The 128,936-nt window shown below is 43.4% G+C and overlaps 2 protein-coding genes across 2 annotated transcripts; one reads left to right on the top strand and one right to left on the bottom strand.

Annotated features, from left to right (window-relative positions):
- The first annotated feature begins 19,428 nt into the window (after positions 1-19,428).
- Positions 19,429-26,100, top strand: LOC115654538 (steroidogenic acute regulatory protein, mitochondrial-like). Its single transcript, XM_030568912.1, has 5 exons — positions 19,429-19,605; positions 20,529-20,687; positions 23,355-23,539; positions 24,551-24,644; positions 25,999-26,100. Exons 1-5 carry the CDS (start codon positions 19,429-19,431, stop codon positions 26,098-26,100), a joined length of 717 nt encoding a protein of 238 aa, XP_030424772.1.
- Positions 26,101-35,346: 9,246 nt separating this feature from the next.
- ADAMTS14 (ADAM metallopeptidase with thrombospondin type 1 motif 14) lies at positions 35,347-127,169 on the bottom strand. Its single transcript, XM_030569834.1, has 22 exons — positions 127,088-127,169; positions 125,319-125,740; positions 105,180-105,336; positions 100,561-100,757; positions 70,544-70,627; positions 65,828-65,984; positions 62,061-62,166; positions 60,910-61,053; positions 59,349-59,481; positions 58,404-58,517; positions 54,131-54,279; positions 52,848-53,023; positions 51,121-51,254; positions 50,140-50,263; positions 47,995-48,078; positions 45,324-45,487; positions 44,217-44,382; positions 41,348-41,480; positions 40,554-40,761; positions 39,354-39,483; positions 38,353-38,463; positions 35,347-35,975 (listed from the first exon to the last, which is right to left on the bottom strand). Exons 1-22 carry the CDS (start codon positions 127,167-127,169, stop codon positions 35,347-35,349), a joined length of 3,804 nt encoding a protein of 1,267 aa, XP_030425694.1.
- Between the last annotated feature and the right edge of the window lie 1,767 nt (positions 127,170-128,936).

The raw sequence follows: 128,936 nt of genomic DNA, 5'->3' as shown, positions 1-128,936 counted from the left end.
GAAAAGAACATGTTTATGTGTATATATATATTTTTGAGATTCATGTCCTAATGGATAGTTACCTATGGTGCTACTCCTTCTAGGTCAGGGGTTGGCAACCTATGGCACGCGTGCCAAAGGTGGCACATGAGCTGATTTTCAGTGGCACTCACGCTGCCTGGGTCCTGGCTACCAGTCCGGGAGGCTCTGCATTTTAATTTAATTTTAAATGAAGCTTTTTAAACATTTTAAAAACCTTATTTACTTTACATACAATAGTTTAGTTATATATTATAGACTTAGAGAAAAAGACCTTCTAAAAACGTCAAAATGTATTACTGGCACGTGAAACCTTAAATTAGAATGAATAAATGAAGACTCGGCACACCACTGCTGAAAGGTTGCTGATCCTGGGTTTACATAGTAATGGAAAAGCCTTTTGCATCTCTTAGCTTCTTAAAAGTGGTACCACTCTTTTAAATGAAGCAGAAGGTGACGACGAGACGTTACTCAATCCTAAAGATAATGAGGCAATATTCAAGTAGCAAAGTGATGGAGAAACTTCCCTTTTCTGTTTATATTTTGGTTATATTTGTGGTAATTAATATACATTGTAATTTGCTTTTTAGAGTAAATGTTTTTTAAATTTTCAATGATTTTTCTTTTAAGTGACCAACATTATTTAATCAATTATCACTTTTGTGCTACAAATTGAATATTACTACAGCAATTGCAGAAGGAAGGGAAATTATCATCAGCTAGCAATGCTCCTGGCTCACTTTCTGATAAGACTTTTTATGTCCCGTTTTGCTTCCCACTTACAGTTTTTATATCAAAAAATACTGGGGGGGTGGGGGCTTGTGGAGTATGAGAATGCTGCAAAAGCTGAGGATTTTGTTGCCTGATAGCATTTCTTTCATATTGCTTCTCATATTTTTGCTTGGTGGTGTTTTGCTGCTTTTTGTGAGGGAGATACTAATTATGCATCATTTGGTTAAGTTTAATAAATTTAATCTATTTTTTTAAAAATTCTACTTGACTTTGTTTATTTTTCCTTGCACGTGAACAGACCAGGTACATAGGCAGAAATCGACCACTTTGCAGCACGTTCCCAGCAGAAGCCAGAGGGAATGGTGTCAATGAAGCCAGCTCTATTTAACACTGTTAGGAGCTGGACAGGAGCTTGCTTTACAGCTTCAGCCTCAAGAAGTTCCAGAGGGCTGAAGCTAAATTCTCACAAAACTCCTCTGGTCTCTTCTGCTCTGCATCCTTAGAACTTAGAGATGGCCTTCAGCCCTGTGAAATTCATAGGCCTAAAGATCCCAGTTATCCAAACCCTCCTATTTTGTGAAGGATTTGGATACCACTCAAAATGTTGGTAAAAATCAGGGTTTACCTTCATCTTCTGAGCAGCTCAAACTTCTGCAGATTACTAGGTAAATTTGCACTGAGCAGGCCCAAGGTCATAGAGATTAATTACAATGTAACCTGCTCTCTTGTCTAAATGGCAGAATTACCCCCTGACTGTGGAAAGAAGGAACATGCTTCACTAGTTATATTTCTAGACTAGTCTGGGCTTCAAACTGCTTTCAAATTCAAGTTATCCATCAATAAATTCTGTCCGTCTTTGAGACTCATTTACTTGCCTCTCCATCTTTACTTTTTCCCTGTGGGGCCCTAGACTCTCTCATCATCATCAACTTTAATTCCTGCTAGCTTGATTCTCCTATTCCAGTGCTGCTTTCCTGTCCTCCCTGTTTGAATTAACACACCTCAAAGCTTGCTAACAGTTCTGCTGGCATGTACCATTGTGCTTACCTCCTTTGGAGGAACTGAAGGTTAAGCTGCTAATGACACAGTCCTGCAGTTAACCCTGCCTGTGACTTATCCCACAAATGGGTTTGCAGCCATAGCATGAGGCCTGAGTGATCTTAATTCATGTCTGAAACCACGTTATTCTGCAAGGTGCCTGGGAAAGACAATTTCAGAACTGAAACCTCCATCAAACCAGACCAGATTAAGCGGTCACACTCCTTCACTACTAGTCCAAACCAATGAACAGAATGGTCTGGTTGCCAGATGTCGAGATATACTTGAGAGCATTCCCAGAGTTTCACCTCCTTCCTGGTTTCCTTTAGCTTCCCATGTGCTCTCCTAGGATTTACAGAGGCCTTTGCTGCCCAGCTGAGGGGCTGTATTACCTTAGGTCAAATAGGAAATTACATACATACCAGCACATTCTTGAATTAAAAAAATACAATAATTGTATACGCTGGGGCTTATAAATTGGAAGAATTTAACGGGTTACTCAGAAAAATGTGTCCATTTTGCCCTAAGGAAATTGATACAGTTCCTCAGTATCTGCTGTATTCCCTGTTATGAAGATTGCAGCTAAATTGCTGTTTAAACATGTATTTTGCATTCTCTTTAAAATACTTACTTTATGGCACATTTTGACAGCTGCAAAACCCAAAGTCAAGCTATTTACTTCTCAGCATCAATTGGCAAGTCTTAAGAATGGCCACTGCCTATTGGAGTATGGCAGGAGGCACTGATTGTCACCAACAGTGCTCTAAGTGGCTGATTGGACCTTAATGGTGATGTTCAGACCCGCTATGCACCATGGTGCACAGCCAAAATTTCAAAAAAGAGCAGAACCCCTCTAGCCCTTTTGTTACTGATGCTTTTAGAGCCAGGGCAGTCAGAGTAAAGAGCCTTCAGATCCTGCCAAGTCCCACTGGCCCCTGCAGCATCTTCACTTTCCCTGCTAATTTGTCTTGCCCTTGTCCTAAGACAGCCACCACCATAGGAAAGTTAAGGCTTTGACTAGCCACACACCCATGTAACAGTTTCAAGATGACCACCTCTGGTCACAGAGGTGTGTAACACTGGTAAACCAGGTGCCAGCTCTTGCCAAGGCTGTAGGTGTCAGCTGAGCACTAACAAATTCATAGCTGGAAACCAGACCAGCTCACCTAAATATTAGTATTGTTCAAGATAGGTGTTAGACTTACAAGAATGTGTTTAGAGTTTAGACTCCATAAAATGCTTGTAAATTGCTGCATACATATGCCTTAATTGTAATATCAGTATCCCACACTATAAGGTAATATATAAGTTTTGCTGTATAATTGTGAAAATGCCTGCTCTGAATTTGTGAACCTAAGCAAGAAGAGTGGTTTCCCCTGACTGTCAAGAAGGACTATCAAGATTAAATGGCCCATGGAGGACAAAATCTTTGTTGATTGCCCCATCCATCCAGAGAAAGTTATGTTCAGGAGCGCTCGTCCCATCAGTTTGAACTCTGGGGAAAGGGCATATAAAGATGCTCAAAAGAGGAAATTAAGTATCAGAGGGTAGCCGTGTTAGTCTGGATCTGTAAAAGCAGCAAAGAATCCTGTGGCACCTTATAGACTAACAGACGTTTTGGAGCATGAGCTTTCATGGGTGAATACCCACTTCCTCAGATGCATGTAATGGAAATATCTAGGGGCAGGTATATATATGTGTGCTAGCAAGCAAGCTAGAGATAACGAGGTCAGTTCAATCAGGGAGGATGAGGCCCTGTTCTAGCAGTTGAGGTGTGAAAACCAAGAGAGGAGAAACTGGTTCTGTAATTGGCAAGCCATTCACAGTCTTTGTTCAATCCTGAGCTGATGGTGTCAAATTTGCAGATGAACTGAAGCTCAGCAGTTTCTCTTTGAAGTCTGGTCCTGAAGTTTTTTTGTTGCAGGATGGCCACCTTAAGGTCTGCTATAGTGTGGCCAGGGAGGTTGAAGTGCTCTCCTACAGGTTTTTGTATATTGCCATTCCTAATGTCTGATTTGTGTCCATTTATCCTTTTCCGTAGAGACTGTCCAGTTTGGCCGATGTACATAGCAGAGGGGCATTGCTGGCATATGATGGCGTATATTACATTGGTGGATGTGCAGGTGAATGAACCAGTGATGGTGTGGCTGATCTGGTTAGGTCCTGTGATGGTGTCGCTGGTGTAGATATGTGGGCAGAGTTGGCATCGAGGTTTGTTGCATGGATTGGTTCCTGAGCAAGAGTTATTATGGTGTGGTGTGCAGTTACTGGTGAGAATATGTTTCAGGTTGGCAGGTTGTCTGTGGGCAAGGATTGGCCTGCCACCCAAGGCCTGTGAAAGTGTGGGATCATTGTCCAGGATGGGTTGTAGATCCTTGATGATGCGTTGGAGGGGTTTTAGCTGGGGGCTGTATGTGATGGCCAGTGGAGTCCTGTTGGTTTCTCTCTTGGGTTTGTCTTGCAGTAGGAGGCTTCTGGGTACACGTCTGGCTCTGTTGATTTGTTAAAGGAAAAAGGACTGTAAGCTGTCTAAACTCCTACCTGCCACATGGGGCCACAACAGTGGTACCCCTAACGCACCCAGCAATATCGTCAATCTATCCAACTACACACTCAGCCCAGAAGAAAAGTCTGTCCTATCTCGGGGACTCTCTTTCTGCCCTGCCACCCCCACCAACATGATACAGTTCTGTGGCGATCTGGAAGCCTACTTTCGCCGTCTCCGGCTCAAAGAATACTTCCAGGACAACACTGAACAGTGCACTGATACGCGGGTGCCCTCCCACCAACAGCACAAGAAAAAGAACTCCACATGGACTCCTCCTGAGGGTCGAAATGACAACCTGGACCTATACATTGAATGCTTCCGCCGGCGTGCACAGGCAGAAATCCTGGAACAACAACATCGCTTGCCTCACAACCTAAGTCGTGCAGAACGCAATGCCATCCACAGCCTCAGAAACCACCCTGACATTATCATCAAAGAGGCTGATAAAGGAGGTGCCGTTGTCATCATGAACAGGTCTGACTATCAAAAGGAGGCAGCCAGACAACTCTCCAACACCAAATTCTACAGGCCACTTCCCTCAGATCCCACTGAGGAATACACTAAGAAACTACAGCATCTACTCAGGACACTCCCTACACTAACACCAGAAGAAATCAACATACCCCTAGAGCCCCGACCAGGGTTATTCTATCTACTACCCAAGATCCACAAACCCGGAAATCCTGGACGCCCCATCATCTCTGGCATTGGCACTCTCACTGAAGGACTATCTGGATATATGGACTCTCTACTCAGACCCTATGCCACCAGCACTCCCAGCTATCTCCGTGACACCACTGATTTCCTGAGGAAACTACAATGCATTGGTGACCTCCCAGAAAACACCATCCTAGCCACCATGGATGTAGAGGCTCTCTACACAAACATCCCACACACAGATGGAATACAAGCTGTCAGGAACACTATCCCTGATGATGCCACAGCACAACTGGCTGCTGAGCTCTGTGCCTTTATACTTACACACAACTATTTCAAATTTGATGACAATATATATCTCCAGATCAGTGGCACTGCTATGGGCACCCGCATGGCACCACAATATGCCAATATCTTCATGGCCGACCTGGAACAACGCTTCCTCAGCTCTCGTCCACTCACACCCCTTCTCTATCTACGCTACATTGATGACATCTTCATCATCTGGACCCATGGGAAGGAGACTCTGGAAAAATTCCACCATGATTTCAACAGCTTCCACCCCACCATCAACCTCAGCCTGGACCAATCTACACGGGAGGTCCACTTTCTTGACACCACGGTGCAAATCAGTGATGGTCACATTAACACCACTCTATATCGAAAACCCACCGACCGCTATGCCTACCTTCATGCCTCCAGCTTCCATCCCGGGCACATCACACGATCCATTGTCTACAGCCAAGCATTGAGGTACAACCGCATCTGCTCTAACCCCTCAGACAGAGACCAACACCTACAAAATCTCCACCAAGCATTCTCAAAACTACAATACCCGCACGAGGAAATAAGGAAACAAATCAACAGAGCCAGACATGTACCCAGAAGCCTCCTACTGCAAGACAAACCCAAGAGAGAAACCAACAGGACTCCACTGGCCATCACATACAGCCCCCAGCTAAAACCCCTCCAACGCATCATCAAGGATCTACAACCCATCCTGGACAATGATCCCACACTTTCACAGGCCTTGGGTGGCAGGCCAATCCTTGCCCACAGACAACCTGCCAACCTGAAACATATTCTCACCAGTAACTGCACACCACACCATAATAACTCTTGCTCAGGAACCAATCCATGCAACAAACCTCGATGCCAACTCTGCCCACATATCTACACCAGCGACACCATCACAGGACCTAACCAGATCAGCCACACCATCACTGGTTCATTCACCTGCACATCCACCAATGTAATATACGCCATCATATGCCAGCAATGCCCCTCTGCTATGTACATCGGCCAAACTGGACAGTCTCTACGGAAAAGGATAAATGGACACAAATCAGACATTAGGAATGGCAATATACAAAAACCTGTAGGAGAGCACTTCAACCTCCCTGGCCACACTATAGCAGACCTTAAGGTGGTCATCCTGCAACAAAAAAACTTCAGGACCAGACTTCAAAGAGAAACTGCTGAGCTTCAGTTCATCTGCAAATTTGACACCATCAGCTCAGGATTGAACAAAGACTGTGAATGGCTTGCCAATTACAGAACCAGTTTCTCCTCTCTTGGTTTTCACACCTCAACTGCTAGAACAGGGCCTCATCCTCCCTGATTGAACTGACCTCGTTATCTCTAGCTTGCTTGCTAGCACACATATATATACCTGCCCCTGGATATTTCCATTACATGCATCTGAGGAAGTGGGTATTCACCCACGAAAGCTCATGCTCCAAAAGAGGAAATGGTTATCTCTTGGCTGTATGGATGCTTGCACGGGCTGGAGCTAAGGAACAAAAGCAGAGAACCCCAGGGGCAACCTGGATTAGCCCTAAAACAGACATTCAGTGGACAGATTACTACATCTCTGTCACCTTTTGGAATCAAAGACTGTACCTCATTTGCGCTTATATGTTGCTGGCTTTAACCTGTACATAACTCATTTCTTTTTTATAGCTGATAAATCTTTTGTTAGTTTATTATAGGATTGGCTACAGCATTGTCTTTGGTGTGAGATCTAAGATATAAATTGATCTGGGGTAAATGACTGGGCTCTTGGAAGAAACCTGAATATTTTGTGATTTTTGGTGTAAGTGACCATTGATCACTGAGTCCAGCTTGCCTGGGATTGGGGAGATATAGGCAAGATGATTATATCTAAAGTAGCCTAACATAGTAATTAGGAGGGAGCCAGGGACCAGACATTTCAGTGTGGGACCAGAAGATCTTAATCTAGGTCTGATTCAAGGATTCTACTTAAAGAAATAGTTGTATTTTCCCCTCATAAAAGAGTAGTAAAATTTCTGGCCTTTAAGAAAGATTATCTCCTCAGCTCCCAGGTGGAGAGACTAACTCTTCATATTTTGTCTGAAGCCATATTTCTAGCTTCTTTGGAAGTTTCTGGAAAGTTTTGGAGTGCAATTCATTAACTTTTGCTACTGATGGCAGTTTTAATCTCCTTTTCACAAGTCAATGAAATCTTAAAGTTTCAAGGTCCATTCCAGAGGTTTTTCAACTCTAGCTGTTCCTTGGTTTGACGTCCTGCTCAGGGCACCCAGAACTGTGATACACTGGGTCACACCTCTGCCTTAACAAGAGCAAGAGCTTTGCAGCTGCTCAACTATGTGTCAGCTACCTGACGTACCAGCTTGTCTGCCTGGCCAGCAAACTCTTCAAGACTCTGCCAATCTGAATCTTGCCTTGAAAGGAACAAACAATGAATCCCGGTCCCCTTGTTCCTCAGGGACGACTCTCTCTCTGACTGGATACTCACAGAAATTATTACGATTGCTGCTTCCAGAGAGACAGAGCCCACACCAGCCTCTTAGGTTACCTGAAGACTCAGACTTTGATTTAATACACAGCACTGAGATGGATTTGTAATAGAACAAGAATAAGTTTATTAAAAAAAGAACAGAGATTTAAGTGACACTAAGAGAAAGGGGGTCTGAATACAAACAAAACAAAATACACTTTCTAGTGACTAAAACTTAATCTTAGCAAGTTACAATCTTTGCCTAAGCAGTTTTCTTACTCACATCAAGTTATCAGCATCTCCAGCCCTCCAGATTGCGGACCCAACATTCACAGAATCAAAGGGAGCTGCTCTCTTTGTTCCCTAAGGGTATGTCTTCACTACCAGCCGGATCGGCGGGCAGCAATCGATCCAGCGGGGACCAATTTATTGCATCTAGTCTAGATTCAATAAATCGATCCCCGAGCGCTCTCCTGTTGATTCCTGTACTCCAGCTCAGCGAGAGGCGCAGGCAGAGTTGACGGGGGAGTGGCAGCAGTCAACTCACCGTAGTGAAGACACCGCGGTAGGTAGATCTAAGTACGTCGACTTCAGCGACATTATTCACATCGCTGAAATTGCGTAACTTAGATCAATCCCTCCCCCCTAATGTAGATCAGGCCTAAGTAATGGATAACAAAAATGACTTTTGCTCCACTTACATTACCCAAAGGCCATTGTCTCTGCCGCAAGAGCCAGAAAGGATTCCTGAGGTGCAGAGTCTTCCCCCGCAGTGTGCTCATTAAGGGTATGTCTACGGTTAAAATGCTACAATGTAGCCACTACCTACACCAATGGGATAGGGTCGCCCAGCTGCCTAGATAATCCACCTCCCTGAGAGACATTAGCTAAGTTGATGGAAGAATTCTTCTGTGGACCTAGAGCTTTCTATGCCTGGTCAGTATAGCTGTGGCTCTCATGGGGTGTGGATTTTTATACCCCTGGGATTCACAGCTATACCAATATAGATCAGAACTTAGCCACTGCTCATTAACTGGATAGCTTTGTTCACCATAGATATAAATGTACTTTCATTGTCCTCTGCCAGTAAATCCACATTCCTTTTTCTAGGGTGGGTTTATGCACTGACTTCCAAACACATTTTAAGAACATATTTCCAGCACACATGTATAACTCTTTGTACACTACCCGTACATACATTATGCAATGATTTTTGGAGCTGGCGTGTCACCAGTTTACATATGATACTTTATATGACAATTTTTAGATACATACTATGATGGTAGAGTGTTGGGGGTAATGAGTGTATCAGACCTGATCTGAGTCACAGTATGGTGGGCCCTCTGGCAGTTGACATTGAGAGAGGGTCATACTTGGAACCAAAAAGTAAAGGGCAGTGATAGATTGGGCCAGGTGGCCTTTTCCTAAAATTGGCAACATGTGCCACTTGTGTTCCTTAAAGGGTCAGCTCATCAAGTGACAATATGTTATAAACCCAATTCCTAGTCATGGGAGGTGCCAAGAAGAAATGGAGAAACCAAAGGAATCCACATCTACCATTAAATGAATGACATTTTTAATGAGCAATTTTAATTACCGACTTGGTGGTGTCAAGAATTAGCAGCAGTGATTCTAGTTTTAAATCTTGATATGCTATTCACACACTTTTGCATCCAGCATTTAGCAACTGTCTTTCCTCAGGAGCCCTTGGATAGTTCATGAGAAAATGTTTCTCCCCAGGCTGAGAAATGACTTGCACTAAATTGATCTGCACAATTAGAACTGATGGTCCCATTCATTTCAGTGCAAGGTTATTTCATAAAGAAAGATTTAGCACTGAAAATTAGGAGAGATTTCAAGTGTGCAGGATTCCATCCCTAGCCTGGTGCTACATGCCAGCAATCATCTATCTAACTGGGATTTTGTGAGGTCATATTAAAGGATGAAGCCTGTCACATAATAGCATCTTACCAGAAGATTGCTTCCAGATGTCCGTCTCGTTTACAAAAAAACAATGCAAGGTTTGAAACAATTTTTCCAAACATCTCTCCAAGAGTCACTTCATATATTGTAGTTCAGAGACCTCCAGTGGCTATTGAAATGTATGCCAGGGAAGTCCAGGTTTCCCAGGTGATGGATAGCAGGCAATGAGGAAAGTCTTCTAACTCATATATATATATATACACACACACACACACACACACACACACACACACACCATACAAGTAGCCCATTGCAATACTCATGTTAGAGATGTGACTGAAGAACTCTGGCAAAGGCGGCTTCCACTACTTCTTCACACAATAATGAAGCAGGGTAGAGCAAGCAGCACCTTCTCCTCTTCATTGCAAGTTCCACATTTAAAAGCATTGACCCAGCACGGTGGGAAGTGGTATGAGTTCTTGCAGCACCGGAGAGGTCACAGGATGTTCAGTGCTGTTCCTGTCTCGACTACAGTGAAAAGAAACCTTGAAACATGGGTGAGACTAGATTGTGCCCCTGCAATATGCCAGGAACCTGGGTGGGTTCACTATGGCAAACAAGCAGACAGAGAGGCAGTCAGTGAATCACCAAGTTCTCAGGAGAGGTAGCAAGGAATTAACTGAGTTAATAAGAAGCCATCCAGCCCAGCTGAACACACTGGCAGATTTTAGACCTTAGAGAGCTTGATCTCTCCTTATCATTGTTACTCCTTCAAGAGTGAATTAGTAATGGCAAAAGGTGCCAGGCCTGAACACTGAGGTCCATAATGGGAAGCAAGTGCAAAGTGCAAGCTTCCTACCTCTGAGCTCTCCCCAGGTCACAGGTCATTCTTGGACCTGTCTGAGTCTGCTAACCACTGTGACAACTAGGTGTCACCTGTAATAGTCTTTTTTTTTCAGACAAGTAGCTGTTTCTGGGCACTGAATAGAGTTCACTATCTCATTTCACAAAGGGCACCAAACAGGAATCAAATGGTAACAGAGAACTGTAAAATGACCAACATTTGGCAAGTCAGATCAGTATTTTTAGTGAAAGTATTCATATCCACTTCCTAACAAACCAATTATATCCAGTGTTATTCTGCCATGGTTGGAAAGGTTCAAAGGGTGAACATTTCCCATTTTAACCAGAGCAGCAAGAAGCTTACACTACAGAAGATTACAGGCCTGAAACTACATTCACATCCTGTTTAGAGCCAAAAACATACAAGTGTGTCTGTTATAGTTTGTGCACAGAAACCTTCATCATAATCTTCAGTGGGTACCTACAATTTAACATAGCTCATATTTCCTGCATGATGTTAGCCCTAGGGACCTTCAGGGTGATGTGGGTAGAGGGGCAGCTGTCTTAACAGAGTAAAATCAAGTAGGTGTTCACAAGTAGCTGAAATGGTCCATGTGGGTGATTAAAATAGATTTTAATCTGGGATATCTAACCTCAGAATGCTCCTTGCTCATCACAGTATGTTGCAATTTGTTTGGAGAGAGTAAAAAGTGCCAGGAGGTTCCAGAAAAGGATTAGTAAACCGACTGATATGCTTGAAATACAGTAATGAGTCTGACTGTCCAAAAGCAAGGGAAAGTGCCTACTGTAAAAATCTAAAAAGAAACATACAAAAGCGGTGATTTTTCATTACTGTGGGTGCCTTTCTCCAGCCCATCCCTCTGGTTGCCTTGTCCTTGGATGCTCCTCATTCCCAGCTGCTTTCTAGAAGCATGGTCCATATCATCAGGTGTTGTCCTTCAAAATCACTATAAAGACATGATTTAGTGCCACAGTCAGCTTTTGCACTGAATACAAGAGGCAGCAGACACCTCCACACTATGTTCTCAGCAACTTTCAAAATGTGCTGTGGGATCTCACAGGAGCACGTTCGAAAGATGACTGGTAAGCAGAACTGTCCTTGGTCTATAAAGCAGAGCATACAATATACTGTAAATATATTCCTCCATGTAGTGTTAACTATGGAAAAGTGTTGTCCTCTGAATAACTGGTGTGATTCTACAGGACAACCACAATAAATCTCTATGTCCTGTACAGTGGACTCTCTCAGTCACACAGAAAATAGCATCAGTCACCACTCCATAGATAAAATATATATGTATGTATTTATATAGACATACTCTCAGAGAGACACATTTATAAACAGGCTGACATGTATCTAGTGCATATATTTCTATTTTGCTATATCATGTTTAGGAAGGGTCAGGTTTTAATCTGTAAATGCTGCTAATTGTTCTTTCCCTTTATGCAAAAATAATGACATAAAAATGGGATCATTAATAATCAATATATATAGGGAGGGAAAGTTGAAGACACATGGACCTGAGGATCTGACCCATAGGATATGTTGCATGGGTAGACAACAGGTATCTTCTTCGCTATCAGACCCAACAACAAATCATTACATATTCTCATGGTCAAAAATTATGACTTGGTTCCTGAATCTATTACATTCAGAATAAACAACAATTACTAGTATCTTGGAGAGGGACGGTAGTTCGTGCTAGTGCAAAAAAATTAACTTAGAAGTATTTGGAAATCAACATTGGCATCCACTGAAATTTATCATCAAAAATCAAATCCTTCCAAACCAAATTTTTGATGCCAGGGAACAATTCATTGTGATGCCCATGAATCAGATTTCCCCCCAGCATGGTGTTTCTTGCTGCACTGTTCTGCAGAGAGACCCTGGTCTATGATACAGGGATCCTCTTTGCAGCAGTCAAGTGCAGTGTATTACAGTAGGATGCAGGGAGAGGGTATGTTTTGAAGCAGATATTACTGATTTATAGCAGAGGTGTAGAACTGCAGTGAGACAGAGCTACAGTGATATGCCGCAGCTCAGTGAAATATGATGTAACATCCTGGGATAAAAGTGTACTGTGCTAAACATTTTATACTGTAGCTTTCATTAATTTATGATTTGGACAGGAAAATGTTTGAGAAAACTGAAAAAGGCAAACTCCCCTCATTCCTCCACTGGAACGTTTTTGACACCCAAGGTCAAATGGAAGTTATGGACTTGATGCAGGAATTACTGGATGAGTTTCCAAGGCCTGTGTTACACAGGAGGCCAGATTATATTATCATAATGGCCTTAAATTCTATGACTCTATACATATGGTTCTTTTCTGCAAGCTACCAACAGTGTAATGGGATTAGAAATTTTCACCCTACCACTTAAGTGTCCCTCATTTTGAGGGATGATACTAATTTTAGTCCCCAAATTGTCCCCTTACCTTTATTGTTGAAAACTGTTTACATTAAACTAAAGTATAATAAGTACTGAGGTTATAAAAAGACCATTTACCCTGATGGAAGCAATCCCACAGCATCTGAAGTTTCCTATATGAATATTTGGTTCATGGTCCTTATTTTGGGCCATCATCACAAACTTGGCCTTGACAGTTCATGAGGCCAACACACACCTTACTGAGAGGAGTCCTGCTAGCTCAGATTGAAAAATCAGAACATTTATTGTGAAAATTTTTCTGTAAACTTTTTGCATGAAAAATTTTGAAACATCACTTTTCTGCCAGGTAAAAAAATTTGAAACATTTTGGTCACCTCTACAGTAACAGGCAATTTTCTGGCAGTTCACCAGATTCTTCCCTCTCCAAGCAGTTGATTGCTACTCTACCATGGCTGGAAAAAACACCTGCCATGAGGCACGAGGGTTCTTAATTTTATTTTCCAGCTAAAATAAACTAAAGCATAAGGCAGTGTGGTGCCTTGCCCAAAAGCCATCCACAGTCATCCAGTGAACGAGTAACTCTAATTAGTGTTCTCTTTGCTCTTAGACCTTTGCCTCAAGCTCCAGGCCAACGTGCCTCCGTACTGAATGTGATACATTTTAGTAGCGGTCTATGTTTGTCCCCCCGTAGGTTTGAAGAGAATGGCTCTCTCAGCTACTGGGCATGACACAAGAGGACTCATGTCAAAAGGATCTCACTGCCTGTCTTCTACAGTTCCTGATTATATTCGGAGGATAATGTGGAAGGGCCCTGGTAAGAGTTCTGTTTATCACAGATGCTTGGATGTTGCATGTCCTAAGAAATCTCCCATAGGTGGTTCCTACTGCAGCTGGCATAGCCTCTGTGTGCTACCTGCAAACTAGTGGATGGAAGGATGGATGTGTATTAAAAGACTGTTCCGAATGTGGTTGATTAACCAGAGATAGTGCTATACTGCAGGGAGCACAGAATTAATGTTATTCTCATCACATGAGAGGTCTCAATACCTTGAATAATTCATAACCATCTCAATGGTTATGGCTAAAGGCCAAAGTTTTGTAATACCCAATGGTATATTCATCCTGAGACTTGTAAGAGAAACAAAATGAACTCATCACAAAATGAAATCCAAAGACTTGTAGAAAGGGTTGAGTCCAGTTAACAGTGTTTTGTTATATCCAGACAGTGTTTTTAGGCCCATCTAATAATTACCTAAAGATTTGCAGATGGGAGCTACCTGTCCTGTTCTTTTGAATCATTGGATGGAGAGGCAATGTGATGTGTGTAATGCTACTAAATAGTCCCCATCTGCATTCAGTTTCTATCACATTACTGTTGGGAACTAGTTTTAACTAGTTTTAAGTGCCATTTTTTTAAAATACTTTTCAGCAAGTCAGCACATAGCTAGTACCTGTCTCCTGTGAATGGTTTTGATTTTATAAAGCCCCATCTCTACTGACCAATACAACTATGGTCACTGAAAATGGTTTTTATACCTTGCACTGAAAAACAGTTTCTTATATGGTAAAAACTGTGACGTAGATGCCGATGCCGATATGTCAACACTGAGCTTTTGAGAGCCATTGTCCAAGTGAGGCTGTTGTAGAAGAGCCCTTTCATTTTGTTTTATATACGTGGTTTGATTTCAGGAAAATTTTGTTATAGTCGGTGGAATGATGCTACCTGAAGTGACTGGGCCAATCAGCATATTGGCGAAAGTTTATTTGGATATTAATGCTATTGCTTAAAAAGTCACCTGTTTAAATGGTTTTCTACTTGAAAGATATTTTATTCCGCAGTTGCGATGTCATGACTAGGACTCAGCCTTCTGACATCAATGATGGGAAAACTGACTAAAGGCCTGGTCTACACTATGCGTTTATACCGATTTTAGCAGAGTTAAACCGATTTAACGCTGCACTCGTCCACACAATGAGGCTCTTTATATCAATATAAAGGGCTCTTTAAACCGATTTCTGTACTCCTCCTCGATGAGAGGAGTAGCGCTGAAATCGGTATTACCATATTGGATTAGGGTTAGTGTGCCCGCAAATTGACGGTACTGGCCTCTGGGCAGTATCCCACAGTGCATCACTGTGACCGCTCTGGACAGCAATCTGAACTCGGATGCACTGGCCAGGTAGACAGGAAAAGCCCGGCGAACTTTTGAATTTCATTTCCTGTTTGGCCAGCATGGAGAGCTCACCAGCACAGGTGACCACACAGAGCTCATCAGCACAGGTAACAATGCAGTCTCTTGAGAATCAAAAAAGAGCTCCAGCATGGACTGCATGGGAGGTGCTGGATCTGATCACTATATGGGGAGAGGATTCTGTGCTAACAGAACTCTGTTTCAAAAGACGAAATGAAAAAACATATGAAAAAATTTCCAAGGCTATGATGGAGAAAGGCCACACCAGGGACTCAGTGCAGTGCAGAGTGAAAGTTAAGGAGCTCAGACAAGCCTACCAAAAAACCAAATAAGCAAACGGAAGGTCTGGGGCAGGGCCAAAAACATGCCGCTTCTACGCTGAACTGGATGCAATTCTAGGGGGGGTCCGCCACCACTACCCCACTCCTGTCCATGGATTCCGAGGTGCGGGTGGTAATCTCAGCCATGGCTGAGGATTCTGTGGACGGGGAAGATGAGGAGGAGGCAGAGGAGGACGAGCTTGCAGCGAGCACACAGCACTCCGTTCTCCCCAACAGCCAGGAGCTTTTTCTCACCCAGACGGAATTACCCTCCCAGCCCTCCCAAGCCAGTAGCCCAGACAATGAAGCCATGGAAGCGACCTCTGGTGAGTGTACCTTTGTAAATACAAAACATAGTTTAAAAGCTAGCGTTTTTTAATGATTGATTTGCCCCGAGGACTTGGGATGCATTCGCGGCCAGTACAGTTATTGGAAAAGTTTGTTAACATGTCTGGGGATGGAGCGGAAATCCTCCAGGGACATCCCCATGAAGCGCTCCTGGAGGTACTCCAAAAGCCTTTGCAGAAGGTTTTTGGGTGAGGCAGCCTTATTCCGTCCACCATGGTAGGACACTTGACCACGCCATGGATGTAGCAAGTAATCTGGTATCATTGCATGACAAAGCCTAGCTGTGTATAGTCCCGGTGATTGCTGGCATTCAAGCAACATCCGTTCTTTATCTCGCTGTGTTATCCTCAGGAGAGTGATATCGTTCATGGTAACCTGGTTGAAATTCAGGAATTTAATTAAGGGGACAGAGATGGCCATTCCTACTGGGCTGTTTGCCTGTTGCTTAAAAGAAATCCTTCCTTGCAGGTAGCCAAGTGGGGGGAGAGAAAGGGGGTAATGGCACTGAGCTTTTTCGCATTTGGCTAGCAGGGATCTTCCCTGCTACCAGCCACGCGGTGGGGGAGGGGTAAAGCGATCATCCCAGAGAATTGGATGGGGGGTGGTGGTTTCTGCTGCTGCATGTTAACAGGAAAGAAGCAACACTGAACGGGCTTTGCTTGGTATTTGGGAAAGGAGGGCACTGTGTATATGAAGGCTGCAGAAGCTGAAAGACAATGGCTTACCATGGCCGCATGCAAGCTGAATTCTGCTGCCCGGACCTGAGTCTGTGAAATCTCTAACACCAGAGCCGCAGGCACTCAATATTAAGATGCAAAATGCGACCTTGGAGTGAAATCACATGTGCTATGTAAGGTGAATAGTGTTGTTCACTGTGAAAGAGTATAACCATTGTTCTGTAAAATGTATCTTTTTAAATACTTCTCTCCCTTTTTTCCCCTCCCTCATGCAGCTGCACATTTTTCAAGCCTCCCTACTCCATCCCGAAGTCTATCTCAGATAAGGCAGAGGAAAAAAAGACGCAAGACGAAATGTTCTCGGAAATCATGGAAGTGACCCACAATGAAAGAGCTCATCTGAATGAGTGGAAGGACGTGGTATCAAATTACAGGAAAGATGCCAGTGAACGTGAGGACAGGAGGGACCAACGTGAGGATAGGAGGGACGAACGTGAGGACAGGAGGGACGCTCGAGATGAGAGGTGGTGGCAGGAAGATCAGAGGTGTAGGCAGGAAGATCATTGGTGGCGGGATGCAACGCTGAGGCTGCTGCGTGATCAAACTGACATCCTCCGACGTCTGGTGGAGCTTCAGGAACAGCAGCAGGGTCACAGAGCGCCGCTGCAGCCCCTGTGTAACCACCCTCACCACTCACCATGTTCCATATCTTCCTCACCCAGACGTGTAAGAACGCGTGGGGGAAGGCTTCGTGCACCGGCCCACTCCACCCCCCGTGGACAGCCCAACCAAAAGGCTGTCATTACTTTGAAATATCTTTAGTGGCCTTTTCCTTCCCTCCTATCCTCCTCCGAAACCACACCTGGGATACCTTGTCAGTTCTCTCCCTCTTTTTATAATGACTTTTTAATAGAGAATACATGATTTTTAAACAATAGTGACTTTATTTCCTTAAGCAAGCTGTAATCAAAGGGGGAGGGTGGGTTGCTTACAGGGAATGAGTCAATCAAGGGGGGGTTCATCAAGGGGAAACACACACAACAGTCACACTGTACCCTGGCCCATGATGAAACTCATTTTCAAAGCTTCTCTGATGCGCACCGCTTCCTGGTGTGCTCTTCTAATTGCCCTGGTGTCTGGCTGCGCGTAATCAGCAGCCAGGTGATTTGCCTCAGCCTCCCACCCCACCATAAAGGTCTCCCCCTTACTCTCACAGAGATTGTGGAGCACAAAGCAAGCAGCAATAACAAAGGGGACATTGGTTTGGCTGAGGTCTGAGCGAGTCAGTAATGTGCACCAGCGCACCTTTAAATGGCCAAATGCACATTCTACTACCATTCTGCACTTGCTCAGCCTGTAGTTGAACAGCTCCTGACTACTGTCCAGACTGCCTGTGTATGGCTTCATGAGCCATGGCATCAAGGGGTAGGCTGGGTCCCCCAGGATAACTACAGGCATTTCAACACCCCAACTGTTATTTTCTGGTCTGGGAAGTAATTCCCTTGCTGCAGCCGTTTAAACAGAGTAGTGTTCCTGAAGATGCGAGCATCATGAACCCTTCCCGGCCATACCACGTGGATGTTGGTGAAATGTCCCTTGTGATCCACCATTGCTTGCAGCACCATGGAAAAAGTACCCCTTGCGGTTTACGTACTGGCTGCCCTGGTGCTCCGGTGCCAAGATAGGGATATGGGTTCCATCTATCGCCCCCCCCACAGTTAGGGAATCCCATTGCAGCAAAGCCATCCACTATGACCTGCACGTTTCCCAGAGTCACAACCTTTCGTAGCAGCAGCTTAATGATTGCTTTGGCTACTTGCATCACAGCAGCCCCCACAGTAGATTTTCCCACTCCAAATTGATTCCCGACTGACCGGTAGCTGTCTGGCATTGCAAGCTTCCAGAGGGCTATTGCCACTCGCTTCTCAACTGTGAGGGCTGCTCTCATCTTGATATTATGGCATTTCAGGGCAGGGGAAAGCAAGTCACAAAATTCCATGAAAGTTCCCTTATGCATGCAAAAGTTTCGCAGCCACTGCGAATCATCCCACATCTGCAAAATTATGTGGTCCCACCAGTCTGTGCTTGTTTTTCAGACCCAAAATTGGCATTCAATGGCTAGAACCTGCCCCATTACCAGCAGGATCTTCAAAGCTCAGGGGCCCGCAGTTTGAGATAATTCTGTGTCCATGTCCTCATCACTCTCGTCGCCGCTCTGCCGTAGCCGCCTCCTCCTCACCTGGCTTTGCAGGTCCCGGTTCAGCATAGACTGCACAAGAATGCGAGAAATGTTTACAACGTCCACGATTGTGGTCTTGATCTGAGCAGGGTCCATGCCTGCTGTGCTATGGCGTTTGCACAGTTCACCCAGGAAAAAAGGCGCGAAATAGTTGTCTGCTGCTTTCATGGAGGGAGGGGTGAGGCTGTACCAAGAACCACCCGCAACAATGTTTTTTGCCCCATCAGTCACTGGGATCTCAACCCAGAATTCCAAGGGGCGGGGGAGACTGCGGGAACTATGGGATAGCTAAGGGATAGCTACCCACAGTGCAACGCTCTGGAAATTGACGCTAGCCTCGGTACATGGATGCACACCACCGAATTAATGTGCTTAGTGTGGCTGCGTGCACTTGACTTTATACAATCTATTTTACAAAACTGGTTTATGTAAAATCGGAATAATCCCGTAGTGTAGACGTACCCTAAGTGGCTAGCTGGCAATGGGCTGTTGCTCTGTACGTTATATTGGAGATGGCCTCCCCAAGCAAAGATGTTCAGGTCTGGACTTCTCCAAAGTCAGAGAAGATTCAGATCTATCTTCTTCCAGGCCTGGGCCTGAACTGAGAGGCCCATTAGTGTGCACTAATTCCACACACAACTCATAAAACAGCAGATCTATCACGTAGCCTTATCAAAGGCCAGAGTATATGGGCAAAGTAGGGAGGCTTTGGAACATTCATGAACAAGCACTTTGCGCTTGCTCCTGTAGCGGCGGGTGAAAAACATGGCTCTGAAGTTAACTCCAGCTGGTTTTCAAACACGGAGCTTTCCTATGTGAATCAAGGAGAAGCCGCCCTGCGTGAGGCTTTAGGGATACTGCAGCAGCAAAATGGCTGGCAGACAGAAACCTACCAGGTACAGTCCTTGCACTTGTTGCTTTTGTTACTCCAGTAGTCCAAAAAAGCTTTCATGCTGAGAAAATCTTGGGGAATGGGAAAGGGCTAGATGGAATCAATCTCGATCACTCCCTCTGATTATTGTTAATAACTATCTCTAGCAATGCCCTCCCCCACAGAGCTCCTTTCAAGACTAAAAGGCCAGTATCAAAAGAACAACGGCAACATGTTTATCACATTTCCACCTGTCTGTGCATGGAAAGGATTATGGGTGAATTAGTTTGAAAGGCTAGGGGGCTGTGTGTGGGGGAGAGTGGGTGTGACTGCCAGGACACAAGGTATGTGTGAAGATACAGAAAAGCAGGTAGATAACAAGAGTGCTTACAGGAAACTATTCTACATTATGGTCAATGTAAAAGGAAAAGGTGAAACTTCTAACAGACAATTGGCTAAGCACACACATAAATACATTAAACAAATAGACAAGATGAAAAGGCTTTGAGGGGAAAACTCAGTCAATCATAGTCCCAGAGAAAGTTCAGAATGTTTATGCTACAAAATTAACAGACACCAGTTCATGGCTGTGTTCTGGTTTTTGTTATTTAGGTGTTTATATAGTAAGATCTTTACTAGGATAGTTTCCTTTAGCTAGAAAGGAAACAGCAAGCACAGAATGAACTTCTGGTGGTGAATATTTTATAAATAAATAGCAGTGACGTGATTTAAATATAATGACTTTCATCTATCAAACAAATGGTGATGAAAAAGGACCAAAATCATTTATTAGAAAGGCCCATTATGTCAGTGAGCGATTCAGTGCCCTGAGGTGCATGATCTGACAGGGGGTGTGGGCAGGCTAACTGACATAGGCCTGGGTCCTGATGCCAGCACATCTACATCACTGTGGTCAGGATTACCCTGCCAGGTGTTCTTTCATCCCAGGGAAAAGGAGAGTTGGTGCTGAGTACAGTTCTTCCCAGGCTCGGTAAAGTCTTCCGAATGGAGACAGTGCTGGACGTTCCAGTGGACCAGCTATACTATGAACTGTTTGAGAAGCTGGAGCAAATGCCTGAGTGGAATCCTACCCTTAGTCGAGTCAAGGTAAATGGAGAGATGGGTCTGGATAGTGTACTGCCTCCTGTTTCTCATCTGCTACTGACTTGCCTGCTCACAAATCTGTCCCAAAGCCTCCTGCAGTTATTTTTTGCATTTATATAAATGCTCTCAGGACCCTTGACAGAATTGAAAACACAGCCAAATTAAATACCCAAATATAGGTAAAGTGCAGCTGTGTCCTTCAGTATAACCCTCCAGCAGCAAGCTAGGCAACTCAGGAGCTCAAATCCCCTTTTCCCTCTAAGTAATTCCCCATTTATGACAGCTTCCCACTCCCCTCCATTTCCAATGCCTGGATACAGAGCTGAAGTTTGTAGCATGGCCTGAAGGTCAGCAGGCTGGGGTATTTCAGGCCAAGGGGAAGGGTGAATTCTGATGCCATGGGGCCATTGTTAAGAACACCCTGCCAGCAGCCCCTCTGTGTATTGTATATGCCAGCAGGGCTTCAAGTCCAGCTCCTCTGCTGATCTCAGCTGTGACAGTATGTCACAAGGAAAGAGGTGGTCTCTCCGATAGGTGGGACATAAGCCATTTGTAGGTCAAAACCAACACTTCAAACCTTACTTAATGACTCACAGACAGCCAATACTGATAGTGGAGCTCCAACAGAACGTACTCGTGGTAAGATTCTCCACCTACCAACTAGACCTAGGATCACAGGAACCTATATAGGATCTTAGAAGAGAGAAATGTGTTGAATGTCAATGCCATTCCCTGAAGGGGTAGGATATAAACCCACAGACAAAACTGCACAGAAGGACTCCAGCTATTTAGAAGAGCTGGAGCCTATTACATACAACTATTGCACATTGCTGAGAATACAGACGTGAAACTAAATGCAGTAAAAGAGCAGGTGTTAAAGTGGGGCAGGGCGTTGTGCTACACTAATATATATGTTAAGATTTACTTGAGACTGTGAGCCCTGGGGGCAGCTTTTTGTTTTGGACACCATATTCATCAAGAAAGAGGAAGTAAAACAATTCCCTTGGGCACCCTGATTGTAGGAAACTTATACTGATCATTGTCCAATATATTAGTGACTGGCCCATGAGTCCAAAGATGGAATCAGAATGAGAGGGTCATCCCCTCATTGTGTGATCAGCTGTTAGATATTTGCATTGGGTCACAGCAAACAGTAAACTGGAATAGTTTAGTATTTATACAGAAACAAGCTGCTGCCTTTATGCCCCCCTGCAGACATCAGTGTGGAGAGTTTCTTTATAAGACTATCAAGTTAAGGGCCAATGAACTAATGCATAGAGAATACTGATTAACTGAGTGAAATGAATGTATGTGCTAAGTCATTTAATGAAGTCCATGTAAACCAAAGTTCACAAGTCAGAGATGTACAGGAGAAACCTATTGGAATGCTGACAGCTACTTGGATAATTAAACTGATTATACAAAGATCTTTGAAGGGGTCTTCAGCAATAAAATAGAGAAACACACCTCCTTTCCCCACCACAAAAACAGTAGAGATTTGGGTTCTGAGATGGGCCTTAATAGGAGGTCAAGTACCTAATCAGAAGTAAAGAAATAACTAGTCAGAGCAGAAGCAGCATTTTCCCATTGGCTAACAGGCTGTAGATCTGACTATTCCTACCCTGGGATGTTTTCCCAGAAATGTTCTGTTCTTCTCAGGACCCAGGACTGCTAGTAATGCTGCTGTACTGCAGGGAGAAACACAGCACTGGGAGTGAATTTTGAGTGCATTGCAGCTTAGAATTAAGTTTCTCTGCTTGGTTTTGATTTGGCCTCTAATCCCTGCTCTCCTAAGTTTAGTAACTTGCTAGTCAGAGATCAATGTTACCTCTACTGCATTATAGCTCAAGGCACATCCCTGGCTAGCTTCTACCCAGGCTAGTGGAGTCACACAGTATTTCCTAATCAGTACATTCTTTCTCTTTCAGCTTAGCTTCCACACTAGTATTAGAAACACTCCCTACCCTTTTAAAGGAAGCGAAGTACCTAACCCATAAACTGTTGCTAGCTAATAACATTTCTTCTTCCATCAATAGGACTAACCACTTCTTTCAGCCCTCACAGCCTATCCCTCCTAATATTGGTTAACCCAAGTTCTTAGGAGCACATCCCCCTTATACTGTACTGGGAGGATTACTTAATTATCCGCAGCTGGTCAAGCTCTCCCACCCTGCCAGTCCCTGCACTTAGCACTTGCAGCTGTGATCTTTCCTCTGCTGCTGAAGATAGTGTTAACCCCATCCCTGCCAACTCTTAGGACAGGTTGATACTTTCCCAATCATTAAACCTATATAGGCAAGGAAGTAACAGGTTCTGAATGAGACATGAAATCCAACCTTTGCTACTGTATTTATGCCTTGATCAGAGCAGCTTTGGAAAAAGATGGTGGGATGGTTAGAACATTCCACCTCTACTACTCAAAGATCTACCAAGAATACATTTAAAATGGGTTTCCACAGCTACGGAAAGGTGCCAGCAACAAGGAAAACAAGCATTTGTTTTGCAAAACCATTAGTGTCTTTAAGGGAACAAAATGGCCAGCCAGTTCAAGGGCTGTTGTCACTCCTTAGGCTTGTTTGGAAGGGGACCATGTTTTCCAGACTGTTTGGTTATTGCAGTTTCCAATCCAGTAGTTTCTATTCAGTTCTTTGGTTTGTGTTCTTGCTAAAGATCCTCCAAAGAATTGGGAAGGACACCCTGTTGACTCATGAGATCACTGCTCAGCATCCTGGGAACCTCATTGGTCAAAGGGACTTTGTCAGCGTACGGCACTGCTGGAAGAAGGAGACAACTGTGTATCTGGTTGGCACTGCAACCCACTCCGAGTTCATGCCCATGCAAAAGGGGCAAGTCAGGTGAAGGCTCTGAATGTTAACAAGAAACTGTGCATGCATTATTTTAGCATGTGTGTTGTGCACTCAAGAGGTACATCTTCCCTATAGATGCTGTTGTGTGCGTGTGTGTGAGAGAGCACGAATGCACAATTTCAGTGGAAAACAAATATGTTCAGCACAACACATATCTAAGGCCACACAGAAACCACTCTTCTGAACAGTTAGCACCTAGCAACTGTAAGACAGGTAAGATGTTACATAATTGAGTGTTTACATTTTATTTTTAACAAGGCACCATTACAAGTGAAGATCCCAGCCCTCTTTTGGGCCGATCAAGGGCACAGATGGACACCAATATCAGTCTCTAATCAGGAGAAGATCTGAAACATAATAAGGTGCAGCTCAGGAATGTGATGTCTTGGTAGAGGAGGCAGGACTGGAATGATAGGGTCTGATGCAGATTCGGCCTGAGGTGCATTAGACGGGCTGTACAGTGTGGTATGCCTGGTTTCTAGCCTGCATCGCTGGTATACTCCGTTATGTTTATGAGCACTAAATTCACTTGCAAAGTACAGGCCTGACCCTACAATAACATCTGCATAGGAATGCCCATGTGGCCACGCAGAGACACATTAGCAGCAGGAGTCTGCCTACATAGATGTCATGGAAGGACTAGGCAAGGAATCTAAAATGAAATGTTACTAGTGAGGTGATGCCTATTAAGATGAGAGCTGATACCTGTGTACTTCAATGGTTAGACAAACTTCTTCCCCCAGGAAGAACTACCCATCTGTGGCATTATTATTAGACCTCAATAAATGTACTTTTAATCTATTTGTATTTAATTCATGCACAAGTGGCTCAGTCCAATAAGAAGGGTTGTCATGGAGAGCTTGTAAGCAGGTTTCAGTGTGAGCAGATGTGCTAATCCAAACCTGAGGTGGCTGGGACTACTTTAGTGTTCAAGGCAGACGGTTCAGTCGGTCTCTCATTGGAAAGAAGCTAAATTCCTTTTTCTCCCGCAACTGCCAGGGCCGAGTCTGGGTTGAGTTGCATTGTTCTGCAACCGCTGGAGGGTGACCAACGTCACACTCGCTTCACCTGGCTCCTGTGCATGGACCTCAAGGTAAGTTCATGCTGCCTTGCTAGGATATATGACCACTTTGCTCCTGGAACCTGTGGGAGGCAGACTTGCGGTATGAGGAGGACTCTAAGGCAATGATCTTTTCTGGGAGCTGGGGAATGGATCGCTGTAAAGTAATAGCCAGACACTAACTTCACGTTCCTTAGCATGGTGTGTCATCACATTAATGCTGGTAGCTAGCCAGGCTGTTTATACTCTCAGGAGCCCCTGGGATGGGTGCATTCTCTTTTCCTTTGTTTCAGAGAAGGAACGCACAGTGCAAGCTGACACAGTACTCCTGGGGGAATTCTGTGCTACTGCGCATGTACCGAATTTATGTTCCCTGCAGATTTCTTTGTAAGAAAGTCATTTTTCTGCGGGGAAGCAAAGGAAAGCCACAGGAGCAGTTATGCAACCTTTCCCAGCAGTGTGCTTCAGGTGCCCAGGGCAACTGGCAAAGAGATAAATCACTGTGGGGTAGGGGGCAGGACCGGCTGGTGGCTCCTACCCTGCACCATCACACCCAGACCACCGTGCTGAGCCCCAACCACCTTCACCTGGACCCCTACTGCAGATTCCCATTATCATTGCACCCAGAACCCCCCAACAAGCCCCTGTGCATCCAGATCCCCCCCACAGCTGGATTCCCCACTGAGCCAACTGCATCCAGATTGCCCCACACAGAACCCTCTCAATCCACACCTGGACCCCCCCGCACTAAGCCCCTCAACACTTGGATCCTGCCTTGCCAAGCCTGCCTGCCAGCACACACCTGGTACACCTTGTACAGAGGGGCAGGGCCCTGGGGTGTTTCTGGGGCAGGCCTGGTCCTTGCACTGTGTCAGGGTCAGGTGCAACCTCACTGTTGAGTCTGTGTCCAGGGGGAATCTGTGCACAGAATTTTTATTTTTTTGGCACAGAATGCCCTCAGTAGTAAGGGATGTGCCATGTGGGCATGATTCACCCCTGTGCTGCCACTGGGGCAGGGACCAAGAGGAGGCATCTTGCACCGCCATTATTCAGACTAGCTTTAATTGCCCGGTCACAGGATAACCTTAGGTCTCTGTCCTTGTCTCCTCTAGTCCAACCTTCTATGAACCCCAACACCAGGGCTACTGCAGTGGGAGCACAAAGCCGACACAGTCGGTTCTGCACCTGCAAAGTGCCCCCCTCCGATCCACATGCTCCCCACCCCCACACTGGGGGTACATTCCCCAGGATGGACTCCAAGCTGCCAGATTCCTGAATTTGCACCTACATGGATGGAGCCCTCTCTCCAAAACTGAGCTGAAACTGGAAAATTTGTTGCCCTGACATCTTCAGCCCTGCTTATTTAAATATGTTTCGTTTTTCTAAGGGATGGATCCCCAAGTCCATTATCAACCGTCTTGTACCTCAGTCTCAAGCGGATTTTATCAGATACCTACGTCAGCACCTCTCCACCACAGCACACCCCTGAGAAAGCAGTGACCACTAAGATACACAGTGCTGCCTTCACCACATTGCAATCAATTGCCATTTATAATTAATGTTTGAATATGCTTATCACTTATTATTATGTAATGTGTTGACAGAGTTCTTGGTGCTTCAAAAAACAATGAAAGACACTGTTCCCGCAAAGCTTAAAGTCTGATGGATTTGTATGTAGATTATACACAATTTATATATCTGCAGTCCATACCCAGATTTGCCAGTAACAACTACAAGATGATTTTTAACCTGAGACAGAAGATTTTGCTTTGTGATATTCCCAAAACAGGCAAATCATACGAATTTTCTCATCTATTTAAAAAAAGTTTTTGTTTGTCATTATTAACATAAATAAACTTTCCATACAAGTATTAACAACTCCTATTCATAAGCTGTATTTGCTACCTTTAAAAGTCCCATCTGTGTTTAGTACCTTCTTCTTGTTTATGTATTTATTTTGTTCAAATTCCAGAAATGGTCATACATAATATAAAATCTACTTGAGCCTGACATAAGGCTGTCCATCGGTTTTTTAATGGAAACGATTTCCCATAATTTATTTCTCTTTGCCACTAATGATGGGGTATTTATCTTTTTCCAAAAATGAGCTATTACACAGCTGGATGCTAGCAGTAATTGTGTTAGCAAGGAGCCCTACTCCAAGTTAGTAGCTTCTTTTAAAATGTTACCTAATAGACTCACTATGAGTTTTGTGGGTGGCCTCACTTTAGTTACCTTGAAAATTCTATTTGTTCTTTTCTCCAGAAATTCTATTATCTTAGGGCATTCACAGCATACATGCAGAAAGGTCCTTATTTCTCTCCATCCTCTCCATTATTTATATATATATTACTTCACTTAAATGGTATGAGGTACCACCAATAACATATTTTGTAGTAATCTTCCTTAATGGTTACCCAAATAGATGAGACTTGAAATTAGACGAAGGTTTCTAACCATTAGGGGAGTGAAATTCTGGAATAGCCTTCCAAGGGGAGTAGTGGGAGCAAAAGACATATCTGGCTTTAAGACTAAGCTTGATAAGTTTATGGAGGGGATGGTATGATGGGATAGCCTAATTTTGGCAATTAATTTGGCAACTGATCTTTGATTATCAGCAGGTACGTATGCTCAGTGGTCTGTGATGGGATGTTAGATGGGGTGGGATCTGAGTTACTGCAGAGAATTCTTTCCTGGGTGCTGGCTGCTGAGTCTTGCCCACATGCTCAGGGTTTAACTGATCACCATATTTGGGGTTGGGAAGGAATTTTCCTCCAGGGCAGATTGGCAGAGGCCCTGGAGGTTTTTCGCCTTCCTCTGCAGCATGGGGCATGGGTCACTTGCTGGAGGATTCTCTGCACTTTGAGGTCTTCAAACCACAATTTGAGGACTTCAGTAACTCAGACATAGGTTAGGGGTTTGTTACAGGAATGGGTGGATGAGATTCTGTGGCCTGCGTTGTGCAGGAAGTCAGACTAGATGATCAAAATGGTCCCTTCTGACCTTAAAGTCTATGATAGACTCTCTCACAGCACAAGGCTGCCATAAAGGGAGGAGGAGGAGGATGCAGGAAACAAGCTCTAGGCCTGTGCCTTTCATGTTTACTTAAATGCTGCTACAGCCAAGGCGGCATTACAACTGGAGAGCGGCTGAAAAGCAAAATTCTGATCCTGGCATGAAACACCCCAAAGCTTGGAGGGTGTTCAGCTGCGGCACATAGGCTGCACCCATTGTAGGGCTAGGGCTATAGGGATGGTTTGGGCTTCTCTCTACTTACGTCTTTCTCCACCACTTTTCTGCCACGAGCTGAACGGGGCAGTGACCCCAGCAATATACAAGTTGTGTTCTGGGTAGCTTGTAACACCAATAGGAGCTCAGCTAGTGGGCTGCTGTGCTGTGTTCAGAAGTGGGTGGATGTCATTGAAATAATCTCTGCTCATTAGCACTACATTAGCTCAAATGACAAGGCACTTGCCTAGAGAGCCTAAGGATTACCCTTAACTGTGAGCTCACCCCTTCCTGTACTAGAACAGTAATATGGTGTCTGGCTCCCTCTAGTGGTATGTCACCTCCTACCAGGTATTTCATACTTTTTCATATTGACTTCTGTTTGACGTTTATGAAGCAAAGTTTCTTTCTCTGCTTTAGTCTGTTGTCAGTTTCATCTGACACTGAAAACTTGGGTGGTGTTCTTTGGCTTGAAGTGGTCAGTCACCTTTTCTTTAGAAAGTCTAAACTGATTTTTATTTTTCTCTAATTTGATGGTACCGGATATAAAGAGGGAAGCTTCAGTCCCCAGAGCCCTAGGTCCTGTCTTGACTGGCAGAAAGGGTGTGTTTTTCAAACATGTTAGCTGGTGTGTTGATGGAGCTTTCCAGTCTTATTAAGCTAACGCATTTGAAGCCATGTTAGCAGGCTGTGCAGTAGCCAAGGATGTAGCCTAGGTTAAAACAGGGCCAGGTAACATGGCTTCGAATGTTTGAGCCTAGGTCTCGATGCTAATCATGCTAAGCCAAGTTGAATGAGGTAACACGCTTTTTGTCCATCTAGACAGAGCCCTGACAATTAAACTGTACCAGAGAACAGGGATGGAATTGCAGTGAGTTACGAATACACTTGGATTCCATCCCGGGATTCCAGTAAAATTCTAACCTGTGAGTAGAGGTCATGATCTGTCCATGAGATGGGATTTCCTGGTGGTTGCATTGCTACACATTTATAACTAGGATAAACCACACTTACTACTCCAAATTTGTAGCTTAAAACCACTGGGAGCAATTTCTCTGGCCCTTTAACCAGCATGGCCTTCTTAAAAATGGGATGTTTGTTTGAATGAATCCATCCCCATTTTGCTCACCGAACAGATGGCCATATGTCTCACTGCACAGAAACTATGAAGCATAATTAAAACCAAACACTGCAATAGTGGGTCAGACTGCATGAACCAAGCAGGCTCATCCAGTTTTTATGAAATGTAGTTATTGCAGCCCTTTCAATGTGCTTGCTAATTTATAAGTGCATGTGCTTGTGTGTTTCTTGGGCCATTCTCATTTACTGAATAGAAACACTGCCAAAATATCTCTAAGATTTCATGGGACCCAGCCAGGTGTGTGTCTGTATGGGATTTGTTGAAATTAAATATAGAAATGAAATACTGTTCTTCTTAAAGCGTGAATTCACTGATACTGCCTTTGATTTATATCCCAGCCAGAGAGGTGGACGGGAGGTGGGGAAAGGGTTATTGAACTCAGTCCCCTAATGATAGAAATATGGACAAAGCTCATTCTTTGGATGTTACACTCCACTAATCCAGACTCAGTAGTACTGCATACTCACTTTAAACAGGTGCAAGACAGTGGAGATGAGGCCCATGCAAGGACCTCAAAGTGCTCTACAAACTAGTGTAATGGGTCTCTGCACTTGGCATTTTACTTCATCTAATGATGGGACTTTTCCCATCACTTTTATAATCTTCCTCCCCATATCACTTTTCCTGAACCCAGAATGAAATCTGCTTCCTGCCCATTCCTCTCCTCTTGCATAACGTGCAGAGAGATACAATCTGGGACTACTGCCCAGGACCCCTGCTACTGCTCAACCCACTTCTCAATAACCACACACAGGTTGCATTATTCACATGGTATATTTCCCATACTGCCCTCAAAAATAAACCAACAGAAAAAGGTGAGGGCATTGAATGGATTTTTTACATTAAGAGTTTCAAAAAAACACCCAACAACAAAATTAATAAATATTAAAAAGCTCTGAATCTTATATGTACAAAACTTTACACATCATAACACTGGACAAGTTTACATCACAGGAATGATTTGACGTGTTCATCGGCCAAGGAGGAGATAGGAAACCACCCCAACTCCCAGCTCCACTCACTCTGTTAGGTATCGGCTGCAACATACAATCTTCTTGTGGGTGGGAATGGCAGAGGTGGGAGGAGACAAATTTCACTACTGTGGGAGGGAGAGATTGGTGCTGTGACTTGCCCCATACACATAGTGTCATTAGCTGGTGTAACACTGGTACATCCCTGTGCAAGACCTTAAACTGCACCTCCTTCATATACATTTGAGTCTCACTGTTGTGCCCAGCTCTGGTGGTGACTAGTGTTTTCTCTGGTTTGCAAACCAGGTATGTATTAGGACCTCGCCAACATCAAACAAATGCCCAACTCGCTACAGATCACTCTACACTAAGCAAGAAAACCATTTTAGGGACATCAGTTGCATCAACTGGTTTGTTGTGTTGCTTGTCCTCGCAACATTAATACTTTTGCATAACTCTCTTGCTACATTCACACACAATCTTACAACCACTGTTGTACCAGTGGGTTCCAGGTTCCTTGAAGCACCATCCTATAGTGCTCTATCATGTTGCAGGGAGTGAGGGCTTTGGGGTAATTTCCAAACCTGACACACTGCACTGTGGGACATAGGCAACAGAAATGGGTGTACTAGTGTAGCTGCTAAGCCTGTAGCTTCCTGCTCACAGTAGCTACAAACTACTTATTCAGCCAGGCCTGAGACAAAGACTTGCCCCCAGATGCTGCAACAGAAAAGTCGTACAACACCTAGGACAGCTGTTGTGTGTGAAGTGCAAGGGCCTACACATGTGCTGCTTTCTGGAGACATCCCAAGCAATGATTGTTAGCAACTGTTTTTTAATGCTTGATGTAAACAGGTTTTGTGGGGGGCAAAGAGCAAATGTGTTGAACCTGCTTAAGGGAAAAATTTTGCTTCACTGGAAAAAAGCTGAAAAACTGCCTATGTTCATCTTAATCCCAACACGGTATTCAGTTGCCACAGAACTAGCAGGAGAGATGCATGTTACCATATCCACCAGGGAACAGTTCCCTCCTCTCAGCTTTTCCCTATGGATTCAAAGTAAATGTCGTAGCAGATGTGGCCTACAAGTCACTAGTTCACATTATGACTTTGGAGCTGATGCAGTGAGTCATCACAATTACGTACTATGTCTTAGTGCATAATTTATATTAATTATGTGCTATGTTGATATAATGTGTCAAACCCAAGCCCTGAAATCAGGGCTCAGTTTGACTCCACATGTGACAGGTTTCCAGACCTTAGCCATGCTGGTGCACTGGGAGTAGTTGTTGGTGAGATGGCAAACAGTTCCTACCCCACTCCAAACTCTCCAGAGGCTGGGGCTGAAGTGGAGCTGCTGGTATTCTGGCACTCAAACCTGCTTACAATACTGATCAGGGATGACCACTGGCTACAGACAGGAATTGTGGAGGATGATGCGGTATTTCCTAACCCGTTCCTCCCAGTGGGTGTTGCCATCAAAATAATGTACCTTGGTGGGAGCTGTTAGCTTCAGGTGAGAGTCTTAGAAAAGAATGCTCTTTAAAGTGTAAACAACACACAAAATGAAGCATTATCTTTGGCATAATAAATAAACATTGACACTCAAGCACTCCCTTAAGAAGTTCATAATGATATTTCAATCAGAGGGACAAGCCACTAATGTTGTGTGCAGTTTGCAGTAAGAAGTCTCTAAGGGCCAGACTCTGATTTGTTACACCCTTGTAAATCTGGAGTAACTCTATTAAAATCAATGAGGTTACTCCAGATTTACATTGGTGAAGCTCTTGCCAGAATTGGGCCCACAGTCTGCAGCAAACCTATAAAAGGGTCCATGATGGTTCCAGAAACCTGCATGCCTCTTATCACAGACGTCCTGTTACTCCGTTTCCTTACATGAGTTGTTAGTTTTAAGAACGCTTGTTTGTTACATATTGGTAAGGGGTCTGCAATGGTCTGACATGAAATTGCACTAGCTACCTGGAGTAAATGAACCTTTGTAAGCCAATCAGGTTTCCGCTTTCACTAAACCCGTTTTATATATCAGTAAATCTCAGGGCTGGGAAAGTGTCTCTGAGGGACAATGGGTCACAAGTAGTTTGCATTCAGGGATTGGTTGATCTGATCTCCAACAGCTTCAAATTCCCTACAACAGAACCAGCTACAACAGACCAGGCAGGTATTATTGATACAGCATGCACAGCGTACCAACTAGGCACTCTGTCCATGGCTTCCTTTTCTTGGGCTAAGTCTCCAGCATTACACTGGCCTTTAAATACTTAATGTAGCCTTCAGAAGCATATAGCTGGGACTCTGAGTTCCGTGCCTGCCAGTGACCTCACTCAGGCCCAAAACATGGGCACCCCAGCTATCCCTCCCCGTCTCAGATTCCGAGAGATGGTTTCCTACCCATCTTGTCAGCCACATGTGCAGGTGCAGAGAGTCACTACCAACCCATGCACCTGACAAAGTGGGCATTCACCCACGAAAACTCATGTTCCAATATGTTTGTTAGTCTATAAGGTGCCACAGAACTCTTTGCCGCTATTACCAACCCAGATACTCAGCATTTTTTGCCCTTGGCTAAAATGTCACAGCAAGCCTTCCAATGCAGAAGGTAAAAAACAGAAAATGTAAGAGGTAGTAAGGAAAGAACGAACCATTTTTCACTACTTCCCATTCCTGCAAAAAGGCCCCAAAGGATTTCATTAGTTTAACAAATTATTGGGGTTTTTTGAGCATTTCTACCCCTTTTGTCACTTTGGTGTATATATACTTCATTCATACTATAGAGCCCTTCTTCTTGCAAACACATCATTTAAAATTAAAGCTTTAAAAGCATTAACCAACAATATATGCATATGGACTGGATTACATCTTGTTATGGGTTGAGTTAAAACCTCACTGAAACTGACATATGAATGTGACTTTCACTTAAAATAGCTGAGACATTTAAGGGACTACAGTTAAAACAAGGCCCAACAGAGCCCACCCAGGAGTTTTGGATCATGTAGGTAGAGGAGTGAGTTGGGGAAGAAGGGGAGAACACACAGAAATTGAAGACAGACAAGAACAGAGAGGCACGCAAAAAGCAAGAAAGCCAAGCAATAGCCTGTGAGCACAGTGTGACTCCGGACAAAGCTAGTGGGAAAAAGCTTTTGGGCCTGTTGGCTAAAGGGGCTTGGGGCAGTAAGCTAAGGAAATGCTCCTTTTGCTCTCGATTCCTCCTGCAATCAGAGAAACAGGGCTTTGCACATTCCTTGTAAATAAACAAGATTGCAGCAAAGAAAATACTAGACTCCATCAATTGTTACTTCCAGCTGGAACATCCCAAGGCCCTGAAATTTGACTAGCTGCTCGGGTCAAGAAGGGGCAACAAGATCTTTCTCTTTACAGCATCCGTTTGAGGCAAGTGAGCATCCTGGTCTCTGATACAAGAGGAAGATTATCTAGGACGCACCCCTTCAGGATGCTGGGCACCACCTACAAAGGGCTGGACTTCCTCAGCAGCCAAGTCAAGACGAGGTCTGGACTCAGCCCTTCACACAAGGCTTGAGGTGGATCTGGCTCTTACTGAGCTCTGAAGACTCCTTAACTCCTTAACACTCCTTAACTCCATCAGGCTTGCAGTCTAGAGACTGAAGGCATGCTGCAAATCAGTTGACCCACATTCTTTCCTGCACCAGTGACAACTACAGGGGACAGCAGGGAATTCCCTGAAGACAGCAGGGAATTTTGCCACTGATTTCAGTGGGAGCAAAAGCAAGCCCACAGTGAGCACAAATGTCAGAAAAATGCGAGAACGGATTTGCAGCCAGACTCATGTCTCAACATCTGGCTGCCAAGCCAGGCCTGGCCTTCAAACCCACCTACTATTCCAGCAAATTTGCCTACCTTATTCTGATTTGCAATGATCCCTCACCTGCCTTTGCCCAAACTGTTGTCTTGTCTTATTTGTGTCCATCTTGTCCAGATTAGGCCTGGCTCCTGCAAAGCACCGAACGCCAGCTGCAATCTTCTGAGAGCCCTCAACTCCCACTGAAGTCAGCCCTCTCAGGAGATGTTCAGCACCTTGCTTGACTGGGTTTAATCCTGCTTGTGGGAGTTTTGCCATTGACTTCAGTGGGAGCAGGAACAGAGTCAGACTAGATGGGTATGTCCCCACTGCAATTAAACACCAGTGGCTGGCCAATTTCAGCTGACTGGGGCTCACAGGGCTCAGGCCACAGGGCTGTTTAACTGCAGTGTAGATGTTTATGCTTGGGCTGGAACTCGGGCTCTGAGACCCTCCCTACTCACAGTCTCAGCAGGAATCAAAACAGCACCTTACAGAACAGTTTTAGAGGACAAGCACACATACCCCCAGCCAAAATTTCAAATGAAGAGACATGCATTGTCAGATCCACACATCGCTAACCAAACTGTTCTACACAGGGGATGCTCTCCTCGGGACCTTCAGGGCAACATACTTCTTTCACAAACACAGGAATTTGCAACATATTTATGTACTGAATTCCCTCGTTCTCTCTGCAGGTAATGCCACGCTTCTTCCCCCACTTCTGCCTCTTTCTCTGGTGACTGACCTTGCCATTGCCTCACTAGGTAGAACCTCTAGACACAAACACCACTGCCAGCCTTGAAAGGACACCCTACACAGCTGGAGACAGGTTGTAAGCACAGTGCAGTCCAATGACCACCCTCCCCCCGCCCCCGCCCCAAAGAAGCCAAACACCCCTGCCATGTACCATTCCTCTCCCAGTTGGGTCAGGATACTGACAGCTCCTCTCCTGACCCTGCTTTTGAAACTGGGTCTCCCCATCTACACATAAAGAGTACAAGTCCATCTGGCCTGCTGTTCCCCTGCCCCCTTGCTCTGCTCTTCACTGAGGTTAAGAATAGAAAATCTATTTGCAGCACCATTTCCAACAGGATTTCAGAATCCACTGTGATCCTTGCCACATGGATAACAGCAGCAGGTGAGTGAGGACTGAGCTGAGGGTCAACGGTCCTTTCGGTTGAGTTTTGTTTTATTGCTTGAAAAATCTCTTTGCAGCACCTTGGAAGGAAATGCCCAATTGATTCAAGCCACTCTCTGAGGTAACCAGGTGTGGTCTACACAAGCTGTGCGCGCTCAGCCACTGTTTGGGGTTCATTTACAATCCAGTGGCCAGTGCTGCTTCTTCCTTTTGTTTCTTCCTTTGATTTGATCTTTTTTCATTATTCCAATAAAGAATTAAAAAGTGCCACTGCTGAAAAGTCATAAAAATGAAGTCGTTTTTTCGGTAGCCTTCTGTTTGGTTTTTAAATCTGTGTCTCATCCGTTTCCGAAAGTGGCTCGGAAACTTGGCTGCTCTGCCCATGTAAACCGTCGACAAGAGAGACACTGGGAAAATGTTTCATGTCACAACAGGGGAGGAGGTCCTGAGACTGTTCCCCAGCTGCTCGGATCCCGTACTATGCATTCTCCATTGTGCTACGCCCTGGGAGGGGACAGAGGAATCGCTTTTGCTGTTTACACCGGCAGGTTTGTTCAAAGCAGGAGAAAACCATTGAAAGGCAGTGCTGCCCCAGAGTTCCCCAGAACTCTGACCTGCTGCAGCATGCCGGCTAGGAGGTAGTGGTCTTGAGGTGCCAACTTTTGAAGTATCATCGACTGGAGTGCCCCGAGATTGGGTCGCAGCATTAGCCCAAGAGGTTCCATGGGCAGCTGAACCTTCCGTGCTGGGCAGCTGGGCATGAGCAGCTTGGGATGTGTCTGTCTCTTTGGCAGCTGTGCTTTGTATCCTATGTGGGTGGTGCCGGGCAGTGGGATGAAAAGGCAGGGGTGTGACTGGGCTGAGAAAGAAAGCACCCTCATGAGTTTCAGTCTCTGAAGCACCTTGGTTTACACTGGGCAGCACGCTGGTGGTGGAGTCCTTTTTGCCACAGGACTCACAACAGAGTTTGTGGTAGCCAGGGATAGAGCAGTAGCGAGCCAGAACTTCCATCTGGCAGAATATGGACTTGTCTCCAAGGCAAGGCTCTTCTGTGACAAAGACATTTATAAAGAAGCTAGTGAGTATAACCAGGACGTACAATGATAATGTGCATAAAATACGATCCAAAAATCACTGCATACATGGGTTTAAAATTATCCCATAAAGCTGCTGTCAGAGTAAAATGCCATATTACACTTGGTGTTACATTATGTTTAGCATTGGTCAAATTTCAAATTCAAGGCTTGATTTAAGCATTGAAAACTGAATTCTCCTGTGACCCTCTCTGAATCTGTACATCTTGACTTTCTGGTTTCAGGCATGTTGGAAGCACTCAGCTCCTCAAAGGAAAGGTGGAACAGAAGTACCAAAATATTAATTATTAATTATTATTATTAGATAAACTGTTCATACCAAAGCTACAGCTTACTTCTCTGCAGTATTTTGGTACTCCCACTTCCTAACAAAATCAAGACGTGCAAAGATGCACAGATGTTTTCTTAAATGAACCAAAATGGTGAAATGTTTGGCTGAGGGGATTAGCAATAAGATGTAGGACCTTTCACCTTTAGGAGACGAGTTCAAATAAGGCCAACATTTTAGAGGGAGTTTACAGACTCCAGATGCAGCCTTATAAACATTGCTACAATTGTCACTACAAATCAATATAACTGAATAACTCTGTTGTTTTGATTTTACTAGATGACGTTAGCGTTGAGTGGTAAGTGCTGGAGTCACATTGCTGCTGAAGACATCCACCCACCCACAGGACAGAAGAAGTAAAATTAACAGCCATGGAAGTTCCTCCATGCCAATAGGCCTCAATGCTGCTGAGGAAGAATCATCTTTAAGGATGAGACGCTAATTAAAGACTCCAGGCTCATTTAGGGCCTGATGCAAAGCCCAGTGAAATCAATGGAAGGCATTCCAAGGGCTTTGGATCAGACCCTTAATCCTTCTCATGTCTACTTCTTTGGAGCCCTGATACAGCAAGGTACCTAAGAAAATGCATAATTTTTATCATACATCCCACTGACTTGAATGGAATTACTCTGTATGCATGTGTTAAAATGCCTTGCTGAACTGAGGCCTGGGGCAGGGACTTTGCCTTCCTCACATCTAGACAAGAATCTAGCATACTTTTGGCAGGAGCAGATAAAAATGACAAGAAAGTCATTTGTTAGAATCATGTTATGATGTTGACATTTGCCCACTAATAGAATGGGACTATCAGCTTAATCCAGAGAGGCCATCAAATGATAACAACTTCCTGTCACTACCTCCTTATGTCAGATTTGAAATAACTTAAAAGTTACAAATTCCCTGTCCATGTAGCTATCCAGTTTCCTAACACAACCCAAGAACTCTAAGATTAGGAAAAGGCCATCTGACCCAACGTGTCACTGCTCTTTGTACCACTACAAAAATAATAACATTAAAAATAATGACAATATTTACAAGGGAATTCACTTGCCAAAAAATATTGGGGTTTGTGCATGTGTGTATATAAGGAATTACCTTACAAGTGGAGAACCAATTTTGAAGGCCATTGGAAATTGGCCTTCAACATTGGTTCTTCACTTGTAACATAACTCCCTTCTTCTCTTCATGTGCCAATATGTATTTATGCCTGTATCTGTAATTTTCACTCCATGCATCTGAAGAAGCAGGTTCTTTACCCACCAAACCTTATGCCCAAATAAATCTGTTAGTCTTTAAGGTGCCACCAGACTCCTTGTTGTTTTTGTGGATACAGACTAACATGGCTACCCCTCCGACACTAAGAAAATCCTTGCAACTATGTATCAAGGGCCACTAGATGGCACCCTAATTTCAGGGTTAGATACAAAAGTGAAACCTCAGTGACTTGTTTAATTGTCAAGCGAAAGAGTCAGAAAAGAGTTTGGGTCATTCTCCAACTGCAAAACCCACAGAAGGGAGCAGGGAGGATGGCAGGGGAAGAAATGGAGAAGGGAACCTACAACACTTGAACAGAGTGCAGCAAAGGTCTGGTTTCTGAACAGGCAGTTCAGGTGAGTGCTGAATGCAGACTTTAGGGAAGGACAAAGAACAGTGCTAGTGGTCTAACTTCAATCTCACTACACATGAAATAGGAAGGTGGTGGGACACTTCCCAGCACACCCATCTTAGCATGGTAGCATTTCATAACTTCAGACTGCAACCAAGCTAAGCTTGTATTCTCCTCTGATGTCCGTTATGGGGCTTTAACCTTTTGATCTCCCTTTGAGAAAGGTCTCCCTCCACTGACCTTCAAAAAATGGTGTCCTCCATTAAGTTATTTCCACTTCAGTCACGGAAGAGGAAGAAGGCAGCTTGTAAACATTTAACAGCAGAATCCCTTCCTGAGTAATGCAGGTAAAGAGACTTCTGCTCCAAGAGACAAATTTAGGAAGAAGGAAAACTTACTTGAAGATATCTTGTTAACAGGATTTTTGGGCCCATCCTGGGGTACCCACTGTACTTTCGGAGTCACATGATCACTGGTGTCTGCATTTGCTGCAATACTTGGTAGCTTTCCTGTAGGTAGATCAAGGCCAGAAAGTTTAGGCATAAAGATTAGCCCAACAGAGGCATTTCCAAAAGAATCTGAGAGTAGGTATGGTGGGGAGGGTTCCTTGCACTAGCCCTTGTCTTCTAGAGACACACATCAAGATTTTTTAAAGTAACAAGGGTTTTGGGGTGCCTCAATTTTTGGGTGTGCAACCTGAGCCACCTTAAAAAGGGACCTGATTTTCTGAGAGCAGGTGCTCAGCTTTCTGCAAATTAGGCCCCTGTAAGGAATCTTAGATTGGGCACCCAAAACCAAGGCATCCAAAACCACTGTTAAAAATCTTGGCCAAAGATTAAAATAAATTTGATGGTCTCACCTTAATCATCAATTATTCACACATCGTAACACCATCAGAAAATTTTACACGATCTCTGGTCCTAAAGAACGGACAAAAACTGGAAAGGCCAGGAGTGCTGTACATTTCGGTAATGTCAGTGTCTGTTAACGTTTTTTCCTGCTGGTCCTGAAGGTTACTTCAGCTGTGTTGCCATTGTGTCATTAGCATTCCCCTGAAGCTGATGGAACATCAGGGCTTACTGACTAGTACAGTTAGCAGCACAGCACAGGTGCTCTACCAAGACGGCTGTTTTAAATTGAAGCGAATGGGAATATGTGAATACCTGTATCTATGGAAGTGGATTTTCAGGAACAACCTGAATCCTTAACTTATATCTTATAACACCTTCTTCTGCTCCTCGGCATGTAAACTACATCACCTTCCATAGCCTTACACATCAGTAGAATAGATCTCCATGCAAAGAAGTTCAACTTGTACCACACCACTGACCGTTTCTCAGTTTGATTCCATGACTGACTCTAGGAGAGTCTGCTCCAGTGACATTTCAGCTCCTCTCACCTGGGCACGCTGCCATTTTGCAGACTTGGACAGTCTCTGGTTTCTCATCTTCACATTGCCCAATGCTATTGTCACTGGCCTTGCACACCACCTGGCGCTGCTGGATGCCTTCTCCACAGCTGACTGAGCACTGTGACAAATCGCCAAGGAGGGGAAAAAATACACCTGTCAGTGCCGGGGGGAAAAGCAGGGACAGAGACATCGAAATGCACCTCATGGTACAAGGGGATTCAAAAAGAACTCTGTGTTTGTGTGCACATGTGCAGGACTATGTATATAAACACACACAAATTAGTATTCAGACCAATGGATAGAGATCTCCCCAGCTCTGGTGAAATTTGTTCCCTTGGTTGGATACTGCGTAACCTTCCAACTTGAGAATGACTTTCATCTCTATATCATAAAGGTACTTCTGGAGATGAAAGGTTTGGCTTCTCAAATGCACTGAAGTGAATTACATACCAAGCATTGCCCCCTAAGTTTAATACCACTGGTCACCCATTATAAGCGCCCCCCAAATCCTCCATCCCTACTCTGCCACTAGTGACTTAGCTTTCTTCTGGGCTGGACAGAGGCATTACCATGCCCACATATACACATCCCTGTCTGCCTCTAAAAGGACTACATAGAAAGCTACTTTTCTCTTGCCTTTCTACAAACCCAAACAATAATGTCAGCGGCCGTCTATGTCATTATCTAGTTCACTATAGAATTCATTTGCTATCTAGGTGATTTACATTAACCCATAACAAATGTGGTCCTCCCACAGGCCTTGTTCTCTAGGGCCTGATCCAAAGCCCAAGGAATTCAACAGAAATCTTCCTATTGACTTCACTGGGCTTTGAATCAGGCACTTACAATGAAATATATCTCTGGATAATGTTACACTGTGTATGCTGTATAAAATTATCCTCCTGACTGTGAAAATGCTCTCAGCTCCCACCAGAATAAGAGAAGTTTCAGTGCTAACCCCCAGCTACTCAGCATGGCCACTGGCCACCAATCACCCAAGATTGGTGGGTTTTCCATAGTAGTGAAGCAGGTTCTTTTGCATGCCAGCTGGCTCCCAAGATGTATGATGATCATGCTTTCTCGAGTTTTTGAATCAGGTAACAACTAATTACAGATCTACAGATGTGCAGAATAAAAGCTTTACTATGTCCCAACATCGTATGCATTGCAGAACCTGAGCTCACGCACCTGGGACCAGGCTCCTGTCCTCCATTGGGTTGGACAGGGCAAGCGGCTGCAGGGCCTGCGTGTGTCTGGTCGATCTCCTGTGCAGTATTTGGTGTGTACCGTCCGGTTCGTGCCATTCAGGAGGTGCTGGACACACTGCACCACCCTTATCTGAACTCCCAGCTTGCCACAGGACTTGCTGCAGGCTCCCCATTCATCTGCCATCCAGCTGAATCATTAAAATACAGCACTGTCAACAGGTTGAGGGGGAGAATATTTGGACTTTTTCAGATTCTGATTGGCTTATCTTTCTGAAGCTTTGAGATCACAGACTGAGAGTCTTTGGAAGAGATCTGGAAGCTCATATTTTTAGCTGTAGCATAGACGTCAGATTAAGGAGCAAATCCTCAGCAGGTGTCAACCAGGACAACTCCACTGAATTCAGTGGAGCTACTTGATTTACAGAAGCTGATAACCTGTCTCTCTGAGCCTTACAGTTGGGTTTTGTGCTGATCTAATGTGTTGGACTCCAGTAGGCCAAACAATGGCAAGTTTGTCTTGGTCCCTCTACGACAGCCTGCATAACCCATTAGGAATGGTTATGCCTTCCATGATTTAAGTCATTGTCAGTTCCTTCGCACATGTCCCTGCCTTATTTGGACAGTACTGGGTCACCAAGATTTTATACTTTTCAGGGGGGTTAAAAGAAAACTACAATTTTCAAATAATGAAAATGACCAGAGCCTCCGGTCTTAACCCTGAGCCCCTTCCTGCAGGCACAGCAGAGTGTCATGATCGTAGGGGGGAGAACTCACGCTGGCTGGGAGCACTCCTGTGGGTTACATCGCCTCCGGATTGGCTTGGGTTTCTTGCCATTATCACAGAAGTTCCGATGCACCATCCGGTTATCGCTTTTCCTCCGACAGCCATACTTGGTGTACTGGATGCCTGAAGGAACCACAGAAAGAAAAATACACAGAGAGTAAAGGAATCACTAGTATAGAAACAACTTAGTTTGGAACTCACCTTGATGACCATTAGTTGGATCCCCCTAACTAGCTCCTCTTGCTTTTCTGCTATGACTTTGCACTCCAACTATGGAGTTCAGCATGTCATATAAGGGGCCATAATGCAGCCAGACAATACTTACTGTAGGCTGTACACACACAAACGCACAAAGGCACCAAATATATTTGCAGTCAACAAGGAGGTGGTGGTGAGATATTGCTACTCAAGTCATTCCCCAGTCATTCTCATCTTCCGGCCTGACCCATATAGTTGCTGGCTGCTATGTAGCCAATGGGAAATGCCATTTCATCTCTGCAAAACTAGGACCAGATTCCAGATTGCATTCTGACTGCATCCAAATTTTGCTCAGACACAGGGTGAGTGTGCAAGGGAGTAGCTCTAATTTAGGCCACTGCCATAAGGTCCCTAAGGGATGACAAAGGGGACTTAGCAGATGAGCCCCTGAGCTCTGGTGCATTTTGTGACTATTGAAAAGACTTTGATGGACCTTACTTGGAGCTTACTTCCCCTGATGGAAAAGAAAAGAATCCACATCACAAAAGAGCCCCAAAACGTTGTTAGAATTTGGCACACTGGTCACATTTGCTTGGAAAAAGACCAGATCTGGGCTAAGCTAGCCTGAAGCATGAGCTTCCATTCACTCTCCTAGAGGTTGATCTCTCCATGTCAGGATTGTGTTCATTGGTGGAGCACGTATAAGAGAAGGTCATATTGCAGCAGCTTGTAGCTAAAACAAGGATTTCAGTTCCATCTCTGCCAGTCCCTGAAAACCTTCCCATATGCCAATATTTATTTTAAAAAAATCATAATAACAAGGAAATGAGAACAAGATGGAGCCATCAGATCTGCTTTGCCTTTTAAAAACTGATTTATTTCAGTGCTCTGGATAGAGTTTACATTTATTTGCTCCATAATTATGATGATTTCACCCGCCTTGAAACGGGTGCTATAAGGATTTGTAACTTGTGTAAGTGTGGCGTCTTATCCATTTATTTGCGTAACAAGCACGCCAGAACCTGCACACAGACACACACACTTCCTGTTCCTCAGTGTAGGGAATGACTCAGGTACCGGCGGGAACAAACCAGCAATAACAGGTGGAAGTGCTACTGGGTCTTACAGGCCTTTCTATTTCTATAAGTTCCTATGATTAGGCCCTTCTCCAAATCTGTAAGAATAACAGTGAGATGATTCTCATTTGTATAGCGCCTGGGTCTGTGCTTTTAAGCAAAGCTGCAGAAACCTGACTTAAAGACCCCCTGGTTACATTTTCAGGAATCCTCCTTAACTGAGATTATAAAAATTGCTAGTGCACCTTCTAATTGTGCAAAACCAGCATTCAAACATAAAAAATGGCACCTGTGTGCACAATTACCTATGCTGTGTGAACAAAAGAAATTTACTCAAACTTCTGCAGGTATCATTAAAAAAGAATGTTGAAAAATATGACATTGTGCGTTTGGAGTAGAGCTGCATCAGAGAATGCTCTGCAATAATTGCAAGGGTCTTTATAACTGTCATGGGGCAGCCCCTTTGGGTGCCCTCCAGCGTCATGCCGCAGCACATCCCGTGCACATGCCTGTTTCCCCTTCAGTGGATCATCTCAGAAATAATCCACAAAGACTTTCTAAGGATACCTAGCCTTTGCAGGGTTAGTTTATTATCCAATAAAGCTCTGTGCACATAAACCATAACAACAGTCCCACAACCATAATCCAGAATTCCCCAGCACAGTCCAAATAGTACAGTTAGTTTCCAAGTCCCAATAGTCTATGAATACACTAAGTATGGCCCCATCATCTCTCACCATACTCAGGTTCTCTGGTACAGCTCCAACATCTCTCACCACGCTCGCCTTTCTAGTATGGCTCCACTGTCTCTCACCATGCCTCCCCCAGTCTTTAGTCCTCTTCTGGCTCTCCAGCTCAGCTCTCCGGCTCAGAGAGCCAGCAGCTATCTCTCTCTGCTGCTCTCAGCCTTCAGCCCTTTCCAGCCTTTTCTGGCCCAGGAAGCTCAGCAGGCTAGCCCCTCCATTGGCTTCCTGGCCCTCAGCCCTTTCCTTAGCCAGAGAGCCAGCGCTGGGAGGCTGAAAAGTCAGCAAACTAGTCCTCCTTCTTTTCAGCTTTCCCTGGAGACAATCCTCCAGATTGCTGATCTCTGACATCTCTCACCTTCCAATCCCCAGACTGACCTGGTCTGTTGTTAGGCTCTTCCACTTATATGGCCCAGGTCCCATCTCTTAAAATCCAACTGGGAAGCAGCTGACATATCACAAGTGCATTGGACCACTCCAAAAGCTCCTAAAGGGGCCAATCTCCCTGTGACACTCAAATTACCATCTCAGAAATCCCAGGTTTTAAGAAGCCACAGAAATCTTAAGCAAATGAGGGAATCAGATGATGCGTCAAACTAGACTCCCAAAGAAAGCAGTATATCAGAGTACTACCAAAGGAAGTTAGATTGGCTCCCCAAGCATCCTGGAATTTAAGGCTTGGAATTGCTAAAGAATAGAGAATTAGGTAATTAAGGTATATGGATATCTAAAACTCAGAGGCCTACTTTGACTCATACTGCCCTACAGGTCCAAGAAATCTGAGCACGACATATATGTGACCATGTACTACAGCTTAACAGACATATAAAAGAGAAACAGACCTCCTCCACAAGCCTTTGAGCACTGAGACCAGCTCTTGAGGGCCCACTCATAGGAATCCGTCTCTTCAAGAAGGACATTATTGTTTCCAATCACCGGCAGCAGGTCTTCATGGATAATGTACTTATACATCAGGCTGCTCTTCGACTCATCTTCCTGTGGGATAACCTGGGATCAGAGAAAGAACAAAGGCAGTGTAGAGGGAGCAAGGAAGAGAGAAAGAGAATGAAATTGTGGGAAAGGGTGAGAGGGGAAGGAGGAGAGGAATTAAAGAGGATGCAAACAATGACAATGTAGCATATAGACACATAACATGAAAAGTAGAAGAAAAGAAAGAAGAAGAAAGGAACAGGAAAGAAATTAAACAAACACCACAGATAGAAAAGAGAAAACTTTCAGTTAACATGAAGAACTCTTGATCCATTCAAAATATTTCGATTAATCTAAAATGACTGGAAGGATTCTAAAATACTCACAGAACATACTCTGTATTGGACCACTGTACATGTGCAGAAAATGCCCATGACATATCAAAATATATGTTCAAACTCTAGACTTCATACACAGAACTTTCTACCTTATCTGCATAAATAGAAAACTGTACTATAATTTTAGAAATACAAGGAGGCACAGAAGTGTTGTTTGTAACACTCTATACCAATAAGTGAACACATATTCTAAGACATTGCAGGGCAGGGAGGATGAGCTTTTCTTCCACCGAGGCATGGGGAATCTAGAACCCGTTAATGCTGGGATAAGCCAGAACAGGGTGTGTATGGCAGGCTATGGTCGTATGCCTTGATACTTTGTCAGATGCAAGGTCAAAAACATTCAGGGTTCTGAGAAGTGCATTCGTAGTGTATTTCTGCACGTCCTGAAGTATTTTAATCGCTATTAGATTATGGCTAGTTAATTTCATTTTTTAAAATAACTTTTAAGAGTTTTGTGGGATTTACGCCATATGTCCTTCCACTATGAAATTCCGCCATTCCATTCTGCATTGTATATCAGGCTTTTCTAGCATTTGCAACAGTGATTTCACTGTGTGCTCTGCTTCAGTGAATGATTGTGCCCACCACATCTCCTGAGGACAAGACAGTGTTACTCACCAGCACACTGATTGCTTCATGCAGGGGGCCGCTAGTTTTCAAGCTCTCCTTGCCATTCTCGTTTGTGTATTCCCACTCCAAGCCCATCTCAATGAAGGTTTTGCTTTTGGCTTCCCTGTCTTTGGCATTAAGGATGACGTTTCCAGTAGCTTGATTCTTAACAGCTGGGAAAAGAAGTTCACAAAGTAATTTTCCCCTGCTAAAGACCTTTAGGGACAGAAAAATGAATTGTGAGCATAATGCATGGGAATTTAACTGACCAGAAGAAATCCCTAAGGATGGGAATTGTATTAGACCTTCATGGTGAAAATATTTCTCATTACAGACCAGATATGCATAAAAAAGATCTCAGAATTTGGGCTCAGTTGGTTGGTCTTTTGAAAATCCGGCCATTAAGTATCACAGTGGGAGCAGCTGGGAGCTGAGCAATTAAAAATCTGGCTCTTGTTTAGGTGCCAAAATAGCACCTGCAACTCTGGCCCTATATACACCTCTACCCGATATAATGCTGTCCTCAGGAGCCAAAAAATCTCACCGCTTTATAGGTGAAACTGTGTTATATCGAACTTGCTTTGATCCACCAGAGTGTGCAGCCCCTCCCCTATAAAGCACTGCTTTACCACGTTATATCCGAATTCGTGTTATATGGGGTCATGTTATATCAGGGTAGAGGTGTATTAACAACTGTATACTACTGACTGTAAGCAAAGCAAGTCCTATTAGTCTTTCGATTGTGATCTAATCTTCTGCCAGAAAGGTAAAAGTAATGTTATTCACGGACGAGACTGCAGGCCTGGACTGTGGCATGGGTTAATGCACTAGGTCTTTACAGAAAAACATCTGGGCTCAAATAGTAGCTTAAATGGCAAGTGAAATGGGTTTGCCCACATCACAAACCAACCATTTAAGATAACACCCCTAGGAATCTATGTACAGGGAGGCCCAAAAAAGAGATAGCAGAGGTGCTGTAGGTCAAGAGTGAGATGTACTGGCAGAGCTGTGTAAGGCCCAGGACTGGAAGAGCAGTATTGCCGGTTGGAACTGAGAGGCACTGGCAGAGGCCTCAGGCCCAGAATTCGAGGGAACACGCAGGCAGATGAAAATGTCTCTTTTCTGCCTTTCTAAAGAAAATACATCGTTGTGGGGCTTGTGTCTGCAGTGCAGAGAACAAGGCTGTGAGCAGCTGCTCATGGAAGAGCCTGAATACATTCCACTGAATGAACAGGCATGTGCGTGTAGGGCTGATCAAGACAGACCAATCCCCCTGACATTCCAACTCATCCTTTGAATTAATGGTCTTCTGAGCAGAACGAAAACATACAGACACATACACACCCTTCCAATGTCTGAAAGAGATTTGGCTTCAAGACCCAGCCCTTTGAGAATATACCTCACACAGAGAAGCATTGTGTGAGTTCTCACTACAGGATCACACAGCCAGCTTCACTGGAAGGTTCACTAAGAAGGATTTTGGAGACAGCAGAGAAGTAGAGCTGCAAATTGAGATGCAAGAGGCTGGAAGCAGCTACTCCAGCTTAACTACTTCGTCATTTTCAAGTAACTTTCTCTCTCAATCATACGCGCACACACAAATACCCACTCACTCCAATGTGCTTTTAAACAGTGCAGAGTAAGAGAAACAGAAGGATCACTCTATAGAAGACTTTAAAGGCCAGGATGTTGCCCTGCTGTGCCTCCTTGGCCCTGTTTTAGCAGCACAAAGGGGCTGTTAATCTGGCTTAACCAGATACACGGGCTTCCCCCAGTGTGGAGAAATCCTCAAGTGGCTTAGGGCCAGCACAGCAGCTCCTACACTATCCCCTATGCTCCTGGTATAGACAGGCGTGGCTGAGGAGCTGCTCTATCTAGCCAATCCCCAGTTGTTGAAAGGTCCTTGGGAGCCATTACCAGCCAGTGCAGCTTAGAACAGCCATGAAGATGTTCTTAGATGCAACTCATGACATACTTGGCACCCAGCAGCCACAGGACTGGATGGGGTAGGATGGATTTTAAGGTTGCCCCTTAACATCCTTCCCCTGTCCCAAGGATTTGGCCCCAGGACTCTACATTTTCTTTTTTTTTCAGCTGACTGTTAGTGCTCATGGAAGTGACAGAATGGAATCATTGGCTAGCGCCAGCCATGAACAAAGGCAAATGTTGTACAAATTCTTTGGCCTCCTGCTCCCAGCTCTGCCAACATACCTCAATTCTGACATGGAACACGCCTTGCAATTCCACTCCTGAGCACACATACCCAGTTCTGCCAAAACAGTTCAATTCTTCACCACCCTCTGCTATTCCATTCCAAGGCTCCTCCTAAGCAGCAACTGATATTCACACAGAACCGGCTAAACTGTCTGCTAGTTCTGTGTAAGAACAAATGTTGGTCTTCTCTGACTTTTGTGCAAGGAAGTGGGCTAAGGGCTACTCATTTCACTGGGATCTGGGTGATAATTCAGCCTTTTGCACTCAGTTTCCCATTTTATCCATGCACCTGAATATTTTGTGCATGCAACTGCCCCTTTGCACTTCCATACACATTTTGAAAGTGTGACTACCACATCTATTTTAGATAACCCAAGCCTGAAAGCTTTGATTAATCAACACTAGGCCAAACTGGCTAATACCCATCTCTGAGTCTGTCTGTGCTCTCTGGTTGTTCAGTACTCACCAATGCTATGGGAGGCCGGCTCCATCTCTTCTATCTGAATGTATCTGGCCCCAGCCGGAATCTCAAACATTTTCAAAACACCCACTGAAAATTAAACAAAAGTAAAGCATTCTCAAAAAACTGATAGCAAAGCAGGCAAGTTTAAATTCTGTGGAACACTCCCACTAGGTTTTGAAACCACAGGTTTTTATTAACTATGGGTCAAATTCATAAGATCCAGTGATTCAATTCAGATAATCATCCAAAAATGTGGATTCTTATCTGGAATGTATATGAACATGAGTTATTTGCCCTCTCATTCTGCAGTTCTCTCATAACTCCCTGTTTTTTCCTCCTGAAATCTCCCCAAGATTTGCCTAAGAGCCTCCTGGCTCCCCTTCTTCTTTCTAAATCTTACTTCAATGAGAGCCTTCCAGCTTCCTATCTTTCTCTTTCTGATAATCCTACCCCTGCAAAAGTATTGCATGATCCTTCTCATCTCCATGTCAGGTTCCCAGCATTCCGTGGCTACCCCCTGCACTTTTCTTTGCTCCTATCACATCTCTCCCTTCTTGCAACACCATGTTTCTCTAGAAAGGCTCTTGCCTTTCCACTACTTTGTCCTACTCCTAACCCCTGTGAGAGATTAGGTAAAGAGATAGACATTATTTTCACATGGATTGCTAAAGATACTGTAGTATCTTGACTACTCTTATGCAAAGGGCTGCCCTCAGCAAAGCTCTCTCATTTCTGACTTCCTTCGTAGTCTTGAGGGGTCAGACTCCAAGTGGTATCAGTGTGATCCCACCCATCTGTTAGCAAAACACCTACATGGGATGTATGTCTTGCAACATGCACTGAAGTTGGCAAGGTTGGGAGCTCAGGCTGATTGATCTACAACACAAGCAAGTTCCATAACCTTCACAAGGTACGCCCTGGACTCTATCAGCTAAATGAAGCTGTCATACGTGGGTGCAGACAGGGAAGCAGTTACTGTGATAGCCTGGCCCCAGTACATCAAGGGCTTTGTAAATGAGGACCACAACCTTGAACTCAATAGACAAACAGGGCCTGATCCAAGCCCCACTGAAGTGAAAAGGGACTTCTTCCATTGATATCGATGGTCTTTGGATCAGGCCTCTGGCACAAAGGGAAAAGCAGCGTTATATATATATATATATATATATATATATATATATATATATATATATATAGTTGTGCCAGTTTGTGCAGTTTAGCAGGTAATCCACTGTATGCTGTAAGAACTGTAACTTCTGGGTAGTCTTCTCCTACAGTGCATTGCTTCGGTCTAGCCTGGTGATGCAATAGCTTGAATCATATAAATAGCCAGCTAATAGATAGGCAGAAAGAAACAGATACCATAAACAAGCTGTTGTAATTAACTGACTAAATGATTGGGTCCTTGCTCAATCAACAGAAGACCAAGCACAGCTGGGAGCTATCACTTTGGCAGTTATAGAGGGCACATCCTTAGATAATATCAACCAGCAGAGCACCAATGAGGTCAGTAAAGATACGCTACCTGATGACCCTCATATCTGAGCACACAACCAGCACTTGGACATCAAGTTTCTGGGCTTTCATTTTGTTTGCCAAAGGTCTGCAGAGTAAGACAAAGGTCTAGTCTTCTTTCTCAGTATTTTGTTTTAATTTCAAAATGCAAAACCTGTATGTAATAGCCTGTTAAGTGACATGCAGTTGGCCAGAGGCAACATAAGCAAGCATTCTGAGCCTGTGGATACACTTCTGGCTAGAAAGACATGGCCTTCATTTCAGCAGCAATATCGCTCTAACCTTCCTGTTCTGTGTTTGTACTGTGCTTCTCACAATGGGGTCCTCGTCCATGACTAGGGCTCCTAGGCCTGATGATAATACAAATAAATACTACTACTACTGATGATAAACTATGAGATGTAGTTGTACGTATATCTGTAGGGCCAAATTCTCATTTCAGCAACACCCGTGTAAATCTGTAGTAATTCCAATGGACTTCAAGAGAGATACTCTAGAATAGGTTTACACAGGCAGAACTAAGAGTAGGTTTTAGCCCACAGATGGATAATATTTGTTACATGCAAAGGTACATTAAAGCAATCACATCCAAAATATGAATACTCTTCCCCTACTCCCAGGCCAGACTCTCACCTGGCTGCTTTGGGGATTTGATGAAAGTCCCTTTCACCGTCCGGCAGTGGGAATTGTCACCCCCGCAAACACCACACTTGTCATCCTGCTTCAAAGAGCCAATTTCCTTGTCACATCCAACATGCTGTCACCAAAGAGGGAGAGAAAGAGATTTTAAAAAGGTCACATATGTAGAGCCTCAAAATTCAAGGCAGGCATCATACCTCATAGCTTGTCCTGGGCTTTGGCCCCTCTCCAGTCTTACAGCAGTATGACAGCTGTGCAGATGTGTATGGCAGGGGAAGATGGTAGTGACTTTCCAGTGCAAACCCTCACAAAAAACTCTGCCAGCTGGTGAATCATTCTCACTAGCAGTCACTCCCCATGACAAATGGGAGATAGATCTGATATCATGTGCCCTACTTCTTTTATGGTGCTAGGGAGCTTTTAGGCTAATGTAAGCCTTCAGGGTTGTCCTGCTTCAATTCTCTGCTACACTTGACCACCACCTGGTAGCTCCAAGTCCCCTGAAGTCCCTCAGAAAGAATCTATAGGGGTGAACTGTGCAAACTTGGATGCCAACTTTGGATGGAAGTCTTAGCCCATCCACCAGTATAATCAGCCACTCCTCTACTGGCACCCTTGATTCTCTGTTTATAAAAACAGTGTGACATAATAAAACAGAACTTGGAGGAAAATATTTAACGAGCTTCCCCCACATTACTAGTTGAATGCACATGAATTGCCTCCTACACATACACAGCTTCTCTACCATTGTGAGTGCCAGGGAAGCCTGGGTAAATAACAGCGTACCTAAACCTTTATTTACTCTTCACACAGTGCCCCAGTTTAGAAAGGAATTTTAGATTCCTATGGAAAAGTCTATAAAAAATGTAAAACATTTAAGATTCCACTGACTCCAGAAATGTTCATGCTTGTTCTCTCTTCCTCTCATATGAATAGGCAAAAACTGCCAGACCCAATGATCAGTTACATACGTACCACACACTCCCCCCGAACACAGGCGCTGTATTGGTCTCTGTAGCTGCATCTGGTACCATCATGAACCACCTGGTTCATGAACACCACATCTCCTGTTTCCTCTGACTGACAAATCAGCTCACACTTCTGAGCATCTGCAGCAAAATAAACATTGAAAAACCCATGCTCATGGCAACACAATGGAGTCAATACAAAATACAAACTATCTTAATAAGAGGAACTTGCTATCTTGAATTAGAATATTCTCAAGAGCCATTCCCTTCTTGTCTCTAAGTCCCTCCTACATTTGCCATTCGGTACTCTATATTCTCGTACAACAAACTTAGGGAGGTGGATATTAACCACAACATATTAAGATTTGACTCTGGCAGAGTAAATTAAATGATCTAAAAAGTACATGGATTGGGCAAGCTGTTTTCATTCTTTGTTGAAATCTGAAATGATTGTTTATGTAGTGAAACACCAAATTCTGCCTGCAGATATGCACGTGCAAGTAAGTCCCTTTGACATCCTCGCAACTGCAAACACATTGAGTTAGCTAGTACACCGCTACCTCGATATAACACCACCCAATATAACACAAATTTGGATATAACTCAGTAAAGCAGTGCTCTAGGGGGGTGGGGCTGCGCACTCCAGTGGATCAAAGCAAGTTCAATATAACATGGTTTCACCTGTAACGCAGTAAGATTTTTTGGCTCCCAAGGACAGTGTTATAGCGAGGTAGAGGTACACTACAGAATCACTTGATTCCTTTAATTCAATGAGAGTTGTGCATATCTGAGGACAGAATTTGTCCCACAACAGCTACAAATACAACATATCATCCAACTGTGTAAAGCAACACGGCATTATGAAAAGATTGTAAAACAGTGACAAAAATCCAACCTAAAAAAAGTGCAGATAGATAAATTTATGTTTAAAACAAACAGCATATTCTCTCCTGCATCAAAAATTCCTATTGTTGGAAGACAGTGGGGGAGATATCAGAGCACTGCTTATGGCGCTCTGATTCTGTTGGCTTGTCTTCATTATCCCCAGCCCTGATGCAGGTCAGAGGCGCAACTTATGGGCTGCATTAACAAATACCAGTGGCACATGAAAATCAGTTTTGCGCCTCTTGCTTGCCTGGATCCAGGTGCAGAGGTTTTATTTCCCCTGAAATTATTGACAATATCACATATAATACAAAGAGCATTTTCCTGCTCTATTTCAGGTGCTTGTGATGTTCTTAGTGCTCGCGATGGAAACCCTCAGCATAGGCTTCTGTAGGTAAGGGAAAGTGATTTTTGGGAACCTGAAGGGCTGGTGATGGAATATGAAGCTTTTCTCTTTAAAGAGCACTGAGATCATACAAGCGTGAAAGATGTCACATAAAACCAAATTCGGTTTTTTCTCTTTAAATGACAGCTGAGTGCAGGGGTCTTTGATAGTGTCCTTGCAATGTGAAAGGCATAATCACATACACCTGTAGGAGCCACTACAGTAGGCCAACAGTGGCAGCAGTGTCATTCCAATAGCAAGGAAAAAATATATATACAGGTCATAAGTAACTCAGGACCAATCCCAGAACTGTCCAAAGAAAGAGCTATCCTCATTGCCATACTGTAACCTATCCAAACTCTTCTGAATGGTCCCCAGGGAATGTACGCAGCCCACAAACCAAACAGAAGTCCGGTCGATGACTACACGAGCACTGCCTGGCCGAATGGGCTGTCTCCACTCACCATCGTGGTGCTCATAAGGAAGCCAGGTGTGTTTGGAGTTCTGGTGGGTATAATAAGAGTTACGCTTAGAACACTGCTGGGCACGGAAATCTTCGTAGGGTCCAAGACACTCTTCAGTATTGCAGACTTGGTACTCATAAATGGCACCTGGGCAATGGCGCCCACCATAGGCTGGACTAGAAAATAAATAGGGGGATAAAGAATTTTGAAACTATTTCAGAAAGGGGTACTCAGACCTGATGCAGCACAGTCCTACTTCGGATCGTGTGTGAGGGAGGCTTTCATGACTGCCTCTCTGAAGCCTGGATGTTCTAGTACAATGGCATGAGGTCCCATGAAAACTTTAACTCTGGAAACACTGTCCACAGGTCTCCGTGAAATACTTTTTCCTCTTCACTCGACTGACTTTCCCCACATTCCAGTCCAGACTACCATCATGTTAAAGGACAAATACATGTTTGCACAGAAAGACTTATTTATATTAGGTTAGTCATTTAAAGCACCAAAGCAACTGTGAAAGCTGGTGAGCCCACAATCCATACCTATCACAATCAACTTTGTGCTAGTTTGACAGTCCATGTAAGCACACTTGGCTCACACGTTAGGATTCTTGTCCCCTGCCAGCATATAAGAGCAATGAAGTGGTACAAAGTGCACGTGTATTGCCATAACTGCTAGCTGCTATCACCAGGTCACTGAGCCAAGAAGCTGAGTTTGATCCATTTGAAGCCCATCTGCCTTGACAGTGCTTCTTTGTTGTTAGTGCTCCTCTGGGTTAAAGGAAGGTGACCAGCTCAGTTTGATTACGTCAAGCTTCAATCCTATTAGGTGCATGTGAAGAGAAGGAGTTAAACGAATTGTAGCTCTGCATTTAAATTTAGGGATTACAGCTGGGATTTTCAAAGGAGACTAAGGGAGTAGGATAAACAAATCCTATGGGAGTTAAGAGCCTAATTCCCTCAGGCTCCTTTGACAATCCCATCTTACATATCTGACCATAAGAGATGCCCATGATCTATAGCAACAAAAGCAAAGAAAGGATGGACAAGCATATCCCTAAAGTTTGCTAGGCTCTGGGAAGGAGAGTTCCCTTTAATGCTCTGACACTCAGTGCTGTGGTGCCAAGGCATGGCCCTTCCTCTCTCCAGCTTACACTCAGCTGTCCAGAACAACACCTCACCTTCCTTCTGACTGACCTACTGGAGGAAGGAGGAGAAGGCCCTTGTTCTCTGCCACTTTCAATACAGCAAGGACTGAGAGAATGAGCAGAAGGCCAAACTTACGGTGGGTTGTTGCAGTTCCTGCTGCGGGAGCGCACCCCACCCCCACATGTCCTGGAGCAGGAGCCAAATTTGGACCAGGAACTCCAGCTGCCATCCTGGCTGTAAGGCTGCTCTGAAGTCTTCCAGATGCAGTGACCCTTGAAACACCACTGGAACAGGAGAAGAAACAGGAGTTACCGGAACACCTGCCTCTTCATAACTGTCCAGTGTTAGTGAGGAGAGAGATTCTATAGTCATAGGGGCACCCAGCTTAACAACATGGTTTAGAATCTGGTCTCCCACTCCTATTGGTCAGATGGACATGACAGACAGTGGTAACTGTGAAGTCATGAAACCTTAAAGTAATAAAGAAAGGTCTTGGGGGCCTGGGTGGAAGAGTGGACTAATGAACTAGCCTATCACCTCCAGAGAGCCAAATTCAAAACCTGACATAGGTCACCAGTGAAAGTGAGCTGGGTTTGGTGGTTTCATCCTAGTTCCCATTTGTTCACATCACATTAGGTAAAACTTCTGCTCAGAAGACAGCTAGGAGTAGATTGGCAGGGTTCACTGCACAGGTACAGCTCTCTGAGTCCAAGGACCAATATAGCAACGGACATCACAGATCAGGACTGTGGCATTTGCCTCTATTATGCTTGGTTCTCACATGTGCAACAAACTTCTCACTTTCACAAACACAAAATTCAGTAATAAATATTGTACCAAAATCTCCCATAAAACAGAGATTTGTCTTCATGAAAACTGCCTGGGTCTAGAACCTCAGCTACAGCCAGACAGCACATAGCTCAGTTCAGAAAGGGGTGCAAAGGCTGATCTAAGTTACGGTTGCCAATGGTTCTAAGGGGCACATACAGCACCAGGGGTACTGGAGGAATATAGAGATGTCCTAGCCATGCCTCCTTTCTCCCAGCCACACCCATTATGCCAGCACCCTGGGGCTGGTTGTGCTAGCTACGTGCCCACATTACAACAGTGAAGTAGCAGCACAGCACCCCAGGACCTGAGCCATAGTTTTGTTGACTTTGGTTTTGAGCTTGATACGCTGCATCTAATTATTGCTGACCGCAGGGTGTATCCCACAGATCCTGCAGCGTGAATGGCACGTGTCCCTCAGCTTTGCATTTAAACAGACAGTGGAGCAATCCAAATCCAGCGGCTTTGCCACAAGAGCATAGAATTATTCTGTGGCCAGGACTAGTAGTCTATAATGCTTCAGAGGAACATTGTCAAGCAGTTGAGGCTCAAAATTTGACTTTCCTTACAACTGTTACAAACTGATGAAGAATATCCTCTAGTTGTAAATATATAGGGCCAGATCCTCAGCTGGAGTAAAACAGCATAATTCAATTGAAGTCACTATAATGATTTACACCAGCTAAGGGTCTTGCATCTGGTTTGTTTTGGTGTTTTGTTTTTCTTTAAATCTCTTTGTATCTGAGAAACTGAAAAACACAATCTTCACTGTTTATTCATGACAATATCCTGTGTTTGCCCCACTGCTGTAGAGACAGAGGCAGAGAGTGCAGGAGGACAAGTTCAAGTTTACCACCTGTGAATGCACAAACTTTGCTAGAAGCTGTTGAATGCACAAACACACATCATTGGATGACTCATAGGCAAGAGATGCCCTTTAAGATGCTTTTTTATGTAAACTGTTTTTTAGGTTCATGGCTTGGCTTTCCCTCAACTGTTAACTTTCTATCTGTCCAGAAACTCCAGCATGCACTGCATTGATGATGTCAATAACCCCTGTCATTAGCGCTGTAGTCTGCATATGAGGCAGGATAACTGTGTTTGCATTCAATATTCAGCAGTTTTCTACATTTTCTGGATTTTTACTTTTGAGTTCTATAGGATATCAAATAAGAATATTCAGCCAAAGCGCTTCCTTGGCCCTTCTGCAGGCAAAACTCTTGTTGAAATCAGTGGGAATTTTGCTACTGTAAAAACGGAGTGAATTTCAGGATCGGATCCTTTAAGGAGAAAATGTTATTTTGAATAGAAAATGACTGGCTGGGATGATTTAGTTGGGGATTGGCCCTGCTTTGAGCAGGGGATTGTACTAGATGACCTCCTGAGATCTCTTCCAACCCCAATCTTCTCTGATTCTATGACTTGCCTTATCTTGAAGGCATTTGGTAACTTATAAAAAAGTTGGCTTGCTTCTTGACAAACCATGTCCAGAAATATTTGCCATATTGAAAAGGTCCCAACCACTAGGAAAAGGAATGTTAGGAGACAATCAAATATGCTAATAAAATAAGCATTTTAGCAGGATTGGCTGTATTCCTAGCTCTGCCACTAAACAGGTGTATGACCTTAGGTGAGTCACTTTATCTGTTTCCTCTGCAGTCCTTTGTCTTTCCTCTCTATTTAGATTGTTAAGTTCCTCAGGCAAGGACTGTCTCTTGGGCTGTGTATGTACAGCGCCTGGGCACAATGGAACCCTGATCAGTAGGTGCTACTGTAATAAAAACAAATAATTTGATACAGTGCACAGGCTTTCACATCTAGTCAGCCAATTCAAATCCTGCCCAGGCAGGGACATGGAGCTGTCTCAGCAAAGGCCTTTTCTGAAATGGGTTGGTCCTCTCAGTCCAGATCCCAGTGGACAACGATTTATAGCCCCAAACCACCACCACAACTGGCATTAACTAGACCAGGGGTTGGCAACCTTTCAGAAGTGGTGTGCCAAGTCTTCATTTATTCACTCTAATTCAAGGTTTCACGCACCAGTAATACATTTTAATGTTTTTAGAAGGTCTCTTTCTATATGTCTATAATATATAACTAAACTATTGTTGTATGTAAACTAAATAAGTTCTTTTAAATGTTTAAGAAGCTTTATTTAAAATTAAATTAAAATGCAGAGCCCCCCGAACTGATGGCCAGGACCCGGGCAGTGTGAGTGCCACTGAAAATCAGCTCACGTGCCACCTTTGGCACACGTGCCATAGGTTGCCTACCCCTCAACTAGATCCTTTTTGGCAGCCACAGGAGAGAGAAAGAGAAATGAACAGGTCTGGAGACTAAACTGTCTTTCACCTCTAGAAGCGATAGCTTGTGGTCAGGATTGAGAAACACTGGCAGGATGATGCCACTGCTACCCATGCTATCCCCGTTGTGTGGGTAAACCATGGATTTCAGTCTCCAGATGTTTCAGCCCCGGCACCTTTCACCACCATTATATATAACATGCACAGACACATTAACAACCTGATTTTAGAAGTTCTAGACAGGGCTCATTTAAGGAGAAGCCGTTCAATAAAGCAATCTCTTGTGTGAGATCATTGTGACATTTTAAAGTTATTAGAAATTCTTCATTATTTTAAAGACATCCATCTACTGTGAAAAGATTTCCTTCTCAAATGTTGGTATGATGTGGAATAGGAAGCTTCATCCTACAATGTCTAAACATTTTATATCCAGATTTCCCCCCACTCTTTTCAAATAAGGATTGTGGGGGCAGCCTCTTCAAACTGCAAAGTTTTCTGCTGTCATTGCCTCTGGGACCTTATGTCTGAATAAGAATCAAGTCTCATGCTCCAGTTGCTTTTCTGACTCATTGGCACTTGCATACTGTGGTAATGAACATTATAGGAAACCCTGAAGTAGACAGATCCTGTGATGAAGTCATAATCATGAATTTATGACATCAAAGCCTGTTCCCATGGCATTAACTGTAACATCACAAAGTTAGCAAGCAGTACGGCTTCACTTCAGAACCGAGTAGCAGGAGCAGATGGTCTGTAAGGAAGAAAAGCCTTTGTCTGAACATAGATGTATTGGATAATTAGAGAAAAAACAATAATAACTGTACTTCTTTAAGTGAGGAAAATGTTGAAAGACACATAAGTGGAAATGATTATGAATGAGTTATTATAAAGTAATCCTTAGCATGGACGCTTCTTTCAAAGGCTCAATGTTACCTCTAAAGGAATGGGCCCTTCCAATCTTTCTGAATAAAACATATGGTACAGAGCAGCTGTAAAGAACAGATATGCTTTTCAAGATGCATGAGACTATAGTTCTTCCCCCCAGGCCTGTAATTTAAATATGACTTACAAACAATTTTCCTACAAAATACAGTGTATGTTCAGTGTGTGCACATGCTTGGATCTCTGTGAGTCAGCGTGTGCACTTGTAAGTAAATATCTGTGCATGTATCGGTGGATTTGCATGCCTCGGCATCTATGTACCATTATGGGGGTCATGTCTATTTCCCAGTAATAGTGAATCCAGTCTACTGTATCCTGCCCACTACCGCAGGTACCTTGCCTGATGAACATTCGGTCCCATCCAAGGGGGGCCCTTTCTTGGTTTTGCAGAAGTAAGGGTTATCTGGATGGCTGCACCACAGCTGCTTGCAAGGGTCAAAGGTTCTGAACTGTGAAGCAAACAAGAGCCTTTCTGTTATTTTAATGAGTAGATAAAACAACAGCCTCATCCACTCCCAACCCTGAAATTATGAGCATGTAAGAGAGAGACAGCAGGTAGAGTCAAGAATCATAGAATATCAGGGTTGGAAGAGACCTCAGGAGGTCATCTAGTCCAACCCCCCGCTCAAAGCAGAACCAATCCCCAGGCAGATTTTTGCCCTAGATCCTTAAATGGCCCCCTCAAGGACTGAAATCAGAACCCTGGGTTTAGCAGGCCAATGTTCAAACCACTGAGCTATCCCTTCCCCTACTCTGAACCTTTCCCATTGCAGAGACTTAGACCCCAGGGAGGCAGAAGCAACTTCATGAAATTAGTTTTGAAGTGGAGCTGAGAGTGTCTCGTTTCAAACAACTGTTTTCAACCCACTTGGACCCCTTTCCTCTCCTACAGTCTGAATGTGGACAATTCCAGTTCCTTCGTTTTGAAGTTACTTTTCTAACCCCTAGTCCAGAAATTTGTTGCAGCTCTTCCATCAGGGCAAACAGAAGATGCAGTCATCCTCCAGGGTGCTATCACTTCTGATCCAATCTGGTGAACAGGCAGGAAAGGAAAAGACTGGAGCCAGAATCCTCTTGGTGGCTAAAAAAGCCTAATAAACCACGCCGGACAGAAACTTCGCAAGATGCTACCAAACCCAGGACTACTTCACACTTGGCCCACAGAACCACTACGCAACCCCCCTGCTGCTTCCTTAGCACACTCTATCACTGAGGGGGACTTGCTTTCATTCTGCAGCAAGAGAAAAAATTCCGACTCTATTAATAGGAGCAATACTCACAGCTGTGCATGTTTTGTAACCCACACCAAAGTCAAAGCGGCACTGTTCATCCATAGAGTAATTGATTCCCGGGAGCTCTGGTAACTTGGGCCATTCATGCTCAAAGGGATCGTCTAGCAGACAGTCATAGGAACTGCAGTGACATCAGGCAAAGACAAAGTTGGGTTGAATGTTGCAAAATTTACTCTTTCTCCACACCTTTCTTCTTTACTGTTTTGTGGTTTTACCCATCTATTTCCCTGACACACACACACCCATATTAAGACATCTTTGCTGTCTTGACCATCCTCCACATCCCTTACAATAGCCACCACCACCATGTGCATTTTTCCATCAGCTAGGAGAGGATGATGCATGGTCTCCCCAAAGCCACTTCACAGGCTGGGAGCAGCACCCCTCTAGAAAAAATTTGTCTCCACCACAACAGCTCTGGTGGTGTCCATCATCACTCACTGACGACTCCTCCCTTGGAGTGAAGAACCAGCAAGTTCACTACCAGGTGCCTAACTGTCACTGTCAAGGAAAAACTCTATGTTAGCAATAGGTGCTGTTGTCACAACACATTCAAGGTGGTCAGAAGATTCCAGTCTAGGATTTATTGCTACTTCTCCTGCCCAAAATAAACAGGCTGAAATGCAACCAAATCCTGGCTAGACTCAGCTGGTTATAAATCTGTCCCTCCAGTAATTCTTTTTCAATTTTACTTCAAACAAATGCACAACTTACTGGGGTGTTACACTTTCTGCAAGATGCAGAACACTGGCCAGTCTAAAGGATAGGCAGGGGCATTGCAGGTAGAAACATGTGAACTGATCAACTCAAACTGCAAAATTACTTAATATCAGCTTTGATGTTTCCTCAAAATAGCCATGATTCACTTGAAGAGAGAGAGAGTGTGTGTGTGTGTGTGTGTTTTGTGAATTTCAGCTTCAGTGATATCCGCATCTTTTTTCAGGCTACTATTTGCACAGTCCATTGAGTAAGAACCTGATTTGTTAAGGCAGGTCACGTGGAGAAGGTCACATATTTTTCTAATGTGTTTCTGAATGGCTAGACCTATCCCAGGTGATCATAAGTGTCATTTCAGCAAAAGTCACTTTCACATAAACATTCTTCAATGAAGATATGAACATGATCTTTGGAGAGGCCCGGGGGCTCTCCATTCAATATGTTTTTTTCATGTATTGAGTATGGTATGTTCTGAGCCTATTCAGCAATGATCATCAGTCCATAGCACAAAATTAACAGAGGTTTGTCAGTGCAATTCATTATATCACTAAAAGAAGGGGAGAATTAACAGCGAAGCTAAAGCGAGCACTATCTTTCAAGGTCAGGGTTCAGAGACCAGAGTTAAGGCCCTAAGAGAAAGTTTATATTGTGTCTGCTGCACAAGATTCTTTTTGGTTTTGCTTTCCTTATTCAAATGTATCTTTGCAATAAGATGCTTCCATTCTCATTCTTCCATGCATATGCTAGTTCACACAAATACATGCAATCATTCATTTGTACAATAAAAACATAGACTAGCTAGTCTAAATCATAGTTGTTGAAATTGACCTACTGTATGTATCGGTTCAACTCCTGCTTGCTGCATCGGGACCAATGATAACGGTGAAATGCAGCTTGCACCAGTGGTGCCATAATGCTCCCCATGCTGGTCTCATCTGCACACCGGTTCCCCTGGCCATCATGTTCCATTCCTAACCTGTTAAAAAAGCCTGTGAGTTCTGTTCCAAAGAGACATGCCAGATAGACAGTTATCAGTGGCATTCTGAATAAGGACATTTCCTCTAAAAGCCTCTATTTAACTGGATGAGGAAGGAGGCATATTCACTGTGTCTTTCCGCTGGTTGGACCAATAGTTGCCACTTTTCCAGCATTCCATGCAATTCCAGCACCAGTAAGAGTGCAGGTCTGTACAGAGACAGAGCAGGAATAAAATGCAAGGAACTGAACTTACCAGCTATGGCTATTAGAACTATGATCCAGCTTCTAGGATATGACTTAGGCTCAACTCAGGAGCATAAGAAAAGTCTTTGTCCAAGACAGGAACTTATAGAAGAGGCTTCTAAATGGCACAGGTTTTTTTTTTAATTTTGTCCTCTAATGGTGCTAAATGGACTCCCATTAGAGACACTGAATGGATACATAAAATGAGGTGATTAGGTCATTTCTGGGGTTGGCAAAGTAAAGATATGTGTGTTAATGGGGCACATTGGCGCATTGCTGAAAGAGGGCAGAGTTAAGATTGTATAGGCAACCCTGACTCTGCATTTCCTGGTTTTCAGAAGTTAGAGTGTTGCTCAAGTCAGCATTCTGCAAGATGACATACCACCTAGCAACCTTAACTCTGCATTAAGGTAGATTGTACATACACCCATTCAATTTCCAGACTCAATCTGGTACCAAGGTGACAGATCCTAAGATGTGCAGATATGTAGACTGTAAACTCTAAGGCAGAGATTGCCTTTGAGTTGCTCGCTGCACTTACTATACCACAAATAGATTTATTCACTCCTGTATTTACCCATTTTAGCAGCCATGTTAGTAACTTGGAGGGCCATTATTTCATCACATCACAACTTTGCATACATCAGAAAGTCCACTGCATATGGCAATGCTGAGCCTGGGGGACTAAACGCCCTGCTGAGCCACCGTGCAATGATGGAAAAAAAGAGATAAAATGTCCAGCTGTCTCCTCCAATGACTTACACATGGCCAGTCTCATGGGCAACCACGAATGCTGAGGAGAATCCATCCTCATGGTTGAGAGTGCAACTGCGTAGAGGGTGGCACATACCAGTGACGGGAGCATAACCTGGAGCGAGACAGAAGACAAAGCAAGAGAAGGGGGTGGGGTTCATGAGAAGGAAAAAACCACAAGCTAGAGCCATTCCAAATGTATTTCAAGCCCAGCTCCCTGCTGAGGGACACTGACTCCACAGCTGCCTGGGAATATAAATGAAGCCTATCATATGTTCCACCAGCTCATAGCTCATGGAGGGAAATGGGCTTGGAGGGTATTAGAATTACACACTGCTTGAACCTTGCCTTGCCACCTGCAATAACTGTGTTGCATTCATTCCTGACTCATTCTCACACTAAAGGAACAGTGAACATTGTCCATATCTTAAACAAATGCACCAGCAACTGCTATAATCCAACGGCCACCTGTACAGATGGATTGAAAACATATTTGACAGCCTCCTTGCCCCTTTCTGCACCTATTCACATCTCTGACTGCATGTCTGACATGCCAGCTCCTTCTCAGATTAATCTCATAGTAGTTTCCTTGTAATTTTCCTCAGAAGCTTGTTGCACTAGGTGGCAATAGGGACTGCTCATGGGTTACAGAGTCTTCCATCCTTAGATTGCTGTTTCGACTCTAATCCAATCCACAGGTCCTGAAAACTGTAATCATCTCATGGCTGCTTGATAATCTATGTCAGTGGCTCTCAACCTTTGACAATTACTATACCCCTTTCGGGAGTCTGATTTGTCTTGCATACCCCCAAGTTTCACCTCACTTAAAAACTACTTGCTTACAGAATCAGACATAAAAATACAGATGTGTCACAGCACACTATTACTGAAAAATTGGCATACTTTCTCATTTTTACCATATAATTATAAAATAAATCAATTGGAATATAAATATTGTACTTACATTTCGGTATATAGTATATAGAACAGTATAAACAAGTCATTTAGTTTGTACTGACTTCACTAGCACATTTTATGTAGCCTATTGTAAAATTAGGCAAATATCTAGATGAGTTGAGGTACCCCCTGGAAGACCTCTGCATACCCCAGGGGTATGTGTAGCCCTGGTTGAGAACTACTGGCCTATGTGAAATGGACTGGCAATCTCAGCCCAGTTTATAGTAGAGAGGTGGACACCAACTGACAATCTCATCTGACAAAAACTTAATCAGCCTGGAAGCCAATCTACCTTCACAGCTTTTCGAGGTCAAGGAGAGGGGTGGTGTGGAGCAGCCTGTACACTGCAGCTGTCAGCACAACAGATATACAAGGGATAGTCTCTGGGGCAACTTTCAACAGCACTAAATAAAAAAAAAACTTCCTCTGACCCTGGAATGCTCCCTGGCATTTTGGGGCAATGAGCAAATGGAGAGAACTGATCAAGGATGAGTGGGAAGTTCTCTCCTGTCCCTCTCACAAGTCGATTTAATTTGCACTAGTTATTCAGCAGTGAGTGATAGTATCTGGAGCACTGTCACAGCAGGCAAAACTAAGAGGGCAACATGTCAGGTAGGTGACAAGAGGGGAAAACAAACACTACCAAGAAAGAAACTTAAGCCAAGGAGTTTACCAAATACCTCAACTGGTCAGTACCCACTGGAACATGGACATGGTTTCCGGTGAGGTCATCTTGGCTGCCAGTGCCAAGAACAGGCTAATATTACACGTACATACCCAAACATTCCTAATATTTTCCATTCCATAATGGTAATGCATCTTGACTAACCAGACTGCATGCGTAGAATGGCACCACTGTTCAATTTAACCCCATCTCCTCCTACAGGCAGCAGACCTCCTAGAGGTGCTGTGCTCTAATGACTGTTTCAGCCTGACTCCCTCCCCTGACTGGTATCCCTATTTTGAACACTGACACTATGCTGTCGCTTTTCCGGGAAGTTTGTGACTGCAGTGACTTCTCTGTACTATGTATCTTCTAGGCCATTTGTTCCCCAGAAACCCAGTGGTGGGGGAACAACTAATAATAATTACTCTGGAACAAGGTGGAGGGGGAAGGATGTGAGTGGAACTGAATCTAATTCATAAACTGAATGAATGAGCGAATCAGCTCTTTGTACAGGTGGCCAAGGATGATAAAATAAAGCAAAAGTGAACAGTTTCCTGAAGACTCCTCCCAAATGAAGGTCCTGAAGACATCAGTAATTGACTCCATGGCCACCCTGATAGGACTGAATGCCTGCGATAAAGGCAGTTGTTAAGAAAAATGGAGTTCAATTAAATCATTGTGTAATTCTTTACACTTTGCTCTCTGTCTGCCTGTTTACCTCATCCTACAAGGAGTTTCCAAGACCAGCAACTATGTTCCAGTGTTCCCATAGTAATGGTCCACTACAAGTAAGGTAGTCAACTGGGCAAACACGGAACTGGACAAGACGTAACTTCTCAGCTCCTACAGAGACAATGGATTGGGGTTGCGGCCATGAGAGTCATTTTTGTAAATAGGGATCTCAAGGAGGTAGATAAGCAGGGCGCTTCCAGGGATCTTCTGGAAACACAGGTTGAGAGAGTCATAGAAGCTATATATTTGGGGTGAGGGCCAAGGGTGTAATACACCTGTAGGTGCTCCATGGTTGGTAACCAGCAGCCACCGTTGTTAAACAGGGATTTGGGAAAGCGAAAAAAGAAGCCTCCCTTAAATAGTCTGAAGGTGGTAGCTCAAAGACTGAGCCGCATGGAGCCCAGAAGAGACTAGGGAAGAGGAGAGGATAGAGGAACTACAAGAGACCATGTTGTGTTATTGGGCTGTGCTGGGTCAGATACAGCCAGTTATGGCCACACTGCTGGGCACACTAGAATTACTGCAATACAATCCCCAGGCCATTAAAGAGAAATCAGATGGTGGAAGATGGGGAGCAGGACAGGAGCTATTGGGATTTTGACTCATATAAACAACAAAAATACACTTCAGGAGGACAACAAGGGGGGCATATAGCTGGCGAGTATGCAGCAGTCTCCCAAACAGCTGATTCCCAATCATTCCTTAAGAAGAACTCAATAATGATACAAATAGGCACCAGCCTTACAAATGATTACTCCTGACTTTCAGTCACTCTTATTTAGGCGCCCTCAGTGTGCAATTGCATAAGAAACCCTATGGCCAATTCTGGTAGCTACCTCTGACTCTAGCTTAATAGTGTGCCCCTTCTGAGATGCATGTGGACACAGAGTATGTGCCAAATATGACGAGATATTTATATGGATAATAAAAATGCCCTAAATTATATCAGCTAGCATTATAAAATATTCAGTAACTTAAATGTTCCTTTTTCCAGACACATGCTAACCACTAACTGGATTTAGCAAGAAACTTCCTCCAACTGCCTGTTATCAAATTATTGCCCATTATTGAGGGTTTACTCCTTCTTGTGGCACATCTGGTACTGGTCACTGTCAGAGGAAGCTACCAGCTTAGATGAACCATTAATCTAACCCAGTATTACAATTCCTATGGTCAGGCAAAGACCAGGCACGGAAAATTTCAAACCAATCGATTAATGTTTTGGAAAATTATGGGCATAGGAAAACAGGATGCTATAATGCAGTGGTTCCCAAACTTGTTCCACACTTGTGCAGGGAAAGTCCCTGGCAGGCCGGGCTGGTTTGTTAATCAGACTGTGTTAGCAGGAAATCCCTTCCAATTGCTGGGTTTCCCCCAAGCCCAGTAAACTGCACATACATGATCAAGATGAATACAGTACCTTGCATACCTGCTGGACCAAAATCTTGCCTGGTGAGGAATATGGCATGGTCATGGTATTCAGCATGGTCTGGGTCTGAGCGCTGCTGAGAATGGGCCCAGCGGCAGACCTGCTCCAAGCTCCGAGATGGGTTCCCCCGCTCTATCAGGCTGACTGACTGGGGGGGTGAAAAGAAAGGAGGGGGCATTACAGGGTGACAGTGAACCTGTCCCAAGTTTTGAGGTAGAGGGTACGGAACATCCCCAGATAGAGTTTCCACGACATTAACAATGAAAACATAGTATATTAAATTTCATAGAATCATAGCTTAAAGCCAGGAAGGACCACCAGATCATCTAGTCTGACCTCCTGTATGTCAGAGGCCACCTAACACCACCCAGCCCTGCACAGCAAACCCAACAGCCAAAATCAGACAAATGTATCACAACCCTCAGGAGACTAAGCTCTTGCGTATCACAGGGCGAGAACAGGAGGGGCCAGATGCACTGGTGCCCAAGGCCCCTTCAATGGCAGGGAACTGATTGAGATATACCCGGTCGATCATTGCAAGTGACCTGCATCCCATGCTGCAGAAGAAGGGAAAAAAATCCCAGGTCACTGCCAATATGATCTGGGGGAACACTCCTTCCCGACTCCATGTACGGCGATCAGTTAGACCCTGAACATGTGAGCAAGAACCAGCCAACCAAGCAGAGAGAGAAAATACTTTGTGCCACTCAGAGTCCTGGCCCACTTTACCCAGTGTCCCATCTCCAGCCACGGCCATCTCTGATGCTTCAGAGGAAGGAGACAAAAAAAAAAAAACAAACAGAATATATTTGGGGCAAAAAAAATCCTTCCTTGGCCCCTTCCCCTCCAGAAATTATAAACATGCAGCACCCCAGGAATGGAGGATGTCTGGCACACAGTAAATGGAATAGTAGTATAGGGAGGGGTAATGCTGGACAAAGATTCCAAAGTAAGTGCCTAATCTTATGAAAACCTAGGTAAGATCTTCAAGCACAGCAGAGAGGATCTTGATTGTTCAGATAACCCATACACGGTAAACTGCCTGGAACTCAATGTACTGTAGAAGAATGAAGGTCTGAGTTGGCCCTGTCAGGAGTGCAACCTGTGGCTTCTAGTTCACATCTCAATGTTTAGACTTTCTGCTTTTGCCTCCTTTGCATCTTCAGAATATCATCATCAATTAGATGCCAGCATTAACACCTTAGCTGAGAGGCCAGAAACCCTATCTCCTTCCTCAGATGGAAATGATGTTCTGTTGTCATCTGCCTGGGGATGCTTGCCACAATGTGGGCTGCCTCAAATCTTTTTCTCATGTACCTGGGAAACCATGATCACCGCCTTCAGGCTGCACGCAGTTTCTGCTCACCAGGAATATTTCTCTTGTAATCAGATATTTTCTAGGAAATGCTGGTGTTCTGTATCTGCAGCAGCTCATAAAATGGCTATTTGCTTCAGTTCAGCAGTGACCAGACAGAAAAACCCTTCCATCAGTGTAGGCTGCATCTACATTACAGGGCTATGGAAGCACAGCTATGCTGGTAGGGCAGACATATCCTTTGACTCTGTCATAAACAGATTGTTAAGGGTTAATGTCTCTTGTACCTGTAAAGGGTTACAAGCAGGGAACGGGACACCTGACCAGAAGACCAATCAGAAGACAAGATACTTTTAAATTTGGGCGGAGGGAAGCTTTTGTGTGTGTTCTTTGTCCGTTGTGTGTTCTTCTCTCGGAGGTCTGAGAGAAACCAGACATTACTACAGGCTCTCTAAGTTTCTTTTCTAATAGTAAGTAAAAACAGGCGATTTAGGTTTTTTGATTGTTTTACTCTATTTGCAATTGTGGATCTGGCTGGTTAACTTTTATATGTGTTAAACCTTAATAGCCCTCCCTATGCCCAGCTAGCACAGAGCAAGGAAAAAAAAATTTCTCTGGCTGCAGTTTAGAAAAATAGACTCCTTCTCTCTGCTTATGACCAGCTAGCAGAGAAGCAAATTAATAATCTTACTGGCTTTTGGATTCTTATCTATCCCACTCAGCTGCCAACCATGTCATAGCATTCCTTCTCAGATCTGAACCTTAGAGTTCAGAAAATGAGATACTAGCACCTGAATCCTCTAAGCTTAATTACCAGCTTAGATCTGATAGCACTCCCACCACCCAAAAATATAGTGTTTTGGGGCACTCTGACCTCCCCAGCCTTCCCTGGGGACCCCAAGAACCTAGATCCCTTGGGTTCTTAAAACAAGGAGAAGTAAACCATTCCCCCACCTTTCCCCCTCCTAGAATTTCCCTCCCTGGGCTATCCTGAGAGATACTGATCCAACCTCTTAAATCACCATACAGAGAAGCATCTCCCTTCCCTTCCACAAAGAGGCAAACAGATTCAAGGAAAACAAAGAGAGATTCTATCTCTCCCCCTCCCGTCTCCCCCGCACCCATCCTGGTGAGTTATCCCAATCCCCTGGAATAACACAAGGGAAACAAGAAAAAAAAATCAATCAGGTTCTCTAAAAAAAGAAATCTTTTAATAAAAGAAAGGAAAAAGTAAAGAATTATCTCTGTAACTTCAAGATGTAAATATTACAGGGTCCTATAGCTTACAGACACCAGAAAGAGACTTTCCCCCCAGTACCAATACAAATCAAAATATTCCCGGCAACGGCACATATAAAAGTTAACCAGCCAGATCCACAATTGCAAATAGAGTAAAACAATCAAAAAACCTAAATCGCCTGTTTTTACTTACTATTAGAAAAGAAACTTAGAGAGCCTGTAGTAATGTCTGGTTTCTCTCAGACCTCCGAGAGAAGAACACACAACGGACAAAGAACACACACAAAAGCTTCCCTCCGCCCAAATTTAAAAGTATCTTGTCTTCTGATTGGTCTTCTGGTCAGGTGTCCCGTTCCCTGCTTGTAACCCTTTACAGGTACAAGAGACATTAACCCTTAACAATCTGTTTATGACAGACTCCTCAGAGAAAGCTTTGTATGCCATTTTTTAGCATCATCACAACACTTTGGTCTTATGCTGTACGTTATAGCTGTACGTTATAGCACTTTAATGAGAGGATCTCAGTGTTCCACATCAGCTGACCAGCCCTGTGATTTAAATATTCTATTTACAGATAGGGAAATAGGCACAGAGTGGTCTAAAATCACACAGCAAAAAAGTGACAAAATCAGGATTTGAACATATGAGACTCACTGAGAGGCAATGTTGTCCAGTGGACTGAGCAGTAAACTAAGCCTGACTCCAATCCTGGCCCTGATACTGATTCACCGTGTGTCCTAGGGCAGTTCACCTAACCTTTCTGTGTTCTGGTTTCTCCATTTGTAAAATAGGAATTAAAATAGTTACCTGATGGACTGTTGTGAGGATTAGTTAACACTTGTCCTCTGCTTTGAAGAGGTGAATCATGAAGGCCCCAATTTGGGAAAGCATTTAATTGTGTATGCATAATCATCAGAGCACTTAAGCATATGCTTCACTGGAATTCAGTGGGACTTGAGCATGTGCGTAAGTCCTGTCCTGAATAGCAACATTTTCCTGATTTGGGGCTTATGTAAGTGCTAATTATTAGTGCTAGTAGACACTACACCAGACTGTTGCTGTGCACTTAATTCCCTTTTGAAGGGCGACAGAGGAGTATTATGCCTTGACTCTTACTGCTATTACATGTCCCCTCCACACTGCTCTGTGTCTTGGTGAAAAGCTCAAAATAAGTGCAGCTATAGCAAAATAAAACCCAAACGCCACAGAACCAGTCCAGAAAGCGGCTTCTCTGCACTGTGGTATGACAAAATCCCTGCAACCAAAAATTAACCTCAGTTAACCAAATAAGATGTTAATTACTGAGAGATTAACCCTCCTGCCCTACCCCTTCCCAAGCCAGCTCAGAGCTGGAGTCAGCAGCAGCAGCAGCAGCGGGGGAAGGGTAAGATTTCTCAATCAAAAACACAGGGGTACTGTAAGGCAGAGATGTCCTCATGTCTGCCTTCTATAGAAGGAAAATCTTTGGAGTCTAGGAATTTCACAAGTCTCACGTGAAACTGAGAGAGATTCAAGGTAGTTTTGTTTCAGTCTGGCAAAGCCACAGCATGTGACAGCTGCTTACGGAGGGAATGGAACTAATATTTCATATTTAAACAGAAATCTATTTGCCTTTCACACTTTAGCCAAAGATCAAAAATAGCTCTTCAGAGCAGGGAACTTGCCTTACTGTTTGTAAAGCCCTGTGCAAATTTACCACACTGCACACTATTTTTAACAACAATAATTGTATCTGCGTTTAAAGTAAAGCATTTGCTCCTTTGTTTTTCCACCCTAGCAGGTCCTGTGCTGAAGCTACAATGCTGATTGCTGACCCTGTGAGATCCCAATCATTTCTACGGAACAGATTCTGATACTACATACATCTGCACAGAAGATTAGCTCAAGGAGAAGACTGGCTGTGTGGAAGAGGATCTCTAATGCAAACACTAATATATAACTAGACTGAATTCTGAGTCATCTCCCCAGGCATACACACCAATCTGAAAGCAGGGGGTGCAGACAGACAGGGAAGTTAGCTGAAGGTGTCGTTTTTATAGACATAACCCAGTCTGGAAGCTCATTGCATCCCTCAGCCCAAGCCTGAGCATGCTGTATATTGTGACCATCCCTTTCCCCTAGATAGCATCTTCTCACTCCAGCCCTGTATTTACCTGTCTGTAGCCCACCATGATCATTCTGACCAGGACAATGTTAATGTGAACCCCCAAGGACTCGTCGTGGTAAATTTCATCCACCTAAGAAAAAAAAAAAGAAAATAGAAAATAAAAAGTTAAAAATAACCCTACTATTTAAAAAAACACTGGCTTTTGAAATGTCCTCATGCCTATAACAATAGGCAACCTCTCCAGATCCTACGACAGTACAGAATATCTGCTAGCTTTCTTCATGTGACTATTGATCTAAAAAGGTGCAGTGGAACACGAAGAGAAGACACTGTCGGATAACATCTTTAAAAAGTAGTATAATATTTTGTCTCTCTTGTAATTGCTTCTTCAAAACTTGAAAATAACACTTACAGTAACTGCTGATCCCTTTCCAGGTAGAGCTGGTATAAGCAGTATCTCTCTGAAAGTTCAAGCCCTATTTCAGCTTGTTAACCTCTTTTATCGCATGGGAGTCTCTGGTCACAGTCAAGAGATTCCCTGCTGAGTAATACCGCCAGGATTTACTCCACCCTTGTGTGGTGGAGTAGCATGTTCTTTAATTTCCAAACACTGAAAGCAGCAGTGCCAGCTGTATCCCACTTTCCCCTCACACGACCACTAGTGTATTAACTAGGTCTTTGTTCCGAGCTCCTCCTGCGCCTACATGTAGAGGGATTGCTATTTGATGTAGTAGTTCTGGTCTGGGGGAAGGACTTATGTAGTATCCCAGTTCTGAGGATGCAGTGTAACAGTTCTTATGAAGCAGGTATTTCTATCTGTAGCTCTCATTACATCCATTTTAAAACTCTCTTGGGGAACACAACACAATCATCCTGCACTGTGGTGGTTCCCTCTCCAAAAGGGCTTTGTTGCTACTCCTTGAAGAAAAACACATTGTACTTGATAAGTAGCTAGTGACACTAGCCCACTACTGGGGGTGTAGTCTCAGAAAGGAGACACCCCATATCACTCTCAATCGAAGGAGACAAAAGTATGCTGGATGCAGGTCCTTGTCCACACCATGGACCGTCAATGGCTATGCAGGGTGTGGAAAGTTTTGCAAATCCAGCAATTCAACTAGGTGGACATCCATTCAATGCTCTAGAATGTGCATTACTGCTTTGATACATCACTGCCCAACCCCCAGCCCTCCAAAAGCACTTCACATCCATCATCCATAGCAAAAAAAAAAAAAAAAAAAAAATCAGGAAAAGCATCTGATAAATAGCTTTCAGAGTCTCTCTTCCAGCTGGTACAATTGTCTTTCTGCCACTGCCAAGAGGTCCTATCAGAGGTTCTTTTTGAGGGGCAGCTGACAGAAATGTCCCAGAGACACCAGAAGATAATACAGAGACAAAGGAAACTTGCCAGATGTGATTCAACGCCCTTCTCTCTCTCACGGCCCCCATCAGTACACAAGCCCCTTCCTCGCCCTGTCCTTGAACAAAGCAGACTGAATTCAATCTGTTCCGATTCGTTCTGTGAGGTCTCTCCAGACCACTTCACCTTCTCTCTCCTCCCAGCTCTTCGCCCTTCCCTTCCTTTCTCATGTTTGCTATGCATTCATCTTATGAAGTCCTAACTCACATGCCTCACGGGAGCAGGAAATGGTTAAAATAATCTTCCCTTGCTTCATTTGAAAAAAAACACTGTAAAGCAAAACTGATGCAGGACGACAAGGGTAGAATATCCTTCCTTTCCGGGGTGCCTATCACATAACCCACATGAAATCGCCTTTCATTTTTGGAACATAGTGGGCTGTTTGTCTCCATACAGGGCAAGAGACAGACTCTCTTCAAAAGATGTAACACCAAATAAATATTTAAACACAGACACACATCTACACATACTCTGTTTGAACAGTCTCCATAGTGACATTTAAACACTGGTCCCAAAGCCTTGCTTAAACCCACTCCTGCTCCTTTCCTCACTCTGATTCTGATATACAAAGTCATGCATGGCCCAATGCAAAGTTAGTGTCTTTCTTTTTTTAATAAATGGTCCATTTTTAAAAAGCAAAATTTCCAAATGATTGGGCGCTTTGCTGTCTGATGATATCCCTGTTATCGTCAACTGAGTCCAGAACTGCTAGATTTCCCATGGCACTTGCATCAACCTCAGATCATCCTGCAATGAGTGGTTATTACCAATGGAGAGTCTGAGCTCATCCAGTGGAAGGAACTGTTTCATGTCCTAATATCCTCACATTTTAAGGAGAAAAATGGCATTTCAGAGAGAGATACAAGATCTTATCAAGCTGAGTGAATTAGTCATCTGAAAGCCCGCATCAGCTATAAATCTGACCTACGCATGCCAAGGAGGAATCCAAATGAAAAGACAAATACATTTTTAAAGGACAGGACCTCTTTACGAAGCATCAGGAAGAACAAAAGATGTGTTAACATTTGTAGTTAAAGGTAACCTGCAAATGAAAAAAAAAAGGGGTTGTGCCATTTTCTTCCCCCTTTCAAGGATGTATAAAGGAGGCTTGCAAGGGTCTTTCCCATCAGCTTCAAAAACACTTTTCTTCCACACATGTTTAAAAGCAGAAATTCAGGTCTTGTCTATCCTGCTTTTCCTGGAAGACCCTCTGGACAGCTTGAGAACTAGTAGGATCATGACATCACATATAACAAGCAGGTGAAAACTGACTGAGTGAGGGGAAGTTATTTTTATTCAGACTGTTTACAACTATTTGTTTAGAGGTTTTTTGTTTTTTTTCTGTTAACACCTATTTCACACATCATGTACTATAAATGGCCAGAAGAAAATATCTGTTACTTAAGATATAACGCCCAGCACCTTACAGTTAAAGTTTAATAAAAGTCTTAAAACATATCAGATGCCTCCAACAAAAACAGAGAAGGAAAGACTTGACATTCTTTGAATTTCTAAGGTAAATACAAGCAGGAAATAATAATTTAAAGAATCAGCCAACATTTTCAAGAGTCTCGAGTGATTTGGGATCTCTCAGTTTTTGGGTGCCCAACTGGAGACACATTAAAAGACCCCCCTATTCAGAAAGTGCTGAGCAGTGCCTCCCCTGTCTCTGATAATCAGGCCCCTGTAAATTGTCTCAGATTGCGCACCAAAAAATCACTAGTCACTTTTAAAGAGCTTGGCCTTCAAACCTTCATTACACATAATGGAGAAAAGGGACAAAGCCAAGGTTTATTCTTTGCAGGTCACCTTTAAGAGGGACAAATCCAGGGTCTGAATTCTTACTGCTATTCCCACTGGTCCTTGCCCTCCATAACTCAAGAAAGGGTTTTCTTGCAGTATTTTACTGAGCAAGAGGATATGGGACAGCTTTAGGGGCATAGGAACTAGGTCATTGCAGTAGAAAGGACCGCTAACATGTGCAGGTCCTGTGTCTATTTATCTCATGAAATAATCTCTGCATGAGAGAATGTGTCAATTTATTATCTGGCCCAACAAAAATCATCATGAAGCTCAAATCTTGCAGACCTCACAGGGTTGGATCTGAAGATTTTTTTTATAAACCCTGTTACTGCTATCCTCTTCAATAGCCTACTCTGTCCTTTCTTTTGGAAGCTATTGGAGAGTCCTACGGTCAGGGCCAGCTCCAGGGTTTTTGCCACCCCAACCGGCGGGGAAAAAAAAAAGAAGCCACGATCGTCGACTGCTCCACCGCACCGCTTTCTTCTTTGGCGGCAATTCAGCGGCAGGTCCTTCCATCCGAGAGGGACCGAGGGACCCGCCAACAAATTGCCGCCAAAGAGCCCGACCTGCCGCCCCTTCCCCTTGGCTGCCCCAAGCACCTGCTTGCTGACCTGGTGCCTGGAGCCGGCCCTGCCTACAGTAAACAGATGCCCAAAATAAAATTTTAGACTAATGAACTACATCTGCCAGCAGTGGTAACTTCCATCCCAGTACAATTTCCCTAACACACTAGTGGCTTTTGGGAGATGTAGTACATTCAAACCAACTATCCTGGTGGAAACACAAAGGGGGTTGTCTGAAAAGTGGAAAGAATAAAGTCTGAAATACTGAAAATGTTCTTTAAAATGGTTTTGTTGATGAAGTCAGCCACTAAGCAAAACACTTGCAGAGATGCCAAGAAATCTAGTCTGTGCATGCAGCTCCAGTGACAAAATATATACAAAAGCAAGAGAGACATCTGTGGCCCTCAACCACCCACAAAACAGATGTGAATTTGGCAGAAAAACTGGTCTCTAAAATATTTTGATTTTTATAACATCAGACTTGACTTTTTCAAATGCTGATCAGGTTAGCACTGCTATGGGGCACACAGCTGGAGTGGAGGTAGGAAGGGTTCCAAAGCTATCAGAGTTGTTTTTTGCTAGTTCCTCAGTCTCCCAACTAAACCACTGGAAACACAAAAGCTGGAGTCATCACAGATTTAAGCAAAAGGTGAACTGGATTGCCAACTATCAGGAAATATATATAAATCTGTCAGTTACAGTCAGTAAAAAAATGTACAGTATGTCAGTAAAAATGGTAAGTTAACTTAAATAGTTTCCTTATTTCATCCAAAAGAGAAATATTTTTCCTGTACTCTTCCATAAATGTCCAGACTATAAGAATATTTTAAATATGTCATCCAAATTTATGGGACTTTTCTGTTTTGATGGCTAAAGTTGTGGATTCTTTAAAAATTCATAGAGACATTGTATGAAGCCAGAACTGCAGTTTTCCAGACTACATTAATACTTTTTAATGTATGGAACCTAGAATGAATATACACCGCTACCTCGATATAACGCTGTCCTCGGGAGCCAAAAAATCTTACCGCATTATAAGTGAAACCACGTTATATCAAACTTGATTTGATCCGCCAGAGCACGCAGCCTCACCCCCCCCCCAGAGCGCTGCTTTACCGCGTTATATCCGAATTCGTGTTATATGGGGTGGCATTATAACGGGGTAGAGGTGTACTTATTTTGTATTTGAAATGACATCAGTAATTAAAAGCTGGAGTGTAAGTCAATTTTGAATACAGTACAACTTTGCTAAATCTCTCTAGGGATGAATACAGGTACTAAGAATTACTGATGTTTGCAAAGGAGTAATTTAAGCCCCGATCCTGCAACTTGTTGTGCACAGGCAGACACAATTAAAGTCAATGGGACTGTCTGTGCATTTATACAGTCTTCTCACATGCAACAAGCTGCAAATCGCCTTAGATATTTTGGGCCTGGGCCTGCAGCCCTTACTCATACGATGTATTCAGCAAATGTAGCTCAGTGGAGTTGTGATAATATTTCATAGCATATTAGTAAGCCTTCTGAAGTATATTTTGTAAAAATAATGAAATATTTTAGTAATTACTTGCTTATTCTTTCTTATTGGAAAAAGAAAGCTTGGGTCTCTGAGGGTCATAAGTAATTATCTATCCATCTTGGAATTTCTAGCATATTCATCATCATAATCAGTGCCGTAACCAGGGTGAGGCAAGTGCCTCGCTTGCCTCAGGCATACAAAGCCAAAGAGAGCAGAAAGTGGTGGACAAAAAGGAAAAAAAAAAAAAAAGCCACTGGCTGGCACAGAGATATTTATAACCCAGGTGATCTCCCCCCCTGCCCCACCTGCCGCCCCCCTGTGCTCCCCTGAGTGTCCCTTCCCGGCCTGGAATAGAGCTGCTCCATGCTTCCAATCCCTGCAGCAACTGCTGCCGTAGGGTACTAGTGCCACTCCCCCTCCCTTCTCATAGCTCACTGCCAGGGCAGACTGAGTCTGAGCCTGCCCTTCCCCCTCAGATCCTTTCATTTTCCAATGGGACCCTCCAGCAGCACAGGGAAGTAGAAAAGAACTGGAGTTAGTATGACACATTTCATACTAAGTTCAGATAGATCTCAAATGTGTTTCAGAAAGCAATGAATTCAAACTTCATCTAGAGTAGCACAATGTTTATGGGAATGTTTGTAGCCATTACAGGCTCAAAAATAGATTATGTAAAAGTAGGACGCTGGAAACTATTTTACTGAGAGAGGGAATTTCATCCCTACACTTTTTTTAAAGCAATGTCTTGGGATCTTTAACTCCGACCTGGACAGTTATGTGCAGAAAGAACTTCAGTCCAATGTCTCCCTCAGATGACTGTTGCTAGTAGCTCCTATCTTTTATGTACATAGGTGCTGAAGCAGAAATCTACTTCTCTACCACTAGATAGAGATCAGGGTCATTTCTACAACACTTTAGCAGGAAACTAAAAGATCCATATCTGATAGAAACTAATATGACTTTCACAGGTTAATTTTAAAAAACCCACATGTGGATTAGCATTGCCCAAGGGGGAAACTGCATAGCATATTTTTTATATAATTGACTGAACAAAATCAAAAGTTTCTGCACTGGCAAGAAGCACAGGGGTGTGTTGCTTTCTGGTGTGATGAGCCCGACCCCAATCAGGAAGAGTTTCTAGGAGAAATGCCAGCACAGGGCCAGCTCCTCCTGCCCTCGGGCTAAAGTGCCTGTTGAGTTAGAGAAAAGCTGGCAGAGCTTCAAAAGCACACCAAATGCCAGCTCCTTTATGAACCTGACAGCTCTGACCTGAAGTGCCTCAAGAAGCATTCTGGCAGCTCACGCCACCCCCTCAACTGGGTTAGACTTGGCTGGAGTGGAGAGGAGGTAAGAATGAGGGCAAGGAGAGAGGATGGGCAGCAAGAATTTGGGAGGGGGGTGGAGAAGAGAAGGGAGAAGCTGTAACCCAACATCATGAAAAACTTTAGGTTAAATCTGCCAATTGGTAGCAGTTTGTTTCTCTCCACCACATGAAATAAATCCCTTCCCTTGTCTTCACAACTCAAAGATGATTAATCCTTTGCCATATACACTTATGATTTCAAGTTAGATTGAAGCTGAAGGGGACAGAAGGGGAAGGGGGCGGGGAGGGAATCCTTGGCCACTCTTACTTTGCAGGAGATGCTGTTATACGCTTTCCTTTCTAATCAATGGGAAAGATAGTTACACAGATACTGGAATATCCTGGAACACACTCAAGCCTGCACTGAGTAGAAAAGCAGAGCGGCTACTGCAGATGGAAACCTTCTGTGCACTTGTTTCTAGGAGCAAGCCCCAGAGAATATTTTCATTGCCATGTGAGGAGCATTAAGTGAATGGGATGACTCTTCATGCCCTCTGCTGATACCATTAGCTGGTCAATGTCTTAAAAGAAAATCCCTCTGTGCAAATACCTGCTCAGCAAATGGATCTGTTAAAGGGACCGGCTACATGAAAACAGCTGGTGTGAAACTCTTATTATCAGACTTATCAGATAGTTTATATACCCAGCCCTCATAATGCTCTGATGAGGAATACCCTCCAAAACCAACATGTCTATATAATAAACAAATTTATCACCAACATTATTGCTAATTCCTAGAATCTACCTATGATTTAGGTGCCCAACAGCATGAAAAATCAATCTGTATGACCCTGGCTGGCTGTATAGCAGTAGGTAACATCAAAGCTCCTAGGACTGTGCTGACATGGTGGATGATGCTGGTACAGTAAAACAAGAAAGTGAACATTAAAATACTGGATACCACTTCTCCTGTCAGTCACTTGATAAACTTGCCAGTTCCATCAGGTCCTTTCTGAGTCTGGCTAGTTCTGGAGGTGAATCTTACAATTCTGCCACATACCATGGGTCATTCTGATGCTCCTAATTCACAGTGAGTACTTGCCCAAAAACAGCGCATATCACTAATATGTAATCATGGCAAGAGGCAACAGAGGTCTGCATGACAACAAAACAAATTTGCAGTTTCTAGACTTCACTATCTTTGAGCAAGGACTTGACAAAAAAAAAATGGAATTTTCCAAATGAGCAAAATCACTGACATTTCTAAATCACAGATCTCAGATTCAGCTTGACAAGCTCATCTCAAATTAACTTCTGCCCCAATTTCCATGCCAATATGGACTTGTGAAAAATCTTTTCTGGAGCTTTAAGGGCAGGGGCAAAAGCATTACTTACTATACTAAGTACACTCAGAGCTAATATGAGAGAGCACCTTACATTCTTGGGTGCCACACAAACTAAGTTGCTTTCCAAACATTTCTGTAAGTTAGGTAAGTGTAATTATCCAGATTTTACAGATGGGAAAACCGAGGCACAGAACAATTAAGTGATTTGTCCATGACTGCACTGCAAGTCAGGACTTCCTCCTTTAGCACCAATCTCTACCCACTACACAATACGGCTCCTCAACAAAACAACAACAAATGTGTGAAGAGCCTCATATCCGAAGAGGCAACCCCCTCTGTTAACCATATTACAACATAAAAAAGAAGCCTGTTGAAAGTTATGTTATGACCCCTTTACGCTGCGAGTGGCTTCCACCCTGCTGGATTTGCCCACTACGGAATACCTCTAATGTAAATGAATTCCCCATATGGCACAGAACTGGCTAAATGATTTTTGCTGGTCCCTTTTGGTTGCCACTTAGGACAAGTTTCTCTGTATATGAACTTTGAAATAAAAACAGTAGCTCATAGCTTAAGAGCCCTTCACATGGTTGTACTACTATGATTAACACTGTCCCTGCTGTTTGCAACAAGTCTTCCTAATATTAAGGCTATTGTAGTGATGGCTCCCAGACACTGTGCTTAGTTACTGTACCAAGTTGTCCCTTCTTGCCCCAATGTCAGCTTTAAAAAGGGACTTTTCACACTGAAGCAAACTTGTAAACCAGTTATGCCTAAAGCATAATGCTTTGACATTCTGTATTGACCCTGTCATGGCTGAAGATGTGTGTTTGAATAAGAGCTTTCTCCCTCCCAATATAGTACCACATTCAGCTAGTTGGCCCTTCAAAGTATTCACAATAATACTTGACTTTTGATATCACAACCATGGAAATAACTGTGATCTCAGAAATCTATCATTGTGACTGATCGAGGCAAAAAATTAAAATGGCCTGAGGAGGGTAATGTTCCTCATTAAAACACCAATATCTTGGATAAGACTGTCAAGGAAAATTGTAATACATGAAAGTGCAAGTCTGTTCTAAAGAATTTCCCCAATGTGGCAATCCCCTTTCCAGAGTTAGAAACCTTCCTGTGGATTGTAGTTGTTTCTCCACCAAGATTCTTCCAGAGGAAAATCTTTTCTCTTAAACATAATCTCCACCTAAAAGTAGTTTGCATTTTCTAAAACCTCTAAATAAGGCTTCACTAAAGTTCTGTTTTGCTGAGAACTTACAAACAATTAAATGCTTGACAGAATGGTAGGATGTAAGTCACTCCTCTAGCAGAACTCTGAGTCAGGAGGTTTCCTTAGCAACCCAAAACAATAGGAAAATACTTAGTAACTTTGTACTGTCAAGCAAATTCATTGGAAATATCTTATCACCCAGGTTTTCTTAATAGGTAGATGCAGAGCATTGGTGAGAAAACACCAATAGGAAAATTCCTAGGCTGCAGTCTGGTTCCAGTGAAAGAAATCTTTGTCTACCTGCCCACCCCACTACACAGAAGTAGAAAATGAAAATCCTTCTTCCAGCAACTTGGTGAAGGCAGAATTCCTTTTGTAGCTACGCCATCTTTGTATCTAATGATACTGGTTCTACTCTGCCTACTGTCTCAGTTCTGCAGGTGGATAACATGCCCAGAATTAGTTCTGTGAGCACAAAGCATCCAGAATTGGTTCTGCAGGGAGGGAAAGAATGCCCAGGATTAGCTTTGCAGGCAAGTTTCAGAACCTAGAATAAAAACTAAATCCAGCCTCCTGAGTGGATCACTTTGCACCTCATCTTCAATTCATTCCCGTGCTGTGTTGAGAAATATAGTATCACTGATTCCTCTCTGGGTAAATCTTCTAATCACCTGTCAAATCAAATGCTGGAATGAACGCAAATGAAAAGGGTGTTTAACTTCCAAAATCAGAACCAAACTGAGTGATGACTCCCCAAAATCTAATTGAAGGGCACTTACAGGGAACCAGTGTGGCCTGAAAGTTGGGCGAGATGGGACCGTCTCCCAGATTAGGAGAGTGGAAATTCCAATTCCACTGAAGGATTCTGGCTGTGTTCCTTATAACGCTTGGCGACAATCAAAAGGGAGCAGGAGTCTGAAATCTGATAACAGACCAGGGATTGCCGCTGCGGAGTCCCACAGGGCTCCTACTCTACGCTTGTTCAAAACAGTAACAGAATCAAGCTTTTTACCATGTCCTTTTGTTTTCTCTGTTATAAATTCACCCTCCTTACTCTTTATTTTTCCTATTCCCTTTGGCTGCAGTTACTGTAGCTCCCTGGCTGCCAATATTTGCTCCTAGCCATTATGGTCTTGTGCCACATAGCACACTGAGCCCACGTCCACACTACAGGGTAAAATCGATGTTATTAAAATCGATTTTATAAAGCAGGCTTTATAAAATCGATTTTGCGCGTCCACACTAGAGCTACTTACATCGATGTTGAGCGTCCATGTTCCCTGGCGTCCATGTTTTCCCTGAGCGTTGCACTCTGGGTACCTATCCCACAGTTCCTGCACGGGTCCCTGCCCTTTGGAATTATGGGTTACTAGCCCAGTGCATGATGGGATCAAAGTCCCCGTCCTGGGTGGTTCTGAGTACAGCCCCCCCCCCTTCCTGTAAACGGCACACAGTCAGTTCGCGCTGTTTTTACTGGCTGCAGTGAGGGAAACGCCATTTTGCAGCAAGCATGGATCCAGGTCTGCTCTTGTCCTTGATCGCGAATGCTGTAAATAATTCACGCATTCTCGTTCTATCACTGCTGACCCATGATGCAGAAGTGCAAGAGAGAATGCTTGAATGCGGGGACGACAGCGATGACGAACTGGAGAACGAGTTTTCTGACACCCCGGGCCCCTGCACGTTGGAGCTCCTGACGGTTATGGGTGAGGTTCTACCCGTTCCGCGCCACTTTTGGGCACGGGAAACAAGCACTGACTGGTGGGACCGCATAGTCCTGCAGGTGTGGGACGATTCGCAGTGGCTGCGGAACTTTCGCATGCGTAAGAGCACTTTCTTTGAACTTTGTGACTCGCTTTCTCCTGTCCTGAAGCGGCATAACACCAGGATGAGACCAGCCCTCACAGTGGAAAAGCGAGTGGCAATAGCCATATGGAAGCTTGCAACGCCAGACAGCTACCGGTCAGTCGGGAATCAATTTGGAGTGGGCAAATCTACTGTGGGGGCTGCTGTGCTGGAAGTATCCAAAGCAATCATTAAGCTGCTGCTTCGAAAGGTTGTGACTCTGGGAAACGTGCAGGCCATTGTGGATGGCTTTGCTGCAATGGGATTCCCTAACTGTGGGGGGGCCATAGATGGAACCCACATCCCTATTTTGGCACCGGAACACCAGGGTGCCCAGTACATTAACCGCAAGGGGTACTTTTCGATGGTTCTGCAAGCCCTGGTGGATCACAAGGGACGTTTCACCAACATCCACGTGGGATGGCCAGGAAGGGTTCACGACGCACGTGTCTTCAGGAGCACTACACTGTTTAAACGGCTGCAGCAAGGGACCTACTTCCCTGATCAGAGAATAACAGTTGGAGATGTCCAAATGCCTATAGTTATCCTTGGGGACCCAGCCTACCCCTTGATGCCCTGGCTAATGAAGCCATACACAGGCAGCCTTGACAGTGCTCAGGAGTTGTTTAATTACAGGCTGAGCAAGTGCAGAATGGTGGTAGAATGTGCATTTGGCAGGCTTAAGGCGAGATGGCGAACGCTTCTCACTCGCTCAGATCTTAGCCAAACCAATATCCCCTTTGTCATTGCTGCTTGCTGTGTGCTCCACAATCTCTGTGAGAGCAAGGGGGAGGCCTTTATAGCGGGGTGGGAGACTGAGGTAAACCACCTGGCCGCTGATTATGCGCAGCCGGACACCAGGGCAATTAGAAGATCTCACCAGGATGCTGTGCGCATCAGAGAAGCACTGAAAAGTAGCTTCCTCATGGGCCAGGGTACAGTTTGAATGCTGATTTTCCTTTCAATTGATTGCTGCCCTCCCCGGCTATGCGGTGTTGCTGCTGCAAGATACTTTGCCTGCAGCATTCCTCAATTGCTTGCTTAGGTTACTTGCGAGAGCTGTCCATTGGAAAACATATAATTCTGTATTTCCCAATTATTACCTACCTCCACCATTAGCTGCTTCCGTCTGCTGCTAGGCACAGGACCTGCAACCTTCCTTAACTGCTTTTTTATTGAAAATAAAGTTACTACTATGTGTTACAAGAATTGTGTTCTTTATTTAAAATCAGATCCTTTCATCAATCAAGCATCAAGCTTGTTGTTACAATACTGTGCTTGAAATTTCATAACTCAGCGTTCTATGGGGGACGGAGCGAGGGAGGTTTGGAGGAAGGGGGAGGGAGGTTTGAAAGAAGAAAGTGCATCACAGTAGACAGAACAAGAATTCTCATGGACCAGGGTACGGTATGGCTGCTTTCTTTGTTTTCCCTTTATTACCCATATCCCCAATTGTCAAATCCTGATGCTGATAACTAGCTTCCGTGCAGCTTTCCAAAGCTGCTTGCTTCAGTTCATTACCAAACTACAGTCACACTTCCTTAATAGCATGACCTGAGAGTAAAAATAGGCAAAGGTGCCATGGGAGAAGTTTGGATCATTAGAGGAGGGAAAAAACAGGACACAAAGGGCTTTTCAATCTAATGAAAGCCTTCTGGTTGGAGTGTCCGCAGCAGTGGAGGGGGCTGGTGTAGAGAGCCTTCCCCCACGCGTTCTTACACGCCTGGTTCTGGAAGGTGTGGGACAGGGTGAGTACTGAGGGAGGTTATACACGGGCTGTAGGGGCATTCTGAAACCACGGAGCTCTTGCAGCATATCACGGAGGATGTCAGTCTGATCACGAAGAAGATCCAGAGTTGCTGCTCGCCAGCGCTGATCTTCCTGCCACCTGACATCATTTTTGGCGTCCCTCCTGTCTTCGCGTTGACTGGCAGCCTCCCTGTACTTTGCGACCAATTGCTTCCAGTCTCCCTGCTGAGCTCTCTCTGTACGGGTCACTGCCATAATTTCGGTGAACATGTCCTCACGCGTCCTCCTTTTCCTCAATCTTCTTATGATACCCCCCCCACGTGGATGAGAAGCGAGAGGGAGGCTGGAGAAATGTGCAGCTGTGTGTGGGGGGGTGGGGTTTGGAAAGAGTGATAAAAGAATCATGAGACACATTTCACACAACCATTCATACAGTCTTTCTCCTCACTGACCTGTGCCTGTTACCGAACCTTGAACATTTTACTTTACCACAAGGTCACCTTAGGATTCCTTTAATACTTATTGCTTGTGGCTGAGGACAGAGAGTTCTGCTCAGACGCAGGTCAGGGAAGCACACAGACCTTGTCCGGAGAAAATGGGAAGTTAATAATGGCTAGTAATCCCTGTAGTAGATTGTACTGGTAATCAAGCTACTGTCCTTCCCTGCTTTGCTCTCGCGTTCCCCGAACAAGCAGGTCTCCTTGCCTGCGGTTTGCTGGGTGGTTCGTGGAACGGGAGAGCAAACCGCGGCGAGGCTGCTCTCCTTCCCTGCTTTGCTCTCGCATTCCCCGAACAAGCAGGTCTCCTTGCCTGCGGTTTGCTGGTTGGTTCGGGGAACCGGAGAGCAAACCGCGGCGAGGCTGCTCTCCTTCCCTGCTTTGCTCTCGCATTCCCCGAACAAGCAGGTCTCCTTGCCTGCGGTTTGCTGGGTGGTTCGTGGAACGGGAGAGCAAACCGCGGCGAGGCTGCTCTCCTTCCCTGCTTTGCTCTCGCATTCCCCGAACAAGCAGGTCTCCTTGCCTGCGGTTTGCTGGTTGGTTCGGGGAACCGGAGAGCAAACCGCGGCGAGGCTGCTCTCCTTCCCTGCTTTGCTCTCGCATTCCCCGAACAAGCAGGTCTCCTTGCCTGCGGTTTGCTGGGTGGTTCGTGGAACGGGAGAGCAAACCGCGGCAAGGCTGCTCTCCTTCCCTGCTTTGCTCTCGCATTCCCCGAACAAGCAGGTCTCCTTGCCTGCGGTTTGCTGGGTGGTTCGTGGAACGGGAGAGCAAACCGCGGCAAGGCTGCTCTCCTTCCCTGCTTTGCTCTCGCATTCCCCGAACAAGCAGGTCTCCTTGCCTGCGGTTTGCTGGTTGGTTCGGGGAACCGGAGAGCAAACCGCGGCGAGGCTGCTCTCCTTCCCTGCTTTGCTCTCGCATTCCACCAAAAAAGCAGGTCTCCTTGCCTGCGGTTTGCTGGGTGGTTCGTGGAACGGGAGAGCAAACCGCGGCGAGGCTGCTCTCCTTCCCTGCTTTGCTCTCGCATTCCCCGAACAAGCAGGATGGAGACTTTTCTAAAAACCACCTCATGGGTCAGTGTTTTAGGAAAGGTAAGAAAAATTACACTCACCAGAGGACGGTCCCTCAGCTTCATTTTCTGGAGTAATGCCTTGAGATGGCTGGCAGGGAACCTCAGTAAGGGTGAGGAAAAGATCCTGGCTGTTTGGGGGGATAAAATGCTCTGTGCTCTCTGCTGGAGCCCCCTCCTCTTGGTCCTCATCATCCTGATCATCGCCATCAAATAAATCTTCCGTAGTTGCAGGAATCACGACGCCCACCTCTGAATCAACAGACAAGGGGGGGTTCGTCGTTGCGCTGTTCCCCAATATTGCGTTAAGCTCGTCGTAGAACCGGCATGTTTTGGGGGCAGAGCCTGACCTGCCCTTTGCTGCTTTGGTCTTCTGATACGCCTGTCTGAGCTCTTTCACTTTCACTCGGCACTGTAACGAGTCCCTGGTATGTCCCCTCTCCCGCATGGCATTAGAAATTTTTTCAAAGGTTTTCTCATTTCTTCTGCTCGAGCGCAGTTCTGAAAGCACCGACTCTTCTCCCCATACAGCTATCAGATCCTGTAACTCCTGTGTGCTCCATGCTGGAGCTCTTTTCCTATTTTCAGGAGACTGCATTGTTCTCTCTGCTGCTGAGAGCTCCACGCTGTGCAAGCAGGAAATGGAATTTCAAAGTTCCCGGGGCTTTTCCTGTTTACCTGGCCAGCAGAAGAGTACCTTTACCTGTGTAGAGCGGCCACTAGAGCACTGTGGGATACGTCCCGGAGGCCATTAACTTCGATGGCCGTCCACACTATCATAAAATCGATTTTAAAAAATCGATTTTGGGGTTACTCCTCTCGTTTTGATGGAGTTCCAAAATCGATTTTAGGGACCCTTAAAATCGATTTTATGCACTCTGTAGTGTGGACGGTTACAGCTTAAAATCGATTTAAAGCTCTTAAAATCGATTTAAAGCTCTAGTCTGGACCTGGCCTTAGGCTCCTCTGCCTGAACATGGCTGGTTACTTTGAGTTAGGTCGTATTTTTAGAATATAGTTTTATCTGTTTGATTTCTCTGTGGGTTCTTGTTGTACCTGAACCTTCCCTCCAAATCAGAACCTGAATGCAAACCCCAAATCCTCCCCCCAATTCCTATTCCTTGCTATTCAAGCTTCTTCAAGAGCAGTTTATTAAGCAATCGTGCTCCAGCCCATATACGCTAATATCCATTTGTGGAGCCACAGCCAACAATTTTCTGTATTGAGTGCAATCCCCTTTCTTCTTTTGTCAGAGTGGGGCCCAGCCTGATCATTAAAAATATAAGCGTGAGTGGACAAATGCTGGTGGGAACTCCAGAGGAGAAAGCAAAATGACACCCTTTATGTGACAATGTTCCCCATGAAATCTCCTTAAAGGGATTAAAGATGCACACACACATATAACAAAAAATCCTCATATAATGAACAGGATGAAGTTCCTGCCCCACGGGGGGAAGGGTATGAAGGGGGAAAAAGCTGACAACCTTCCATCCTTTCACCTCCCAGCCCAGGCCATTCTCATCCCACTACCTTTCAGAAATTCAGAAGGATTTAGAGGGATGGCCAAATCCCACTGCTATGATATGAACCCTGGTAGCAGCAGCAGATGGTGAATGGGATGGTGATGCTGGGGTAAAAAGAGGAAACAACTCCTTTGCATTATTCTTTAATCCTAAAATCACGTTTCCCATGTCTCGGCTTTAGAATCTCAGAGTCCCAGTCTTAATTGGTTAATTCCCTCTTCATGAGCTCAAAGGAATGACAACAGATTGAAAAGCAAAGCTGGGTACAAAACACTTCCTCTCCTCTGTCCCTCAAATAGTGTTAGATATAGTCTTAATTCCCACCCCCAGGAATCCCACACCATACAGTGCCTCTCTCACACAAACTGCATAGCCACTGAAAATGCTAATGTTTTAATAACAGGAATTCTAATATTATTTTTCCCACAGGCAACAAACTTTACAAAGTAGGAGCTTTAAAACAATACAGATAATCAAATACTTATCTCTAGATGACAACATTCTGGACATATATAGGATGTATACGTAGCTAATTTATCTCAGTTATACAATTAACTTTATACTAAGTTCTTTGTTGGAGAAAATGCTTTAAAAAGAGGCTGGTAAGAGGAAGACAATTGTGGGAGAAGAAGGAAATGGAAGGAAGATGAGAAAGAGGGATAGGTACTACCAGATATTCCACACTATTATTCTTGGAGGATCATGCTGTAAGACAAGTGAGTCACGGAGCTGCTGGGTGCTCTCTTGTAAATCTGGCTCTAACCGTGTAATACGTGCATGCACGGAAAATTTAAATTTGTAGCTACACAGTACTGGCAAAGATCCTGAGGGTGATCAAATCTCAAGCTTCTGCGTGTAAGTTGGTCAATCATCTTTGGGGCTCAGAGAGGACTTTCCCCCTCATATTCAGCACTGCACAATTTTTCAGGGACATTATGGGAGCATTGAGGACAATGGGATTTGTGAGGTGCTGAGCTCTTTTGAAAATATGACTGACTCCTGTACAAACCCATGGAAGATGAGCATGACCTATAACAGTCTCACAAATCCTGTTGCAAGAGGAATTTCCAGGACTGAGTTTATATTATCAGAGGTCATAGTCAATATTCATAACTATTTCACGGTCTGATAGAGTTTAAGGCCAGAACAGACCATTAGATCATCTAATCTGACCTCCTGTCTATCCTGATTTCTCCATGAGCTACAAAACATACGGGATTTCTAAGTGTCAGTAGTTGTTCCTTGTCCATTTACTACTTGCTCCCATGGAGTCCCTAGTGCAGTGTCAAACAGGTAGAAAAAAATTAACAATGTTTTCTCTCCAAATCACCTGGTTTTGGAGTCCCTCCAAATTTTGTTTTTCACAAAATTTCAGAAGTCCAACTTTTCTTCCACCACAGATCAGTTTTCAAAATCCATTTGTAGCTTGAAATTTTGTGTTTTCCAAATTTTCCACAGATGTACAATGGTGGTCATCTCTGGTACTTTTAACTTTTCAGTATTTAAGTAACTCAGCTGTTTAAAAAGAAAATCATCCACACTCCCCAAATAAACGCACGCATGCACATACACACACAAAGAGGAATCCATCAGAACAGAACAAAGAGGCAATCAAATCAGGGGAGATAAGGTGTTTCATCTAACTCCCAAAGCCAAACAAAAATCCACCACCCTACTTTTTCCCATTATCTGCAACTAAATAAAGTAAATAAGCAAGTGACTACCGATTTATCAGTAAGTTTGATCTGGGAGGGAATTCATAATAAAGGGTATGCCTGGTGCAATTTAGAACTGCCTGCAGTGTCCCTCAGTTGACCACTAGATCATGATAAAGGAGACGCTGACAGAACCTTAACTGCAGCAATGCCAAATGGTAACTGTTACAGATTGAACCTGGCTCAGTGTGAGAACCTGATGGGAAGGAATTTCCCCCTCTAATCAGATTAAGGTGGCAGGAACTGGTGGGCCCTCCTAATGAAAGCCAACAGGCTCACAGAGAGCAGCCTAAATTCCTTAAGCAGAGGATCATGTGGGAAAATAGCTTTTTTCTTCCCAAGGTCTGGAAAGCCCAATGCTGGGGAGTTTATTTGGTGAAGGTTCTCAGAGCCTTCTCTCTCTCCCTCTGTCTGGATTTCTGTAGTGCAGTTTCAGAGCCTCCAGCCTGTTTGTTTTGGAATGCATGACACACTCATTCAATGAGTCATCGCAAATATATTGGGCCTGATTCTCAGGTCTGGCTGATACTGGCTGAGATGAAGATACTAGTCCTGATTCTCAAAACTGCTCTGGTCAGGAGCCAGCTTAAACTGCCAGCTGAGGATTCCCCTGACCTGAAGAAAACCCCTGCTGGCATAAAGCATAGCTGATACTCTGTTACACCCTCACAGCATAGGCTGGCCAAAAGGGAGCATGGCCAGGATGAGACGGTGCTCCTGTACTCCAGCAATGCCCAGCGGCTGCAATAGCCCTGGACTGTTGGCTGCCTGGTGCAATTCAAAGCAGCCCAGAGGGGCCCCCACAGTTGGCCACAAGATCATGGTTTAATCTTAATTTTCCTTGCTGAATAATTATCACAGCTTCACTGACCTTGAAACAGGACCTCTGGGTACTCTGAGATATGGATTGGAAGGTTGTCTACTTTCACTGTTTCTTTGGTAAGTGCTTCTGTGTCCTGTGCTGAAATAGTGTTTGGAACTTCTAATATGATTCCTTCTTGGTGAAACATCCTTACTATAGCAATAGGACACGAAGGCACCAGCAATGTACGTATCTATCACTGTCACAAAAAGCTTGTACTGCATCAGGACACCAACCCTTTTTAGACTGACACCTACAAGCCCTGCATTAAAATTATGTCACTCACTTCAGCAATGAGGCTCCAAGCAGTAACTGCTAACGGGTGCATCACAGGAAAGGAGAATGCACCTTACCATCATTACAACCTCCAGAATTAATAGCTGTTTGAAGAAGAGAGTCTCATGCTGGTAAAGCCATCAGGAATAAACTACTGGCATGTTTATGCACCTCTATCTTACAGAGCGGCTCTTTACATATCATGTATATCTCTCTCAGCACAAGACAAGGAAAGATATCTTTTGAGTAGAGAAACCAAGGCGCACACTGCAAATCAAAAGTAAAATGGATTTGGAAACAGCTTTCCTAAAGAGACACTGCTCACATTGCCAATGTGAGACTATCAATTAAAAACAAAACAAAACTTCTTCTAAAGGTTCCCTGACAAACAAAGCCGGATAGAAAATGGCATGTGCACAGCCTTGTGGGAACTGTGGACCTGTTACAACACAAATCACAGCAATTTCCTGCCTTCATCCTCCTCTAAAAATATAGCTCCATTCTACTTAACATGGCTGATAGGCTAATGGCTCAGTGCAGCCTGGCTGCTGGTGTTACGTTTCCTCTGTTGTACTCTTTTGCCAGGGATAGTCCCATTAGACATATCACTGCAACCTGGTTGGCTTTATATTTTGCACTGGTGAAGTGCTATTATCATTACAGCCCAATTGTGCAAAGATACAGTAACTCCTCACTTAACGTTGTAGTTATGTTCCTGAAAAATGCTACTTTAAGCTAAATGATATTAAGCGAATCCAATTTCCCCATAAGAATTAGTGTAAATGGGGGGGAGAGACACCTGAATTGCCCAGCCCTTGATAGCCTTCTGGGCAGCTGCCACACAGGGAACTTAGGGGAACTGATATGGGGGCTGTCAGTCCACCCTGGTTCCAAGCCCCCACCAGCTAGCTGCAACGGGCTGCTCTCCCTGCAAGCAGCGGGCAAAGCAAGTGGCTGCCAACCAACATTATAAGGGAGCATTGCGCAATTTTAAACGATAATGTTCTCTAATTGATCAGCAACGTAACAACAAAACAACGTTAGCCGGGATGATGTTAAGTGAAGAGTTACTGTACACAATATGAACCACCTTTTGCAGGGAAAGGGGATCAACCAGCCACGTTACATTTAATAACAAATTGCATATATATGAATATTGACAAATTATTTTTGTTTACCTTTGCAAACTCAACATACTTCCAAATGGATGAGGAATGGGTTAAACCAGTGTTTATGTACAGCAATGAACAATTTGTTCACCAGATGAAACTATAGTTCAACAAGCATTCGTACAACAGTGTTCTTGGAAAAGAGAAAGTATTTGCCTTCGTTTCCAAGCACAGCCACAGATGTTAGCAACTCCACCCTCCCCACACATACTTCTGATGCACTGCCACAGAAGGACACAACCACACAGCTCTCACAAAGCCCCCACGGCATGCTCCTGACTGCAGCATCCAGATACAAACCTCAAGTTCCCCCAGTGTGAGCTACTCTAGGCAGAAGTCGCATCGTTCGTACAGTACTCAGTCGTCCACAACAACAGCTCAATTAGCCTTCTGACAGTGTCTTAAAAGGTAGCGTCTCTTTCTTCGTAGTGCAGGTTGTTAACCAAGCGTGACCTCTGGCAGAAAAGGTCTTAGGGACATTTCTCTTGTTGGTCAGACCACTGGTGCCTCAGAGACCTGACTGGGTTGCAATATGAAACTGAGCTCACCCAGAGGTCAGGGATGTTATCTCAGAGTCAGAGATCTGTGGCAACCAATTAGCAATCTGTGAATTATGGCACTTGGTGTGACAGTTCCCTGATGCGTTCAGCCACAGTAGTGTCATCAGTAAAGGAGATGAACACGGTTAACAATACAGTGTCAAGCTCCTACAAACTGGCCTGGTCCAAAGACTCTGCATAAGGGACAGAAGCAGAAAGGGGAGGGGTGCGGTGGGGAGTTGCTCCTCAGTGGCTGAGAATAGCTAACTACTGTGAAACGGCAAAACAGTGGTAGAGTGGCCTCTGACCCGGCACGGGGCTGAAGCAGCACTGAAAGAGCCCTGATCCTGACCTGAGAATTGCTGGTATAAATAAATGTAATTCTGTTTATATGTTATAAGAAGTACTTCTTAGGCTATGAACTTTCAGAATCAGGATCTGGTCAAAAACTAAAGATGGTTTATGTCTGAATACACCTCCATTACATAAGGGTTGAGTAGATATCTGGCAATAGATTTTTCAAAATATTTGTGGCAAGTTAGCTCCTGCATCTCAGTTTAAAAGCACCAGTGAGTAGAAATCCCTAACAAACACCTTGAATAAATGGTCCCGTCCTCCTCCACTGGCATAAAATACCTTGAGATTCTTGAGTTTACGCCCTCTCAAGAGCTGTGATGATTCTAAATTTTGCAAAAATTTCTTGATGAGCTTCTGAATTCATTGCTCGTCTAACCCCTTTACCTAGGATATATTTAGATTTTAAAATTCCAGGAGTTTTGGCTCTCATCTGAACCTGCCTCACTCTTTCTATTTAGTCATACCGCACTTCAGCCTTGCCATGGTTGAGCTACCAGCTCGTTAAATCCTCCCTTGTTACGGTCCTGGTGGCACACCAGCCAAGCCTCTCCGCTTTAGCCTCACCTTGAACGAATGGGATTAGTACTCAATTGTGTGGTCTTGGTCAGGTTGTGATTTATAGACGCTGGCATCGTCCTCTTGCGCACTCCTTCCCAACGAACCCCTAAGCATCCTCCTATCCCCTGTGTCCTCCAGACCACAAAGCACAGACTATGCGGTACATTCCACTAATGTGTTTTCAGTTTAAAAAAGGAAAAACAGAGAACTATTATAGAGGACTGTTACCATCCAGCACACTCTTGTGTTCCCTCTGCAGTGCCAGGACAGTCTTGTCAGTGCTATGACCTGTCTTCTCACTATGACTATATTGTGTAATTCTCATGGCACACTTTTGGCTCACCAAGTACATTTTAAAACCTTTTTCTGCTGAATTCGGTCCTTTAGGGAATTACTACAACAGTATGTAAAAGGGAAGCAAGGAGGTGATGTGGAAAACTCCACACCAAGACACCTTCCCCCTCCCATATATATCCTGTAGCCCTTTGTGACATCATGACATGGTGGGGGACTGGCTTGACGAGAAGGCTCAGAGGGGTCCCAGACAATGATGGATAACCAACGGGTGAGTCCATTAAACTGTGAGTATCGCCCACTGAGTGCAAGAGATGCATCAGAGCCAGAAGCAAGAAAGGAAAGAAAAGGCCTCCTTGAAGGGAAATGCTTTGGTAAACTATTCATTTAGCATATTACCCAATGGGGTCATGTTTTCCCCTTTTATAGATCTTTTCTTTCAAACTCATTAAACTCACAAACAGGCCCTTTATTTCAAAAGACAGCTGTCCCTCTTTCACTCCGACAGCATCCTGAACATTCACACAGTGAAAAGCACTCCCCGCTGCGTATAAACCATGAAATGTGTTTGAAAATAAAGCTTTTGATTAAAACTGACAATTCTGAGCTTCCCATGCTGTCCCCCAAGCTGAAAAAAATGACATCATCTGTGACACCAGCAGTGTGGTGAGAGACAGGTGTCAGAGTATGTAACCCCTTCCCCGCCTGATTTCAGAATAATTTAACAAACAATTCAACAGGGCAAATTTTCGAAGGGGCCTCACCGCAACCTCTGTTCATGAACAGATAAGAAACTTACTTGCATTTACAATTCTTGTGCATGCAAATGACAGGATTTAGGTACATGAAACCAATTTGCACAGTCAAACTGTGTTTTACAGATGTGACAGAACAAAAGAATTATTACCATGACTGAGCACACAGAGACAAAGTCAAGGGCCCCCGATAAATTGGCTTTTAAGGTTTCAGGGAAATATTAAAAATATTTCAGTCTCATCCAGGCTCTGACATTCATTGATGTCTCCTCAGGAAGAGAAGTGCACTCAGTCAACTAAAATGATCACTTTAACTGAAAACGTTATTTTAAAAAATCATGAAAGCTGCCCTGAGGATTCCACCTCCACTAAGCAAACCTCTCAAGACACCACTTTAAAGTAGCTCCAGTGTTTGCAGTAGTTAAAAGCCATTTGACCTTTTGTTAAAGAACAAGTAAACATCTTCTGCTGGTCTCTTTGGGGGTTGCTTAATAAGATCTCATTATAGAGTCCTCACGTTAAATCCAGTGAGAAGCATGTGGACTTTCAGGCAAATCTGGATATTATTAGCTTAAAATTGAAATGCAGAGCACTCATAAAAGTGTAGTAAGCAATGTAAAGTCCCTGGTCAGTTACAGGATCTTTGACTGGGCAATTACACCTTACATGAATTATCTGGAAATTGGATCTTCCCACATATGCTGAATCTATCAAATTCCGTGATCAAGATTCAAGATTTCCTCCGCAACAGCTGAAGACAACACAGATACCCAGCCTTCTCAAGCTATTCCCAGCTCTGTCATCAACTGCTACTGGGGAGAAATGGAATCCCAAACTCAGGTTCTGTCAGGTAACTAATGAAGGAACTGGATTTTCACCACTCTGCTTCACTGCTTTGTTAGCTTCCTTCTCTCTCACTCTCATCTTCGTACCTTCTTCCATGTTCCCCTCCCCCACATGCCTGGAATACCCTTTCTAGTCCAGTACACCTCATACTTAGCCTTCTTTTTATTCGAGTCCCTTTCTGAAAAACTCATTTCCCATATAAAGCTCATAATGCTAAACCATACCTGTAAAACACAGCCCCAAACCTTTCCTGAAATAAAAACAAACACAGAGTAAAACGATATAATAGTGAACACTCCAAGGCCCTGATCCTGCAAACATTAACCACATTCTTTGCATATGCAAGTAGTCTAAACTTAGTCTAATGTGAACTCAATGGGATTATTCACATGCATAAAGCTAAATAAGTACATAAGAGTTTGCAGGATAAGGGCCTAAGTTACCACCATGCTGAGGGGCTCTTAGTGAATGTCTGAGTTTTATCTTTGTCTATTTACCCTTTAAGCCAGGGGTTCTCAAACTGGGGGTCGGGACCCCGCAGAGGATTGCAAGATTATTACATGGGGGGTCATGAGCTGTCAACCTCCACCCCAAATCCCACTTGCCTCCAGCATTTAAAATTGTGGTAAATATATTAAAAAGTGTTTTTAATTTATAAGGGTGGGGTCACACTCAGAGGCTTGCTGTGTGAAAGGGGTTGCCAGTAAAAAAGTTTGAGACCCACTGCTCTAAGCGCTGGGGGCAGGAGTCTCATATTTCTTTGTGTCTTGTGCAGCATTGAACAAACCCTTGGTGCTTAATAAATAAATCAGGAGAATGCACAAGAATAAAAAATTTCACATACTTTGTTTTAAAATTTAAATCTCGCTGTAATTTTAAGCCCACTTGTATATTTGGGGATGGCAACAGTGTTAAATAATAATGCAAGATAGCAATGGAGGATGATAATGCCAATTAGGTATGCTTAAGGAACTGCACAGTACAGTAGGTTCACAGTAATCTATCCATGTCAGAACTATGTTTATTGCAATTAACAGAAAAAAATTACCATGAAGCATTACTATTCCTTTATCGTTATACTGATATGCCTTAAAATTCAGACTTCAGGAGGTAAATAGCAAGCAGGTGTGTTAGGAATTTAGCTAGCTGATTGACTCACACTGACATTAATGGGAGACATATAAGTAAATCCTTACATCTCACACTGATAATTTACCCCTAGTCTGATTGGCACCATAGCAGTTGCAATGTGAGTTAATGCTGTTTTGGTTTCTACATTTTGAAAAGTCTTCATAGATTTGTCACTTCAGAACTGGTCATGCCTGCATAACATTTTCCATGACCCTGCAGAAAAGAATTGAAACAGGGAGGAAGGGAAAATGCATGAAAGGAAGAATAGCTGTTTTCATTCTCCAGTTTCCAACTGTACAGATACCACTCAGTATATCTCAGCTGGTCCACCTGACATCATTTGGGAAGCCAGTTATAAGAAATAGGGCTTTGAGCACAGAATCCACGTCTCTAGCTTCCAGACACCAAAGCAGCAAACGAGAAAGCAGGAAAGACAACAGGGTTAGAAGGAATTTCTCTTCAGGCCCCATCTGGTGCACAGACACTGCGTCTACTATGTTCAAGCATGAGACATTCAGCCAGGGAAGGAATGAGGAAGGGAAAGGAAGGGAAGACTGAGGGAGGAGGAGGGGGAGGGAGGAGGGAGAGAGAGAGACAACTGCTCATATTTGTGACGACTGCTCATATCTGCAGCTATTTAGATGCCAAATGCTCAACAGTGCAAATGCTTTGAACGATTAGTAGTAAAATAAATACTGGTCTTCCAGGTCAACCAGCTCTTTTGGAATATGCACATTTTTCTTTTTTGTTAATAAATGGTTAAAGGAAAACTCTTACAGGTCAGTAGGAGGGAAGTTCTAGAGTAGGGTTCAGGGGAAACCAGGAGAGGCTACTCAGAACTGATGGAGAGGAGCTACGAAATGAGGGAGAAGCTCCTGATTTTCATCATGAATAGCTGCTCTCTGAGCACGATTTTCAAAATAACTAAGTGACATAGGAGCAATAATTAAAAAAAACTAAATGCAATAGGCCCTTCTCTGTTCACTCCGGAAGAACAGTTTTCACAGGATTTCCTGGGATTTGGCGGACAGTTTTCAGGGAGGTGCAAAGGAGGTGACATTTCTCTCTCTCTATCCCTCTTGGAAACATCCAAAACAAATAGGACATTCTCAGTCTGCTTTTGCTGAAGAAGGTAATGTGAATGAACCCCACACTTTTGTTCTCTCCCTTTCTCCCATCCCACCCACCCAACTTCAGTGCCCCTCAGTCAAACAAGTGTTCTGGACAGCAGCCATCATCCACAAGACCTCTATAGGGATTTTCATACAGATCTTTTTGTTTAGGTCATAAGCCCCCAGCTCCAGCCTGTCAAGAGTTCTGCAAAACCATGAATTGTTTATATACGTGCAGAGAAAGACAACAGCATTCTTGCTAATATTTCCCTGCAATGAGGACAGTGTCAGGAGAGCAGTGTTTCCCAACCAGTGTGCCATCAGACCCAAACAGGTGACCCACAGAATTTTCTGAAAAACTACATGTGAGAACAAAACACCTCTTCCCTTTTATTTTAATTAGTGTCAGAGCCAGATCACATTCTGGACTTTTCCTCTGCGGGATGAGGCCCCTTTCAAATATTATGCATGCATCACGATCCATTCCCCAAAGTGAGGTTAAGAGGGATAAACAGTAAACAAAGATGATGTGCCCTGATGAATGCAATGAGCCTTTGATGATGATGCACACAAAAAAAATACAAGTCAAGCCTAAGTTTTATATTTACATTTGACTTGTGGTAAAAGCCAGAATGAGCCGGACCCGGGATTGCATGATAATTAATTACACTGCATTTTAAAATGGTGGAGAAAGTTACACACACTGGGGAAGACTATTTTGAGAATGAGAAGAAAGGATTAATTATTAATTGTTTGTCATCCCAAAATATTATTCTCAAATGCAGGTCACTTTCTCTACTGAACATGCGTTTGTCCAGAGTTCTTATATTTAGCTTTAACGTTGGTTCCCACTGTTGAAAATGTTAATTCTGGCACAAAAGACAGGTCGCAATCTAACATTAGCTGCCATGGTTGTTTTGATTTTAACCCTACTAGCCTCATTCTGGATTGGCTCATAAATATTCATGAGACAAATCATGGTAGATGCAACATTACACTATGGTTATATGAACTTGATGTTACAGGAGTCAAGTGGTGGTTAGTACGTTTTTCAAATCTTACAAATCTCAAAAGTTACAGTAATGAATTCTGAATTTATGACCCCACATATGGACAGATATTTAAAGAAATTTTTTTTTAGCAATTTCACACCTACTTGCAGTGATGAAGCTGAACCTAAAACTAAGGAAGTGAAAGTGGTGAACTGACACTTCTGTGAGAGTTATCCTCAATATAAGGAACCATCCTGCACTCTTCCACATTGTCTCATGTGCAGGGAGAAACTCTCAAACAATGCCACGGGGCCAAATAAGTTAAAACAACACCTTACAAGCAAACATTCATCCCTTGCCAAGAAGGACACACTTTGTTTTACACATTTGAGGGACCAGAATGAGAAGCAAGCATGACTGACAATAGACTGTGCAACTGTTTCTGACAAAGCACTGGAAGCAAGCTACATGGCTGCTGAGCTTGTAGCAAAGGCAAAAGAGCCACACACAATCAGAAAGACATTAATTTTACCAGCATGCAAAGAAATTGTGAGAATATTGTTAAGTGCACATGCAGTCAAGGAAATTGAAGAAGTTCCCCTTTCAGATAACAAGATACGTCACTGCAATGATGTCGTCAGGTGATATTAAGATGGCACTCGAAGAAAAATTAAAACCAAGTGGAAAATTTGCATTGCAGCTTGACGAATCAACAGGTATCAGTGGCCATGCTCAACTCTTGGCTAATGTAAGATAAGTTGACGGAGATAGTATCTAAGAAATTTTTTTATTTTGCTAAGAACTGCCAGGTCATGTGACTGGAGAGGATATATTCAGTGTGACAACAGCCTACCTTGAGGAAGGAGAACTTCACTGGAAAAATTGTATCAGTGTTTGCACCAATGGGGCAACCTGCATGACTGGCAAAGTGAAGGGGTTTGTAAGCAAGGCCAGGGAACAAAACCCAGATGTGTTGGTGATGCATTGTTTCCTGAACCATGACATTCTTGTCACCAAAACACTGCCAGAAGAAATGTGTTCAGTGTTAGATGGAGCAGTAAAAATAAGGAACTTTATAAAATCACAGGCCTAAATATCACGCATTTTCTCCTTGCTGTGTAAGGAAACAGAAACAGAGCACCAGAGTTTACTTTTCTACACTGAAGTACACTGGCTTTCCCATGGAAAAGTTCTCTCATGCTTGTCTGAGCTGAGAGAGGAGATCATAATGGTTCTGAACTCAGATAAATCAATATACACGGACTTAATTGCTTATGTGGCATGGGCTGTAAAGCGTGTCTACCTGTCTGATATATTCTGCCACCTTAATGAGCTGAACAGGAAAATGCAAGGTAGAAATGAGCATCTTCTCTCCAACATGGATAAACTGCATGGGTTTACGTCTAAGTTAGCCCTCTGGCATGAAAAAGTAGCAAAAGGAACAATAGAAATGTTCCCCTTGGCAAATGCAGCAGATCCTGCTGGCAATATTTCGGGCAATGTTGTTTCTGAGCATTTGGAAAGTCTGGAATTAAAATTCAGTTCATATTTTCCTTCAATTAATAGAGAAGATTTTGACTGGTCCAAGATCCTTACAACTCCTCTGCAATGCAAAGCACTAAGAATGTTACAATAACGGCTCAAGGTCAGCTTGCTGAACTAAGGATGGACGACGTTTTGAAAATAAAGCTTGATGATACGCCTTGGGACTCCTTCTGGTTGAAGGTGGGAGGAGAATATCCTGTAATCTCTGACCACAGTATCTCCATTCTGTTGCCCTTTTCAACCTGTGCAAGTTACATTTTTCAAGCCTGATTTACATCAAGAACAACCAAAGAGAGCAGTTGAGGTCAGTGAAGCAAGAGCTCAGAGTGGCACTGATAACATTTCCTCCCAGGGCTAAATGACCCGCGCATCAAGACAAGCTCAGGTGTCTCGTTCAAAGCTTTTTGTTATTTTTAATTCTTGTATATAACTTGTGGTCATTAATCACAGACTGTGAATCACAGCGTGCATCAAATTCAGGGTAGCATTCCAGAGTTCCATTCTGTGTCAGGTGGTGCTAGGCTTGCAATCTCTGGAGTCTGGCTTTTGCTGTTGTTCACTTCCAAAGCCATACAAAAGAAGAAATGGCTCAAAGATGAAAAGGGAATACCGTAAGTCTTGATGCAAAATAATATCACTAGTTGACCTTTCTTGATTGGTACAACTTTTGTAGTATTTGTTGTTCACCATATACTAAAACAATTATTTTTTTATTTGACATCTTGCTGATGTGCATGTGTGAGTCGACTGAAAATATTTGTCACAATCTGTACAGTGATGTTAGACTTTAATATGGTGGTGTGCTTCAAAATAATTAAAGGTAGCAAGATGTGCCATGGCAGAGAAAAGGTTGGGAACCACTGTAATAAAGGGATAGTTCACTTAAGCTCTCTCCCATAACTATGCCTTGTCTGCACTCTCTCATATACTGCAGCTCCAAAGCTGTCTTCCAGATCTAGGCTCACATATGGGGAAGAGAAGGAAAAATCTTCACCCCTTAAATAAAACAACTGAGTGAGACACTTAAACACCAGCCAGATGGCAACAAACACTGCCTACTTCCCCTTCCTGGGACTCCCAGGAACAAAAGAGGAACAGATTAGGAAGCTGTTTTGAGACACTCTGCACTGACAATGCACATACAGCTTGATGGTGCAATAGCACAACTGGGTTACGGTGAATTAAGAAAACCACAACCACCAATCAATACAGTCCAGTAACATTATGGAGGACACTATACAGTCTTTTTAGCGTATGTGCAACATGCCACAACTAGCACGTGACCAGAATTCATCACTGAGTTTGGTCTGCTGGTTGAATCAATGGCTTCTCTGGCCTGGGCTCGGTACTGACGGGGAGTGCCACGTGAACATTGATCCATGCCCTAGTAGTATGCATTTTGCAGTGGTTGAGACAGTCACAGAGATGAGTATAAAACCAGTTTTGCCGCATATCCACTTTTCATCATTTCAACTACATTTGTTAAGTGTCAAAGACAACCCTTCTCAAGGCTTGTTTTTCAGAACAATAGATTTGGGACATCACAATAAGTTTTGTGTCAGAAGACTGTGATGGCAAAACAGGGCATAAGGGCCTCACTGCAGGCCACCCTACAGCTAGAAGGGCACCCTAAACTCTGATCCAAATATCCAAGAAAGAGGGGGAAATTACACTAAAAATAAAACTGTCTTTGTACACAGGCCCCTTCTGTCTCCTGTCTGACCCCAGTGTGAAAATTCCTCTTCAAAGTCCAGAAAGGAGAACCAACAGCCTTAATCAGGCAAATCCATCTCTCTTCCAAAGGCACACTGAGATATACCTGGATTACTTGACTTATTCATATTCAGAACTCAGCCAAACTGCTAGTGAATAAACTGGCTATAGAATTGCCACTATATGAAATCATACACACTGCGTTTGTAAACAAAGCAATGCTATCAATAGTAATTATCACTACCAATTTCTGTTTGCATCCACTCAATCTCTGCAACCTCCCACATCCCTTTTAGGACCAGTGCTTTATAAACAATAAAAGAAAAGAAAACCTCACTATGTTCATGAGTGTGAGGACATAATTCTTGACGTGTTCCTTCCCATGGAACCGCACAACTGTATCGTCCACGGCCAGCAAGACCTCAATGTTGTAGTCATCCTTCTTGGCGTGGCGTCTCTTCCGGTCCACTTCACCAAGCCGGTCTTCAATCAAGTCCAGTGAGTTTGGGAGCTCACCCACACTGAAGCTTGGAACTGAAGGGGTGAGAGGAAATGGTGAGAGATTTCAAGGCTGCTTCATGCAGAACAATGTGGCTTTAGCAATGTTTCCTGGCTCTAATAGTTACTGTACATACTCGTTCATAAGCCAAATTTTTTTTAGTAAAAAAAGGAAGCACCAGAGATGGGGGTCAGCTTATGAACGAGTATAGAGAGGGAGCGGTGGGACACAGCCCCTCCCCCCAACAGAGGGAGCAAGGAGAGGCAGTACAGCCAGCAGAGCCAGAAGGGAAGAGGTGAGGCCAGAGTCTCTCCACTTCTGGCCACGCTGCTCTGCCCCCAGGCTCTGAAGCAGCTGCAGCTCCGGGGCTGGAAGGCTGCAGCCGTGCCACTCGGTCCCATTGCCCAGAGCAGGCTGTGGCTGCGTCGCCTGGCCCGCCAGAGCAAACTGTGGCCGTACCGCCAGACCCAGACCACTGGAACATGCTGCGGCCGCGCCACCTGGTCTGACCCACCAGAGCAGGCTGCAGCCGCGCTGCCCAGCCTGCCGGAGCAGCTTCAGCCAGGCCAGAGACATCCTCCTTGGCCCTCCCCAGATAAGGTGGGAAGGGATGGGATGGGGAGAGTGTGGGGTTCCAGGTTAGGGGTGGGGTCATGTGGGGGGTGGTCACAGGGATTACTCCCCTGACTCCCAACTTCTCCCCCACAAAACATTTCCCCACCAATTGCTGTCCCGGCCCGTCAGGGTAGGCAGCTGGCACGCCGGGACACTTTGTTTACGCTCAAGGTAAACAAACCATCTCGGCCCACCAGCGGCTTATCCTGATGGCCTGGGAATCAAAGTTTGCTGACCCCTGAATTATAGGGTCGGCTTATGAATGGGTTATAAAAATTTTCCATTTTTACTTATCCATCGGGGGGAGGAGAGTCAGCTTATAAATGCACCAACTTATGATCAAGTATATATGGAACTTGTCTGTTTTCTTATATGCATGTGTCATCTGTCAGTATCAATGCCTATAAAATACCTGCCTGCTCCCTGTATTGATTCGCACCCCGCTACCCTCCAGCCCTATGTTTGTTCCAGTTCCCTCTCCTCATCCTGAAGGTTCTGGAAGGAAAGACACAGTTTTGTCAGCCTGAGGAATAAAGAAGTGCCTGGTGGCAGTTCAGCAACAGAGCTGCAATTTCTGTTTTTTTATTCCATTTCAGGAGAAGATGCATGTGTGCTCCAATTTTTATTCACTGGGGAACTGGAAAGCAGTTTTGGCTCCAAGGCCCAGAACCAACCATTTCTAATATCAGCTTTCTCTGGCAGTCACGACTTCTCCAAGCCCAAAGGACTGCTCATCCTGGCTGCCAAGAGGAATGTCACTCTCCATGTCTGAATACACTTTGAGACCCCACACTGTGCCTACTCTCTCCCCACCTCTGCCAATAACCATGTGGCTATTTCAGATGCTTTCTATTTCTGCAGTGAAATGTTATCATGTCCCTGATGGGAAAACAGCAAGTCCAACATTCTGAACATTTTTTGGCTACTATTTTGCTTAAAATCTCTAATGACAGCAATAAGAATGCACCTTCACCGCTACTGTTCAGTGTTTGTATCCAGGATTAGTCCCTATTGTGCTAGGAGTTGTACAATACATATAAGAAGGACCATAGACAGGCAATATATATAGAAGAACGCAGGAAAACGAAAGGGAATTAGAAGAGTGATCAAAGGGAGACAAAAGGAAACAGAAAGTTAAGACCCAGATCCCCAAAGGCATAGGAAACAGGCAGCTAAATACCTTTGAGGAGCTGGGCCAAAATCCATCAGATGTCATTTCTGGAAGCAGCACCTCTTAGTGGCTACTGAGAGCAGGCATTGCCAACACCAGAAAGGATGAGTTAAGGACCAAGAGAATGTTTTATTTTAAAAGTGACTATCATAGTGGTGAAAAGTACAAGACTAGACATCAAAGAGAGATGACTTCCAAGGACACTAACAGCATGGGAAGCAGGAACATTATCAATCCCACTCCTCACTAAATTCAACACTAAATTCAACACTCAAGCCAAAGATCTGAGTAAGTGCCCCCAAAATGAGTTTTAAGGGTTCTCTGAAGACAATAATAACTTACGAGGCAGCTGGGCAACCTCTCCACCCCCAGGCCTTTTGATAGCCACGTGATTCTTTGATACTTGTGCCCTATCTGGGAGCATGTCATCTAGCTAAATAAAGCTGGATGACATTAAGAGAATTCCATTGCTTCAAACAGTGAGTCACATAAAGCATCTCTCCCTTCTGGTGTAAGAGCTCTGATCTCCACACAGCACATCTTGCAAGAATTTCTGTATTTGCCAACATGGGGTTCATTTTCAGGCAGACGGATGAAGACTGTGAGGCCCAAGCTGTGAAACTGTGTTTAACATTGATCAAGAACATTAAATGTAGCAAAAAAGCTAAGCTCTCACCACAACTCAGACTTTGGCCCCAGACCCCCATCCTACCACCTTTAAAATAACTTATCCAGTCACAATGTTTTAAGAAATTCCTTCTCTATTTTTACCCTCTCTCCTTTCTACAGAGCAAGCTTTGACAGACACATCACACATTTGTGCCAGAGTTGTCGATCCACTCTTACATGATGTCCTCATTGGCCAGGTGCCTGGTTATAGCATAGAATGTGCAGATAGATGGGAAAGACCCAACAAGAATGCAAGTAAGTAAACACAGCCAGTGGGCTTTGCCTCAGGTGATATATTCACTCTTCCTATGGTAAAGCCTTTCTTTTTAAAGTGAATTTAGTGCTCGTGAAAGGTGCCTGACTGGCAAGTTTGATTACCCACCACATAGCCAGCAAGTGATGGTGACTTGCAGGGGCCGATTCCCGCTTCCTCTGCATCCTGTGCTATTACTAGTGCAAAGTGGGGGTAACTTATTCCCATTCTGATGGGGTAGTGATTTACATCCACTTTGCAGTAGCGTAAATGATAAGACAAGGTGCAGGGTAACGGAATCACACCGATTGAATCCACACAGGAAACAATGATTTCTGGATGGCATCATCATCACCTGAGCATTCCAATCCTCCAGCCTCCTCTAAACAATAACTAGTAACAAACATGAAAGACTCCACCTCCAACCAACAGTCCCAATAAGTCATTTGTCAACTTCTCTTTGCCCCTATTGCTTCATGACTCTTTTCAAAAAAATTTTATGAGATATACTTAATCTTAAAGAGCAGCTGACATCACATGGGAGACTTTTAAAATCCCATTCTCTTCAGAGATAATTCTGCTCCCGGTATTTGCTGCATTTTTGGTGTATTTCTTCACCTCCTTCTTTACTATTGAAGTACATAGGATTGATAATAGGATCTTTTCTTTGTTGGGATTTATTTGCTCCTGCCTCCATTCCATGCTGTGTTTGTAACAACACAACTTTTAGCTTTGGAAATGAGTATGATGTTGCAAGAAGGAAAAAATGCTAAAGAACGTTAACTCTTACTCAAACGTATACAAAGTGCCTGTGCTTTACAAACTTTGGTCCTGGTCCTATAAAAAACTTGTGCATGCACTTAACCTTATGCATGCAAGTAAAAAAGTCAGCAGGACTATTTATGTGTGTCAAGTTAAGCACATGCTCAAGTGTCTACAGACTCAGGGCTATAAATAAGTCATGCCTCATGCCCAAAAGACCCAATAATCTAAAAAGGAGAAGATAAACACACAGAAGACAAGACATAGGACAAAAGCTCAGGAAAAGGAAGATTTACGGATTGCTATTTACATCCAGAAAAAAATCAACACCTAATTTCACTAAGTATATTCAATTAAACCAAAAACCTGCATCTACACATCTGTCTTCAAATCAAAAAAGTTTCAAAATTACAAACAGAACCAGCCATTCTAACCTCAATTCACCCTTATCCCAACTGCACTTTACCCTGGTGCTTTAGATCATAAGATGTGAGATTATCTATTTTATCCCTTCTTCTTGGCCTCCTCTCTTTATCTCAGTGCTAGGGAAACAAGCAGCTGACAGCAAAATCAATTTATTTTAAAGATAAGTCTCACCTTTTCTTGTTGCCACTAGGAGGGAAGAGGGAGAAAAAAATGAAATTTGAATCAGAACTCGGTTCCAAATGTTGCAATTATGGATTCTCTGGACAACAGACCAAACCATCCAATTATTTAGGTATCATGGCTGAGCAAACAGCATGGCTAGCAGTGATTGTCAACCACCAGAAAGCTCCCTGGGAGCTGTGGGTAGCCAAGCATAATCTAAGAAGCACCATGGATGAATATACACCTGATTCAGGGAAACACAAAGGTTGCTGAAAGCTCCCCTTATCAATCAGATTTTGTGCCCTAGCACAGCTCAGCCAGAGCAAGTGAAGCATGTGCATGCAGCATGTAGTAAAGTCACACACACACACACACACACACACACACACAGAGTCCTACCTTCATTATGAAGATCCTTGTGTGATTCTGCTCTTTCCTGTCTGATGGCAGATCTGCGGTAGACCACGTGTGCCCTCCCAATCTCTTCCTTCTCCTGCTGCCCCTTCTCCAAAGGCTCAATGAAAAACTCATTACTGTCCGTCCGAATCAGGCCAGCCTAGAATGCACAAAACAGAAAGGGGAAAAGGAAAGAAAGAAAGAATATATATATACATTCACGGTACTGCTAAAAGAGTGCATTAAAGAGAACATGCAGACATGGAATGAAAAGGAACCCCAGAGTACACAAGACCATCCCCATAACAGTGTGGACCAAGGCAATTTGCATTAAACTCTTTAACACTAGAGCATCACTGTTCACTACAAAAAAAGAAAAAAGAAGAAAATGCAAAAGTCTCATGTGCAACAGCCAACTCCTAGAGTAAACTCGGATATTGTATTTAATTAATAAACTACCAACAATGACAGCTGGTGATGGAAATCAGGATAATCCGAAGTCAGCAAATTCACTTTACTTATGACCTTAAATTCAAAGGTACACCCTTGCACATTCGTTAGCCTACCCTTCTAAGACCTCACGTTATTGCCAGAGACATTTTTGCCAATATTCATGGAATTTGGAAATTAACTGATGAGATTACTTGCACAGAAAGGTATTACTCAACCATGAGTGTGGCAGTATTGGTCCCTTATGGCATAAGCTCTTTAGAGCTACGACCAGTCTTCCATGAATTTTCTCTGAAGAGGCTAGTACACCTGTACATGCTATAAAAGAACGTAAAATAAAATGCACATCAATAAAGAGAGAAATTTAGTGACACATTCAGTTGTTTCTACTACAGAAAACTGTCTTATGTTCCATGATAATTTACAAAACATACTAACCCCTAAAGATTTGAATAATCCTTATGATACTGCCTTAGATCCCTTAGACATTTCTCAAAACCATTTTAAACACCTTTGCAATATTTAGAGTTGTTCACTCAAAACCGTGCAGAAATTCCCATTTCAGCCCCAATAGGGCAGATTTCCCCTCCTTGTATCTTCCATTGGCTCCCCCTTCTCCACCACATGAAGGGCAAGCTTGCTATCTCCATCTGTAGCCCTTTACAATTAAGCCCTGCCCTATCCATTTGGTGCATTTTACCATAATGTCAACTTCCACCTGTTCTTTACCAACATACTAGCCTTTGTCATCTGCCAGTATGTTGCTTTCTCAAACACCTCCACGTTTCCTCTGATGCCACTCCTTATGAGTGGGAAAAACTCCCTGAAAAGAGCCACAAAGCCTCCACCTTATCTCCTTCAAATATCTCCTTAGAAGTACCTTTACTGTCATGTCTACAATACAGCTGGTTAGTTCAGCCCTCTTCCTATTGTACAATGACGTACTCACTTTACTGCTGTCTTGCTTTGGACAGCATCTTTGTATCATTCACATTTTGCATCTTGTCATAACCTAAGTCACAAGTTCTTTGGTGCAGGGACTGTCCTAATATGTGTCTGTAGGGTGCCTACTAAAATGTAGCCCCAATCCTTAACTGGGGCCCTTAGGTGCTAATGCAATACAAATAATAATTTCCCTTTGTTTTCCATGCCCCATTATTCCCCTTACAGTAACATGTATAGGAACAACTCATCACTTTCCGTGAAGGGCCTTCATCTGCAACCTTTCCATCAGCAGTACTTTCTTTGGGAGATTCAAAGTAGCAGTATTTTCTTTGGGAGATTCAAGATAGGTATCTATTCAAATCAAATCTGTTTTGCAAAACTGACTGACAATCTATCAGAGAAGACAGATTGAGTGGGCATCTTTTAGCTGTTTAATTTCCTTTGACTCTTGACCACCAACTGTCATAAAAGGTCCCTCAACTTCTCCTTCTTGATGGAAAAGAGGAATGAATGAAAAAACAATTTCAAACTAAGCTTCTTATGTGGTTACAAAATCCCTTTTCTTTTGATCAGTTACAAGTGTTTCTATTTAACTCATCCACACCTTGGGATCCATCATCTATCATGCACTCCTGCTTTCAAACTCTAGCAACCCTCAAGGGCCCTTCCCAAAGAGGAGATGATGAGGACAAAGGGAAATCAGCCATTCTACCAAACATATTAATTCCACTCACAGCTACAAGAGGATGATCATCCTTGGCCCTGAAGCCTTTGAGAACATTGGATTAAAACCACTTTATAAATACAAAGTATTATGACTAGTAATACCTTCCAGACAAGGAAAAGATGTATGAAATAACAAATGTTATTAGAAATATTTTCTGGCTACCACCTGTTCTTCATTAGCATGAAGCGTCCATTAAATTTACCTTGAAATTGACCAAATCAGTTATGCACTGAAACTCCAGCTGGCTAGGACCTTAGGCGATCAAACGGAAATCACACACTGCGGGATGTCTAGTTTTAGCAAAAACAAGTACCACGGTCTAGCAGTCACCAAGTTCTTATATCATATCATTTTTACTTCATCCAGTGACCAAGAAGCAAGTTCTTTCACAACACACACATCACAGTGCCTTCGGAGACTCATCAGCAGGACTAAATGTCTTTCACAGTTTTAATTTTTTCCCCTTTGTTATTAATCAACAGGTTCCTTCAGGAGTTTGAAACTTTAACACTGTCATGTTACGAGAGTTATTGGCTTCCATCATGCACATGTATGGTAATTTGTTCCTGCAGGCTTACCCATGAAAGATGGGCTGTCCACACTGGCTTATTATTGCATGAATGCCTGTGAGTACCAGGCTGAGCATACTGATTTGTTTCTATAATATTGCCTATGAGCGCTGGAGCTGTACATACTGGGTTACACATCAGTACTAGGCTACTGGAATTTCTATTTAAGTGCATTGAAAAGCACTGTTTTACAAGAAGTACAAACAAATGACTGGACTTGGAAGACATATTTAGATGGGACAGGAAAGGCAAATCTGGGGCCCTTCCAAGCTGACTGTGTCATTTGATTCCCTTCATATTTGTGTACGGTCATATTCATTGTGGCATGAGCCAACCTGGCTTGCTTGTTCTCCACCAAATTTCCTGCCCCACTTCAGTTTTATTAGCTGCTCAATGCTTTTGGAAACAAGTTTTTCCCCAGGAAAATAGGTATATTAGTTGTTCTAGGATCACAACAATGGCCTAAAATACCATTTCTCAGGCCCTTCCCGTTTTACTATAGCCTTATGAAGGTCTTGTTTCTGGCTGCTTCCCAAGGCTCTGATTAACATGATTACAACTGCACTCTGTTACTAGCTGGTGGCACAGCCCAGGATAGACTAGATCAATGCTGCTCTGACTCCAATCCCTCCTTTCCTCTACCCCTGCCTTTTTTCTTCCTTCTCTTCAGATTCCCCTTTTCTGTTCTCTTCTCCCCCTGTGATGTAATCTTATAGAAGCTCATCATTGGGTGGTGCAGTTCTGACAGAGGTAACTTTCCATCTGTTACCTTGGGCTTTTCTTTAGCTCCCATCAGCACAGTGTCTAAACGTTTTCCGTTCCTTTTCTTCCTCCCTCTGAACATCTCATTGTTAAGAATTGGGATGGCAGAATCAGCATTGTCAGCCAGTCTTTATTCTCCTCTTCTTCTCTCCTCCTTTTCACATCTCTTTGTTCCCCCAACTCCTTTCCTTTCTCCTTCCTTCAATTCTTACTATTCTCCACCCTCACTTCCTCAATCTATTTGCATATTACAATCCTATTAACTAAAATGCCTTAACAGTCTTGAATCTAATTATTAAAACTTTAAATATTCCTCCTGGCTACGAAAACTGTGCTTTCCAAAGTGGAACAGGACCACAGCAGTAGTTTACTGCTCACAGAAACATCCACTGACCATTCAACATTATATAGGATTGATTTAATAACAAAGCCCACCTGTTACACAAATATCATTTCTTGAGCTTTTCCTTACTTCACTACTTTAAAAATAGAACATTTAACACAAAGATCTTTGCCTTCCCTATAGTCTCCTGTACTTCCTACGCTATTACTGAAGAAGGCTGTGTTTGAAGATGGGCTTCTCACCTTTGCAAGCCAGCTCCTCTTCTTTGATCATGTAGTGTGAACTCATGACTTTCTAACCACCCTATTGGCCAAGGAGTGCTGAAGCCACTCATTAAGGGGACAGTCAACCCAGTTAGGCCCCCAAATGTACCACTCTTTGAAGGAAGATATATTCCTGGTGGATTTTATTATTTTATAGATTTAGGCCTAAATTTTCAAAAGTCACTAGTGATTCTGGGTGCCTCCGTTTCTGGGTGGCCAACCTGAGACACCTTAAAGGGGCCTGATTTTCTGAGAGTGTGTGCTCAGTACTTTCTGAAAACCAGACCCCTTTAAGATGTCCACTTGAGCACCCAAAATCACTGGTCACCACCTAGGATCTACCTAGTAAGTCTACCAAGAGTACACTACCTAGAAAATTTAGACCATACACATACACGTATGTAAAAGGGATACACAAGAGATAGTTGCATAACTATGTGATAACTACAGAGCCATATGATATGTTGCAAATATCATGGAACCTTCAGCTTCATAGGCCCTTCCACGTTTCTGGGTAGTACTAGAGCATCAGTTTGTGTATCCTGCTGGTGCACACCATCTCAGCTCTTCACCCTGGTTCTCCTAAACCCAATTACAATGGCACAGAAAGATTACACTGTCAAAAAATGCAAAGCCATCTTACTCCGCTTTTCCTTCAGATTCCTAAGAACATTATTATGCACTCACAAATGTTATACTTTTTTAAAACTCTGCACATTTGAAAAATACTTGAAGACACTTGGTGACATTTAAAGGCAACAAATGTAACATGGATAAAATACCTTTTATGCAACACATCACCTGGGAAAAATCCTATGAATCAGCATACTGGGACAATCATAAACTTAGTCCAGACAAGTGACATTTAATTACCTAGGCACAGATCCCCAGAGGTAGTTAGGTGCCTAACTCCTATTGAAATCACTTTTGTGCTATAACTGGAATGTGCTTAACAAGGTGCTATTGCATACCCTGATTTTAGCTATGGCTGTCTCTTTCACTGTATTAAGATCCTTTCCTACCATTGTCAAGTCTTCAAGATATGGAAAAAGCTCAGTAGCTAATGCAGGGAACAAAGCATCGGAGAGTTGCCAACATTGCATTTCAAAAATTAGGGACTGTTTTCTTAGCATCCCCGCCCCACCTCTCCTCCCAATATTATTAATAAATAATAATCAGTGCTCACCTACGTTCACCAGGGCACTTCTTGCTTCTTTTTGGAGCACTCAGCAACTCCCAATCTTGTTGTACAGAGATGAAAAAATAAGGGACGTCCCTTGTAATAAGAGACTGTTGGCAACCATAGTCACAGGGTCACTCCTATTGAAATCAATGGGAGTTGGGAGTCTAAATAATTTGAGGATCTGGGCCTTACTACCCGCTGCACCTGTATTTAAAAAGGTTGGGTATGTTGCTTGAATGGTGTATCAGAGTTGATATCAAATGAAAGTTAGCCTCCTGTTTCCATTTCCTATAAATGCCACAAATTGACAAAAGTAATGCGTGTTTTGTCTGTCCCACCCATCACTTTGCTAAATTCTTTTCTGCTTCCCTTAGCCACTTACTAATAGTGCTGATTAATAAATAATAATAGTAATTTCTGTAGTGTTTTTTCATATTTACAAAGTGCTAATTAACTTCATAATGCTCAAAACTAAATTGGTTGACATTTTTGAACAACATTTAAAATAAAATAACAAATAATAATAATAATAATAATAATAATAATAGACTGTTTTTCAAAATTGAAAACTTTCACAAAGCCAGTCTGGGTTTTCCTTTTTCAAAGTTTTCCTGAGATTTTTTTTTTGACAAAAAGTGTAATGTTAATTATTCTTTCATGTGGTTATCATATTTTGTTTGTCATTTTTCACCTTTCATTTGACATTTTCAGTTTCTCTTGTTTATTTTTTAAAGTTTATTTTCCATTGCCAGTTTTGATAAGCCACACAATGCAATCATTTCCAAACAGATCATTTTGATTTTGAAGGTTTTCAATTTGAAAACAGAAAAAAATCATTTAAAAAAATTGCTGACTTGAAAAACAAAACAAATGCCACTGCATTTGTTTTGTTTTGTTTTGCTTCCAAAAACAAATGAAAATATTTTTTGCTTAAGTTTTAAGAACCCCTGTGAAATTTCTGTTGGTGTTTGAACCAATTCTATTTAATATCCATAAAATGTAAGTATTTATTATTTTCCCTTTTTTAAAGATGGGGTAATAAAGCACAGAGTTTTGACCCCTGACCCTGCAAACTCTTACACATATGCTTCACTTAACTCACATGAGTAGTTCCACTGATGTCAGTGAGACTCCATGACGTCTATGGGAATACTACATTAAGCATGTGCTTAAGGAAATCACTGAATCACGCATTTAGGCACAGATTTTTAAAGATATTTAGGCATTGCTGTGCTCAGTATTGCAATAACTACCTGATTTAGGAGCCTATGTCTAATTTTCAAAAGGGATTTACGTGTTTAGGAGCCTAAATCCCTAAGTGCCTAAGTCTCTTTAAAAATCTTGTCCTTAGTGACGTGAGCAAAGCCACAGTTAATCAGTGGCAGAGCTGGGGTTAGAATATGGGAGTACCTGGTTCCCAGTGCGTTTCTGCTGTTTTGGAATTGTGCACACTGCAAATTACGTATGGTCCAGGAAAAAAGTCATATTTTCTTGTCAAGTAGATACAAAATCCATGATGACTTTGGAGAAAAATTACTCGCCTATGCTTTTTTGCATTCCTGTGAAGCTAACTGTTGTGGAATAATATTGAGGCAAACAATTCAGTAAAATTCAAAAGAGGATTAGACATTGTGAGCCAGATTTTCAAAGTCAGACAAATCCAAATTACTGTGCTTGCCTAATTTATGTTTGCAAATCTTTGATGCATGTGTGTAAATCAACTGCTTGTGATGCTTAGCTGTCCATGCATTATGAATAGTTGATTATGGTATGCACATAGAAGATTGCCATTTATATGATAGACAAGTGCAAAAATGTTGACTGCTTCATTTTTGAAAATCTGGTCCTATATGAGAATACACTATGAATTTACACTAAGAACAATTAAACATTAAGGGCTTTAAATCCTCATGTTTTAGGATATAAACTGGCAACAGGAATAAATAATCCTCACCTTCATACACTATAGTGTCATACATTTTTAGTAGTGCATTATACCGGGGGAGTTTGCCTGGTTCTGAAGAACAGAGGCAGAATACTCAAGTAGTCACTGAGCAGCTTGAATGTTAGTCATGCTGCATACAGGAACATCTTTTCTTCAGAAAAAAAACAATGGTGCGTTTAGCAATTCAAGCAATCCTATGGCCTGAATATATGTGGGTGATTTTGAATTTTCTTTTGAAACAAAGTCAGAGCTGTACATCTGCTAGTGACATATCCCAAACCAAACCAAAACAGGAGCCTAATATCATAATTTTACTTCTCCTGACAGACCCAGGACCAACCATTTCAGTGAACTAAATCACATGTTTCTCTCAGGAATCTTCTCTGCAGAGCAGCTCCAGAGTTTAAGCAGCTCAGAGCCAAGAGAGATTGCTTGGCACAAAATCCTGGCAGCCCCAGGACAAGATGACAGCAGGCAATGCTTCAGCAATCATTGCCAATGTCTGCAACCACTGCCAGCTGCCTGTGACCACTGCCAGACGCCTGGTACAAGTTAAGAGTTTCAGCAATTAGGGTAAAGAGGGGGAGGTGATTACATCTTAAGATACTAATGATTTTGTTAATTATAAATTTGAAAAATGACAAACTTCAGAGCTTCCCATATCAGTGTAGAAACACTAACAGTTTCACTGCACAAAAATTCCATTGGCTTTTTGCACTACTGGTGTTCTTCTATCACTGGAAAAAAGAGCAATAAACAATAAATAGTTCCGCTAGCATACTGCTGCTGTGGGAGGCACGGGGATATAAATTGCAGTAGACTGAGTATTGACTAAGGAAATTACAAAAGAGCATTTTTACCAGCAGGGGACACAGAGTCATTTGTAAAGTCTACAGTGATGCTGAGTGTAAGCTTCCAATCCATTTATCAAAGTCCAGAATTCCCACTGCAAGGCAAGTGAAACACTAATGACTAATGTGTGCACTTAATCTAATAAATAAAAAGGAAAGCACAAACCACAGCAGCCTTTCGGGTTCTTGAAATCAGGGCTTTGGAGCTGTGCTCCGGCTCCGAGCCAGCTCCAGGCAAAAACCTGCAGCTCCACTGCTCCAGAGCTGCTCTGCACTCCAGCTCCAAGCTCCACTCCAAAGCCCTGCTTGAAAGAGAAGGAAGTCTCTTGGAATGTACAAGTTTGCCCATTCTAAAACCAGTACTGTTTTATTTAAATATTTCAGCTGTGTAAGAATTAAAGTGACACAGGAAAAAGCTCTCAGATGCAACAACCCTGGTTCAAAATACTTAGCCTGAATCTTTACAAGAGGGTTATTGGGTCATCAGTGATTAAATGAGTTGACCACTTTTGGTCTTGCCCCCACATCTCTGCTCCATCCATTGACATCAGGAGATCCAGTACCAACACACCATTTTAAGTACCACACCTGCCGTAGTGGACATCAGAAAACATGGGCTCCATTCTGCCCCCTACCCTCTGCAAATGCAGCGTGAGGGTGCCTGTCAGCATCAGTCATCTTCCATTATTCTCTGTGCTCCTCATATCCTTAGATTCACATGGACACTCTGCACACAAGCCTCCTCACTATCACTATGGTTAGAGCATCATGAAGTAGTTCCATGATAAATGCATGAATACCTTTTCATCACAAATGGCCCAATCCTTAAGTGTGTGTTAAAACAAATCCCATTGTAGTCAATTATCAGAGGGGTAGCCGTGTTAGTCTGGATCTGTAAAAGCAGCAACGAATCCTGTGGCACCTTATAGACTAACAGACGTTTTGGAGCATGAGCTTTCGTGGGTGAATACCCACTTCGTCAGGTGCATCTGACGAAGTGGGTATTCACCCACGAAAGCTCATGCTCCAAAACGTCTGTTAGTCTATAAGGTGCCACAGGATCCTTTGCTGCTATTGTAGTCAATGAGCATTTTGCCTAAGTAAGGAGTTCATGACTCAGTTCCTATTTATCAACATCTATGCCTTGTAAAGTGCTTCACTCTTTTTGTGTGTGTGTGCACGAGCGAGCCAGGGAATATGTTCCTCTGACAGGGCTTTATTAAATGGGCTCCATTCCAGGATGGTGCAATTTGATTTTACTCAGCATCACTTGTAGAGCTCATTTAGCTTTCTGAATACAAAATTACTTTCCAAAATCTATTTCTATTGATGTTGTATTTGGATATCACTCAGAGGATAGATTCTGCTGTCCACACTCATACTAAATAGTGCCTTACTCCACAAGTAATCCTGATTACTCACGAGTAAGATACTACTCAATATAAGTAATATGGAGAAATATGACCCACATTCACCAGCCGGACAACTGGTCATTAGGAACAAGTTTCAAGCCATTTCCTTTATTCCCTTTGATATTTTCAACGGTTGGGAAAAAAATCACATTGTTTTGAGTGCCACTCAGCTGCTGGTAAAAATGGCACAACTTGCAGGGGTGCTAATTAGAGCCAATTATAACTTGACTGACCTGACTTGTACCTTTTAAAATACTAACTAGAACTAAATCTGTCTTGGCAAGATGGAAATATTGTTGCTAGCTTAAGAAACTCACTGTTTTATGGAGCTGGCTATAGTTTTCAGTCAAAGATAATTATCAAAGCAGGGCTTGCCCTAATCAGTCTTTGTGACAGGATTCCACCATAAACACTCATAAGTATATTTAAAATATTATAGTAAACTTATTTTTATCTAGGCTCAACCTTTACAAAGAGTACTGGGGAAGGAGGCTGGAGGATGAGTGGGGGGGATGGGAGGAGTGTGAGTTCTTCACTGATTGTCAATGTACACTGAGGGACAGTGGAATTCACAGAGCTGGAGAGATGCCATCCTTCCGAACGGAAGTCAGACAGTTGGACCCAGAGATGGCCCACGGAGCTAGGGGTAAATCTCTCCCCCCATTAATATTTCCTCTATAATCAGTAGGCAAAAGAGTCTCAAACCCCCACAAAAATATAAAATTATCATTTCACCTGGATAAACAGTACTGGGAAGAATTGATATCTGAGCAGAGGTGCCATCCTTCAGCTTAGACATTGAACTGAGCTCTCTTCCATCTGGAAACCTATCAGTAGGAGTTCATCCCTACTACATTCCATTGCAGTAGAAGGCAATATTGTGTTAAGCTGGCAACTGTATGGCCCACATTACTGGTATATAAGGACAGAAGCTGTCTATCTCATGGGGGGCTGATCTCTTGACAGATTTCTACGGACCAGATTCTGATATCTATACTCATGTTGGGTAGCTCCTTACTCCAGGAGTAGTCCGACTGAAGTCAATGGTGCTATTCAATAAAAGAAGGGGTAACAGAATCTGGCCCTAAAAAGGGTAAAGGATAAACCTGTTGCCCTGATTTACATTCCCTCCTCTGATAAAACAGGTTCTGATGTTTGACAATTGTTGTCATGGGTGCATGATAACTGCGGCATTTAGCTAGAGAACTCTGTATCTGACCCATGACATTGGAAAGCAGCGTACAAATCCCTAAATATGAAAGGCACCATTCAAAACCAAATTCTGTTCAATAATAAAATTTATTGCACAGATGGTATGTTTCAAATGAGACAATATATTTAAAATATTACAAAATTAATAGCCTTTTTGAAATATGTTATGGCATAGTACTCTGCACCTTAAACCGATCCCATATGTCATAATTTGGGCAGCAGTGTAACACACTTCCAGTATATTTTATACATCGTTACATGTGGAATAAATTTTATAAAACACAGCAAAATATGGAACAAATATACTGAAACTAAATTAGAGACTTTTTTAGCCACTTGGATAACTCTAGACCAGTACATTTCTTGCAAATGAATATGGGCTTGATCCAGCATAGTTCTGCTAGGTGAAGTTACTGGGAATTGTGGTCTTTATCTGCCCTTTTTACCCTGTCGGTCCTGTGTCACAAACTCGAGAACATGCTGAGTGGCGATGTGAGAGGTGTCTAAATATTCTTCTTTCAGACTTCAAAGTGGGAGCCTCATTGCCTCATTCCCATTAAAGTCAATGAGAATGGGATGCTCATTTATCCTGACGGTAAAATTTAGTCTTACAGCACTTTGGATTGAAGCTGAATGATCAGGAATCAAAAAGATTAGCTTCAAATGTGAAAAGAATTATTGAAATGGGACCCATATGTACAGAATTAGTGCACAACTATGTCTGAGAAACGTGACTCCCGTGCAGACTAAATTTCCCAGCTTCCTCCTTTGACTTGCTCAATCTTCCAAAAAGAATAACCGGCTATATAATAAACGCATAACCCTGCAACCAGGGTTGTAGTAGATAAAACTCCAGGTCTTATGCTACGTATGAATGAAAGCTACGTAGCTATTTTTTTAGCAGATTTAATGCTCAGGAAAAATGAGAGAACAGAACTGGGTTGAGCCTGGCACAGTACAGGCAAGAACTGTTCATGTTTTTCCTGCAAACCTTTGCCGGCACACCTCAGTCTTGATCTTCAATATCTCCTACTACTCTAGTTCTGGGCTTCCATGCAACCTTGTCTATGCACATCAATTCTGACCTGCAACAACCTTCCTGTTCTAGGTATGGGCCTCTCCTTACCAGAGATTGCCAACAGTGCAAAAGTGTGCCAAAATGAGAAGTGGTTTTGTGATGTTTATGGACAGGAACTATTCTGAACTCATTGTTACTTGTGCCCTAAATTGGAATTTGAATCTAGGTCTTGCAGAGGTGAAAGTCAAGGGGAGAGAACCACTCCACTAATTAGCTCTTTAACCAAAACAGGGCCTCATTTTGATCTCACTTACACCACTGCAAATGAGGAGTGACTCCATTCAAGTGATAGAGTTAGACCCCGGTAAAATCAGTCTCAATGGAATTGGTATCATGCCTATAGTAAGCAATTAGATATACCTTCCTATGAACCTTTAAACAAGTGATCTGTCTCCCTCCTAACACTAAGCCCATGCTTCAGAAATTACAAGCATAATCCTAAAAGACCAACATCTACATTTTGGGGTCCAACCCTCCTCCTATCGAGATTCATGGCAAAACAATCATTATACTCAATGAAAGAAGGAGTAGCCCTTGTGGAGGAACTTACATAGGGGAAAAAAAGATTCAAAAAGAAATTTATTTATCCTTTCACTTTCTTTGTTGCTGCTTCTTAAAGACAATGGGCCCTGCTTTTCTGTTGTAAAATGTTAGCGGTCTGATGTGGTCGCATTTTACACTTACTTTGCCCTGGAGTAAATGACTAGTTGCAGGATAACAGAGAATGAGACTCACTAATGTATAAATAAATACATTTCCACAACCACCTAAATTCATCTTCTGCTGGTCCCTGCTGTTAAGACACAATCTTGTGTTCAAAGCATCAAAATATCAAAAAATGGCAAAACTCCCTTTGCCTTCAATGCGGCCTGGATTTCACCCCAAGTCTGTTCCCCTGGAATTGATTGTGATGTCACAAATACAGCATTATATTCTCCAAAAAGGAGAAAGAGAAGTGATTTAAAGGAGAATAAATCTTTGCTTCTAAAAAAATCCTCCTTGATAATTAGCAAAGAAAATTATAAAAAACACAGGCATCGATCAAACTAACTAGTGGTCAAGCATATTATTTTAGCATTTTTCCCCAAAATGGGTGTCCATCTTTACACCTGAATCCAGTGTCTCATATAACAGCAGGATATGTTCTCTCCCCACCAGCAAATGACCTGTGCAATTAACAAAACACGGTGACAGCAAGATACACAAAGAAAAGCAGAAAAAAACATCAAGGGCTCTGCTCCTGATCTGTGTCTGTGCAACACTCAATTGCTCTAATTACTGTTCCCATAAAAATACTTGGAATCTTAGCTCAATTTCATGTGTGTATATATATATAGTAAAACACTGCCAAAAAAATTAGATTCCTTAGCTTCCAAGAAAACTTAGGAGCCTGCAGAGGACTTTGTCTGGAGGGGAAAGTGTGATGGCAAGTCAAAGGATTATAGCTATTCCACTCCTACTGTTTCTGAACTCAGGGCCGCCTGTGGAACTAATATGAAAGACAAGGACTCAACAGCCTATTACAAACACACCTGAGCTACCCATGACAAAATTTTCAAACACAGGTGCCAAAAGCTAGTCATAAAAATGGGAGACGCTGCGGGCTCAATACCTTTGAAAATCAGGCTACCTATTTACGTGTGTAAATATGGATTTCGGACAATAATTTTAAGCACTTTCTAAAAACTGATGGTCCCAGTTCCCAGTTTTGACACAACATAATTTATCTGTACATGTTCTTCATCTGAAGCACTTAACTTTATCAACATTGTGTGGTACATCTACACTGCAATAAAAGGCACACAGAATGGCCATGGCTGGCCTGGGTCAGCTGACTCAGGTTTGTGGGGATCGGGCTGTAGAGCTAACAATTGCAGTGTAGATGTGCAGGCTCAGGCTGGAGCCCCGGCTCTGAAATCCCACGAGGGTGCCCAGCCTGCAGCCCGAGCATCCATACCGCTATTTTCAGTCCTATGGACTGAGCCCCATGATCCAGAGACATTTGATCTGGGCTCAGAGTCTCGGGGCCACAGGTTTTTTACAGCAGTGTAGATGTACCCTTAGTGACCAAGAGATCCTATGTGTCCCACACAAGCTATACTGGAACGTAAGAGCTATATTCTCTTTTTGAAGTTTGTGGATAACTGCTAGTAAAGTTAACAATTACAGGACATGTACCTAACAAAGGGAAATGCAACACCCCTTTGGCCAGATTCTCCCCTATTAAAGGGGCAGGTTTGTACGGCTCTGCTATGCGATTATGCACGTGTTCTTCTAGATTTCCCAATTATCTTACTGACTACCTTGTAAATCAACAAACCCACCTTTTCTACGCTTAATCACATCTGCAAATCAAGTGTGGTTATGGTCAGAAAAGTAACTATAAATATTACCTTGAAAATTCTGCCCACATCTGTTCCCTGAATGACTGCTGAATTTCTGAGTTTTATCTACTACAACCAAGCTTTTACTTCCCTTCAACCATATAGGTCCACTATGGGGGCCAGATCCTCAGCTAGTGTAGACTGTCATAGCCCCAGTGAAGGGACTGGAGCTATGACAATTTACACCAGCTGAGGATTTGTCCCTGCATGCAGAAGAGCAAAACTAGATACTACTTTGGACAAAAATGTCATTTGACACCCTGAAATCACAGTCTGCACTTAGGTCCTGTCTTTCTGACCCCTCCTCTCCCAACTTGGAGATGCCACTCCCATTCCAGGTACTTGGACTAATGATGAGAAGGAACTTGCTGCCTGGGGAAAGGCTACTTACGTTTTAGCAAGAGAACAAGAAATGCAATGTAGGGAAAATTAGCAGCCTTTTTCTTCCCCATGATTCTATTTGAGCTAGAAAGAAAGAAAATACCGAAAGGCAACGTATTTACTTTTTAAAAGATGTAACATCTTGTTTTGATTTAGCTTGGATGACGGGGGAGACCAAAAGTGAGTTGCAGCCATTGGGAGTATATGGTTACCGAAGCTCTGAAAAAGAGCATACTGCAATTCTACTAATCTCGCTTTGCAAATCAGCAAAACCCAATGAATCCTGCTCTGCACAGGGCCACCCAGAGGATTCAGGGGGCCTGGGCTTGTCAGCAGCACGGGGCCCCTGCCGCCCAATTGCTGCTGAAGACCCAGCACTTTGGCGGCGGGTCCCAGGGCGGAAGGAACCCCCCCCAGGGTCTTTGGGGCACTTCGGCGGTGGGTCCCAGAGCAGAAGGACCCCCCGCTGCTGAATTGCTGCCGAAGACCAGGAGCGGAAGAAGCTCCGGAGGCCCAGGCCCTGCGAGAGTTTTCCAGGGGCTCCGGAGCGAGTGAAGGACACTGCTCCAGGGGCCCTGAAAAACTCTCGTGGGGGCCTGAAACAAATTGCCTCCCCCCCCGGGCAGCCCTCGCTCTGCAAATCAGCAGGTCCTACAGAAACACTATTTACTGAAAATTTTTGAATGTATGTAAGATTCAAAATCCTTTATCCATCTACTACAAGAAAATTTCTAGATAGTTTGGTATTTCTTTGGGCTACCAAAAGCATGTGATATGTGGTAAATTAGCCAATGGAAAGAGGCATTCATAGACCTCTGACGAGGCTGAGAATTGTTTTACTCACTGGGTCACTGACTATGTGAAGAATGAGTGAAAAAGCTGTTACAGAGGTAAAGGGGAAAAGAAGGAGCATAACTATCAGTGGACCATGACAAGAGGCAGAAGAAAAACTCCTGAAAGTCAAACAGGAAAGAGACATCGATCTCCACTCTCAGGAGCCAGGAACAGGGGAGTCTCTGCATACCTACCCATTAACAAAGTAGAGCTGTTCTCCTCTTAAAATCTTAATTCTACCCTCCCAGCCACCATTCCTTTTCTCCAGGTGAACCAGAGCTTTGATCACCACACCAACCACTGCTTCCTAAACGTTATGTCAAACCTCTCCAACTTTTACAGCTCACTGAGCTCTGCGGCAAACTGTAATGCAAGGGGAAACATCCACAAACAATTTGTTATTGAATTCAATGCAGCAAAGACCTTTTTTGAAATGTATTTTAATATTTAATTTAATATAAAAACTTCCATTCAAAAATGATTTTCCATGCTGCTCTGAAATTTTGAGTTTGTTGCAAAATCCAGCACAATACACAAACCTCTGCCAATGTGAAATGAATAGGTCATTTTTGTCCATTTCTTATGCTTGGCCTATACACAGATTTTGTACTGATTTGACTATTTTGGTTAGGGTGTGGGTTTTTTTTACCAATATAGTTATACCAGTAGAAGCTCTAGTTTAGATGCAGATGCAGAATGATAAAGGTAACTTATACTAGTTTAGCTTATTACCTTTCCCATACGGGAACAGCTATTCCAGTATAAAGCATCTTTCCAGTATAACTACATCCAGACAAGGGGGAATTGTACTACTTTAACTATACCAGTATAGTTCAAACAGTACAATTTTTGTGAGTAGACAAGCCTGAAGTATAGGAGCATCTACATCATGCTACCTCCACAATTGATGCTATTGTCATTAGACTGATCAGGGAGCCTAAGGACTGAATGGGCCAAGAGAGGGAACACCTCTGACCTCCTGCAGTGAACTCTCTGGGTCAGAGGTGAGGTATATTGGTTTCAACTCCCCCTGCCCAGGCTTATGCTTTTTTATGGAGCAGAGGATTTCAGTCTGGAGATATTTAAGAGTAGGTTAGATAAATGTCTATTAGGGATGGTCTAGACAGTATTTGGTCCTGCCATGAGGGCAGGAGACTGGACTCGATGACCTCTAGAGTTCCCTTCCAGTCCTAGAGTCTATGAGTCTATGAGTCTCCAGAGCTGTCAGCTGGGCATCCTTAACTTAAGAACTAAATTCATAAAATGTAAAGAAAAGAGGATCTGCATCCCAGATTACAGATGGATACAAATCGCAGGCTAAGAGAATACAGATATCAAACAGCACAAAGGGCAACCTTAAAAATGTGCGCTTCTGAAGAAAAATCTGAGTGCTTTGAAAGATTCTACCATTTCTAGTGGAATCCATCATTATGCACACAGGAAATCTTGCAGAAAATCGTAGAATCTTCTATTTGCATTCTTGTGACCCAGGCGGAGTTCAGCTAGTCTAAGGGATAGAACAGTGATGGTGAGATCAGGCAGCTCAAGGAAGCAGTGTGAGAGACTCACTAGAATAACTATAAATAGTGCCTTCGGGTACCCAAAAAAAACCTGATTGAACATTCCATCAAGACCTGGTGCCATAAACAACTGTTTCTCGGAGCAGCTCATTTGGAGCATATGTTACTTCTGACTTGGGCCTGAGTAAAACACAAGAATTGATTAAGGAGTGGCAGTGAGCGTGGCTGAGCCACTAAAAGCAGTAACCATAACATAACTGTTTGACATCCTCATCGGATCTTATCAGATCGCTGCACTCGGTGTCAGGTTAAAAAATTAAAATCCATTCACTGGGAAGGGAGATTGCTTAATATAACTCAAGTGATACTATGACAAAATAACAAATATTGGCACGTGGAATAAGGAATAAATGGAGTCAGACAAAATTTGAAGGGCAAATATCCCAAGATGTAATAAATAATAAGTAATTTCCCAAGTGTATCAAAAGAAGCCTGTGGGAATATCAGTTGAATGTCCAGGGTACAAAGAAGTGATGAAATAACTCAAAAACTTAAATACTGTAGCAATAAATTACCAATACTAGATGTAGTTCAACTATCAGTTCTGAAGAAACTAAAGTCTTGAAAAACTGAGCTATTAACAAAAACATGTACGTTATCAGTGAAAAAAATTACTATCATTTTCTAGAGAAAAGGAGGGCAGCAATATAGTACCTGTTTTTCAAAAGGTGCTTAGTGTGATCTCAGGAATTCTGTAGATCACTGAACCTTACTTCAGTAGCAGGAAACATAGCAGAGAAATTCCTTGGAAATAAAATCATAAAGCCAAATAAGTATAATTTTATATGAACCAGCACAGCTCTTGAAAGGACAAGTCACAGCGCTATAACCCATTAGACCTTTTCAAAGGAGTTAACAGAATAGTGTCTAAAATGGAACCAGTGAATACAAAGCATTTATACTTCCACATTTTTGTAAACGAAGCTCCTCACAAAAGATTATTGAGGCAACCTGGTAGCCATTTATGGCTCAATGGGAATTACAAACGCTCCAGCATGAGCTCAGCCCTTCAACTGGGAAGTCTCCACCTAGGCCTTAATCCTACAATGGGCTCCATGTGGATGGTCTCATGAGCCTGCACAGAGTTCACTACAGACCTGAATCCTTATTACTGTATTACTTTTACTCATTAAAAGCTCAGGGACTTTGTCTTTATACCTGTCTAAAAAGTGCCTAACATATACTGTTAGTACAATACAAAAAGCATTTGTGGTGATCACCACCATCACCACAAGAAAAAAGTGAAAAGTCCTCTTATGGATTAAAAACTAGAGTAAAATTAATGGCCCGTTCTGAATGTGGAACGTGATTACTCCTAGGCTGTCCCTGGGATCAGAATCAAGACTGGCATGGTTCAATATACAGCATTTATTAGCAATCTGGAAAAGCAGGTGAATGTTGAGGTGGCAGCATTTGCTATAAACAAAATGAAAACAATTAAGGTTACTCAACTTTAGAGACCATTTTGAGGGAAGATTGCTTCCCCTCCATTGCACATCACAAGGAAAAGGGACCACAGCTTGGGCCTGGAAGCACAGAAGGAGCAGACTGGGGCAACACAGCACGCTCTCCTGCCCCTAAGCTCATAGAAGTCTCCTCTTACTAACAACGTGCATTAGGTATCTCCTTATAATCATCCAGGAATGCTGTCAACCAGAACTGCAGCAGAGTTGGGGAGCCGCAATCCTACAAGGCAAATACCCTGGGACAGCCACTGGATTTGGAGTGGATTTCCTAGCCAAAGCTAAAGCTCATCTATAGAGAAGAGCAACTAAAACTATTAGAGATATATGGATGATTTAGAAAGAAATTATCAAAACATTTAGCAGTACTTCATTTGGGAAAAGAATAGTATGAGGAAATATCATAGCAGTATGGAAAATAACGGGTAGCGGAGAATGTTTTGTAAGTAGCCCTTTTTGCCCTTTCTCATTATTAAAGGAAAGAGGTCATTCAATAAAATTAACAGTTAACAGAAAAAAAACAAAACTCAAAGAAAATATTTAATGTGCAATTTACTATCAAGTTGTGAAACCCCCTGATATAAGATAGCAAACCTCCTCCATTCCTGACTTGGTTGCAAACTAGTGGTGGGTGAGATGATTATACATTGTTTAAATACACAGATTTACATATATATTTTGTAAACTGCTATGGGGGTTTACACTTACATTATCTCAATGTAAAACATAGTTATTACATTAACTTTGTAAGATTCTAAAGTTATATGAACAAAAATGGTGACTGCAGTTACATTGACTAAGACAACGATAACAAAGGCTATCTGACAAACCTCATGTTTCAGGGCATAAGATAGGAGAAGAGACACGTTGCACCAACATTGACCTCTTGGCCAATTAAACAATGCTGATTGGTCCTAAAGAGACTCCAATCCTACGCTCCTTACCCAGAAGACTGATGCAGACAAACAAAAATAAGAGGACCTATAGACAGTGAGAGATGGAGGTGAAAGGCAGGGGAAATAGATATCCTCAGGACAGAACCCTTTTGAGGGAAGTAATAGACAATATACTGTAGGCCAACTAAGGGAAAGCTAATCTGTGGCAATGAGCCAATGAATGACAACCTGCTGCATGCTGCAAGTGGTCAATCTACTACCAGATAACATAGTTAATTGAATCTGTAGTTCATCTCTCAAGAGTACCACACACAGGGCACTACAATTCAATATCTAATGAAACATGCAAAGTTGGCCAGAAGATTCCTGCCCTCAACATTCTAACGTGGAGAGCAAGTTTCTAGGAAAGCCTGGCACTTCTGTATGCTGGAAGAGAAGAACCAGCGAGGTTCTGGAAAAATGTCTCCTTGGCTTTTATGTTTCCTTCTGTACTAGAAATAACCTCACATTATAGACCTGGTCATGTATTTTTAGCAGTAGGAGGTGCACTGAGGGCACACTGGGAGCAGACAGGATCTCCAGGGCAGGAGAAGGGAATTGCAAATAAGCAACCAGCATCTTCCTGTTATACTTTTAGATGAACCTTCCATTGCAACAAACCAATACCGTTAAACTTGCCATAGGCCTCTCTGCTCATTCCTTGGGTTGCCAGCAAAGAGGTACTGGAAGCTCTGATGCGAGTTGCTTCGATACAAAGCCAAAATTAAATAATCAATCACAGAAAGACAGCAAAGGTTAAATAATGAGGCAGAAGAGAAAGGGGGAACATTTGTCCTGAAAAAGGGTGATCTGCCTTCTGCTTACCAGTCCATCACAGTTGCTGATAGCCACAGTGGCACCCGGCATGCCTGAGACGTCCCCGGTGAAGAGACACTCCTGCTGGAGGGGCTCTCGGAATAGCTCTTGAAAATCTTCCTGCCATTCAGCAGAGGCTCCAGGTGGCACAAGTCGACGGTTGGGCTTCAGGCGGAGATGCAGTTCTTTCCCAAAGACCGTGACATTGAAGTATAACAAGCGATTTCCAGCTCTGCCTTGGTGCAGTGGCTCATCCAGGGTGCTGCGGGCCACCCTGTGCCGAGCAGAGGGTGGGGTGGAAGGATGGCTGGCTTCAGCACTGCCAGCCGCCACTGAGCCAGATACCATGTGTGAGAGGAACCGTCCCTGGCAATCTGTACTGAAGGGCACAATCACACCATACTCACTTAGCTTTCCAGACAGGAGGTGCTCTAGTGGAAATAAGTACAGACAGAAAGACTTCAATACATTCAAAGCAAAGAGCAATCCTTTGTAAATGAGTTATGAAAAGTATTTCCTCCACAGTACTGTATGTTAATTTCCACATGCATCAGGAATTTCGTAGCCATTTCGACACGGGATTTTCTTGTTAAATTATATAAACATGTTTAAGCCAATAAACTTTCTCCCCCTCCTATAAACTCCAGTTTATTCTGTGCCTACTTTGTATTTTTAAATCAGCAGGCATATCAAATGTAGCAGAATAAACTCATCCTGACATACACTTATGCCTCTTGCATACCCAACTAACACCAAGCATGCAAACTATTTATTGTTCAGCTTCCATTTAACATTACTTCTCAAAAACAAGGGATCCCATTAAAATAAAGCATCAATTTAGAAGTGTTTGCAATGGGCCCCCAGTAGGATACATACCTCCCTATTGCAATTTCCTGTCACAATCAACACTGCACAGTTCCAGCCAGTTACATAAAAATACACCTGTCAAAACAGCCTAAAACACTCCTACCACCTAAATCAGAGAAGGCAAAAAATAACCAGCCGGACATGCAGACAAATAGAAATTACAAGCATACAATGAGTCTAACATTTTCAAGTCAAATATAGTAATGTATCTTTTTAATTGGCATGTTATTGCACAGATTTGATACACCACACACCCACACTAAGTAAATTTAGCATGACAAAAATAACATGGGACACTGGAAAGGTAGCCTGTGCTTTCAATGAAACTGATGACTGAATGCAAATCCTGCACTCTAACTTTTTAGGAAATTATGTTTTTCCCATGCACACTTAAATGCCAGCTAAAATTACTTGCAAATCTGACAGAAGGCCCAGCACTTGTAATACCAAGCCTGCTGATTTCAGTTTGAGCCTTTGATTTCCACTCCCAGCCCCACATCCCATCTTGAGAGTGTAAATGAGACTTAGGTAAGGGGTGGGGGCTATGTAAAGAAAGTACTTTTCTGCACTTACTGGCAATATGGAAAAATGCTAAATTCCCACCAGTTTAAGTAACTGAAAACCTAAAAACAGTTAAAAGGAAGGGAAGGTGGATGGATGGACTGATGAACACATAGAGAGAGAGATTCACATAGGAGCCAGGAGAAAAGTAAAGGAAATTAAACTCTTAATATCACACCAGTTTTTCCCTCTGTTCAACTCCCTTCTGTGAGCGCCCCTTGCAGCCCTGTTGGCTTTGCTCCTGTGAATCTACCTTTCGCTTTCCGATCTCACTGATTTAAGTGATGTCTTAATGTGTTAGGTTAAAAAGAAAAATCAACTCAATCCATGAGCGAGGGGAACTCTCCTACCTTCGGGTTTTGCTGCCCTGGCTGTCGCAAACCAGTAGTTGAGAGGAAACAAGCAGGACAGCATCACACAGAGATAATCCATTTGGTGCTAGCGAAGCGTTTTCTGGGGGCTCTCTCCGAAAACAAGCGCACGAGGGAGCAGCTCTCCAAAGGGAGATGGAGCGAAGTTTCTTCCCCTCGGCTTCCTGCGGCTCCTCCGGGAAGCCGGGCGGCGAAACGGGATCTGGTGAGCTCAGCAATGCGCCCTCCTCTTGGAGTGCTGCAGACTGTCAGAGGCGCACGCAGAGCAGGAGCCGGTCCTGCTGGTCCCCGCCGCACTGTGCACAAGTTGGACAAGCCCCCATGCATCTGGCAACGCAAAGTGGGGAGGAGGGAGGGGACACTGGCTGGGAGAGAGCCCGGGAGGCTGCTGCCGCCGCCGCTGCTGCTCGTGCAATGCTGGTGCCAGCTGGAGGGTCCGCGCCGTGACGCCGGCGTGTGAGTGTCAGGCCGGCTGCAGAGTCCCGGGGAGGTGGGGGGCAGCGAGGGCCTCTCCTGGGGGAGGCACAGACAGGCGCGGCGGGGAGGTCCCTTGCACGTGGCGCTTTCAGTATTGCTACAGCTGCCATTAGCAGCATAGTGCAGATGGAGACCCTGGGGAGTCCCACATTAGGGTTGTTAGCAGGCTGCTGCTCTCCTCTTGCGAGCGAAGAGCTGCCCTCTGCTCCACGACACGGATTGTGACCGCATTTTGCAGCCCCGAAACCCAGCGGTCTTGTTGGTGGGGCCCTGTTTCTGGGACAGCCAAAGGTAGAAGATCTTCAGCAGAAACAAGCGGCTGGGAGGCAGGTCCCTGGCCGTCTCAGTGTACCTGAAAATGCTGTGCTAGTCCTACAGCTTTGTTACAGACTAAGGAAAGTCCATGGTACCCAGTAATTCTTGGAGCCCATTATAAGCACCAGATGTACAGGCAAGGACATTCGGATCCTGCTAGCCAACCATTATTATGCAGCTACAAGCACCTCCAGCCCATGACAGGGTTACTGGACTAGTAGATGGGGAAGGCAGTACACATGATATATCTTGATGTTAGCAAAGCTTTGGACGCAATCCTACATAATATTCTCATAAACAAAGTAGGGAAATGTGGTCTAGATTAAATTGCTATAAGGAGCCTACACAACTGGCTGAAAGAAAGACAATACTCAATTTAGGCGTAATTATCAATGGTTCGGGGTGAAATTGGGAGGGCATTTTTAGTGGGTTCCACAGAGTTCTGTCCTGGATCTGGTCCTATTAATTATTTTCATTACTGACTTGGATAATGGGAGTGAAGAGCATGCTTATAAAATTTGCAGATGACACCAAACTGGGAAGGGTTGCAAGCATTTTGGAAGACAGGATTAGAATTTAAAATTACCTTGACAAATTGGAGAATGGGACAGAAATCAACAAAATGAAATTCAGTAAAGACAAGTGCAAAATGCTACACATAGGAAAGAAAAACCAAATGCACAACTACAAAATGGCGGATATTTGGCTAGGTGGAGAGTCAATAATGTGATGCAGTTGCAAAAAAAGGCTAATGTCGTTTTAGGATGTATTAACACCAGGGTCACAGGAAAAATACAGGAGGTTATCGTCCCGCTCTATTGAGAACTGGTGAGGCCTCTGCTGGAGTACTGTGTCCGATTCTGGGCGCCACACATTAGGAAAGATATGGACAAATTGGAGACAATCAAGAGGAGAGAAACAATGATAAAAACTTTAGAAACCTAACCTGTGAAGAAAGGTTAAAAAAACTCAACATGTTTAATCTGGAGAAAAGAAGACTGAGAGGACGCCTCATAACAATCTTCAAAAGTGTTAA

Source organism: Gopherus evgoodei, chromosome 7, assembly GCF_007399415.2.
Source record: "Gopherus evgoodei ecotype Sinaloan lineage chromosome 7, rGopEvg1_v1.p, whole genome shotgun sequence".
In the NCBI taxonomy this organism is placed as follows: Eukaryota; Metazoa; Chordata; order Testudines; family Testudinidae; genus Gopherus; species Gopherus evgoodei.
The sequence above is the reverse complement of the archived record's forward strand: the minus strand, read 5'-3'. Positions and strand labels throughout refer to the sequence as shown.

Bases quoted from the DNA above. Each gene is read 5' to 3' on its own strand.
- ADAMTS14 (XM_030569834.1), bottom strand. From the start codon at position 127,169: ATGGATTATCTCTGTGTGATGCTGTCCTGCTTGTTTCCTCTCAACTAC. The intron at 105,337-125,318 runs GTAAGCAGAAGG...TGTGCATTCTAG, and splicing joins TCAGCAACTGTGATGGACTG to GCTGGCCTGATTCGGACGGA. The intron at 38,464-39,353 runs GTGAGAGGAGCT...ATCTACCTACAG, and splicing joins CAAAATGGCAGCGTGCCCAG to GAAAGCTACCAAGTATTGCA.
- LOC115654538 (XM_030568912.1), top strand. From the start codon at position 19,429: ATGAACAAGCACTTTGCGCTTGCTCCTGTAGCGGCGGGTGAAAAACAT. The intron at 19,606-20,528 runs GTACAGTCCTTG...CTTTCATCCCAG, and splicing joins GGCAGACAGAAACCTACCAG to GGAAAAGGAGAGTTGGTGCT. The intron at 23,540-24,550 runs GTGAAGGCTCTG...CGCAACTGCCAG, and splicing joins ATGCAAAAGGGGCAAGTCAG to GGCCGAGTCTGGGTTGAGTT.